Below are 144,179 nucleotides of genomic sequence, written 5' to 3'. Positions count from 1 at the left end.
TGAGAATGTGCGTGCCCGACTCTATTTATCACTTTAGATGTCTTACAGACTACCTCCCCCTTCCCACCCTCCAAAGGTTATTAACGGACACGGAGCAGTCAAACGTCCAATAGATTTTAACTTCCTTCGTAAGCGCTTTTGAAAGTGGATAGGTTAGAAAACTTCGACCTTGCGTTTTATGATTTATTGTAAGTAAGAGTTCGTCGATTCTGTGATTTTTCTTTTTTCAGGCTTCATAACAAAGGAGTTTACTTTAGAGCAGGGATAAAGAAAATGGTCAAAGGCTACTCGCGGACATTTACTCACGAAGTCGAAATAGAGGTGATTAATCTGTAGAACGTAGATATTGGAATAGCTTACATGGTTGCCTTCATGGGATGAATTCGGTATTCTTAGAAAGCGTCTCTTTACCCACAGCGAACGGCCGAATAAACCCGACAAAATCCCGCGAAAGGGGAAGGGGGAGGATGTTAATCTACGATGAATTAGCATCACAATCAGGTGGAATAGCAATAGTTACAGTAGCCTCACTTTGCGAAAGCGTTAAAAGCTTCTATACTGGGAAGGTGTTTGTCTTGTTTACAAACTTAACTCATTTAATATTGAGTGTTGTCCTAAAATCATCATCGTTTGTCAGTTGTATTCAACACTGAGTGATTGAACGCCAAGTAGTTGAAGGCGTTTGTCTTAAAAATTTAACGCCCGAATGAGATGGTTTTTGGAGTATCCCTTGGTACTTTTTTTCCTGTTGTACTCCTTACGGTTCCAGTGATCTATCTTTCTCTCGTTTCTCAGCATTTTCATTTCTAATTTTCTGTTTCGCTACAGATTGATGGCAAAAAAATTGACTTACCAACACTAGAAGGAATTGTTATTCTTAACATAGGCAGGTTAGTGAAAGCTGGAAGTTGAAGTCAGTGAAAAGAATTCGAATCAGTGTTGCAGTGGTGAAATTTCCAATTGAGTGGATTGAGAAAACAGATAAGAATCGGTTTCAAAGCGTAATTTTAAGATGCTCAGTTTTCATCCTGAAGTCAAAATAGTACTATTTTAGGTCAACACGATGTATTTCATTTCATTAAAATCTGATTCCTTTACGGGAACGGAGAAGGTACAAAAAGTGACCATTTTCGATATATCAAAATTCAAACTTGGCTGCCAGGATTGGGGGAACAAAACAAAGGAACAACATCGAGGTTGAGGGATGAATAATCAATTTCTTTAGTTGTATACCCCAAGCCTCAGAGCCATGCTAGCATTTTAATAAATCGAAAATGGCCTAATTGTCTCGCGCTCGTCATGTGACTTTGCAGCCCGGTCGGATGTAGCACCCAGACTGTATCTGGCTGGAAGGCATGGGTTCGAATCTAGTTAAAGTTGAACTTTAAAGTTTTCTTTTCTGATTTTTCATTGGTAGCAGTTCAGGTGCGAGTATCGCTTCTATACACGTGAGGGATTTTGTTTTCATTTGTATTTAGTTTTCCCTTTGATTTTTTATAATTTCTTTTGTCCGACTAGTTGGGGAGCAGGTACGGATGCATGGGGACCAGACAAAGAAGATGTATGTAATACGACTTGAATTTAGCATTGATCTCTGTCCTTTTTGTCCCAGGCAAGTGAGGTCTTTAAAAACACGCAGTCGAGACAATCGCTATATCTGCCGACATACATCTCGGCCGATATATCAATCGAGTCGCGACCGAGTATCGACCGAGTCTCAAATGAGTATCGGTCGAGTATCGACCAACTCTCGCCCGATATACCGACCGATATATCGTTTAAGAACACCTACACAGAAGTAATCACAAGGGCCAACCAGAAAAGACAAAATTGCAAGTACATGTAGCCAACGAGAACGCCATCATTTGTGTGTACGAATGTTGCAAATGACCAAAACACGGTGGTTTTGGTTTTGTTCCTGATTAGTTCAGATGGTGACTTGAGATATCTGGACCAATCACAAAGCAAAGTTAATCAAAACAGATGCGATCCCGGATTCCTCTTCGACTCTTAATTGAGAATTGCTGACTCTGTTTGCAGGGTTATGCCTCAGCTTGTCACTGTGACGGTCTTGTAGAGGTAGTTGGACTTCAGGGAGTCATGCACATGGTAAGTCAGAATCACTACCGGCTTTGCCTTTTATGCCCTAACATCAGCAGGTGGATTCTCTATACAGTTCTCTCCAATCTGCACCACGTGATGTTTCACTACTAACTGCCTTATTTTTTGTACCCAGCCTTGTCATTTCTTACGTATGTGGATCGGAAACGTTTTCATTTAGCAGTGAATATGAAGATGAGTGTTTTTTTTTTTTTTCTTTTTTACTTTTAGGGTCAAATTCAAAGTGGAATCAGGACTGGTATCCGACTGGCACAGGGAGCCCAGGTAAAGATTTCTCGTTGTAATCCAGTAAACTAATGCAGCCATAAGTCAGTTATTCTCTCTTATTTTTATCTTGTCATTCTTGTTTGTCACATTACCATGTTGGCGAAGAATGATTTCCACCCTTCCCCAAGCCCACGTGTAACCGTACCCTCCCTTTTGTTTCTCCACGGGGCGGGAAGAGTACGGCTACGGCTACACGTGGGTATTCTTTTTCGTTCTCCCCTGAGAAGAAAGAGCGCGAGCTCTGGTTTTCGAACATCGGCTAGGGAAAAATAGGGTATTTTGCCCAAGTAACCAATAAGTATAGGCAATGACACGATTTCGAGTGCAGTTGGGTGTTAATGAGCCTGAGTAAATTTCTCAAAGACAGCAAAATTGCCCCAATAGCGTAGTTCCATTTCTCTGTATAGAAAATACACAACTCACAATTCCACCATTCGCTCTAACGAGGGACTAACGCTCGAAACGTCAGCTTCAAACACCCTCCATGGTGGTCAATCTGTAATATCAACTCAGCTGATAAAACCAAATTATGTTCTAATATCTCCACCGACGCAGCAGCACAGTTTCTTTAGAAACTGACCCTCTTTATTCACGCACTTCGATCCTTTTTTATCCATTATTATGATTTTTATTACAGATAAATATCAAATTAAAATCAGAGATGCCTGTACAAATAGATGGTGAACCTTGGATGCAGCCTCCGGGTAATGTGATCGTGCGGCCCATACTAACACAGGTATTGTACAGAAAACCGTGTAATAACTTTGTTAATGACTACTGGCCGGAGAAAATAAAAGGCTCGGATCTCTGTGATAAAATTGCACGTGGGACATCCCGGAAACCAATTTAATCTTATCCTTTTTTTAGCTAAGAAGCATATGTGTTTTTTTTAACATTGACATCCAAGAATTCAGTTAAAGTTTATAACCGGACTACTTTAGTCAGAGTTCTTACTTAAATATATATATATATTGGTAGAGCAAAAACGGCTAACGAACACTTCTCGAAATTTCCTCTCTAGTTCATTTTACTTCTTGTTTTCTTTAGGCACTGATGCTTTCAAAGAGGAAAGTTAAAGTGAAAAACCTAAGAAGACCTTCAAGCTCGTCTCGTCGTCCTTCAACTCCCAGCGCAACGAGAACTATTTTTTATGACGATTAAACAGAGTTTTCCCGGGCCTTTTCTCACGGAAGAAAATAATCTTACATATAAAAGTTACTCACAATTATAGCCGCTTCATTAGAAACTATACTGAAGATTTGTACCAGCTCTGATTTTTATTTAACTTGTTTATCTTGCAAAGTTCATCTAGTAAGGTATTGTTTCAGCCGAGAAAATGTAATTTAAATTTTGAAGAAAACTATTGTCATTTGTATAGCTCTGGTTGTACGCTGTCTTGCTGACGTCTGTAAATATAAATAGTTCAGACTAAAATACGTCTTCATCAGGCGTCACCACTCGAACCTCTTCGCTGTAACTGACCTTTTATGACAGAGCTTAAGAACGAAATGTTACGTCAAAGGTACGCAGTCAACAACGCGGGCTCAAGCATACGTGGTTTAAAATTTAGCGAAATTTGCGGAAAGAAAAAGGAGCTAACATTTGAAACCAAGGCATTTTGTTGTCGTCGAAGACATTTTCCTATTTCCAAATTTTTAAACGAGAAAATTTGTTTTGGAAAATATTTAAGGGGTGTACAAAGTTTTTGAAGTTTTCTGTAAAACAAAAGCGGCAAGGAAAACGACGCCTAGAAGCAACAGAATTGAAAATCAACAAGGCAAACGACTCAAAATCAGTTTTCCTGCGGGAAAATCTGGTGCGTGCGCATACGTTCTTCAGCTCTATTACCATTTCTGCTGTTGGACTCCATTTGTAGCAACGGCCACAATACTTTCATTGAAGTGGTATAAAGTAATTCAGAAACTGCGTTACAGCCACACTCGGTCTTTCTCTACTCGCTCGTAAAAGCGCATAGGCGTCGTAGTCGACAATACGCGCTAAAGAACCAAACTCATACCATGCTATTCTACAGTCATGTCAAAAGTACAAATTAAAGTGATAAAACCTCTGTCTTGAGGTGGAGTTCAAAGCTTAGCTTGCCCCACCAATTTATACCATTTTCAAACAATTAAACATTTGCGCCTTTAAATTTATTGGAATGTGTCATTATAAAAAAATAGATTAATGTAGTTGTGTTCCCAAGGAATTAAATTTGTGAAATAACCTTTTCATGGCATTTTTTTTTTGTTCTCTTTAGAGGCAAAGCGGCTGTTGGGCTCGGAGAAGAGAGGTGACGCCTTTCTTCGAATTAAGAAACATTCAAACAGAATAATTTATTAAAACGAATGTTCGATATTATGAGTAATTCAAGGCCATTTACCTACCCCCTCACCCAGGCCATTTACCTACCCCCTCACCCAGTGCGATCAAGGCTCGCTTAGGACAAGAGATACAGAAATCATTTTTGTATCAGTTCACTTTAAGACAGGCCATTGTTACACATAATCCATACTGTGGATGAAATTGAAGCGAGACTTCGAAACTTCCGAAAGGGTAAACCATGAACGGACTCATGTGTAAGGTCTCTCAGATGTTTTATTGAAGGCTTCGCTTTACAATAAATCTTAACTTGGTGTCACTTTCCTCTAAATGCCACTTTTGCTTCAAAGATATTCTTACAGTAAACTAGTCATGTTTGATGAACACGTTTGAACAAAGCTTTCAAACAGTTTGAATACCACATAAACAATGAACTAGAATTCTCGATATGAGTTAAAAAAAATTTAAAAATGAACTACAAAATGAGACTTTAAAACGCTACCAAATACCTATTTTTCTTTTTTTTTTTTTTTTTTTTTTGTGTTATGGTTAAAATCAATAATAATGACGAATAATGTTAAAAAAGTGAGAGACGTCACTGCAACTCCCAATGATTATAATGTTTGTAAACGAGTTAAAAATTCTAAAAATGAGCTATTTAGATCATTCGTATTCTATAAAAAAATCTGTAACAACCGACGTCTTACCCGTTATATTTTCCTGTTTTTCTCTTCCTTTTTTGTCTACTTTCATCGGTTTTATTCATTTAGTTTAATTTAATTTAAATGGCGTAAAACTCTCTCATGCCAGTTGTGGGAATGAACCATTCAAATTGCCGTTGTTACTCGTTACCCAAACATCTTTCTTTTTTTTTTTTTTTTTTTTTCTTTTTTATAATCTGCGCTCATGACAAACGTCGAAACATTGCAGAACTGACGTTACTCTACCTTTAACTACCATAATGTTCTCATGAGAGTTACAAAAATTCAAGAAATGAGCTACTTAGATCATTTTATATCTACCAAGTCTTTCATAAGTAACGTCTTTACCAGTAAGTTTTTCAATTTTTCTGCATTTTTACCTTAGTTTGTAATTTTTAACTAAAGATACTTGTGAAATGTAACAATTTGACACGTAATCTGTAAGTAATTAACTATTTAGATTAGCAGCCTGCTACCAAATATGTTGTGAATGATGTTTTGACCGGTACACTTGTCTAATTCTTTCTTGTCAAATGTTAGATGCTTCATCGTTCTCAACGATTAAAACGCAATCTGAAAGCGAATTACTCTTAAACGATTTAAACAAAATTCTAGATATGAGCTATCTAAATCTTTGTTTTACTGATAAATCTCTGATAATTCTTATAAAGCGCGTTGATGTTTTACTATTGTGATCGCATCATCAGCCTGTTTGTATTCTTTCAATATTAGATGTACTGATCTGAATTTGGTATCAAGCGGAAAAATTTAGAAAAACTTCTGATAATTCTTATTAAAGCGCGTTGATGTTCTACTATTGTGATCGCATTATTAACCCTTTTTGTTCTTCTCAATATTACATGTATTGATCTAAATTTGGTATCAAGCAGAAAAATTCGGAAAAGAGAGACGTAACATGACGAGCTTTGCCCACCAAAAAATTTATGCAAATTAGGCTAAGCCGGATCTGAGTTCCGCCTGGCAATTATTAACTGTAAGAGAAGATCTCAGTTCGCGCCCACAGCACGTTCAAGGTGTTGCGGATGAAGTTTCTGTAATTACTTTTTGGCACTTTTCGGCGTCAAAATTGCATAGTTTGGGTAACCCAAAACCCTTAAGCTGACCTTTCTTGTCATAATACGAATGTTTTCCAGAAAGGGACACGCGGTAATGTCGGTGTCACTCGTGTGCAGGCATTTTTCCAGGTAAAAAACCCACGCGTGGAATCAACTCATGTTTACTTTAACGCTCCTTTTAGGCGCACAATGTAAGCCAAAGCAATTTTAAAGTTAAACGTAAAGATCAGAATATTTTCTTCCAAGGATGATAAATGATCGACGCTGAACTAAATTATACGTTGAAGAAAATGCAAAACAGCATAACATGCAAAAGAGGAAATTTGGAAAAATACGAAGTTACGGAAACCATGAAAATCTTCGATTTTTAAGCAAGGAAATTTTTATAATTCCAAGCTAAGTAAGCTTTTCTAGTGTTTCATTCTTTAAGGCTTTGTGTAGAGCGGGGCCTTTGTTTTTTAAACCGTAAAACTTAGTGACAAGTCGAAACGGCTCGCTCTTGGTTATGATACCAAAGAGTAGAGGGACACCACGGTGATCTTCCAGGTGTTTGATCATCGTCGCCGCTCGTGGTGTACTTCGCTACTTAGGTGAGCGAGATCGACGTTCTTCCTCTCTTTAATTCTGACAGCTGTGTGAAAGACCTGATCCTTACAATGAAAAACGGTCGATTGTGCTTTTTCAGTGGCGGCTTTAAAGCTCGTCCATATTCAGCGCTTATCCTAAACATGGCATCTCTGGCTATCTACAAGACACACTGCGATGTATTATTCGTCCATGTTCAACACAACAACTGCGCTAGTGAGAGAGAATCGAAAGATCACATTGTTGCGCTCGAGGCAGAGTGCGCTAAGTTAACCAAGTTCTACAATGGACAACAGATCGTACGACCTCCCGCAAGAGTAAGGACAAGGTCTATCAGTTACAAGCAATGGATAAGCGGAATTGTAAAAAGTTTTAATTCGTCCGTGCATCGAAAGGCCGATGGTATGTAATTTTGCTCTTTTCCGTTCTTCACACACTCGAATAGCTGTTAAAATTAAATTTAATTGTGGGTTGTGCAGTCAAAATGCAACGTCGCCCAACATGGTTTTAGTTAAACCAGTGTCTTATGAGGCGCTTCCACCAAAATAATTTAGAAGGGAACAACAGCGCTAACCGATTTAATATCTTCTCAAGAACATGTCAAAGTCTGTTAAAACGCAGAAATTAAAAATAGTAAGAATTGGTGGTACATGTTAAAAATCATTAAAGCTCGATAGCTGCTGTCACTTTGCACTAGTTGTTCATAGTGACTTACTCATTACTTTCAGTATTTGTTCGAGAATTCTTCGACGAAATAGGGGACATACAAGAAATCGCAATTCACCTCTAAAACAAAAACAATAACAAGCTCTTCTCCCAATTGGACACCAGATATGACTGCGTAGTAATAATTGCGTAGTGCGCGAAGTTGCAGTGTGAAAAAAACAATGAGTGAGGAAAATAATTCTAAGTGCTGTTCAGCGCGATTTTTAACATAGATTACCTAGCTAAAAGACCTGCTTGTCTTAGATATTTATGATAATATAGGAAGGTCCCCAAGGAATACTAATAACCCGGCGTGTAATTTTGTGATTGACAAAACCTGATAACTCAGGTTTAGGTTTGAAAGGGCAAATCATTTAGTACATTTCACTCCAGAAGTAAATAATCTCTTAACTTTCGTAATTATTATTTTGGTTTCAGGCAAATGGTGTCGAGTTGAAAGATACTAGGTTCCTGAAACATACATCCAAGCTTTGTTGGTAGGCATGCCGAATGCTTTTATAAACGTGCTAAGCAAAAAATGCATTTGCGGCCCCCTGTATGGAGAGAAAAATCCAAAGATTTTTATTACAGGGATGGTAGAGTGAATGATGTTATTTCTGGTCTGAGTCATCAAAGTTCTGTACCATTAGAGTTAAAGAAAAGCTATCGGGGGAATATGGAGGTTGTTGCAAGTAGTAGCTGTTAAACTCTCAACAAGCTTTACAGGCGGCCAAGGAAAGAGCATGGGGCAAGAGATCAAGCACGATTCTCACCCAGTAAACTAAAATGGTTGTTGGAAATTGAGAGGAACGAGCAACCAGAGAGTTTGAAGTAATCTGGTGGCCTGATCTTTTCTCAGGCACTAAAAATGGGAAACTGCATGACCTTGCGATTTTATGTTCCTAAAGTGATACTTTGATTTCAATGATGTGTAGTACACAGTCTAGTTGACTTGTTCGTCATGTTTCATAAATTTAGTGGCTGTTTCTTGGAAGTTTTTGTAAGTTTGTTTTAAAAAACGATAAAATGTGTTTTGCATTTAGAGGAACAAACTTGTCTGTAGAAGGCTAAGATTAAACCCTGAATACAGCAAAATGACCCTATAATATTAATGCAATTCATGTCTAGCTGGGCGCACTATACACTGATGCCCTTCATTCTGTTGTAACCAAATTCAGAGGAAAAAAAACACCTGGAGAAACTCTTAGAGGGATAATATCTGTGGACTTTCACCATTTCTATGGTCATCAGGAATGACAGAATAAAGTAGTAACTGTTCACAAGTCTTAATTCACTTAACTGAAAGAATAATGAGTTGGAGGGAACTATAGATCATTTTTTCCCAAGCATCTCTAATAATTCATGATGGAAATAATAATAACATTGATAACAATAATAATGATAATAATGATAATAATAACAACAATGATGACAATAATAATGATAATAATAATAATAACAATGATAAAAATATTTACAATAGTTAGAGAAATAATGTTCATTATCCTGATTGTTATAATTCCTATGATTATTTCCATTAATCTAAACATTATTATTATCATTTATATTACTATTATGATTATTTCAATGTTTATCTATGAACAAAATGGTGTTATTGTTAGTCTAGCTGAATGAGTATCCAAGTGATTGAAACTGGGGCAAAAACAAATTAAGAAAAGACAGAAAAACCCCAAAAACTGTTCAGGACTGCAATTCTTGAGTTGGCTCATTGTGAAAGGTTTTGGGACTTCACTAAGCTAGTGCTGTCTGTGGTGGGCCCTGTGTCAAAGAGAGATAAGTAGCAGCTGAATTAATAATAATAATACTAAGGACAATGATAGCATTGATTGACCAAAGTCACCCTATGACTAATAACAGATGATACGTGACAAACAGCATAAGCAACACACTTTTCAAAACAAAAAGAGCAAGCTAAAACTGCCATCAGATAAAAATAACTGTCTATAAAAGACTGACAGCATAGAGCTGAAAAAAAATAGGGACTAGTTCTGCCATCAGATAACAACAGTCCATAGACTGACTACCCAAGAGAAACAGAACAGATTGGTGGTTCTGCCATCAGATAACAACAGCCCATAATGGACTGACTACCCAAGAGAAACAGATCCACCTGTTAGTTCTGCCATCAGATAACAACAGTCCATGGACTAACTACCCAAGAGAAACAGAACCAGGCAGGTGGTTTTGAATCAGAAAACAATTATTTAAGACCTCTGTACAATGTGTCTTAGAAAATCTTCTGCATTCTAACAATCTATTGAAGAGACAAACTATCAAAAACACTTGAATTTTTATTTGGGGGGAGGGGGAAGGAATTAAATGAAAATCTACTTGCCTCAGCATGCCATCCTCACTGAGCAGCCTATTTCAATTTGAAAATGATGATCACAATCATAAAGATAATGATAATGATAACAGTAACAATAACAAATCATTATTATTATCATTTATATTACTATTATGATTATTTCAATGCTTATCTATGAAAAAAATGGTGTTATTGTTAGTCTAGCTGAATGAGTATCCAAGTAATTAAAACTGAGACAAAATAATCTCAAGAAAAGCCAGGAAAACCCCAAAAACTGTTCAGGACTGCAATTCTTGAGTTGGCTCATTGTGAAAGGTTTTGGGACTTCATTAAGCTAGTGCTATCTGTAGTGGGCCCTGTGGCAAAGAGAGATAAGTAGCAGCTGAATTAACAATAATAATAAAGAAGACAATGATAGCATTGATTGACCAAAGTGCCTCTGACTAATAACAGATGATACGTGACAAACAGCATAAGCAACACATTTTTCAAAACAAAAAGAGCAAGCTAAAACTGCCATCAGATAAAAATAACTGTCCATAAAAGACTGACAGCATAGAGCTGAAAAAAATAGGGACTGGTTCTGCCATCAGATAACAACAGTCCATAGACTGACTACCCAAGAGAAACAGAACAGATTGGTGGTTCTGCCATCAGATAACAACAGCCCATAATGGACTGACTACCCAAGAGAAACAGATCCACCTGTTAGTTCTGCCATCAGATAACAACAGTCCATGGACTAACTGCCCAATAGAAACAGAATTAGGCAGGTGGTTTTGAATCAGAAAACAACTACTTAAGACAAGCCCTCTGTACAATGTGTCTTAGAAAATCTTCTGCATTCTAACAATCTATTGAAGAGAAAAACTATCAGAAACACTTGAATTTCTACTTGGGGGAGGGGGGGGTAAATAAATGAAAATCTACTTGCCTCAGCATGCCATCCTCATTGAGCAGCCTATTTCATTTTGAAAATGATTCAATCACAATCATAAAGATAATGATAACAATAACAAAATCATTAATAATAATGATAATTATAATAATCATAACAATAACTACAATGACAAAGTCCCTGTTAGTCTGGCCTCTACCTTGCAGAAAATACAGCCCACCAACTGAAGCTGATTTCTTTAAAGGCATTGTATTGCAATTGGTCATTAAGGCACTGATGCCACCTCACCACGACAAGGTACGAACATTGAGGTGGAAAAAAGGGGTCTGTAAAATTGACTCCATGCTGATTCGAGATGAGAAATCTAGGTTCGAAGCTTCTTCAGTTCCACTCCAAGGGAATTTACTCTAGCTGATCTTTCGGTGAATTAGGAAGCGAGCTCTTGGGAGTCGTGACTGAGTTTGGCGCCGAAAGATAAATTTTTCGCGCCTTCGGGCTCAAAGTCTAGTGTGGCGGAGTTCACCAGATTTACGATAGTCATAACTCCCGCAGATTTAATAAGTTCGTCGGGTATTATTTTATTACGAAGAAGATAGACCAGCTATTAGACCGAACGTGAACACAACGTGAACGAGGTCGGGAATCCTGGCTAACCCCACTACTCCGAACGATGATTTGGCCAGCTGAAGTTCCCGCGTCGCCTCACTTTGGATTTCGTCGGGAAATATCTTAAATACATCGCATATGAAATATTTACGCAAAGGAACGTCACATACCTCTTTCAAAAGTAGATACCAATGCTTGCAAGGGTCAAGTGTGGCACTTGTAATCCTGCAAAGACTCTGCGTGGTTAAGTTAGCCGGTGGAAAGCCGCACGTCGAAAATCCGACTGCCTCTATGACTTCATTTCGAATGGTTTCAAAATCGAAAACATGATGCTTTTCGACATTTCGACATGAAAAATCTCGCCGAGGTTTAATATTATAATATTGGTAAGAATTTAACCAGGATACGAGGCCAAGTCGTGCGACCGCCACAGATTTTGTACCAAAACAATAACATCGTGTACCACGATCGCAAAGCGTGAACACTGATCGATCCACCAAGTGGCAATACTGGAATTCGATACGGTTGTTATTCAGGTCGTACGGCACATAAAAATTGCGATATCTTTTGTCACTGTTTTATGGCAAACCAAGCGAAAGAATCATACCTAAATAATCGAAAGAGAGGCTTTTTCGAATACGGCGCCTCGCCGGTATTGCCTCTTTTGTGAAAAGGAAGGATCTTTGAAAGACTACGTGATTAAAAATGTCGTTATAAGGAAACAGGCAGAAACAGATAAAACGCAGTATTTTATGACCATTACGCGCACAACAAACTTCATTTCATTTCATGATTTTGATTTTCATCGCCAACAGATGACCCCGCGTTAACTCGCACGCAATCGCGTATCTCTCGTGGATTCATGGGCGCTAATCTGTATAATTACATTGCGGTGTAACTAATGTGATGACATCCACCCAACGCCTTCTTCCCCAAACCTCGGCATCAGTTTACGATGCCTGCTGAGAATTTTTTTCTTGAGCAAAGCTCGTCATGATTCTGAGATAGTCTTGACCCGTACATGTGTCTGAGTTGTTCTTGTCATAGATGTTTTTCCCTTTTCCTTTCCAACGAAAAGTAATTATAGGGCCAGTGATTCTCTCAAACGAGTAAAAAAACTTTCTTGATATGAGCTTTTAGATCATTGTTATACTGCCGCTCAAATTTCTGATAATTGATTTAACGGATTTCCCCCAATTAAATTCTAGGTGTTTGTTCAATATTTGCTTGCCTGTTTTCTAAACTAGAGATACCATTGAAACTGAGTTTTCGAAAGTTAATATAAGCGTTAATTAAACATTTGCTTCGGTCAGCTATCATGATTCATGTCCTATTATGAAATCGCAGTTTTGGGAAAAACTGAGATAGAAGTGTGGAAGGAAAGTAATCAGGTCATCGAATCCCTTTTAAACCGAGAACAAGCTCTGAACAAGCTAAAAAATTACCATGGTAATGAGCCAAACATTAAGCCTAAAACCGGTGGAGCATTTCTAACCAATATATTTACTCAGCTGTATTATTACTGATAATAGGGAATAACCTCAATGGATAGATCAGCATGCAGACTAAAATGTCTTATTATATTGGGAGCGTAGCCAGCTTTTCGACTTGTTGCAGGCCTGTACCATGAGAAATTTCAAATTTTGTTTCAAAATTTGCAAGAGTTATGTTTTAAGAGTCAAACAGGCGAAAGACAAATTGTACAACCAGCTGTACAGGATTTTAGGCTGGCTTCACCCGTGATATCGTTGTGTTTCCCTTTATCCTTTAGGTTTGAATGTGGTCTAAGAACTATGGTCTATAGAAACATGCTAAGAGTAATAGACTTGAATATTAGGTGGACATACATGTTACAAGTGACAAAAAACGTAACAGAAAATCAAACAAAACATATACATAGCAAAATGTTACAATTGACAAAAACAAACAAACACAAAATACAAACAAACAAAAAACAAACACAACAAAACGAAACGAAGTTAGACTGCCACTATACGCCTACTTAGATATCCTACCTATGTAACCATATAAGGAAGATATCAGACAACAAGCTTACTAGTTAACTAATGTAAACATTAAACTGATTAAAGAAAAAGAGATTAAAAACAGATTTTCTGACTGAGATATTGCCATAGACAGTAAATATAGATTCCTACTCAAGAACTATTTTCCCTTTTCCTTGAATCTTTTAATTATTCTGTAGCCCTCGAGGTGTCCATACTAATGGTAATGCTTTTGGCTCTTGTTAAATGTCTGAGACAAAGGGAAAAAGCACACTAATTATTGAAAACAAAACCAGTTGGTTGCTTGATCTGCCGAGCCGGCAGTCCGTTAATCGGTATAATAAGCACCTTGGTCCAGGAAGCCATAATATAAATTAGTTAGTCTATAACCATGCCCACTGGTCAGGCGGACAATCTGCCAGATAGTCAGCCTTTGTCACTCAGCTACAGCTCAGCTAGTTAATTTAATCTCACAGCTTATTTGTCAGCTAGCCAGGTAGTCAGTTGACCAGATTGTCAATCAGTAAGCTGGTTAGTAAATTAAGGACCACACGCAAGTATGAACTTATAACCATATGGAACGAGAGAACTCCTCAGTGCAGCCCAATAGCCACCTAGCAGTTTTTTTTTATTGTACGTCAACTTATGAAGCATTGTGTAGACCACAATTAGTACATGGTGGTTAATTTATAAGGAGAGTTACCTTTCTCTGCGACGTCCATGTTAGGCTCAGGCGCATTCTCTTCTTCTTCATCTTCAGAAATGATGTAATAGAAAAAAGTTACTTTAGTACTCAATCGTTCAATATTGTCTCTATTTAAGTTTCTTAAATAATTATTAGACCTTTGACCAATTTTTCCACCAGAATTTATCCAGTGATTACCAAGTTAAAAAAGATGCTTCAAGAATTCAAAAAATGTTTTAATATCTTAAATACCTAATCAAAACCGCAATCACCTTTACCTTTGTCACTGGGCACTGGGATCTTTTCACTTGTTACTTGCTCCTTGGACTCACCAGCTATGTGAAAGGAAAGTTATCAATTACAAGTTTGCATAATTACAGTCACGGTTCTTCTGTGCGCTGGCAAATGAATGTAAATAACTGGTCTGCAGAACAAACCCGGCCCATGGCCTGCTATTAAGCCAGCAAATTGACCCAATTACTTGTGAAGCTCATAACACATGTTATACAGCGTATTAAAATGTGTCTCTAAAAAGCAAATCATTGTCTTTACCTTCCTCAGTTGGTCTTTTGTGTTTAGGTGTACTTTCACCTTCTTGATCTGCACGAGTACGATTGAAAAAAGAAATTGTACTTATTGAATTATGTTCATTTGAATACTGTAATATTGCAAAGTGAGCGAGAATTGTGGGTGGATCACAAGGAACAGCACATAACCTGAATATTCGATAATATTAAGATAGCGCCTTAACCTCCCAAGGACTAATCAATAACCACTCTCTCTGTCTCCTTTACCTTGGTCACTAGACACTGGAATCTCTTCACTCTCCATCTGCTCCTCAGATTCACCAGCTGCGTGAAAGCAAAGTTGTTCATTAGAATGAATTATGTGTTCCTTTAAGGATTTCATCGAGAATTACAGTCATTGTCACTGCGTTGGCTAACACAAATGCCTTCATATAGATACGGGAGCCTTGATATACATCTGACTCACTGCCCGCTTTCAAGCCAGAAAATTGGCTCAGCTGGATGTTAAGTTACGAAAAAGCTTGTTCTGTAGGCGGGAATAAATGCAAGATATGTTGGACAGTGTAAAGTTCCTGAAGAGCGACTAATTTTTTTTTACCTTTTCCAGTTGGCTCTTTAGGCTCAGGCTTACTTTCTCCATCACCTGCGCAAATACATTTAGAATAGATTGTGTTAATTCAATTATATAGATTTGATTAGAACTTTCGAAACTTTTACATAAGTGGCGAACTATTACCTACTTTTCTTCTTAAACTTCTTTCAAGAAAATTCTTTATTTGATGAAAAAGACATAAACTCTCAGTCGTTCAGTCTTGTGTTACCCAATCTTCAACCAATTCTTTTGTTTTACGAATGTGTTTGGAAAATTCTCCACTATAGCTTTTCCTGTGACTTATAAGATAAAAGAGATTCTTCAATAACAGGGTGCCTTGGCATCTCGAGTAACTTATCAAAACTATTCTCTCCTTTACCTTTGTCGCTAGGCCCTGGAATCTCTTCTTTCTTCACCTGCTCATCAGATTCACTAGCTGTGTGAAAGTAAAGTTGTTATAAAGTTGCATAGGATTTCATCGAGAACTGCTGTCACTGTCACTGCGTAGGCTAACACGTCTTCAACTAGTTACTAGGGTGTTTATAGATGACCCGGCCCACTGCCCGCTATCAAATTAAAAACTAACAAACTGGTTTATGCAGTGATGACTCTGATTTTCACCACAAAACAGAGTCAATATGTCAGTTTTTCGATAAACGTGGTTACCCTGTTTCTGTCGTTTAAGCGGATTACCACCGCGCCCAACTTATTGATCGACATTCAGCACTACAAACGTCGCATAAGGAGGATTCCGACCGCATTCCATTCACTCTCACGTTTCACCCTCACAACCACTCAGTTAAATCCATCATTCTTAAAAACTTTAAATTACTTCAAAACGATCCAGAGACAAGCACTATCTTTTCGCAGCCTCCCCTCATTTCATTCAAACGTGACAAAAACATAGGCAATTTTATGGTCAGAAGTTCTTTTCAGACTAATGACCAACCAGGCACTTTTAAATGCACTCGTGCACGATGCAAAACGTGTCCTTTCACTCACAACACTGATAAAATATCGGGACCTAAACGATTCATTAAGATCACCGATCACTTCACGTGTACCTCCGCCAATGTAATCTATTGCATAACTTGCACTTATTGCAAAAAGATATACATCGGCGAAACAGGCAGAAGACTGGGTGATCGATTCCGTGAACACCTTCCAGACGTGGAAAGGAATGACAAGGACACATCGAAACCAGTCGCTAGACATTTTAATTTACCTAATCATTCTAAGCAACATATGGCAATCTGCGGTCTTTCCTTACACTTAGGTAGCACGGAAAGCCGTAAAAATCGTGAACAAAAGGTCATCTTTCAAACCGGCAGTCTAAATCCCACAGGGATCGACGAACGCTTTTCATTCCACTAATTTATTCTTGTTTTTCTCGTTGCCATGCTCCCACCAATAACGTAGTTCCATTCTCTGCCTTTAAAAGCACACACAACCCACAATTCCTCTATTCGCTCCGACGAAGGGCTAACGCTCGAAACTTCAGCTTTTGTAATCGTTACGGTGGCCAGTTTACCACTTCAACTTAGTTGATATATTCAAATTAATTCGTTACTCCCACCGACACAGCCCCAAACAGTTTCTTTCGAAACTATCAGCCTTTATTCATTGGCATGCATGTAGTTAGTCGTTAACATCATGAAAAAATGACTTTCAATGAAGGTGCAAATAAATGAAACACTCGCTTTTCTAGAACTACTTTCTATTGAAAGTATTCAGATGGTATGAATAGTAAGGTATTGTGCTCGTTTAGACCAGCCATAATTGCCATATATTTCAGCTGTTGTATCAACAGGTGTAAGTTACACTACGATGACCGTCCATCATTTAAGAAGAGCTCTTGCAAGTACCCTTGCCTTCAGTCACTTCTGTTTTCTGTCAGTAGGTCCACCATAATAATTAATTCCAAATAAAATAGTACTTTAAAGGAACTAGTCAATTTTGAACACCAGAACGGTCCATCGGTGTTAAACACTTCTACTTACAGAGGTAGTTAGTTATTACCTTCTTTTTTAAGCTTCTTCAGAGAATGATTAATTTGATAGAATAGTGCAATATTACTCAGTAATATTTTGTTTTAGTGAAGCGTTTTTAAAAAGTCATTAATCTTTAGCCAATATCTCCAGTAGAATTTTTCCAGTGACTATCAAAGTAAAAGTGAGGCTTCGATACCCTAGAAAGTGGCTCAACCCCTTGAATGACCAGTCAAAAATCATTTTCTCTCCTTTACCTTTGTCACTGGGCCCTGCAATCTCTTCGCTTCCCACCTGCTCCTTAGATTCGCCAGCTGTATGAAAGCAAAGTTAGAATAAAGTATGAATGCCTTCAAGGTTATGTTTTGGACTTATGTCATAATGTCATATGGACTCTCACAGTCACTGTGTAGGCTAACACAATTCCTGCCAAATAAAGATATGAAGCGGTCTACATAGAAAACCCATTGCCCGCTTTTAGGCAAGCAATTTGGTCCAGTTAGCAAGATGTCAAGTTCATGAGCAGCATGCACTGTTACCGAGAGTAAAGGCGACATATGTTAAACAATTAGGAGTTCAAAAAATCAATTCATTGTTTTTTAACTTCGGGAGTGGGTTTTCCAGGCTCAGTCTTAATTTTTCCTTCTTGAACTGCACCAATGGGTTTAAAATAGATTGCAGTAATAGAATTATTTACATTTGATCTCTTACACTCGCTGAAATTATCGAGAACTCTGGATGGGGCACCAAAACATAACATCACTTTTGGAGGGAGTTTAAACATTCAGCTGTTGACTACCATCACTTCTTAAAATTTTGTTCAAGGACCACCAATTTTCTTCATAACTTTTGTCTTTGTTACCTCTCGTCCTGCGGGATAAGTGCGATGAGTGCATACCCTTGACCTACTTGTAACTGCCCCGTTAACATTTTCAAAGCGTTAACAAAAAAAAAGTAAAAATAATAAAAAAATAACTAAAGACCAAGCTGGTGTTCGCTTTTCCTTACATAAATAGTGAACAATTAATTACCTTTTCGTCTTTTTCGTCGGTGCTGGCTTTCTCCATGGTGAACAGTAACTGCAGCAATATAAACAACACCTTTCATTTAACTAAATTGCGGTTGTTTCGTAGACGCTCAAAAGTTAATTACTCACCTTATTCGAGTCTTGCTAACAAGTATGTATAAACATAACTACGTACCAATTTAAGGTAATTTGTTACGAGAGCAAGAACAGCTCTATGCAACATGCATTCACTGACGAGCCTCAGTTTTTACAACACACTCATACAATTATCTTACTTAAATTCAGCCACACTGAAAATGATCCTTTGAAGGTTTTAACCAAGTGTTGCTCATTTCCTAAGAAGACATTTTTTTTACGAGTACCTTTGACTTGCATGCTACTAGTTTTGTGAAATTTCCTTTAGTTCGTCAGTTTAACTGGCAATTTTCTCTGACAACCGCAAACTTGCCAATAAGAGGTTTTTCGATTGCGCTGATCCGTTAGGTTCAGTAAGAAAGGAAGGAAATACCAACCTACTCTCATGAACTTATTCATAAGACAGACGTAGAATCTGTGATTTATTTGGTGATTATGACGTTAATAATACGCAATACCGATCTTGTTTGTATGACGGAAAAAGAAACAGTAGAGTCAAAGATTCCATGCACCAGCTTGATAGTACCAGTCAATTCTTTGAGTGGTAAAAAGCATTCCTTAATCTAATGTTCTGTAAAATAGTATACTCTCCTTCAAAATAAATGAAAATTAAAATGGCCTTATACCTTTCACAGTCTTTTTAGTGGCTGGTTGGATGTCACAATCATCGTCATAATCTGTTTCAAGGAACACGTAGAGTAAACCATTACATGATGCGTTTGGTTTGTGTTTTCTACTTGAATATATTACTATACTAATGCATATTCTTGTTTATTATCCAACTACACTCCGTAGAGTAGAATTTATGCTACGTTATTGGTGGGAACATGGCAACGAGAAAAACAAGAATAAATTAGTGGAATGAAAAGCGATTTAGATTTGATTTAGACTGCCGGTTTGAAAGATGAGCTTTTGTTCACGATTTTCACGGCTTTCCATGCTACCTAAGTGTAAAAAAAGACCGCAGATTGCCATATGTTGCTTAGAATGATTAGGTAAATTAAAGTGTCTAGCAACTGGTTTCGATGTGTCCTTGTCATTCTTTTCCACGTCTCGAAGGTGTTCTCGGAATCGGTCACCTAGTCTTCTGCCTGTTTCGCCGATGTATATCTTTTTGCAATAAGTGCAAGTTATGCAATAGATTACATTGACGGAAGTTTTCATTCCACTAATTTTCATTCCACTAATTTATTCCACTAATTTTCATTCCACTGCTTTATTCTTGTTTTTCTCGTTGTCATGTTCCCACCAATAACGAAGCTCCATTTTCTGCCTTTAAAAGCACACACAACCCACAATTCCTCTATTCGCTCCGACGAAGGGCTAACGCTCGAAACTTTAGCTTTTGTAATCGTTACCGTGGCCAATTTACCATTTCAACTTTGTTGATATATCTAAATTATTTCGTTACTCCCACCGACGCAGCCCCAAACAGTTTCTTTCGAGACTATCAGCCTTTACACAACAAAACGTCTAATAAGATATATGTATTCTACTATTTATTGATTGATGAATATATTACTAAGTAACCCAGTTATTAAAAAGAAGACCTTACATACTTTTGTTCAAGTTTACTGTTAGCTTTACATTCAAAACTGGACGCGTGCAAGCGTAAAAAATTTGTAGCAAAGCTCTAGAAATCGCAATGAATTAGCTGAGTTCTCGATGGATGCAAACTTGTTATGTCACACAGCTCAAATTTACATCTGCAAGATTGTGAGTTTTATATCCAGTAACAAGTAATAATACCTGAGGAAGATGCACTTTCATCCCCTCTACAGACTTGTTCCATCGCTGTCGACAAAGTTAAGGAATATTTTCAAGTTAGAGTTATTTATCATATAATAAAAACAAAAACTCAAAACAGAATAATTATAAACACTTATTGGATGAGATTTTTGTGATATCCGGAATAACCAAGGTAGAGGTAAGTGTTATCAGCTGAAGCCGAAGGCTGAGGCTGATAACACTAACCGAGAACTTGATTGTTCCGGATATCACAAAAACCTCATCCAATAATTGTTTTATTACACATTCGCCACTTTTGTCGATCTTTCAGTATTTTCCGAATCTTTATCTTCAAGTAATTTCTCAATTTCTCGCTGGGTCGATGATGCGAATCGAGAAGCCATTCTTACTTCGCTGTCCGTAAACTAGACATTGCTCCACCGGAAATCATACATTGCGCGCGCAACCTACAGATTATTCACTAATCTATAGGTACAGATTAGTGAATAATCTGTAGGTTGCGCTGTTTCCCAGAATTAACTGTGGGTATTTAGCCAACGTGAAGACAGATGGTGACTACAATGTATAATAATTATCAATACAGACGTATCATTCGTTTACTACAGCTGTGTCGTATGTAGGTACGAAGGTACCTTTCCTTCTATAATACAATGTGCAGGTTACTAATGGAAAGGGAGGGGCATCTCAAGAGTGGAGGGGTAGAAAGTCTCTAAGAAAAATATAAAGCTAGGTGAATTTGGTGTTCTTCATGCAGTTATCAACCAAAGTGAATGACACCAAAGCTCATCACATTTATGTCAGGTGGGAAAACCCTTCGTCAATCTTTTCTCTCTTAAAACGCACATAAAGAATGTATTAGAGCAGGAAAGGAATGCCGTGGTTTCGCTCTAGGTATTTCAAATTGAATCTGCAAATATTCTGGCAAATTTAGTTAATCAGGCTAAATATACCTGCCAAGGAAGTTGAGCTACAAAGTCAATCCCGGCATAACCATCAACATCACTATCACGGTTGCAAATTTTTCGAGTGGAATAATTTCCGTATGTTTCGCATTTGATTGTTTTACTTTAATTTTTGCAAAGTGCTTTTTGAATATAAGTACATAGACGGAGTACTGACCTAGTTGCGGATCAGGCAATTCAGGGGCTTCCTCTACTGGGATTTCATGGTATTCTATTTCTTGCATTTCAATATGTTCTCCTATGAGGAAAAAAATTGGCGAACAAAAAAAGATTATAAAAGGGAAGAAAACAAAGTATAAATAAGTGACAATGAAAAAGGTTGCTGAAGACCGGACAGGGGATATTTCATATGTAATTACATTGAGAAAAACTATATCTTTACCCTCCTCGTTGTTAGCATGTGCACCTTCATTTCCAAAATGTCCCTGCTGATCATTTTCTGCTTCTTCTATTTCATAAAAGAACAACAATAAATCTCTCCTGATCTTCTCCAAACAGAGAATAAGCCACTGTCAGGCTTTTCCAACCAGTTATTACAATGAAAAACATTCTACAAGTGAGATTTGTATCTTTACCTTGAAACTGAAGACAGAGATTTATCGCTTTATATTTTGATAGTAACTTACAAATGTCCGCTCATATTTTTATTACAATGGGTATGGTAAATGGCATCAATTTGTTTCAACATTCCTAGAACATGGTTTTGGAGATACCAATCTCCATAAATTGAATTTAAATAAGGATTTCTACCAGCGAAGCCCCCTCCCCCTCCCCCCCATGAAACTTGCTTTGCTCCTATTTCTATCCTTGAATTCAGAGTCACTCCCTTGATTGCTTTTCTTGCCTGTTCGTGCTTTAGCTCCTCGTGTTCTTCATTACAATCCCATTTTGTTCATTTCAATAATTTCCTCAGTTAGTCAAAATAAAAAATGAAAAAATACATCAGTTTTTACCATTTCAAAACATTTTCACTCTTATCCTCCTTCAAAGCCTTAGACTCAAAAAGATTTGAAACAAGGTACTAACACAAAACCTGTACAAAAATCGTTAAACCTTAAAGTTTGTTTATTTCAAGATGTCGAACACGATTATTGTTATCATGGTATTTTAAAGTGGAACATAAAACTGTACCTTCTAGATTTTGTCCTCTGTTCAAAAAAGATCGAACATTGAACCACAGCTTCCTCAGTTTTGGTTTCAGTATAGCTTGCACCTACACATCAGAAATTTCTGGGATAGTTAGTGTGAGACTCTTGAATAATCTCTATTAGTATATAGTAAAACGGCGGATAGCGTTGAAGGCGCGCTCTGATTGGCTAGTCAAACTCCGAATATCCTTTGCTATTTACCTCCGAGCAACTCGGGAAAAAATGGCGTCCCGGTTTGCATCGGTGACAAGCGGAGAAATCACTCAAATTAACGACGGTGGTGTATATTATCTCACTGTTTTAGTATATACTAAAACAACTATTCACCTCATTGTCGGGGGTTAGCGGTGGATATTTACTTCGCCGCTTCGTGGCTCGGTAAATATCCACCACTAACCACCTCCACTTTGGAGAATAGTTGGTAATTATATTTAAGTTGGTCTCCGTGGTCAAAATCAACTCTTTTTCATTTTTGTTTGTTATGTCAAACGTCACAGTTACAACATTAATTTGTCAGCCTGCTCTGACACGAAAGCAGACCTGAACATGGCAGTATGCCCTATTCAAAAGTAATAAAAAATAAACCTGTTACCTGTGGAGTAGAAAGCGTATACAGCAATGGGTTGACAGCTGAATTGATCGGCAGAGCGAACACTGCAATCCATACTGCCAGATCACCAGGCGGATCAAATGTTTTCTCGACGTGCGACTTGATGCCGATAGCAATGATTGGTATCCAACACAGGAAATCGGTCAGAATAATGAAGAACACTCTTTTGGCAAGTGCTCTTTCTCTTTTGGCCTGGGCACTTTGTGCTCTTGCTCGTATTTCACGAATAGTTCCATGTGCTCCGAGCTGTTTGCTTGACGACCATGATTTCAACAAGATGGCAATGTAAGCCACCATTATGAAGATAAAAAGAGAAAAATTCAAAACGATAAATATGGAAGTGGAGTATTCCCAGCCTTTTTGTAATTGCGGCGAAAGCTGCAGGGGCAGGCACACTACGTTCTTGCCATAATACCAGTCACCAAAGTAGTGCATTCCAGACAAGGGAAGGAATGCCATGACGCCCCCCACCAACCAGATGATTGCACACATTATACGAGTCTGCCTTGGTGTAATTTTGGCAAAAGTGTAGGGAAACGCAATGTTCTTGAGCCTGTCCCATGCAATCAAAGAAATCATCATAACTGACACCTCACTTGAAAGGATAGACATGGCGCCATTGAAATGACAAAACCAGCCGGTGCGCCACTCGTAGTCGTGCAGGTAGTATTCCCCCGACCATTGTAGGTCTTTTATAGCTATAATGATAAGGTAAATACCCATTATGCCGTCTGAGATACCCAGATTCACCAACATGATAGACTGGACCACATTGTTATCAGGGAAAAAATACTGCCACCCAACAACAAACAAAGACCCAAACAACGAAAGAAGACCGACAACCCAAAGACTTCTCCTTGGAGCAAGGTTACGGAACATAGAGTGGCAGCTTGCGAAGTTGTCATTGAAAGAATAGTCGCAATCGGCATCCTGCCTGAAAAGATCGAGGTGGCAGCACATTAGGTTGGTGTCCAAAGTCCTAGATTTGGAAAAAAAAAAGAGAAGAAATATTCAACATTAATAACAACCTTACATGGATAGAAAACAATGGGCATTCAGTGATCCAGATACATTCAAGGTTAATGATCTGCAAACTATTAATAATTGTTGATTGATTGATACCGTACACTCTTATTACAACAGTTTTTTAGAGGGATAATTGAAGTAATTGTTTATTATGGACGGAGTCTTACACTCTGATAATGTGCTTCAACTGCTGGTTGAAAAATCCTCTAGGGAGCTCAGCCATCAGATTGTAGTGCATAAACCTGCAGTTTTGAAAAATAATCAGAAAAACATTAAGTTGGATTATATAGAAACTAAACCAAAAAAATTAATTTGGCTTACTCCAAAAAATGTATTTGAATTGGAAGAATGAGATTCATTTATTATTGTTAAAAAAAAAAAACAGAAAGCACAAAAAAAGAGGGAAACAAAAAAAACCAAGAACCCTAAATATTTCATAAGAAAACTCAGCTTTGTAATTAATTTTATGCAACAAAGTTTACTTGCTTAGATGAAAATCTCTCATTTGCCGTACACTTACAAAAATCGCAATCCGTGGGCATAGGTGAAAGTCGTGCTGGAAACGTTTTGTATCTTATTGCCAAAGATATCTCTGAAACGAATAACATAATAACTCACAATTAGTTAGTAGACAGGGTCTCACGATTGTCTGTTTCCTCATAAATTTACATGGAACTGCTGTGAAACTATCTGGCTCTCAACCATGGTGTCCGCGTTTTTCTTAAATCTAACCTTGCTTGCTAAAAGTATGTTCATAAAAGACCATATTTTTAGTCAAACATAAGTCACTACAGCAGTACTTTGTTAATCAGCTTATTTTTATTTACTTGATATTAAAATTTGTGAACTAAAATCTCAGATTTTAAATGCTTCTGTTATACTCTTTCCATTGCTTCAAGTATTCTAATTTTTTTTTTCTATTTGTGATTCACTGTACTCACAGAGCTTTGAGGTTTTCGACGCCTTTAAAAATTTTGTCAGGCAAAGTCTCGAGTTTGTTCTCCGAGAGATACCTTAAACAGGCGAAAGGAATAAAAGATATATAATATAATACTGCAGCATAATATCATTGCAATTGGGTGTGGCACAGTATATTTAATCGATGACAGAGTTACAATTACAATAATCTTGTAGTTTTGCTGTTATCAACTGAGTTGATAAATGTAAAATGGCCTCCGTAAAGAATTTAAAAAAGCTGACGTTTTGAGCGTTAGCCCCTCGCCAGAGCTTTGTATGGTTTGCGAATCCACTCATCTTGGGAAAAGGTTTCAACTCTGAGTGTACTTACAATTCGAACAACTTTACCAAGCCCTGGAACTGATCTTCATGAAGCCTCTCAATTTTATTGTAGTCCAATTTCCTGAAGAAAGCACCATGGAAAGTTTAGACTTCATAATTATGTAGCTGTGGAGTGATATCTTTAACACTTTTTTTTTCTTTTTTTAGGCTATTACCGTAGTTCAGGTAAGGCAGTGACAATGCTTTCTCCAATAAAATAGCTCTCAGTTTTCATTTCTTACTCTTCAAAGAGAAACATTAGACATGAGAATAATACTTTCAAGGTTAAGCTAAAAAATCCTAAGCTTATTCCCAAGCGCCTTCATGAGGTCTATTGTTTAAAGCTGAATTTGAAAAATGATTTATTATCCATTTCCTGTTACAAATTACGAACTCATTGGGTAGTCTGATCCTCCAATACAAAAATATTATATCTAATATTTTAAAGGAAAGTAATGTTTGCCTTCTGAAAGTATATTATAATTAGAGTTGTCATAATCTAGGAAGCTGTTTTATTTACCACATTCTAAAATTTTCAATACAATCTTTAATGTCAATAAGAATCAAACTCACAGAAATTCTACCGCTGTAATGTTTCTGAAGATGTGCGGTGGCAGATTTCCAAGTTCGTTGTTTGACAAATCCCTACAAGAGATCCCCACAGTTACAAGGAATTTGCTAATGATAGAATTACCATCAACTGATTCATAGAATAATAATTATTGGCAGTTTCTGCTGAAAAACTTTCAAAAAGTGTCTTATTACTTGTGTAGTGGCCTCGTGTAGTGGCCTCCCCTTTTCAATTTATTTCCACCAAATCTTTAGCACATATTCCCAGGAAGAAGTCTTATGTCTTCAAATCCAGCTCAAGAAGATCCTAGCATATTAAACTTGCTAAGAACACAATAATAAAGAACAACTAGAACATGAGAACATCTGTCAAGATCTTTTGAGAAAAAATGACATGAAATATGTTTCCCTTATAAAAAATTAAAAAAGAAGCCAATCAAGGAAATATCCACTTTCGACCTCTTTTTTTTGGGGGGGAAGGGGAAACTCCTCACAGCAGTGAAATAACTATAAAATAAAACAAAACAAAGAAAAAAAAACAAAAACAAAAATAAATAGGTAGAAAAAAAATAGCAACGTCACCGGAAGAAGAAAGATAATATCCAAATGCAAGGTATTTCTTTTGTCACAACTATTATTATTTTCATCATCATTATCATTACTATTATAATTTTTATTACTTTTATTACTATTACTATTTCATCATCATTACTATAATTATTACTATTGATATTATTACTAGCAAATATATAAAATAATAACTTAGTAATTATTTTATTCTATTAATTGTAGGTGTCCCCTATTAGTAGAGGGCTTGCCTCTAGGCTAGCTTATTTTCCTGACACTTAAGTAGAGTTTCTATCTATAGATCTATCTATCTAATAGCAACATTATCCGGCTGGCGCAAGTGTAGGTTAATGGTTTATCATATGTTAAAAGCTTGTACTTCATTCAGCAGAAAGAAACTTAGGAGTTGTTGAGGCTGCTATTATACAGAAGCTTTTAAACTTTTAAACCTTCAAGTACCTTAGCATTACTTTACAACGCACATCAACTGCTTAAAATAGCATTCTGTTATTCATCTACATGATCAAATTTACAAATTCAAGCTGGAAAACTCCATGATGTTTGAAATGTTACAGCTGTGCCTTTGTAAACAATATGATAAACATTATCATTTGGTTCTTCTTTGTTAAATAACCATCTCACTCACAGATGTGTCAGCTTGGAAAGGCTGCTAAAAAGTCGGTGTGGTAGACTCTTCACCTTGTTATTTGACAGATAGCTGTTAGGAATGATGAGACAAAAAATGTCTTTTCATTAAGACTGTAGCTCATAATTCATAAGCAAAAAATACAAACAGAGGCTGGTCATCAAAAATTATAAAAAAGTGTAGTCAAATCTGGGCAATACGCTCATTTTAGAAAAATGACTGTTTAATCGTTTGTCTCACAATTTGTCAAACGATTAAACGTCCGTTTATCTCCTAAACCAGGATGAACAGCACCATTTTTGTTTATTGCTTATCATGTTTACTGTCGAGTATATACATATTGCCCATTCATTTTGCTAAGGTCAATATTTCTAGCAAAAGGAGAAACTCGTAGCTGACAATTTTACAATTGCTACCACGCCCAACTCTCTTGTGTTGGGAGAGGTAGGCTGGTTCCCCTTTCATTTAAAATCATTCCTAGGGTAGAAATAATTAGAGAAATTATCGAGCTCTTAATCTCAGAAGATACCAAAATAGGTAAAAAAAGGTAAAATATCCCATAACGACAAGAAACTTTATGGCACGCATGATTTCATTGTTGAATGACTGCAGATCTTACACTGATCATTAGAAAAACAAAGATCAAAATTTGAGATGGTTAAATTGGTAGGTTATGTTTTTGGTGCTTATAGGAATATAATTAGTTATGAAGTATTAGAAGTGACTGATATTTCTTTCAGTCTTTAATAAATGTTTGGAACAGTGGCAAAGAGTTGAGCAGTCAGTAAGCTAATACCTGAGGAAAGGATCTCCAAAAACACTTACAGTTCCTGCAGGTTTTCTAGATCTTGAAATAGTTCGGGAGGTAATTCAGTGATGTTGTTGTCTTGCAACCATCTATTTTGAAGTAGAGAAACATGATTAGTTGTATCAAATCCAGCTATTTCTATCAATTGAAAGTAGCTTCTAACTGACCTGTCTTTTGTCATTAAAGGGAAAGAGAGATTAAAAGAAAATGAAAAAAAAAAGCATGGGAAAAATCAACGACAAACGGATGGTTGGGAAATGGAATGCTTCTACTTTACAAAACATTTTTATTATACTGAGCTGCAACATTTAATTCACAACTTAACAAATAACCGCATTATGCAAAGCAATACTGTAATTGTGTCTTTTTCCACATTTTTCGTAAAGTTCAAATTATAAGCTATTTTCTTTGTATTAAGAATGTTTGTATTAAAAATGTGATTATCTGCTTTTGTTGATCCGTTTTCATTGCACTTCACAGCACAAGTCATAATGCAGATCTTGAAACACTTTGATCTAGCAAAGGGAAATGATAAACTGTTGCGATGCAAAGTTCTGTTTTGAGGTCGAGGAATTTCCTCTCCAATAGTATCTGATATTTACTCACAGTTCTTCTAACTCTTTTATGCGTTTGAAGGTGCTTCCATTAATTCCTTTCAGGTTATTGTCATTCAGGTGTCTGCGTTATTTACCATAAAAAAAACCGATTATTAGTTCGTCTGTCTGGTTAGAGGGATTACTGTTGGCGTTATCAATAACTGATGTTTTGACAATTAAGCAAAAGTGACATCAGTGACATCGAGTGAGGAGTTGCTCACACCAACTTTACCCAAAAAAGATATGCTTGGTTTAGTAATGACACTATGTTAATAATAAATAGTATAATGAAAATATTTTAATAAAGACGCCTGGTCATGACTGTTCTATAGTGAATGAATCACATAAAAGGTAAGTCGTGGCAAGATGTCTGATATCTGAGGCTTTTAGAGCTCAGTGTTGTGCATCAAGGGAGGCACATCTTTGCTGCGCTATCAAAAATATAGGACGATATATTATCTATCACTGAATCTGTAAACTCCTGTTCTTCTGTACTCTAGGAATTGATCAACAGGTGATAAATAGCCTGAAATCTGAGTTTTTAATCCATGGGTGTGAGAGTTGGCCGCTGGTATCAGTTGTATATGATTTGGTTCTTTACTCTGGGGGGCTACTGTCCACCATAATTATTCACTTTTTCCACGGCTGAAGAGAGAAAATATGCCTCTGACATCCTTATAAGGTAAATGGCTATACCAAAACATTTCTCCATATCTGCCAGAAACCAAAATTGCAGCTAGTAACAATGCTGATGGGAACGAACCAGTAACTGACGGACATACTAACTATACCCCTTTTTTCTACCTGCGAAACACGTACTATTAAATCTCACTTGACCTGTGACACTAAAAACTTTATCTACTTAATTCAATGTAACCGCTGTAACTTACAGTACATAGGAGAAACTAATCGACGCTTAAAAGACCGTTTAAATGAACACCGCCGTCCCATTGATAAACCTAACTCTAAATCTAAATCTACTACAGTGGCAGAACACTTCCTTTCCTCTCCCAACCACTCTGCTCACGACATGGAGCTTATCGCCATCAAAAAAGTGTTTTCCAAGAGAGACTCGATCCGCAAGGCCAGGGAAGCTTTTTTTAATTTCAAGAGGCAATACTATTAATCCCGATGGCCTTAATGCTCGCGAAGAAATGTATTAGACGGTTTTTCCTTCTACAATTCTTACTTCTCGCTATTTAAACAATTTACCCTACTTTATTTCTATTTTTACTTACTATTTCTATTTTTAATTGTTATCTCATTGTCAATCAAATTAGTTTTACGTGTTTCCGCTGTTACATCATACAGCTATCTATAAAGTATCACCCTAACTCTATGTAGATTCCCAATACACCTGAAGAAGGCTGCATGGTTTGGCCAGCCGAAATATAGTGCTCCGTCTTAAAACTTAACTACGTCGTATCGGTCTTGCCTCTATATTTATATTTCTACCAAAATGGCCGCAAACATGCGCCTAAGCGCGGAAATGCGGGCTAAATATGGCTGCAAAGTATAAAGGAAATAATGGGTAAATAAGAATAGTTTGCATTTTGTGCTATTACTGCTAGAAACTTAACGTTCACCATCATCAATAGATAGAATCAGAGTTCGAACACAGGTAACCCAGGCTCACTGTTTCTGTCACGTACACGTGGTTAAAAGGAGAGAACATATGGGGCGAAGTTTAGCTGTGTTCCAGATAAGAGACGGGTCTTGGGTCAAAAACCCAACGGCAACCGCTACGTGACCCGACACTGATTAAAAGGAAAATCGGCTAAACTACTTGTTTAGATTAAAATACTATAATTATGAAAGAAAAAAAAGGAAATAAAAGAGTGAGGTTTCCAATGAATAACGATTGAAAGCGATAACTAATACAAGATATTAAGGAAAAGAAGTTTGAAAAGACGACTCAACAAAATTCCAAAGGCGACTTGACTTGCGAATCATTTGGTCCTCTGTTCATTTAGCAAATAAAAGAGAACGTGCCCCTGAAATAAAAGTTGCCTTGCTGTAGCATTGTTAATTTCCATACTTGTTAGTTCAGAATAAAATAAAAACAGTTCGATGATCTCTTTAAAGCTCAAGAAACTGAGAAACCATGCATCTGATTCATACGTGGCGGCGGCTGACTCGTGTGATTTTCTCCTCGTTTACCTAGCGCGTAATCAAATTCTTCCCCGATCGAATTTCATTTCTTTGTAAACAAGATTCCATAAGGTTACATCGTAGTCACACCAGGTCCCGTTTGTTCGAAGGATGGATAACGCTATCGAATGGATAATTCTCTATCTTCTGGATAACGCGGTACGTTTACTTGTCACATCCAATAAACAGCGAATTATCCGTTGGATAGCGTTATCTACACTTCTAACAACTGGACCCATAATGTGATTGGTTGTTGAGAAAGAATGGATTCTGGCCAATATTCCCGAGGGTGTAGTCTGATGGTGAGCTTTACCTTTGAGCAATCTGGGACTCCCCTCACTCCACGGGGACTTATTATACTCATTACCAGGTGCCCCGAGCTCAGTGTCAGTTTGAATTGGACAAATTGTGACGGCAACGGTTTCGGGCCGCCATTCTACTGGGTTAACGTTCAGGATTTGCGGAGCCAGCAGGCTTCACGTTTCAAGCTGGAGCTGCTTTAGTGGATTCAAGGTCTAGAGTTATTCTTGTTCTACGAGCTCGGCGTGTTTTTTTGGCGACTGGATTGGATTTTCGCGAACAATATGAGCTGGATTGAAGGTCGATCGGTCCTCGACACTGCCGTCAGCCTCCTACCTTGTCTCTCTACTATGAAGGAAAAGTGAAGAGTATTAAGGACAACGACAAATCGCCACATGGTAAGTTTCATTGATTTTCATTTCCATTTTCAAGCACATTTCCGGACCTTAACTTCTCCACATATGTTCTCCCCGTGTGTACGTGACACAAACAGTAAACCTGGGTTACCAGTGGTTCGAACCGAATTACAATCAAAGGAAAGTAAGAAAAAACTGGTTTTAAACGGTACGTTTTCATTCCAATAACCTCGTATAAAAGCCAAACTCCCTCTTTCTTTTATGTCTTAGAATAGGGCTTACCTTCAAGGTTTGTTTGGTCTAGTACGAGTAAACGTTGCATTGATTCGGTTCCCCATCAACAAGTTTAACTCACAAAGCAAACGTTATTTCGCTCCAAAAACATCCCAAAACAATGGTGCCTTTTCAACTTGTAAAGTGGTATTCTAGCTCCAGAAATGCGAGATGCGAGGAAATTAAGCCATTATTTGGGCAAATAATGCTCCTTCTAGCGGTTCGTTTCCTTTTTACTTCGACCACCATTTTGTTTTTTAATACATTTTAATGACCACACATGAGGTATCTAATGATAAAAAAGCCGCCCTTCGTTCAAAATAATCGGTTAAAAATGAAATAAAAAGCGGGAATCTGAGGGAAACGATATCTCACTGACAGGGCTGAATCATGAAATACTCAGGCAGAGGGTATGCGGTCATCGACGCGGGCTCGAGTGTTGTAGGTGTAAAATTCAGCGAAATTATCGGAAATGCTAAGGGGTGACATTTAAAACCGAAGAACTTTGTTTTTGCTTAAGGGTATTTTCCTATTCCCAGAGGTTTTAAGGAGAAAATTCATTTTCGAAAAGTTATAGGGGGGTGTATTAAATTTTTGGAGGTTGTCCTGTAAAAGAAAAGCGGCAAGGAAAACGACGCCTCGAAGCAACAGAATAGGAAATCAACTGTGCAAGCTACTCCAAACGCCGCTAATAAGAAATGTCTCTTAGTGACCGGGAAACGCCTTACAAATAAGATGGTCGATAGTTCAGTCTTTAAATCTTTATCTTGGGAACTCAAGTATAGAGCAGGTGGATAGTCAAAAACTCCTAGGACTTAACACTGACCGACACTTACGCTTAAATAATCGCGTTGAAGAACTGTGTAAAAAACTATCCCAAAGAATAGCACTGCTTAGGAAGATAAGAGGATTCCTCCCCATTGAACAGCGCATGTCATACTATAACGTAATGGTAAAACAACTTGCGTTATATGGATCAACTGTTTGGTCGAACTGTTCAAGTGATGACATAATGAGAGTCTTCAAGCTTCAAAAAACGCGCTCCTCGAGTTATCTTGGAAGCTGATACAAGGTCGAACAGCGCGAAACTATTTAAGAAATTAGAGTGGCTTCTTCTTTATGACGATTTCAAGTCTAAATAAGAGCGTTTTAGTTTTCAAGTCTTTTACTAGGAAACTATCATGCATATATGTACGATATATCTAAACATAATGCAGACTTACACTCACGAACTAGTCGTTATAGTAAATCATATCTCGCCTGCCCTCGCTTCAATCGCGAAACCGAGGGAGGAAGGACCTTCAGCGTGCATGCGACAAGGCTGTGGAATCAGCCACCTTCAAACCTAAAAAAATATGTGACAACAGTTGCTTCTTTCAAGTAGGCCCCGGTTTCATAGACATTTTCCTAACGAACTACGATGAAGAAGAACATTTTAGTCCGAATGAGATTGTAAATTAAATCTCGCCTGCCTTTGTTTCAATCGAGGTGACCCGATTGGTATATTGTATTCAACCCGACCCATGTGGCATATTTTATTTTACATTGTTTTTAGCTTGCATACTTATAGACCTGTTTATAATCCCCGAATTCATTTTACACACATCTTAACTCTAATTATGGTAATTTTAGGATCGAGAGCCACTAGTTCATCAGTTGAATTACTGTCATGTGTCACCCTACTTAAATAAAGTTATTATTATTATGCAGTATACACGTTTGGATGCTAGTGAGCTAAGCAAGATAGGGCGAGAATTCGTAGCCTATCTGCATGACAGGACTGTTAACAATAATAATATCTAATAGTACTTAGATATAAATGATCAATATAAAACGATAAAAGTGTCAATTGGCCCAATACTAAGATGTTTTTTTTATTTTTTAAAGTTCATGAGATACTGTTCGGTTCTTAAAATATCCTTAATTTAAAATGTTCATAAAATCCTGTTCATAAAAACCAAATCATAATGTCCTTTAAATTCTCACGCTGTAACCAGTTTAAATGTTCTTGCAATGTTCAGAGTGCTACTTAATACAGCTTTCTGCATTCTCAACAATATTTCTTTGTATCTTGTACCAAAGAAGCCCTTCATTTCAGTTTCCATAGCTTTAGACCATCCTCCAAGTACGTCTTTAATGACGTTTACTTGTGAGATCTTGTATCCTGGGTGTTGTTTTGTCAGCTCAAGTCTAAGTGCTCCATACTTCTTGGTCTTTTCTTTGTCTTTCATGTCTCTGCTGTTGATCCAAGGGCAGCTCATTTCCACCATAAGTACCTTCTTGTTTTTGTGGTCGATGAAACGTGCATCCACACGATTAGATTGTACATATGTATGTAAGGCTCAGTTGATCATCTTATCACCTTGCTTTTAAAAGACTTCCTTGCCACTGTTGATCTTCGACTTTTTTGACTAGTTCCTCATTTACAACTTTTTTTAGATGCTTCTTGATGTGCAGATCTTTGGTAGCTATCATTGGTTCTTCTGTTGGGCTACATGATGATTCAGTGGTATTCAAGTTCAGAGTTGTATCCAGTTCTTGTGCAAACTTCTTCGAGTCAGTGATAAGAGAGGAGAACCCCTTGACTATAGCACATTCTTCAAACTGTTTCACAGATTTCATCTTGGGGTCTAGACTTTCGTAGAGTTTAACTGTTGCTTCGATCTTGATCAGCTTATACTCTTGCTCAATGGCTCGTAGTCCTCGTCCTCCTCTCTCCCTAGGTAGATCTAGCACCGCTATGGAGCGAGGTGGATGACGCCCTCCATTTTCGCAGATGGTCTTTCTTGTTTGTCTGTCGATGTCACGCAACTCAGCAAGTGGCCAATGCTGGGTCCACATGGGGTATGTGAGTGCTGGAAGTGCAAACTGGTTTGTAGCAAGGACGCGGTTAAAATCAGATAATGGGCTCGTCCAGATCACGGATAGTCTTCTGAAATACACCTTTGCAGCCTCTGTGAGTGCTTGCTTCTCGTCTTGCATAACTAATTCTTTAGTCCCCAGAAACTTGTAGTTGGATCCTGACTCGAGATTCTTGACCACTGACATCTCGTTGAGTTTGACGTCTTTGGCATCTTGGACTTGTTTACCTCTACGCACATGAATAACGCTACACTCTTTTTGGGTTCCAGTGAGGTCCGATATCTTGCATTGCAGTGCAGGTTGTTATTATTGTTATTATTATTATCATTATTATTACTCAAAAATCCGTTTTCCGCGGCAAAACCTGGCGCATGCGCATACGTTATTCAGCTCTGTCACGATAGCTAATATTAATAACCATTACTGATGTTCCCCTCAGAACTTCCTTTCAACCTTGGAAAATTTATTTAGTTGAGATATTATTAAAAGTAAGGGCATTTCCTTATTTCGATCTATTCTCCATGAAATCTGCAAAACTTAGAGCATTTAAGCAGTGTTAATAGCCCTTGGAATAATTTTTCCTTCGTCCGTCCGCCACATTGAATAGCGAAGTTTCAGTACGCGGCCGCCGTTCAAGCTGTTGACTGTCTACAATTTCCGTGGCTATGTTTAAATGGTCATGATGGCGGCTTACTACCCGACGCCCATTTACACCTCGTCAGAAAAAAAAAGGTAGCTAATTAGTGAGCGTATTAAAGGACCTCTTATTGCAACGATCAAGTCATCCCTGATGAAGCCTGACTAGACAGGAGTGTCCAAACGTTGGGTCTATGAATGGTAATTTCCTGGTTATATTCCTTAAATCCACAGTAACATCAAACCATGTCTGATTTGGTTCTTTTGGAGCAAATTATGAGATCAAATGAGCAGGAGTTTTTTCCATCGTTGAAACTTGATCTCGAGATATCAAAATGTACAAAAGTAAAAGACTTGCTCGTTGGTAATCTTGAGTGAGAAGATCGTGGAGACGAAAAAAGTTACTTACAAAACTCGCAACTGTGTGTTGTTGTCAAAAATTCCCTGGGGCAGGTTGTGCAGTTGCATTTCAGATAAGTACCTATGGATATTGTACACTTATATAAGTGTTCTATAGCGTATAACACAGCAGCAATTCATTAGCAAATCACTTATTAGTTAGTTAAGTAAACCCAAACATGTCTTTGATTTGTTGTTGACATTTTGGTTACCGCAGAAACTTAACTTAAAAAATTTAATTCTAGTGATTAATTTATACCCAGACAGAGTAGTACCCAATTTTATTACTGGTTTACAGTCAGCAAATCGATGTTTATGTTTTTTTCCTAATCTGTACATGTGATTAAGCAGCCTTTGAATTATCAAACACTTTGGTTGGCTATGAATGTTACAGGATATTCAAAGATGTCTTTTGACATGCTAATTGCACAGGGGGCACCCACAGGTTTAGATGCGTATGGTTTGTTTTTGGCACTTGTGGGGAATAACAGAAAAATTGCGACCGCAAAATTGCTCTCGCGTTACTTTGGTTCTCTTACTTAGTTCTTTTTAATTTTTAAAATATGACTGGTAGTAAGTGGCGGATCCAGACCTTGAGCTGACGGGGGGAGGGGGGATGGGAGGGGGTATTGTGTGTTTAAACCTACCAGTTTTTCTTTCTTCTACGATTTTTTTTACCCGAAATAAAGGGGAAGGGGGGAAGCTGGCTCCCAGCCCCTCTCCTAGAACCGCCACTGGTAATAAATTCATTATCATATTCGTTCTTTTCGGAGTATGTTCAAATGGTTCTTGAAATTGATTATCTACGGTTCTTAACACAAATTTGCCAAAACAGTTATTCTCAAATTTGTGTTCACTAATTGACAAACGGCATTAAATTTCATTGCCTATTTCAAATAATTAGTTAGTTACTTGCTCATATTTTATCTTATCTCAAAAGTTAAAAGCGTCAGCAAGAAATAAACAACAAAAACTAAATTTTAAATTAGAGAAAAAGAAACCCCACTTACAGTTTCTCCAAGCGAGTATTTCTACTGAAAATATTTGACGGCAATTTATTCAACGGGTTACCGGTCAAGAGACTAAAAGAAAAAGAAGAACGTTAAAAACCTTGACAGTAACAAATCAATCGCGCTTCTTCTGCTTTAATCATGATTTCCTAGTACATTATTTTACAGTACAATGAATACTTTGAATACTCTCTACATACTTTGAGATATTTTAAATTTAAACAAATGCCACAGAAAGAAAATTGTTATCCACGCCCTCTTGTATAACCTTACATCAGCGCTACATGTGATATGAATCTCTTTATCGGTCCTGTAGCTTACAGTTCAGGTGGATGCTACGTGTAGAAAATTTCGAACTCGCGCTCGGTTGAAGAGACTCGAGGAGCTGATTGAGTTGTTGTGATCGAGCGAGGTTCCAAAATGTTTTCCTGGCTGTAACGATGGCAGTTAAGCTTAGGTTAAGAGTCTAAGATCGGCAACGAAAACTCGGGCTAGAGAATACATTGAAAAATTCGCTCGCAAAAAAGCCGTAGTGTTTAAATAGCTCTAAAAGGAATTTATAAATGATAAGCTAACACAAAAATTCGCACGTGGAATCCTACATCCCGGCCCCTAAATGCGCTACACAAGCATTTGCATTGACCTATAGAGGATTACAACGCAATGTTAAGGTTCATTGTTTCTAGTGCAACGTCACTGGGTGACGAAACGCATAGGCAAGTCCACAATTAAGCCTCATCAGAAACTTCAACTCCTCCTTCGAGTAAGACTATCTTGTCTATAGGACATTCAAGTGTGTTTTATTTGGTTTTCAGCGTGACACTTATCACAAGACGGTCTCGTTGGTTCGTCCTAACGCCTGTTATGCGTGCAACTAGCCATGAACCTCTGGGCGACTTCTCATCTGTGACCAGTACCATGTCTCCAATTTGAAAATTCCGACGCGGCCTGATCCATTTTTGTCTCTCTTGCAAAGTTGGGGGGTATTCCTTCACCCATCGGAGCCAAAATATATCCGATAAGTACTGAACCTGCCTTCATCTGCGCTTGGAGTGTATGTGCTTCTTGACAAAGGCTCCGGGAGAAAACGATTAGCTACACCGAAGGAGGAGAAAGTATTTAGGCGTGAGGGGTTCTAGGTCGCGGACGTCGTCTGAGACCTTTATCAAGGACCTGCTGTTTACGATTGACTCCGCCTCGCGCATGAATGTTGAAAGCCCTTAGTCATCTCGTACTTGCTCCCTGACCAGTGCGTTTAAGACCTTTCTTATTGTCCTTATGCAATGCTCCCATGGGCCGCCATGGTGGGACCCGCATGGAGGGTTGAATACCCATTGGAAATTTCTCTGAAGTATGATATCGGCAATTCTCTCCTGGTTCCATTCTTTGACAGAGCCGGTTAAGTTCGCATTCTCCTGATACAAAATTGCCACCGTTGTCGGATCCAATCATTTCCGAGGGTCTTCTCCTCGCATTAAATTTCCTGAAGCTATTTAGAAACGAATCGGTATCCAGATTGTGGGCCACTTCTATGTGGACAGCACGTACCACCAGGCAGGTATACAACACGCCCTGACGCGTAACTTTTGTTCTTCCACGCGAATCGGGAACGGGCAAAAGCAGTCGACTCCCATATAAGTAAATGGTTGTTTGTCCGGTGAAATTCTGCCATTTTCTGTCCACCAACGTGGGCTTGTCTTCTCTTGCAGGAAACGCAGGTGTTTAGATATCTTCGCACTGCTGTTCTGGTACCGACGATCCAAAATTTCTCTCTCATCAGACTAAAGACATATTCCACTCCTGAATGACCGGAAATATAGTGATTGTGGCGTATGATGAGGGGAACAATGTGGTGAGACTTTGGAAAAATGGCTGGATGTTTCAGACGCTGCTGGAAGAGTCCATTGGCTATGCTACCCCCGACACATAACAAGCCGTCAATCATCCGGGGATCGAGTTTCACGATCTCGCTCGATTTCTTGACCTGACCCTTTGAGTTTTGTTCACCTGAGATGGATGTAGAGGGTGGCGCAGATGATACCCTTTTCAGTTGGCCAATTCCTCCTCGAAACACTCTTCTTGAACATGTTTCACAATGTCCCTTTCTGTATTTCGTAACTCGTCAAGGGTAATTGGGACTGTCTTCGCTTTCTTAGTGACGGCTGTGTAACCTCACCTACGTCGCAAAACTGCCGATCGTAGATTGTCACGATAGCGAAGGATCCACGCAATGAATTTTTTTAACCCATTTCATGAAGAAGTGATCGCTAAAAGATCTTGTTCGTTAGACGAGCACCGATTTCTGTGGATTGGGAGTATACCTCAGCTGTTGATTTTATCTCTTGGTCGACTGGGGAAACCTCCAAGACTGGGCTGGGTGCAATGGGCCAGGAGGACTCTGGACACCACAGAAAGTCAGGGCCCCTAAACCATCGACTGTTATTTAAAATAGCCTCGGCGAAGAGCCCACGCGATGAGTCGTCCGTTGGGTCCTGCAAGGAGTCAACATGTCTCAACTGCGAGGCGGCCGCGACCTCCTGTATTGTAGCTACTCGATTTGCCACAAATCTATAAAATTGCTTGCTCTCGTTCCGGAGGTATCCCAGGCGGCAAGTGCTGTCGGTGCAAAACACAGACTCATCGATATGTCGGTTTCAGTTCTAATGATCTTGTCCAGTCTGGCTGCGACAACCGCTACGCTCAATTCTAATCGTGGAATAGTAAGAAGCCTGAATGGTGACAGCCGGGATTTCCCCATGACGAATGAACAAGCAGGTTGACAGGGCAATTGGTTGAGTAGATGATCCTTCCCTGAGACTACTCTCTCTAATGTAGGCACAGTCTCAATGACTTTTCTGGATTTAGATATCCACCTAATTAACCGAAATCCCCCTTTGGCTAGCAGTACACGCAGTTCTAATACCAATGATATCGCCTTGGTCTCGCCTTTGATGGACTTGAAACAATCGTCTACATAGAAATTGCGTCTTAGAGTCCTTACGGTCTGTTCGCTGAAGATTTCTTGATTATCGTCTGCCGTTTTCTTTAAGCCAAAATTAGCGCAACTCGGGGACGAAGTAGCGCTAAATAAATGGACCAGCATTTGGTAATCTTCTGGGTCCTTTTTTAGATCGTTTCCTAGCCATCATAGGAAGCGAAGCGCATCGCAATCCATAGGGCAGAAACGCACCTGATGAAACATTCCTTCAATGTCAGCCATTATGGCAATAAGCTCCTCAAGAAAGTGAATCAGAATTCCCACCAAGTTGTTGGTTGGGTCTGCAACCTGCAGAAGCTGAGAGTTTAGAGACACCCCGTTGTATCGCGCGGCACAGTCGAATACCACCCGGCTTGTCTGAGCCTTAGGTAAAATATAATTATGCGACCTAGTTCTCAACTCAACTGCCATCTACTCTTGGGCCGGGTAAGAAATCGCTCAACGCAGTGTTAATGGAAGAGATCCTTTGCCATAATTTCTTATCTCTATTACGACGGATATCCGAGATACTGTGCTGCTTTAAGCAGTAACTCAACTTATAACACCTGACAAAGAACTTATTACAACGGCGGTGTGTTCCAAAGGAATCTTAGGTAGCATTTGAGCGTGTCTGTTTTTGAAGAGGCTGCCCATAAATGCTGAATACTACGAACACAGGTCTGGATTCTTTAGTAATCTTTTGCGCAGTAACCCCAGACGGTGTTCTGCCATGGCGCGGTTACTCGGTAAACAGGGCATATCGTGTTTTCAGGGTAAGTCTATCTCGTAGTGACCCTCCTTCAAGCACATCGACTGCTTCATGATGAATAGTGCACACTTGTCCTCTTTGGACATTGCTGGTTCACTGACGTATATGGAATCCTCGAATTCCCAGTTGCAGAACGTGCGAAGCTGTTGGCTCAGTCCCTCGTCGGCCCTTACAAAGTTGCACACTGGCTGTGGCTGACCCACTCTCACCAAAGGTCCATTCACCGTCAGACCAAACATAGTTCAAGTCGCGAATGGGCCTTCGCCTTGACTAACACGAATTTCATGAGGTCCCATGGCCTTTGGAAGGTGGGATCCTAGAAGAAAGCCAATATCCGCATTTATCGTTCCGATTTGAAGATCTCTGAGGTAAGGGAAACTGATCACATCCTCTTGAGTCGGAATACTGTTATTACTGATAGGTAGTGAAGCTTAATTTAGTCTTACTGCTTAAGATCGGCAGCCCTCATTTATCTTGTTTTATAAGGTAAGAAAATACAATGGCATCTTCTCTTATAGAAAGCGTAGTTATTTGTTGTTTCCAAATATGCTTGAGGTCAAATTCCTCAGCTTAACTTGTTTTCGTCCAGAGTCCTTTCAAAAATTAAATTGAAGAAATTGTTTAAAGCTTTATTAAATACATATTTCTTATTACACGTTTTGTTGTGTAGCATCGCTCAGTATTTTTGCGAGTTGTGCCGTATTTTGACGAGCCCGTAGGGAAAGTCAAAATATAAACAACGAGTAAAAGTACTCAGCGTTTCTTAACAACAAAAAGTTTAATAAGATATTTATCATCCAACACGCCAGATTGTTATTTCAGTGCGGGCGAATTTTGCGGATAGTTCGGGAGTACAAATATGATATTTGTACTCGTCTCGCGTGAGGAGTGTACGTACATATGTTTTCTATTTTGGCGCAAAGCCCTCAAAAAAAGTTTTAGAAACACTTCAAACCCAGAGATTGGTGATGAGATCTTTCTTAGTCAATGAAAAAAATATCTTATGATTAATTATGGGGCAATTGGAAAATCTATAACAAACAAAAATAGCACAAGTTTTCCCTTTTCCAAGAGGAATATCAATGGAAAAACATGAAGATAATTTTAGTTCTGTTGAACACAATTGGTTAATCAAATTGCACGAAAAAATGGATTGGCCGTTTTAATGCCAGAGACAATAAAGTCGTCTGAGACGTTAAAGTCGTCTGAGGACGCGTCTCAAAAACGGTAAAAAAGGCAGACGACTTTAACGTCCCAGATGTTAAAGTCGTCTGGTATAAAGACGGGACGTCGTAATTTAGGACGCATTTTTGCTCGACTCGTCGTTTGGCTCGGACGCCACACAAACCTATTGCTTTGGCTACGTCTATCTCATCATCTCATCATTTGAAGTTTTCGCTTTCTCGACTGACTTTTCTGTGTTACAAATATTTACATTTCTAAGTCATGCCCTTCTTAGCGACGGCGAGAAATAGATGGCTTGCAACCAATCTCTAGAGACACATTAACAATGGTGAAATGAACAAATGCTGGTGGACGAACAAAAGAAGCAAATGAGATATCCATTGTTTACGTCCACCAACATGGCGGCCATGACGTAACGTGCAAACCACCTATAGACTTTAAAAGTTGTAACGCCTCCGCCATGTTAGAGTTTGAACAATTTGTTCGCATTTCGCGGGCTTGAATTTCCTTTTTGGCGCCGTTTTAACTCATGTCCAGTGTCTTCCGAGAGTAGAGCCTAGTCCTTTTTTCAGAAAAATTTACTTATTTAAATAGGGACGTCTACGCTTGTGCGTCCCGTTTTTACATTAGACGACTCTAACGTCTCAGACGTTAAATGCCTCTAGACGACTTTAACGTCTTTAGCATAAAAACGGCCATTTTCACCATATTTGCTCAGTGCAAATCTAAAAAATATTAGTGCAAACATATAGAAAATATAAAGCAAGGGTAAAAAATGCCACATTTGCTCATACATTTGCACCAGGTAGCGAATGTATGAGCAAATGTGGCATTTACCACCCTTGCTCTGTATTTGCTATAAGTTTGCACCAAATTTTCTCAGATTTCCACTTCGCATATATGATGTAAATCCGTTTTTCGTGCAGTTATTAATTTAGTTTCAACGTTTCATTAGTTGAGGCATATTCATTATTTCAGTTTAACTTGCAATTAGGGGACGGAAACGTCTACCGCCTCAGCCAACAAAAGGTGGACCGGGAGCGCAAGGATGTCCTAATCTTAAGGGATTACACTTGTGTTCCGTTATCATAGGAATAAGTACCTGAGATATTGCATTCTCCAATGGCTCCAGTAGATCCTGGATGTCGGGTAGTGTTCTTTGGAAGTAATTAAGTTACCGATGTGAAAGCGGCATAGCTTCATTAAGCGAGGAAAAGGACTTAGAATTGGGCTTGGGATATGACGGTTTTGTGTTGCTTTTCCATTTTATGTGCAGGTGTTGGAATGCAATTTTCCACAGTTAATTACAGTTTTTTTCTCCATGGTGGAATTGATGATTTCTTCAGTTTTCTCTCGTTTCCCCTGCTTGCCTTCACAGGACTCTTTCCGCGACGGCTTTAAGTCTCATGGTAAAGCAGGTTCGCGAAGAGATAAAACCTCTTTAGTTTGTTTGTGTTTTAAATGGGTGTTGACCTCGTCTTCAGGAAATTTCACACCTTCGTCGATTTCTTGAATGAATTTGTTATTGGCTTTTTCTTTCTTTTGTAGAGTAACGACGTAAAGTGCAAGCTTATTTACAGCACTCTTAAGGCTCTTAAGCGATTCTCGAGCTTCGTCGATTGAGTGAAGCTTTTCTAGGCATGTTAATATTTTACTAAGTAATGAGCTAACGGTTTCGTCCTCGCTCTTGTTCACCATGTCGAAGCTTGAAGTGTCGCTACCTACGTTCACTTCCAACAGGTTTTTTTTTTTTTTTGCATTGTTTCAACTGGGGATGAGCTATCTTTACTGGAAAGCTTTTTTCTCTTCGATTTTTTGCTGATTGACTTGCCCATATATTAAAATTCCATGATTTTCAATAATTTTTGGAGAAGCGTCAGCATGTACGTCTACATCTCTTAGTTGCTAGCTTCAATCTTCCAGTCTTGCATGAATGCACTGAGGTTTTTTGATTGGTCTCATAGTGGCTAGAGACTTTGTGACGTTTCTTCAAACATAGCCTATTTCATTTTTATCTTCCGGCGAAACTAACGAGCTCGTCTTTAAAATGGAGGACGATTAAACGAGACAAGGAGACGCCCTTCCCATCTGGCAGCAAAAAATAGTTCAATAGTTCTCTAGTGACCATTCCCTTCCCTACCCTCCCCCCCTACCGTCCCCCCCCTTCTCTCCCCCTTTCACACCTTTATGCTTCGAAGGACGTTAGCCTATATATCGATTATTAATGATTAAACATATTTTATGAAGATAAATAATCATCAAGAGTATCAACTATATTCCTTCTGCATGCAAGACGAAATAGAAGCTTAGCTGATGGGTCTATTAAGACTGATGTGTCTATTAAGACTGATGTGTCAAACAATAATACAAATTTTCGACTTTGGCGACAATTTCTAACTATACGAAAGCTTTTATTGTTACAACTATCCATGAAATTGTCTATTTTTCTTCTCTTTTCTGTTTCCTTCCCAAAGTCAGTGGGATTAAAACAAGGAAGAATACTCTGTACTTTTTTTACTTACAGGTCCTCTAATTTCATATTGTTATTGAATATGTCTTTTGGCAAGTCTTCCAACTGGTTGTTGTCCAATAACCTGTCAAAACAGGACGACAATTAGTAAGTGTAACAAGTATTCAGCTGCTCTATCATTCTTAACGCATGATCACTATCATCAATACTATTATGTACCTAGAAATGTTTTGAGTAAGAACCGATCAAAATGTTTTTAAATCTCGCCCTTCGTTCGTGGAGGTTTGCTAAAAGTTTAATCCATAATAATTCAATATCATCCTTCTTATGAGGGACCCCAAAATATTTATTTCATTCCCTTTCTACCACTTACGACTAATTAGTTATAGGACTGTTCAGGAAAAGGGTAATTTTCCATGGAAACAGCAGAATAAAAGAGCCACAAATAGTGTTCCATTTCTCTACTTTACATTTAGAAATATTTAAAGGGAGTTCTCTGAGCTCTAAAGCTGTAAACGTTTTATTTCGATATCATTTTGTCACTAAAACTGGTGAACAACAACCGTAGCTGCAGTTTAAATTGACTCCAGCATGAAAACCATGCGCAAAACACAGAACTTTGATTTGCAGAGGATCTTACTGAAGGGTTTGGGGATGTATGAAAGAGCTTAATAAGAACTTAAGGAACATTCGTGGACTCAAAACCGATTGCTTTCTTTTTGTTCTAGAGCGGTTTCTGTCTTTTGCCTATCGAGAGTCTCACGCAGTCTCATCAAAACTTAGTTCATCATCCACTGACATCTCGCAAGCATAGAGCAGTGAACTTGTAAACAGTTGTTTTTGTTTTTGTCCTTTTTCATGTCGGTGCACCCAGAATGTTCTCTAACTCTTCCTTCGCTGGGCTTGCCTTTTATCTTTTCTGGCCTCATTAAAATCTTACAAAATCGAACGTTGATCGCATTTCAATAACAAGTAAGCCGGTGAAGATTAAGTCATTAAGTTTTAAAGTGCACCTAAACCCCATTTTTTTTTTTTGCTTAACGAAATAAGTGTATTTTTGGAGTATTTCTGTGCAATCGTTTTTTACTTGCTCAAATCTTTAATTTTCTGTGCCCAGTCAAAATACGGAAAATCGGCTGCCATCTTGGCTCACGACCTAGTTTAAATAGGAATGGTTCTAGCGGATAATGTGACGTCAAATCGAGAACACGAAAGTCTACATTTCACACATTTTCACTTTTTTGGGAAGGTTGTCGTCGATATTGTCCGAAATATGCCGACTAGGTGTGTTTTATTAGGAATGTATGAAGTGCGATACCCTCTTGCAAATTTCGCACTTTGCTACATCCTCCTTCAATACACTTAGTCTTTGTATGAAAAATCCTTCTCGTTTACAAATCATGGCGTGGTCTAGCGTAAAAACCCGTATACACACTTGGGGGAATATTTTGATAGTTTGTCAGCATCAAGGAGATCCTATTTATTTAGGTTGAAGCGCAATTATCTGGGAGGAAGTACTGTCAGCGACCCTACTGACCCTTTTTTCATCTGCCAGGTCCATAGCTCGCATTATGCAAAATGCTGCGACACATCCGGGAACTTTCTAAGTTCATCGGCGGTCAATTTGAACAGCCCTCCGAGCTGTTCATTTTCAGACTAATGACCAACCAGGCACTTTTAAATGCGCTCGTACATGATGCAAAACGTGTCCTTTCATTCACAACACTGAGAAAATATCGGGACCCAAACGATCCATTAAGATCACCGATCACTTCACGTGCACTTCCGCTAATGTAATGTATTGCATAACTTGCACTTATTGCAAAAAGATTTACATCGGCGAAACAGGCAGAGGACTAGGTGACCGACTCCGAGAACACCTTCGCGACGTGAAGAGGAATGACAAAGACACATCGAAACCAGTCGCTAAACATTGTAATTTACCTAACCATTCTAAGCAACATATGGCAATCTGCGGTCTTTCCTTGCACTTAGGTAGCACGGAAAGCAGTAAAACTCTTGAACAAAAGCTCATCTTTCAAACCGGAAGTCTAAATCCCACAAGTATTAACGAACGCTTTTCATTTCACTACTTTATTCGTGTTTTTCTCGTTGCCATGTTCCCAACAATAACGTAGCTCCATTTTCTGCCTTTAAAAACACACACAACCCACAATTCCTCTATTCGCTAAGACGAAGTGCTAACGCTCGAAACGTCAGCTTTTATAATCGTAACGGTGGCCAATTTACCATTTCAACGTTGTTGTTATGTTCAAATTATTTCGTTACCCCCACCGAAGCAGCCCCAAACATTTTTTTAGAAACTATCAGCCCTTATCGTGACAATAGTTTTAAGCTTCTTAAGCGCTTCTCGAGCTTCGTCGATTGAGTCAAGTTTTCTTGAACGTCTCAATATTTTACTCAGTGGTGAGCTTACGCTTTCGTCCTCACTCTTGCGTACCATGTCAAAGCTTGTAGCTTTGATCATGGAAAGTTTTGATCTACCTTTCTCACATTTACTCGAAAGAATATCTGTTCTACGTCTGTCATAAAGGCGTACTTCTCTTGTCGTAATCTGGTTAGAGTGTCAACTAAGTTGCTGGTAACATCTGGTCTTTGAAGGAATTCTTATTCAAGGAGTGTCCTTCGTATGTCGCCGAGCAATCGAAAACCCCTGGAGCTTTCGTTGGTTTATGCGGGCGATAGATTCCAATGAGCTATTTACAGAGCACAGCCGAGGAGTTGAACTAGGGGCAACCGAGAACAAATCCAGTGAGTGGCAGGGTGGAGGACTTGAACCCGGGACACCGGATTACAAGTCCAGCACCCTAACCACTCGGCCGCGCTATTCAATTTCATCCGCATCCCACCGACGTCTTCTTTTTCTCCACGCACATACTTAACAACCGATGTAAAACCACATAATTTCAAAAAGCTCTTTCCAACGAAATGGACAGTAAAGAGACGAAATAAACGGACACGATCGTCTTTAAAGCCAGCCATGATGCCTTCAGGTCGCACGTCTCCAAAGCTGTCGTGATCCTATGACGAGCAGCTTGGCCAAATACTACGTCACATCTATTTCAAAACGAGGTATTTTCTTGTAGTTGAGAGTATTTGGTAACTCTAGTCTTTTTGAAAAGAAAAAGGAATCGTTGAAAATATGTAAGGAGGCAACGTAAACAAAGCGTCCAAGAATCAGAACGAAAATAAAATATACAATAGCGCCAAAGCCTAGCACACGCAAGACGTTATTCAGCTCTAGCAGTTAAATGATAAGAATCGTTAAAAATGAAAGCGGCTTCAGTGCTCCGTAAACATACCACTCACAAAACAAGTGGATGGTACATAAAAAAAACATATAGCGTGCGCCTGCGTTCATAGATTACCTATCTTCTTAGGTCAAACGAGAAAAGTTCATGTGCATTTATCTGGGATTTGAATGAGACGGGTCAACTTTTCTGATAATGACTCGATTCGAGCTGCGCAAATCATGTAGATACAACAAAATTGATTATCCTCCATCTACTTATCTCTGATGCTTAGGTGTTCGTATCAATTATGAGAATCGACATGGACACAAATACAGAACGGGTGAAGTTCATCCTTTTAAGTCATCAAAGCTTAAGCGGGCATTGTGTTCTTTTGCGAATAGATTTCCGACGAGAAATGCAATGAACTGAAGGATTCTTTTTTGCGAATCGACATCGACTTGACTAAAAACGCGTCGATTCGACGCGTGCGAATCGTGAACGCTTAGGTGTGTATTGCGTTTCTCTGCAAATCAACTTCCAGTGAGAAGGATCGCCTTTACAAATGATGAGTCGAGTCGATCCGTGCGAATGGTGTCGATTCGTCAACCTTGGATACCCAAATTGATATGCTTAAGTATGTATTGTCTCATTTTGTGAAACGACTTCTGATGAGACGAGTTGACTTTACTAATGAAGAGTCGTCAACATTGAATACCCCAATTTGATACTTAAGTGTTTATTCTCTTCTCCTGCATTTTGACTTCCAGTGGGACGAATCAATTGAACTCAAGACGAATCGAATAGACCCATGCGAGTCGTGTCGGTTCGTGAACCTTTTCTACCCTTGTATTATTTATAATATTCTGACAATAGACCGGCTGTTGCACGCTTTAAGAACGTGGAAGGTTCATGTTGTGATGTTCTCATACCTTGCCACTCATTTTCACTCATCACTCACGTGCACGCCCCTCGACTTCCGGTATTTTAACAAACGATTGAACTTCCGGTGTGACAATTCATCAACAGCCGTAAGCGAATTGCAACGGTTTGGGTGTATTGGACATGTATAAATACAATCACTTAGGGGTCTATGGAAAATACTGAATCGCTTAAAAGCGCTGCTAAGATCTGTTGATATTCCTGCTTACTTTTGAGATGGATTTCATGCGTTCTTTACTTAAAAGGGGTAGATTTTAAAACTTACAAGCTATACAGCCGGGTGTTGCTACTGAAAAGGCCTGATAATAATAATAATAATAATAATAATAATAATAAAAATAATAGCTTAATATTTGTAGTGCGCAAATGCCATTTACATATGATGAAAAGTGCATAACGGTTATAGAATATAAAAATTACATCAGTTAATAAATTACAGTAAGACCCTTATCAAATTTACAAAACTAATATTAACATTATCTAAAATGTAAAAACTATTAAACCATGCACAATTCAATCCTAATTAAAGGCTAAATTAAAAAGGTGAGTCTTAAGTAAAATTTGAAAATTACTAAAATCTGTCTCATTACGCACTTTATAAGGAAGACTGTTCCAAAGTTTAGGTGCTACACACATATAAGCACGATCACCTAATGTTTTCGTTGTTATGGCATTTGGTGTTTGCAGCATGAGACCCTTATTACCAGATCTTAAGTTGTATGGTCCATTCTGCTGCAACTTAACAAGCTCTTGTAAATAGATTGGACCATGTCCATTCATTGCTTTGAAAGTGATCATGATAAATTTCAACTGTATTCTACACTGAACAGGTAACCAGTGCAGTTCCCGTAGAACTGGTGTGATGTGACACATCTTTGGGATATTAAAGATAATCCTTGCTGCCGAATTTTGAAGGCGTTGGAGATTAGATTATTCCCTAGCTGGTAAACAATATAAGATACTATTACGGTTATCTATCCGTCCGATTACTAAAGCATGTATCAATGTTTGTGATGCTTTCTCATCTAAATATTTCCAAATGCGTCGTATATTCGTCAGATGATAGTAGGTAGCTTTGCAGGTATTGTTAACATTGATCTTCAGATTAAGATTACTGTCTATCCATGTGCCGAGGCTCTTTGCTGATTTCACTGGGAAAACCTTAGAGTCACCAACACACAGGGAGATCCCATCGACCTTTGCCAACTGTTGTCTGGTTCCAGTTATTATAAATTCGGTTTTATCTTCATTTAATTTGAGTTTATCATGGAGCATCCAGGTTCTTAAGTCGCGAATAGAAAGTTCCATTGCATTAACAGCATCAAGAGCGTTCACTGCAGATTCAGGATTAAACGCTAGATATAACTGCGTGTCATCGGCATACGTGTGGACATGTGGCAAGTGATCGTTTATAATATTAAACAGTTTACTTACATATAGTGTCAACAGTAATGGCCCCAAGCAAGACCTTTGAGGAACGCCATGTATTAATTGAAATTTGCCAGAAACTTTACCATCAAGTGAAACGCGCTGGGATCGGTCAGATAGGTATGACCTAAACCAACGCAGTGCAATACCCCTTATCCCAAAACTGTTACTTAAGCGAGATAAAAGGACCGAGAGCTCAACCGTATGATGGTAATTTCTTTAACTGCCGAAGATAATTAAGAGTGATGTTAATTACACTGGATTGGTAAATAAAGTATAGCAAATTGCTATTCTTAAAAATGTTGTATAGTTTTCATTAAAAATTATATATTGAGCAGGCGGAAATTAAAACGCTATGTTCAGGTTTACATTGCCTAATAAATTCATATTTTATATTGTTATTTTTTATTTCTATCTTGTTGAAAAGAGTTTATTTTGGAAAATATTTTAAAAAATTCGGCACTTTAGTCTTGTGGTCGGGCAAAATCTGCATGCTCTATACTCAGTGATGCATATTCTGTGATTTTGAACTCTCAGGTAGTAGATGAGTGAGGACAAAAGAAAATAATGGGATACTATATTCACCTAATGGGAAATAACATCAAATGAACTCGTCCACAACGGAATGAAAAGCTGTTTTGAATGAAGCTGATTTTATATTCTATTCCAAAGTATTTAAAAAATGTTATACTTATACCTATACCTGAAGGTATACAACCACAAAACATCTTCAAAAAATCTTTGTACACTTTTCTAATTTTGTAAAATCCTTGAAAGTCTTCAAGTGTGCATACTGACGTGATGTTTATACGTACAGATGTTTACTATTTTAGCGCTAAGCCCTAAAAAAATTTTTAGAAACACTTGAAACCCAGAGATTGGTGATGAGATCTTTCTTATTTAGTCAATGAGAAAATATCTTATGATTAATTATCAGCCAATTTGAAAATCTATAAGTGACAAAAATAGGTTAGGTTTTCTCTCTTTCCAAGAGGAATTTCAATGGGAGAACACGAACATAGTTTCAGTTTAGTTGATAGTAATTAGTGTCAACGTGTCATTAGTGGAAGCATATTCGTTATTTCAGTTGAACTTTCGATTAAGGAAACTAGCGGACGAAAACGTCTCCCGCCTCAGCAAACAAAAGAGGCACAGAGAATCGCTGTTTGCTGTTAGTATGGCAAGGTCTCTTCCACTGCCCCATGTTGCATTGTCATCGAATCTTGAGAGGATATACGGAGACCTCGCGGGCGTTCAATCGGTTGCGGAAGAAGGACACATTTGCTATCTACACGTAAGTTTACTTTTGCTGGTTCTTGCCAACGTTTGATTAAAATTTACACAACCACTTGACCGCTTGCTCTTTGTCTCTCGTCTTTTTATTCAAAAGCTAAGTCGGATACGAGATGTTGAATTCTCTAATTTTACTTTGTGAGTTTACCAAATTTGTTTTCACACTCAACATTTTCCTAATTCAAGTCAATTCAATTCAATCAAGTTTGCTGTCTTTACGTGAGGCACGGCTACCCAGATTGCCCGAGCCAGAGGCTCATGTATTAAACGTAAGACAGCAACCACCCATCACACCCCAGGGGAGGATATCCACCACACAGTAATCTCGTGTGTGGGAAATTAACGTCTCCGACCCTCAACCCCACAGGAGGCGGTGCCTACGGTTTCTTCGCTGTTTTCCGAGAAGACTAGAATATCTATACAATTCTTGATATCATAGAAAGGAAGCAAATTCTCCTCTGTTATTTTCAGACCATTAGTATTAGTCCGGCCGGGGCTCGAACCCCCGACCTCTTGCACCACACATCCGGCGCTTTAACCAATTGAGCCAACCGGAGGGCGGAACGACTGGAAGTCTATATTCCTTCTGAACACCAAAAGGCATAAATGAAAATCCAGCGCTAAGTAATTTACACAGAGGAATCCAAATACTTTCGCAACTGACTGCATGCGTTTTGTGCTGAATTCACTAAAGACTCGTTTTGTAGCTTGTGTTGTTGAGATATGATATGCTTAGCGAAGGGTGTTGACACTTTCACTGACAAAGTGCACTTCAGACTTGGTTCCCGGCTTAGGTTTCCATGGCAGAGGCCTCCAAGGCGAACTGGGATGACAAGGATGTCCTAATCTAAGGGATTACACCTGTATCATAGGAATAAGTACCTGAGATATTGCATTTTCCAACGGCTCTAGTAAATCCTGGATGTCGGGTAGTGTTCCTAGGAAGTAAGTCACCCGTGTAAAAGCGGCATACCTTCGGTAAAGTGAGGAGGAGAGATATTTACAGAGATTTTTGTAAGAGCAAAGATATATTTGATATATTTGTAAGAGCAAAGAGATATTTACAGAGATTTTCGGAGATCTCGGTTTTTCTGGAGAGGAATGCAAGACAGTTCTATTGATAGCGAGAAAACGACATCGTTTCCTAGTACTATCTAAAAAACGAGCGCGCGGGTTTCATCAGGTTCCCAAACGCGAGAAAACATTTGAAACCACGAGGCCTGTTGCCTCTTATTTTTATTGTTTTCAAGCGTTTGGAAACCTGATGAAACCCGAGGTACGAGTTTTTGAAATGACTTCTTCAAAGAAACAATACAAATTTATGCAATTTTGTACTTTTTCCCATTATTTTAAAAATGCCTCGTAAGTGTGATTTGTTGTATTTAGCCGGCATTCATAGTATTTGTAAGCTTTTTTTTACTTATCCAATAGTCTCGCGTTGCATCAAATTTGTATTCCTAAGGTGGGATATGACCTCCACTCATATACACTTTGTCCAGTCGGGGCGACTGAAGATAAGGGCGGTTCTTCAAAAAGCAAAAGATGTTTTTACCCCCAATCCAAGAGAATATTTATGCATTTTGTTCTCCCTTCTTTAAAGCTATCAGCTCCGCGAGGCTAATTCGCCGGTGGTGTTAAATATTAGATGTGTGAATGTTTACTGCTCTATGCCGAGAACTATCCTTGAGTACTGGCTGTTCTTTTCATTCTTATGCATTCTGTAGATCTGTTGTCGCTCTATGTTCTTATAGGATTCGGCATTTGGGTGGCAGAACCTGACATCAGGGAATGCCGATCGTTGTTGTTCGCAGAATCCACGTGCGTGAGGGTTCAATCTTGCGTCGTTTGCTTTGTTAGGTCCTCATTTCAGCTGTTCACCACTGATATCTTGAGGTACGGGATCAACTTCAACATCGCCATATACCGTACTCAACAGTTCAGCTGCCAGGTCTCTCGGATCATTCTGTCTTTTTATGAAAATCCTTCTCGTTTACAAATCATGGCGTGGTGTAGCGAAAAAACCTCCCCACATACACACGTGGAGGGAATATTTTGATAGTTTGTCAGCATCAAGGAGTTCCTGTTTATTTAGGTTGAAGCCCAATTCTTGGGTAGGCAGTACTGTTAGCCACACTACTGACCTTTTTCAGCTGTCAGGTCCAGCGCTCGCATCGCACAGAATGCCTCGACACATCCTGTCACTTTGACTGATGAAGCGTTCTCTACACTTGCTTCTCGGCCTGAATTTCCATGGCACAGGCTTCCAAGGCAGACTCGGATCGCATGGATATCCCGATCTAGCTGATTACACCTGTGTTACATACATACCTACATAAATCCATACGTACGTACATACATACATACATACATACATATATAAACTTTATTTTTTTATTCGAATTCAACAGTAGCTTATAAAAACTAATTTCTCCGAGAGAAAAATAACAAATAACAAAAGAAATTGACATAATATACAATGGCATTATAAAATACAATCCTATGCATTACTTATAATTAACGGCTAAAATGAAATAAATAGATGTACTGAATATCTAAAATTAGTATATACTAAAACAGTGGATAGCGTTGAGGGCGCGCTATGATTGGCGACTAAATTTGGTTTGGCCGTGTTTAAAGGTAATGGTAACCGGGAGTTTATCGATAAAAACCAATGAAAAAGGTTTTGTTTGCAAATGCAAATTAATCTTGCGTAACCTCACTTGTTCACTTTAAAATCAAAGTTAAATGGTATTTTTTACAGAAATGTTTCAAACACAAAAAGAGTTTGCACCACCATTTGAAGAAATGTCGCCACCAGAGCTAAACAAATGTCTTCGGAAATTTCATCTGTCAGCGAAAAAACGTGACGGCAGTTTTTAGAACAAAAAATCACTTACCGCGATTCGAGCCGCGTTGGATCGTTACGCGCGGGAAAATGTTGGAATCGTTGCTGGAATGTATGAATTAAAATAAATTTTTGGTGGTGTATATAATCTCACTGTTTTAGTATATACTAAAAGAACTATTCACCTCAGCGTCGGTGGTTAGCGGTGGATGTTTACCTCGCCACTTCGCGGCTCGATAAATATCCACCACTAACGACTTTCACTTCGGTGAATAGTTGTTAAATATAAAATGTTCCGTTATCACTGGAATAAGCAGCTAGTATATTGCATTCTCCGGTGGCTCTAGTAGCTCCTGGCTGTCGGGCAGTATTCCTAGGAAGATGTGGAAGCGGCATAGCTATAACGATCGAATCTGCGGTCCCTTCTGCTGACAGGATCTCTTTGCCGTTCGGTATAAGTTAAGAGTAGTTACAATGTTTTACTTTCTTTTTTGACTGACTTTGAATTTGGTCCTTTAAGCATCATTACGCACATGTAAAATCTGAGCTCGCCTCGGTTTTTCCATTGATTTCGAGTGGCCTTTTTAACCCCGTACTAGATATGAACGAATGACTAAATAGTACTGAACTAACTAAAGATTGCACAACATTTCGATGCCCATGTTTTGCAAGTTAAGAACCCAAAGTGTTTCGAGCAAGTTCTTTTGCCTTCCGCTCCAAAGAGATATAACAATAGTTAAATTAAGGAGTACCCACTGTTTATTTACCTGAACCTGTTTCGATTTGTTCTATGAGGTTTAGAGCTCGACCCTGTGAAATGTCGCTTCATTGTATGGATGAATTTATTTGGTTGATACTGGATTTTCTTTTCAACGAGGTATGACAGTTTTTGACCAAGGAAGTTTAACATGGGAAAACTTGTAAAACGCTAGGTTTAGGAGTATAGTATTTGACAAGGAGAGTACAAAAGAAAAAAAAAACACTACGAAAGGAAAGTCTGGGCCATTAAAATTTCATCGACAAATTTCCTTCGCAGGTATTCTTTGATAATGTCCATAGCGAGCAAATTTAAAGATATATTTGTATATATGAGAATAACATGTAATGTTCAGCAGAAGTGAGGAGAGGGATGAAGGTTAGGAGCAGGAGCCTGGGGTCCACAGGCGGCATGTGTGACTTTACCTTCCCTCCCGCCCCCCCCCCCCCCCCCCTACTGAACATTCCTACCTCGTAGCTGATTTTATTTGGAGTTAAGACATCGCTGCTCGTATTTACTGGTATTTTTACCAATGCGCGATGGATTTGACACGTTCCTTACACAAATGAGACAAACTCTAAACTTACAGCCATCTCAGTTGGGTATTGTTACTGAAAATGCCTGGTGGTAATTTCTTCAACTGGTTATAGCTCAACCACCTACCAAAAGTAATATAAAGGAGTGTTAATTAAATTTTGCTTGTCAACATAGTGCAGGAGTTGTGGTTGCTCGAAAATGTTGAGTGTCTGATGATTTCTTTTTTAAAGAGCTGAGTTGTGTGTCTGTGTGTGTATATTTGTAAAAGACTGAAAACAACTGACTGCTTCACACATGCGTATTCTCCCTTCTCCCATTACCCATTGTTGAAATACATAGGGCTTGACATTACTCACTAGTCCTCATTATAAGCCAGGCGAAATTGATTGCAGAGAGGGGGAGGGTAAGGTACTAGGACACAAAATGTCTCAATAGTTTTGTTAAAGCTTATTAATACAGTGTCTTCATTTGTACAAGCACATATGATCAGGCCATGTTTAAACTTCGCTGAGAAATGTCTGCTCGTTAATTATTTATTATTCCTAAAGAAATTCTTTGAAGGCTTAAAAATTAAAGAAACCCGACAAGTTAGTCTTGTGGTCAAGCTAAAAGAAGCAGAATGAGCACCATTATCACGAACAGAGAGCTTTTTATCGAAGAGGATCTTACTTGAAGGGTTGATAATCGTTGGGGACATATGGAACAGCTCTATAAAAGTTTCAAGAACATTTCTAGACTCAAAATCGATTGCTTCTATTTTCCTCTATAGCATTTTCTCGTCCATCATTACTGACATCTCTGAGAGGGATGATTTCTTAATTATAGTTGTTTATTTCATGTGCGCATAGAACGTTCTCTCTTCGTCCTTCTCTATATGAGGTTGCATTTTATTTTTTCTTGCCTTTTTAAAATCTTAGTACTATCAAACGATAACTCCAACCTTCAAGGGACTCTGAAAAAGGCTCAATTTATCAAGAGTTGAAAAAAAAAGGACTGGAATTAAAGGAAACGTTGCTTGCTGTTTTTAGTATTCATGCAGTATACTTAAAGCACCAAAACTTCGTTTCGCTCAGGATACAAAGCCCAAAACCTGCAACTTACTACATGTTGAACCACCGAAGAGGATGTTCTAGTCTTCCTCCCTTACATCCATTTATCATATTCTAAAGGCATCAGAACACACATAATTTTGAACAAAATTACACTGAGGGGTTTATGGAAAATACTAATGAAAATCGCTCGAAAATCGCTGCTCTGATCTGCTGATATTCCTGCCTACTCGGGATGTATTTGATGCGTTCTTTACTTAAAAAGGGCAGGACCAAACTTACAAGTCGGCTAGACGGTTGTTGTTACTGAAAATGCCTGATGGTCATTTTTTCAACTTATTGTTTCGTAACCACCCACCAAAGATGGTTAAGAGTGATGTTAATTACAACTGAATTCGTAAATAAAGTATGGAAATCGTTATTCTCAAACTGAAATTGTTGTACTTTTTCATATTCTACACAAAGTCCCAACAGATATACTCTAACAAGTTGATTTCGTACATGATCCAATGTTTTTTTTTTTTGGTGTTCTGGATTAACGCTTGGAAACAGTTAATAAGCTACTCAACAATAAATGTAAAGGGTAAATTACATTTTGTCATGTATATAGTGTTGTTCCCATCATTTATATAGGCCAGGCGACATTGATTGTATGGGAGGCAGAGGGTTCGGTACCGACAACGGCTAAGAGTGGAAAAGTTTAAAATAATAGGTAAACACAAAATATTTAAATAGTTTTATTTGAAACGACATATTGAGCACGCGCTTGCAAATTAAAACGCTTTGTTCAGGTTTATATCGCCAGGTAAAGTCATGATATAAAATCGATATTCTGATTAAATAACTTGTTTTAATACTTCAGAGGAGATGATCTAAAGGCCGGCAGCATATTAGTCTTCCGATCGGGCTTTATAAGGGAAATTTGCATGCTTTATTGTCAATGTTACATATTCTGTGGTTTTCAACTCTCAGGTGTTAGATGGATATGGAGAAGAGAAAATAATGGGGTATTATTTTTCTTGGCAAGGAATAACGTCAAAAGGAGTAGTCCACCATGGAATGAAGGGGGATAAGTTTCTAAAGAAACTGTTGTGCTGCCTCGGTAGGGGTAACAAGGTAATCCGGTTATATCAAATGAGTTGAAAATGTAAATCGGCTACCGTAAAGAGTTAAAAAGCTAACGTTTCGAGCGTTAGGCCTTCGTCAGAGCGAATGCAGGAATTGTGGGTTGCGTACGTGTGGGTTTAAATACAAAAAGCCGTAAAGGTAGGCTATTAGTGGGAACATGGTGTTGAGAGTAACACGGGTAAATTAGTAGAATGAAATGCTTTCGTTGACACCTACGGGGTTTAGAGTCCCGATTTAAAGGATACTCTTTTTTTCAAGAGTTTTGTGTTTAGTAAGACTGATTCTATGTTCCATTTCAAATTATTTGAAATTTAATTCCTTGCATATGACTTTCTTCATACCTATACCTGAGGGTAAACAACCGAAAAACATCTGCACAAAATTCCCTCTGGCTAAATCTTTTACACTTTTCTAATTTTGTAAAATTCTTGAAAATCGTCAAGTATGTACATTGACGTGATGGGTGTAACTGGACATGGATTGGTGATGAGATATTTCTCATTCAATAAAATAAATAAATAAAAATAAAAAAAACAACAACAACAGCAAATGATTACTTATTTTCCACTTGGGAGAATATAATTGACAAAAATGGCCCAGCTTTTCTCTATTTCCAAGAGGATTTCTAGTAGAAAAACGTGAATGTAGTTTAAGTTCTCTTGAACGTAAAATCATATTCAGCTGGCCAGTGTCAATGAGTCATTATTTGAGGCATATTCGTTATTTCAATTGAACTTTCAACTTAAGAAACTAGCGGACGAAAACGTCTCTCGCCTCAGCCAACGAAAGAGGTAGGGAGAATTTACTGTGTGTTGTTAGTGTGGCAAGGGCCCTGCACGAGAGAGCACCTCCGGTGCCTTGTGATATACTATTATAGGATCTTTGTTTCGCTGTCAAAATTTCGTCAAAGAAAATAATTATATACGTGTTATACATTATACCTTAGCGACCTAAAGTACCAGAGAAGACATGGTAAATGTAACTTTGACCAGGTTTAACGGCCTTCCAGTCCCAAAACACATGGTTCTACTTGGTCTCGTAACTTGTCATAACAGGTCCACTATCATGCCTTTCTTCTTTTAGAAAGCAGCGCCAAAACACAATATAAGCACTTGTGAAGAAGCTAGAGTTAAAGAACTTACTGGGAACGTCTCTGACGAGTAAATCAGGCACTATGAGTTCGAAGTCTCTTTCTTTAAAACTTTGGATGGTCTACAGTCAGCCATTCGATTACACTTATGCGTAGTTCTGCAAGTAACTTGGTGGCCTTGAGAACCGTTTAGATCTCGTGGTCCTGGACTCCATTACTTGGTGTTTGTCAGGTGTTACAGATAGAACCTTGACCTTACTTGGTATTGCCATTATGGGTTTCTCTAGCTGTTTGGGAACTGTTTGAGCCTTTGCTCACGGGGTGCCAGAATCTCGCCTGGATTTGCTCGGATGGATGGGTCTTTGGCGAACATCTTTTGCATCTGGTCAGTATTCCGAAATTGTTTAATCCAAGCTCTGTACGAGGTTGGTTCACAAGTCCTGTCTCTGTCTGATTTTCCCTAATTTCATAGTCTAGAACAGGAAGAAAGTGAGTGGCAAGCTCTTGACAGAGTGTCGTCTGGAAAACAATCTTTCCCTGGCTTTTGGCGTATCTGCTACTCACACTGCTCGAGTTGCGACAAGATGCACTGTAGCCTATTGTGGGCTGATGCTGATAGCTTCTGCAAAGTAGAGACCAGGAGTTTTTATCTGTCTACTGCCGGATGGCTTTCCAGTGGAACACATATCGGTGGATATACTTCATGCCAGGGGCTGGGGCTAAGATTCCTTTTCCATCTGCGAGTGCTTTCTCTCTACCAACAGGAGAGTCCTACTTGAAAACTTCACTGGCTAACAATGGTGCATCACTAAAAAGCCAAGCCCATCCTTGGACACATCTCCTTGGCCTTTTGTTGGGTCACTGTAGCTGAAATACTGGTGCGTTGGAGGTAGCGTCTGATCTCTTCGAAGCGAATTTTCTGCTCATGGATGCAGATCGAGCCGCCATTCTTGTGCGTCAGGCAGCATAACGGCTCCAACATTTATGAAAGGTTTCGTAGCCTTATAAATCTCTGCACTGCTGGCACTTCTTCCGGTCGCTCTACCAGAACTATTGCGTCAGCTTTCCTTGGAACTGCCTTTCCCTCGATTCTTCGTCATCCCACGTCCAATGAATGGCGCTTCCTTCAATAGAAATCTAGCCTCTCATTAATCAGCTTGATGCGTTTTTCCCAACAACGGTCTTACTCTAGTGTGGAATTTTTTAGCGCTCATAAATTGAGTTCGTCTCGTCTTGGCGGTAATTATTTCAAAACTTCAAAACTTTATCGGTCCTAGCTTTCTCTTCATTGGAGGCGAAAGGTAAACCAGATTGGATATCGAGGGCTTCTGGCCCGATACATATGATGAAAGTTGCTAGTCCAGCCTCAAGTGTAAATTATAAGCTTTTTTTTAATTCTTTGCTAGATCTCCGAGAAGATCTAGGCTCCGAATAACTCAAAGATTTGAGGATTTGCTTCGGTGTTTGAGGTTTGGAACTGATGAGCTGCTGCTGCAATCTGCTTGAGACGTCATAAAATGTCAAGGTTCTGTTGCCGTGTTACGGTCCAAAGTTAGCCTAAATTCGACTAAAATTAATTCACAAAACTTGTATATGTCCTTTTTAGAAGTCATTAGCCAAGGATGTTACTAGCGCGTGCAGCCTCGTTTTTCCCCTTGTTTATTGAATATTTCTTCTCATTCATGAAGTAGGTCTCTTTTGAGCACCACCTTGTTAGAGCCGCAATGCATCTTGAACGTATTTATGGCGAAACCATGCATAAACCAAGCGACAAAAGGACAAAGATGTTTAGAATGAGTTATTGTTTAACGATGAAAAAATGAATAAATTCAAACTAATCACCAACGAAACGGTTATGCTGAGGAATAATAGTTCATTCTATTTTTTTTTTCTTTTACAGATCAAGTCGCTCAGGACTGAATTCAATTAATAGATTTAGAAAGTGGTGTCGAAATAAAAAATTGATCATCATTTTCTTAGGTAGCATGAGAATGAATTTCTTGTCTTAGTTTTCATCGGCGCTGACTAGAAATTTTAAGGCATCAAAAGGTGCAGATCCGAGGTAATTCCTAAAAAAATCACGAGAAAAACGACAATGACAACAAAGAACAAAATAATACAGTTGGTAAGCTTGGTAATATTTCATTTAATCGACTGGCTTACACTTCAACATGCAGCACGTTTATTGATGAATTAAGGGAGGTGGCACTTAACTACAAGTGTGTCGCTAAGGAAATCTTAAAACCCCCATAACTTCGGTTTCTCGACCCCTGCGGCCATCAAAGTTTGTCGGCTTTGTCCCATCCATGTGCCCTTTAAATGATTCATGCTATGTACTACCTCCAAAAAACGTAGGTTACATAACCGTGCTGTTTTGTGACTCATCTTCTTTAACGAATTTAATATTATTATGTCACGCGTAACACGAACACAAGACTAAAATAAAAAAGCCATGATAAAATACTTCGTAACATCGCTTGCTCGAGCTCTATTTGGAAACATTGGCGATTGGTCTACCACGATTTTGGGCCAATAATCCCTAGTACAGCCCTCGCCCTTGGTTAGTGAAATTATTCTTTGCGGCAACTGCTTATTTGTCTTCTTTTGCACAGCCTCTGTAATTAAGAAGGTTGACACATTAATTCTCTGTAAGCAAACCACAAATTGAAAAAATACCTGGAACAACGTGCCGCGCCATTTTGGCAGTTTGACTAGACCAGCGCTCTGCGACATTTTGGAAATCTTCCTCGAAATGATAATTTTTAACAACGAAAACCTGAAAAAGGTTTAACTAGAAAGTTGTTCTCAAAATGCATTATAAATTCTGCGATAAGGCCTGCGCATTTTTCCTTTAGCATGGTTGGGTAACTATTCTAGAATGCACAGCATTTTTGTGACCCTCTCCTTCATTCAACCCCTAAAAAATAGTGATGCCCGGAACAGGTGACATAGTTTCATTGCTAGATGGTGTGTTAAGAATTGGCGCTCCACTTAAAATTAAATTTATTTCGCCCTCAACATCGGTAATGCTGACAGTCTTTAGGTGTTCAGAAATGACTTTGCGGTTGGACATTAGCTGAAATAGTATTAGCTGAGATATCAAAAGAATTACCTTTCTTTGCACTTAGTTGTTTTAATTTGCTAGAGTCTCCAGCCAAACCAGTTTCCATGAGTTTTGTAGCTAAAAATTCTCAATTTGGGAAGAACGCTCTTAACTCATCTGAGATTCTTTGTTTGTAGTAGTGATTTCAAATGGCACTTTGTTTATTATCTATTCCATTCTTATTCCTGCTCCATAGTTGATGTTCTTCTCCTATTTCAATCATCTTGTATTTTGCCTCTGTTTCGCCTTCATTCTGACTTTTGATCCTTTCCCTAATCTTTTTTCTATAGCTATTTGTTTTGTGTTCTACTTATTGGCTCTTCTAGGAAATGTCATTATTATATTCAACTCTGCATGAGATCCCCGCTGCGAAGTTAACAAGTTTCACAACAATGACTACCTGATAAGAAAAATTATCATGTAAACAAGTCTGTTAAAAATCGTTATTCATGGATATTTGTAGCCGTAAAATTACGAGATGGAAACAAGATTGAAATAATTTCAGCCTTGCGTGACAAACGCTTGAGTGTATCCGCATCTACACACAGATTGCTTCCCGTCTTCAACAAAGAACATTTGACCTGCCTTTATAAATGATTGAATTGAACTCTATCAAGTCCACAATGAAGCTCAATTTTACCCTCGAACTTTCCTAAAACTCTTGAGTGTTGGAATATGCAAAGAAAAACAGACGCCCTCCGCTAGCTTACGGAATGTGATATTGAAAAAAATTTCGCCATGGGAAATGGATGAGTATTTGAAACGAAAGCAGGAATGTAAACCAATCTGTCGTTGTTAGCTATCTAAGTAGCTTACTGTATTGATTTCCTGATCGAACACGGTGCTAACTTCTAAAATGTGCTTGGAATTCCGGATTTAACCACGACTATGCCTAATTAGATTATGTCGCGACGTAAATGACGATGTTGCGAGTTTCACAAAGTTTAGCCTGGTTTTTCCGCGCGGAAATGAAAAGCCCCAAGCCAATTTTTATATCCTCCAAACATCACTCTTTCCACTTATCATGAGCTTAACCTAAACCGATTCTGAGTTACACCGCATGAGGAAAATGATAATTGAAAACTTGCTACGAAATGCGATATTTGGATTTTGAAATATTGGCGATTTTTAAAAGCGTTCTCTAAGCTCAAAATTAAATGAAATGGTCCCGTTTTAGAATCAACCCATACCTCAATCCCTCCAATGCAAATTTGTCAAATTGATAGGAGCTTGCTTTTTTTTCCGCTTCTCATGAGCGAAGTTCATTTGCCTTTACTCGGGGCACTGATTTCCGCCGTTTTACTGCTAACGACGCTCGTTTCAGTTCTTGTGAGTTTTCTAGGATAAAGAAGCAAGTCTGGAGAAAAAAAACCTTACCACGTTTCTAAGTTCGCTAATATGGCATCTCTGACTGAAATATAAGGATGGCCATTTTTCGGTCGATGTGCCACCTCTCACGCGATCTTGAAAAAAGTCGCTCTTAAGATTTACTATTCCACATTCAAAAGGCAATATCTTTTTCACTATCATCCGCGATGAGTATACCGATATAAGCAATAAAGAAAAACTCAAAATTTGCATTTAATGGGTGGATGGCTCCCTTGTAAACGTTGCGCACGAAGAGGTCATTAGGTTCCTCAAAATTCCAAACATAAGTGCGGAGACATTACTAACAGCTCTTAAGGGCACTTTGGCTAAAGTAGGCTCCCATTAACCAACCGAAGGGGTCAATGTTACGACGGAGTAAGCAATATGCTTGGACAAAAAACGAGTGTGGCTAAACAAATTCAAGACGTTCAACCTTAAGCTCATCCTACACACTGTTACGCTCTCTCTTTGAGTTTAAGCGTGAAAGAAATGACCTGTAACTGTAAACTGTTATCACAAACAATGGATATTGCCAAGGAGATCGTCACCCTGATCAAATTTTCATTAAAGCGGGAATCGTTACCTTAACAGCTCAAGGAAAATCTGGAGATGGAAGACGAGGACACTAATTCCCTTACAATTACTGGACTTTGCCCTACAAAGTGGAAGGTTAGAGCCAGTTTTTTTAGACGAATCCTTGAGAACTATGCAGTTCTTATGGAAGACTGGGATGTTTGGCAGTTCAAACAATTACAGCCCGATGTGCATACAAGGATAATAGGATATAAGGCCGAAATGGAACGATTTCAAATTAGCTGCGGTTTGCATCTTGGAGAGCGACTTTATTCCCCCACCGATAATCTATCTAAGACTCTTCAGGGTACTAAAATGACTGCTGTCCGTGTACATCGCCCGGCAAATCTAACAAAAGAGACGCTCACAAAAATGCACACTGATCAGAGCTTCGACCATTTCAAGGCTAATTTTTCCCGTAAGAGTGAAGGCCTGGTTGGTGAACCAACACTTCTAACACAGCGACGCACTCCAGCCAGACTGGAGGTAAAAGCTGCCGCACCAAGCCATCCCCAAACTGCCAAACATCACTTCAGAAGGGTCTATTATGAGAATATTTATCTCATCGTCAGTGCTATCGATCAGCACCTTGACCAGGAAATCTTCAGCGCTTACGCCCAGATCAGTCAATCAATCAATCAATCAATCAATGGTTTATTCAACCCTATTGCAGTAACAGCTGAATTACAGGGGGCGGTCGTGACATACATTTTGAAATTTGACTGTTACAAAGTCATTAAATCTTTTGCATTTAACAGTAGAGGCCTGATACGATTGTGAGCCTGAGCGTAAATAATAACAGACCCCCTTGGTTAAAACTGCTAACGGTGATAGCTATGAGGCAGAGTTCAAGTTTCTTGAAGCATCATACAGCGAAGATGTTGGTATTGGGGCGCTATCTGGGCAACTAAATATTTTGGAAGTTATGTTAAGGAGAAAGTGTCATATTTTAACGAATCCTGTTGGTGGTGTCAAAGATCCCAGAGCCAGTGAAGAAGCTAACTAAGAAAGTCCAAATATCTGTAAGCTGCTTGCCGTAAATCCTGTCACCAGCACTGCTGGCGAGCATTAATTTTCACCTGCACGACGTCTAAAGCCCTGGCGTTCATCCAGGATGTGTGACCAAAGGTTTAGCAACCTAGCAGTGTTCAATGATCACAAGCAGAAAACAAACAGTTTCTCTATAGCTGACGTCGGACAAGAGTTTGTTTCCGGCAATGAGGGCCGCAAGAGAAACTTCGGCGCTGCGAGCAGCTTCAAAACGTTTTAAGGGTACTTAGGTTTCTTTAACACAATGGTTCTATTGGATAGTATAACAAGTGAGGACGACTTTGTTATATTTATCAAGGTTGTAAGTAAGATGGCACACAAACTCAAGAGAAAGGACGAACTCCTCCTTAGCGCATGTTTGCATTAGCCAGACTCTTTAGCCCTACAACTTTAAAATGGTCTCCGCGGTCCCTGTTGGCTACACAAAAATTATATTAAAACTGAAACAATTTATCGTCCCTACTTTTCTCTTTATCGGAAGCGAAGGTTAGACCAGAGTGGTTATCAACGAGTTCTGACCTGATACATGTGATGAAAGTTGATAGTCATTCAGCTTCCACTGTAAATCGAGTATAAATTTTTTTTGAGTTTTTTTGTTTTTGTTTTTTCCAACTCTTTGCAAGGTCTCTACAAAGATCTAGCCTTGGAAGAACTGAAACATTAGAGGTGAAGTGAAGATTTCTGCAGAGTTTAAGGCTTGTGACGTCATGTTTGTCAAGGTTATGTCGCCGTATCTCGGTCCAAAGTCAGCTCAAGTTCGACTAATACTCAGTTAAAAAGCTGCTATATGTCTTGTTAAGAAGTCATTAGGGTGATTTAGCAAGAGGAAGGAAACGTCCTTTGACAACAGCACGCGCAGCAAAATACCGGCAATTAACTGGATCGAGAACGTTGCCCTACTTAGTTGTGTTTCAGCGACTTAGCAGTTGTTGCAACGAGATGTCAACGGTATATTGAATCATGAATATCCTAAACTCGGCTCTTTAAAGATCGCCAACACAACTTTTCGGTTCCAAGGAAACGAAATTATCTTCTTTGAGACTGAGTTATGTAACAAGTGCTAACAGGGAATAATTATAGATACGGCAAGTAAGATGTTAATATGAATCCATATGGGTAAATAGACTTTATAATTGTTGCATTTCAGTAAAATCTCGTGTCTATTGATTCATCTATCAGATTTGTGTCGCTGTCATTTCGTTTTTTGTCACTAAATTCCAGCTCTACTCATTTTTCTTCATAACTTTTTCCAAAGTATAATTTGGAAATCATCGTCATTTTTTCCCCTTGTTTACTGAATGTTTCTTCTCCTTCATGGGAAGGATCACCTTGTTAGAGTTGCAATGCATTTTGAAAGTATTTGTGGCGAAACCATAAAGAAATCAAGCGACGCAACGACAGACTTGTTTTCAATGAGTTCTCATTTAACGATGAAATAATGAAATTAACTCAAACTAGTCACCAATGAAACGGTTAGGCTGAGGAATAAGACTTCGTTTCTGTTTGTTTGTTTGCCTTTTTTTGTGACGATTTAAGTCGTTCAAGACTGAAATAAATTAATAGATTTAGAAAATAGCGTCGAAACAATATTGATTATCATTTTCTTGTGTGGCAAGAGAATGACTTTCTTGTCTCAGTTTTCAAAGATTTTAGACATCAGCTTAACCGTTGCACTTTGTCTCTAGTCTTTGTAATTCAAAATCAATTAATATTTGCATCGCTTTACGACCAGATTAGCGTGAAAATCTAGCGCTAATCAATTTACAGGGTGAAATCTGAATAATTGAACGAAATACAGCATTTTCAAATCCAAGAAATGCTCAAAGGTATGGGGAATAATAAATTTAAGAGAGTCGTCGAACAGTGCGTTTGGGTTCCAGCTCACTGGCATGCGAAAAAGTTGTATCAAGAATTTTGTTTGTGGAACCGCACGATGAAAGTGATCTATTACAGCCTGTGTTTAACTATCTTAAACTCAATTTCTTACCCCGAGTCATGAGTTACAAACTTGCAGCAACAACTATTCCTTCCTTTGAAATTTAGAACTTCAAGCTTCATGATTCAGAAGCGTTGTGCGCATTTGCAAATGTTTTGTCGTTTGGTGGCTGCTCGAACATATTTCATAACTAAGCTTGTTAGGGCGAAGAAATTTCAAGGGAAAATTTTCAAGTCATCCTAAATTTTCGAGATAATCGGCTGTTCTTTCTATTATGACGTTACCCTTCCGAAACGATAAAATTGCGAGTCAGCGACACAATTGGACTTGGCTAGACACTTTCATTTTACAATACGCCCTTTAACTTCAGTTGTGTTCAGCTTTCGTAATCCTTCATTGCTGCGGGATCTTTTGCAACTTAGTCGTAACTTAAAAGCGAAAAGAGATAACGAAAATTTAGGCTTCTAGTGGCTTCTAGTTTTCTTACCTCATGCTCCAAAAGAGCTAAGACACTTTCTTAAAGGATTAAATAGATTACTATACCTTAATGATTAAAGATTAATTTGAGTTAAGTAAGGTAAATTGCAAACTGTATTCCTCCTGCATTTAAAATGAATACATGTTAGCCTACCCTAATTCAGAACAGAGGGGTCTATTATGAATGATGTATAAAACAATAATCGGCATAAATTTGGCGACAAAGTTCGATTATTGTATATCTTTAATTGTTACAACTATCCCTGAGATGATTTATTTATCACCTCTTATCTTTCTTTTACATAGTCAGTGAGATTAAAACTAGGAAGAATAGACCACTTTCATAAATGGCTGCCGGATTAATATTCTTTTGTTTAAATTTAAATTAGCCCTTCTGACCTCGTTACCCAGTACAAAATTGAAAATAATACATTATCTCAAGCGAGGCCAGAACGGCTAATTTAAATTAAAACAAAAGAATATTAATCCGGCAGCCATTTATGAAAGTGGTCTATAGTCTTTCCCAATTGACTTACAGGTGTATTAGTTCGATATTGTTATTGAACATGTCTTTTGGCAAGTCCTCCAACAGGTTTTCCTCCAAGTACCTGTTAACAATTGACGGCAGTTAGTGTGAGTAGCAACTCTTCAGCCGCTATGTCGATCCAAACTCATTGTCATTTAGAGGGTACAAGTGTTTTGAGTAAGAACCAATCAAATCCTTCTCGTAAGATCGCTCTTCGTTCGTCATCTAACTATAATTTCTCCAAATACATCCTTCCTATGAGGGATCCCCGTGAGTTTCCTATGGTCACGGCGGAATAAAACAGCCTCAAATAGTATTCAATTTTCGACTACTTCAGAACTCCAGCAATCTTTGAGCTGTAAGCTGATAACATTTCACATGAATATCATTAATACCTGTGAAAGTGTAGTGGGATCGTCCGGGTGAGTGTAGTCCTTAAAAGGACTCTTGTGGGTGTTATTGACTGACGTTTCGACAACCTGTGCGGAAGTCATCATCAGAGTCAAGTGAATAGTTGTTGTCAGTAGAATGTTATCATTTCAGTTCGTGTAAAATGATTGGTAAGTTTTGCCGTGATGTTATTGGCTGTAAGACTCAAGTGGCGTAAATCGGTCGTGATTGGTCTGTGTCGATCCCTCGGCAAAGTTCTGTTCTGTCGTTCTGTTCGGTTCGTTTGTAATGTTTAGGTCGTGAATGAGTGGTTGTATGGAGCCGGTAGTAGTTGACACCTGTTTAGGGGAGTCTGTTCTAAGTTAGTAAACCAGCTTTCCAGAGTCAGTCGTTGAAAGTAGTCAGTGCTGTAGGTTAGGCATTGCGCAGAGTCCCAGTCAATATTGTGGTTTGTGAGTCGACGATGTTCAGCAATCTGATTGTTGACATCACCTCTCCTCGTCGCCCGTCTGTGTTCAGTCCGTCTTGTTGCGAGGTTTCTGCCAGTCTCTCCGAGGTAGGAGGCTTGGCAGTGGGAGCAATTGATCCATTTTGCAATTTATAATCCTATAAGGGCATCAGAACACGCATGATATCTACAGATATTGCACTGAGGCGTTTATGAAAAATACTGGAAAATCGCTGCTCTGATCTGCTGATATTCCCGCCTACTCTGGATAGATTTGATGCGTTCTTTACTTAAAAAGGGCAAGCTCCAAACTTACAAGTAGAGCAGCCGGTTGTTGTTCCTGAAAATCCCTGATGGTAGTTTCTTTAACTGATTGTTGTCCAACCACCTATCAAAGATATTTAAGAAATATGTTAACTACCCTGTATTCTTCAATAAAGTAAAGGAAACCGTTATTCTCGAATAATCTGTAGTTGTTCATATTCAGTACACAAGTTCCTAAAACAACTCCTCTAACAAATTTCTTTCGTTTATGATCTGTTGTTTTCTTTTCGGTGTTCTATGTTAACGCTTGAAAACGATTAATGGTCTTGTAGTGTAGTCCTCATTATAGGCCAAACGACATTGATTGTAGAGGAGGTTGAGGGTCGGTTACTGACAAAAGATATAGGTGGGTCAGTTTGAGATAATAACACAAAATGTCTATATTTTTATCGAAAATTATATATTGAGCAGGCGCAAATTAAAACGCTATGTTCAAGTTCATATTTACACATATTCACAATATAAAAATCGATAACCTGTTTAATTAAAGAAATTTGTTTAGGACTTCAGGAGAGATGAAAAAAAGAGAACCGGCGGGTTAGTTTTCTGCTCAGGTGTCATAAAGCAAAACTTGCATCCTTTATAGTCAGTAATATATACTCTAGGGTTTTGAACCCTTGCGCTGTGGATGGGTAGGGATAAGAGAAGATAATGGAACATTATTTCATCTTGGTGAAGAACAACATCAAAATAAGTTGTCCATAATGGAATGAAGAGGTTGTGTCGAATGAAGCTGATGTTATGTTCTATTTCAAAGTATTTCAAATTCTATTCCTTGCATATAACTATCTTCAAATCTGTAACTGGTGGCATACAACCACAAAACATCTGCACCTAATTCCCTCAAACTCAATTTGGAACAACTTTCTAATTTTGGATATTTCTTGCTAACCCTTACAAATTAAAAAAACTTTCTGAAAAAAACCCTTAGAAAATGGACGCATTGCATGTTAATTTTCATTTAAGTGTGGTCACTTCATAGGTTTCTAGCTGCACGTATCCCAAAGTCTACTTTATCAGAAATATAACCATTCATGGGTCAACTTCGGAATATATGACTCTCACTCTCTCTACAAAATATTAAAAAATATCCTAGAAAGTTTTCAAATGAGTGCACTGACGTCATGAGTGTACGTATGCATGTTACGTGTTTCGGCGGTAAGCCCTAAAACGTTTTAAGATCATTGAAATCCAGGGATTGGTGATAAGATCTTTCTCAATTTAAGGAAAAAAAATATCTCATGACTGGTTATGGGCTACTTAAAAAATTTTCCATTGACAAAAAATAGTATAGGTTTCCTCCTATTCCAATAAGAATTTCAGTGGGAAATTGTGAATAAAGTTCTTGTGCTCAGTGTTGAACGTAGAATTATATTTTAATGGTCAGTATCATCTATCATTAATTGAGGCATATTCGTTATTTCATTTCAGATGCGTAACAAGTCATTTTTGGCTTGTAAACCTGTTCCATACCTCGTAAGTATAGTGCGGGATTATGTTCCAAGAAAAATTAATATTCCGAGAAAAGTTTGTGAGCCCGGGATTACTGGCTTAAAGGGAGCAACAAGCCTGCATTTTAACTTTCAACAAGGGAAACTAGGGACTAAAACGTCTCCCGCCTCAGTTAATAAAAGAGGTACGGAGAATTGCAGTGTGCTGCTAGTATGGCAATGGCCCGGCAAGAGAGAACACTTCCACCAACTCATGTTGTACTGCCATGGGATCCTCGTTTCTCTGTCCGGCCAATTAGTTCAGTGTCTCTTTTTTTAAACTTTGGATGGTCTACACTCAGCCATTCGATTATGCTTATGCAAAGTCCTGCTAGGAACTTGGCGGCTTTGACAACCGGCTAGATCTGGTGGTTCTGGCTTCCATCACTCGGGGCCTGCAAGGTGTTGCAGACAGATCCTTGGCCCTACTTAGTGTGCATTGTATGCTAAAAAAGCTTACGCTATAATAGCGGCCTCGCGTAAAGTAAAGCGATTGGTTCCTTCAAATGTAATGATCACTTTATACAAAGCCTACGTGCTACCGAACTTTGAATACTGTTCTCCATTACTGCTAGGGATTTCGCGAACATTGAACAACAAACTTGAACGTGCCAATAATCATACATTAAGATCTATTTTAAATTTAGGGAACTCAGTCATTTACGACGTTTGTCTATCTATCGCCTCAATGACCTCACTTGAGCAAAGACGTATCGAACATTCGCTCACTGTCTTTTTCCAAAGTTTTAGGATGCACGGCCCTAACTATATATCTAGATTTTTTGAACCTAGGGTTCCCAACTACAACCTACGAGGTAATGGATTAAACGTCTGTCAACCATCTTATAATAGTCGTTTTATGCTTAATTCTTTTTCTTACTTTATTGCCCATATGTGGAATAAATTGCCTTTGTCTACCAAATCAGCTCCTACGGTCCAGCATTTCAAATCATCAATAAAAAATGTAGAGTATAAAGCATGTCAATATCAGAGCTGTATTGTGTAGCTTTTTTTCCTTTTTCTTTTTAAATTTCTATATCAGTTTTTATTGTACACAGTTTAATGAACTTTTATGTCTCATATATGATATTTATCTATTATTTAATTTTTATTTCCTTTAGTCGAGCGTTTTATACATGAGCCCTTGGCTCGGGAGATTGGGTGACCACTCCCCACGTTATCGACGATAAATAAAGTTAATTCATTCATTCAGGTACTTGAGATATTGCATTTTCCAGTAGCTCTAGTGGAACCTGGATGTCGGCCAGTGTTCTTAGGAAGTAATTCATCGATATGAAAGCGGCTCAGCAAGCCTGTGGCCTGAGCGAGATCTGCGAATTGAAATACTTAACTGACCAAATCAGACGCTTTCTCACACGTCAGCTTACACTATGGTTTTCATGGAATTGCGTGAGCGGAGCCGTACGGGTCATAGATAAATTCCTTTCTTTGAGAGATGATTTCTTTAACATGCGCGGTGAAAATAAGTTTCACTTTTTTAAGCCCGAGAAAATCAGTCCGGGTCATAGATGGAAAATAATAACCTTTCATGCGCTTTGCTTCGCGCGTTAAGTACTACATGGATTTCTGGCACGTACTATTGACTTTTGAAACCTTAACAACGGTCAAATGAGATGGCATTGCTACAAAACAAGGTTTAACTCGAATGCTAGAATGAACTAGTAACTTGCGTACGTTCAATTCGACCTAACATTTTTTCATTTTGTGTAACTAAGGAACGCATTCTTTGCAGCAGATTTGAAGTCAAGCGCAGAAGGATGCAATTCTCTTTCCCTAGGAAGGCAGATATACATGTAAACCTCTAATGGCCACCGCCTCCTCTCTTACCTCGCCCCCTTTCTCCACTTCGAATTCGATGCACGAAAGGAAGCTAGGCTGAAAAGTGTTATATATATATATATATATGTGAGCTACGTAATAAATCTTAATATTGGTCCGATTTCATTAAAGTAGATATTTACCGAGCAATTAAGAATTATCCCCCCTTACTTTTAAGATAAATCAAAAGCTTAGCTTTTTTGCATCAGTGGATGCCAGATCTTCTAAGACAGATATATCAAAAAAAATTACATTTTGTTTCTTTGTCCACTGTCTAATCATTGTAATACTTTAACTGATACAGCTATCCCGTATATTCCATATTTTCCCTGGTTATCCCTTCTAGACTCCCCCTTACATGCCAATAGTATTAGATTTGGGAAACATTTTCTTTTAACGTTTGACTTACAGCACTATTAGGTTGATATTGTTAGTGAATATTTCATTTAGCAAGTCCTCCAAATGATTGTTGTCCAAGCGCCTGTCAACAAATGAGTCCATTAAGTACTTTTAAGCAGCTAAAATATTTTGGGAAAGAACCAAGGATACTTAAACAGCAATAAATTCTTATTTTCGGGCGCATTTGTCGGATCCATAAATCAATTTCGCTCATCGTTCGTGGATATCGTTTAAAACATTCACCATAAGCCATAGGCCAATCAACTGAGAGAAATTGATGTCGTCCTGCATTTACTAACATAATGTTTCTGTAAAAAAGGTTGTGCGTGTTTATCAAAGCGGAACATGCGGCCTTACAAGAAGACCAGAAACCAGAAGACCTTATCACCTGATGAAGAGAAGTAGCATGCTGTCGAAACGTCTTGGTTCACATCATAAGTGAAACAAACGACAATACTTTATTATTTTAATGTCTGTAATTTACAGAATAGCTTTTCTTAACCACGATTATTACGAAATATGACCTTGACTCTTTTGTGAAAGAACTGAAATTATATCGAAAAGTATGTGCCTTTACTCATCTATGGCTAGATTATGGTTTCCGGGCAAAATCGTCTCAGTGAGAGATGGTAATAGCACTCGAAGTTAATTTTCATCCAGAACACGACCGTGACAAATTCTCGTTATGTTCTCGACTATATGAGATTTTTTTGTGATAATCGTAAACATATTATCAGATGAGAGCTGGGGTTTGTCAAAGCAAACCTGTCAACTAAAAATGCCCTGTTCAACGCTAGAAAGATACGGATCACTCATACGACCTTTCTTAATACAACAAAGTATCTTATGACCAATCCAAAACTGCTGGCAAAACTCGTCATTTAAAAAAAAGATTAAGCGAACTACCAAAAATAAAATATTCCCACCTTGACCAGCTCCCGAAAGATGTTCGGAGAACCGCTTGGTGGTGATACATATGGCATTACAAGGGCGCTGCAAGGGCGCCTTCAGTACCTTGTTTTGCAATTTCAGAAAAACTTATTCGTTTTGTCGTTAGAACTTTGTGGGGAAAATAACTCGATATTGATAATGATTCTGATAATGTTTGATAATGTTCAAAGCGTGCTCTAGCGTTTTGTTTTTGTTTTTTCATTAACTTCGATATATGTATATATAAGCCCTCCTTTGTTTTACTGGGTTTTCTTTTCTAAAAGACCGGTCAGTGTTTTTGTGTTTTGCTTTGTTTCGTTTTTCAAGCAAACCTATCATGGAGAAAAGTTTAAATGCGAAATTTAGGAGTGCAGTGATTGAGACGGTGGCAAATAAAGGAAATTAGAAAAGGTCTATGGAAAATGTTAAAATCACTGTTAAATCGCTGCTTAGATCTGATGATATTATTGCTGAAGCAGGATGAATTTAACACCGCTTATGCTTAATATAGCGGCTTCCAAAATTTACAGGTAAGTCAGCTGAGTATTGTTACAAAAAATTTCCGATGGTAATTTCCTCAGTTGGTTGTTTGTACAAACCTACCAGAAATAATTCACAGTGATGTTAACAACATTGTTTTCGTGAACTAAGTTCAAGAAATTTGTATGCTAAACTAAGCTTTCTCTCATGTTCTGATGTGACGATGTAATGTATATCGGCTAAGAAACTAACATTCTTTAAGAATATACGTTTTCTTTTTGATCTAAAAAAAAAGGGCCCGTAGTAGACAAAGTAGGATTGCCATGCAGCTATAATCACATCGTCATTTTGTGCAGTCCTCATTATAGGAAAGGCCTCACTGATTAAAGGGAAGGAGAGAGGGTAAGTTATCAAGAAAGTTGCTAAAGGAAAATGTTTGGAATAATTGCACACAATCTATGTATAGTTTTGTCCAAGATCTTAAACAGTGGGTTCATTCGCAACGGCACAAATGTTAGAGGCAAAAAGATACGCCACAGTACCTTAGGACTCTCCTTACCCGGATGATCAAACTACATGATCCCGCATTAGTCATTGTCACTGACAGTGACTAAAGTAATCCATTCAGGTATATTTAAGGTGTTCCTATAAAGGTTGAGGGGAGCTTATCATTATTTTTGGGAGATATAAAGGCCCGGCATTGCTATCGTAGATTTCTTGGAGAGGAGTCCTTCAGTTCACTGCTACCCACATTGCTATCAAAAATCATAACAAAAGTGTCGAATACAGATTTTGTCGGTAACAAGCAGATTGATAAAAAAAAAAAAAGAGTCTTGGCTTACAGAAATCCCAGCTGGGTATAATTATTGAAGATGCCTTGGGGCAAGTTCCTCAGCTTGTTGTTGTTTAAGAACCTATTAAGAAATCGTTAGAAACGTGTAAATTACGTGTTGAATTCAACAGTTACGGCCTGAACGCTTAATCTCGTCATTGTCAAAACGATACATAAGGAAATATGTAAAGAAAGCTACTAAACGATAACTATTAAGTCACTGTCAAAACGTCCAGGAAACCTTAATGTAAAGTGATTTAGTTCCTGTACTGCACTTAGCCACTAAAGGAAGATTAGCAGCTGGAAAAAGCATAATTTTAATGACGAACACATAATGTTTGACCGTGCCTTGGATCATAGGTTACTCTCTTTAGCCATTACCTCAAGATCTTTTTCCACTTTCTGATACATATGGTAAGAGCAGCACTAGCTATTGACTTATGTAGTGCTTCTCGTGAATGGAGTTCTTTTACTTCCTTTGGTATTGAATAATTGTATTATAGTTCAAATTTAGCTGATCGACGAACATATTCCTTGTCAGTAGTCTTCACACAAAGAATGTTGCGTATCCCAGGCCTCAAGATAGTTACATCAATTACTGGTCAATTATCAAACTAATTAAATTTAAAAGGACTAGACTAGCTAGAAAAGCTGATGTTTTTCACCTTTGTCTTAGTGACGTAATGTAGAACGTTTTCAGGTTTGTATGTTTTACAAACTCTGCTCAGTTTAAATTGAGAGTTAGAACTTAAGTACATTTTAGATTCCTTGTTAGCGAGGTTTAACAACTTTTTGCACTCTTTCTTTGACCTAAGCAAGAAAATCCCTCATTATCCGTTTTGTTATTATACTACACGCTAACAGTTAGATTTGCACTATTTCACAGGACAAGCGTGTTAATAGTTCTAGGAGAGGATCAAGTCAAGTCACTAAATACCACATGTAAGCCTTATTCTTAAGCCAGTCCCTCTAAAGTTTTTTCAAGATCACACCCGCTCTTGCAGATCGTAGGAGAATCCTGTGTGAAACATCGTGCATATCAATAATTCTCACGAATCGACTATTCGTCATCGTCAATCATATATTATCCAGGGGTTATCCTGATTGACTCGAAGCCTACAACCTTCTGGAATAAGGCTTTATGTGGGGAGGTAGTCCCGAGATCAATCTTTTCTTGGTGTTGATAACTTTTAAATCGTACTCACAATTTTGCCATGGCAAGTGGAAATTGCCACGGAACTGAATTCAGTTGTTTTCCACTACAATCCACACCCATGAAAGTTTGCTGAAAGACGTCACATTCACACGGGTTTGGGCACTCTAAAAAAGATAAAAAAATGTAAAGATGATTTGACTGGCACACCAAAGGCTTCAAATGAATTTGAAAGGATTTAGTCACTTGTCTTGGAAACGAAGAATAGTTCATTTTGAAATAAACAAATAGGTAAAATCGCAGTTGCCAAGGTTACGCTTGAACTCTTCAGTGTCACTGTGTAATTTGCCCATACGAAACGAGCATGGTTAAAAAAATGAATTATAGATCAGAACCGACTTTGATCAGAAACACGAACTTTTTTTGCGTGGTTAGAATTGAGCGGATAACTCTTCACGGAGGTTTACACGATCCGGTTATGAAAAGTAATGACATAGTTCTACGAAGCAATGAGACCTCACCTACAACTCTGAGGCTGATGTTCCTTCTAAATATCTCTCCATCATTTTGTACCTCGCAGCTGTAACTTACGTTGTTTTCCGACGTTATTTTAAGTTGAAATGTTATGCTGGTACTATTTTGAACAGCGAAACCATCTTTTCTCCATACAATGTATGGAGCCGGCGCACCTTTCACTGGGCACCATAGGTTAGAAGTTCTGTTCAAAAATACAAACTGCGTTTTTGGTGCCTGTTCCATGGTTGGATTGACTATATTGGGTTTCAGAGGAAAAATAAAAAAATCGTTAGAATAATTGTGGTATACAGAACAACTAAACCTTAGACACAGTATGGGAGGAGAAACAATGTTACTTGCACATTAAAATAACTATCATTTTACATTTAATCCTGACACGATTCATAACGTGTTATGCAAACCGTATTAACATAAGACCTCTATATGTCCCTTTGTCTGTCAGTCTGTATCTCAGATTTTAAGCCATTTAACCGTCGGTAATAATCGCTATTACTCAGATATTATACGGAAATATGATCTTAGTCCTGACAAAATATTATCCAATCACAATCCAGTATTCCATATCCCCTTCTCCGTCTTCTTATGTCTCTGCCTGTCCGTCTGCATCTCGGATTTAAAGCTATTTAACTTGGTGGCGTAATTACTTCTATGATAAAAAAAAAACAAAAAGCTTGAACGTATTGAAGGCGAAATTACAATAAAATAATGCATATATGTATATATATATATATATATATATATATATATATATATATATATATTTAACAATTATTCCACGAGCGCGCGTTGTATATGAGATGATAGATAGCCAACGAGGCGCGTAGCGCCGAGTTGGCTATAATCATCTCATATCCAACAACCGCGAGTGGAATAATTGTTTTATTAAAAACGCTACATTAAATTATTAAATTTTATTAAATTTTTAGCTCCCTTTCAATTTTAAGCTTAGGCATACGCTTACCATATCGTAGTTTATGGTATATTGGCTCATATACCATAATGGCTAAGCCAATGAAAAGTCTTGAATTGCATTATCCAATGATCCAGTTTTTAATAAATATATAAATAATCTACAAATATGGTAAGCGTACGCGTCAGCCTAAAATCAAAAGGGAGCTAAAAAATCCGGTTTCTTCTTACAAAATGATAATTGCTTGGGGGCGTTTTTAATAAAACAATTATTCCACTCGCGGTTGTTGGATATGAGATGATTATAGCCAACTCGGCGCTACGCGCCTCGTTGGCTATCTATCATCTCATATCCAACGTGCGCTCGGGGAATAATTGTTAAATATAATTTGTAGTAGTCGGAAAAAAACAACTACAGATACATCCCTACAGACCTGTTTCGTGGTTGCCCACTCATCAGGGGATTTTAATGGCAGAATAATGCGATACCATCGCTTATATATTACACTAAATGCTAATTAACATGGTTTATGCAGTATGAAAAGTGTCAAGTCAGCTGTTGCGTAGGAGTGCTTTGTTTCTGTGTCGGCAGGAAGAGACGAGTTCGTTACGCTTGTTGAGTGTTGATAGGTCTGGGCGGCAGATGATTAGGAATTTCTCGTTAAGGCATAGGTTGCATCGTTTGCTTGAGCTGTTTTAGGGCAGGTGGGAAGATAGGATGTGCCAGGTGATGGAATAATCGATATTGTTGTCTTTAAGTGTCCAGATGTGTTTGCTGAGTTCGGTGGAGTTGCGGTGTTTTGCGTGTCGGAATGATGAGGTGTGGTTGTTGTAGCGCGACTTTAAGTCGTTTGCAGTGAGCCTGCAATGGCTGGTGTGTGTAATTGTGGTCTTCTTTCCACCAAAAAACTAAAAGTCAAATGAGACAGTTTAATTACACCAAGGGAATTGAAAGCGTTATTTTTTCATTGAATTCCATCGGTTTGTGTTGTGCAATTTACTAAGCAAATGTCCAAATTGAGCGGACTTGCAAGAACTCGCCCAAAGCGTATTTAGAATAGAACTCCTAAATTCGGTCACCATTTTACAACGAGCAAATTGTTTTACCGAATTCAGATATTAAAAGAAGGAAAGTTATATCGATGAAATCAGTTGTTAAAATATACCTGGCATTTTAATTACTTGAGCTACTTTCTTGAAGGATAAAACTAATCATTGATAATTTTTAGGTCGCGCGGGAACCCATTTAATAGCACATTTGCTATCACAAATTCATTTCTGCTGGCAACGAAAGTGATTTGAGAGAGAAAAGGAAGGATTTATCAAATATTTATCGGCCTGAGGTCATGACCGACGTCTTTACTTGAAAATATTGCCAAGCTGGTAAAACAAAAATACATATATGAAAAATGACAACGATGGTAGGGTGTACTCGGCGACTCACGAAAGCGGTACCGTGCCCGTGAGCAGAAATAGGAGAATCAATACCGCGCTAGGAATCAATCAGATTGCAGGATTCGTTACCTTGCCCAAAACTACAGGGTTCTACAAAATAAACGCCCGCGAATATAAATCATTGCTCAAGAAAAATAAAGAGAAGGAATACAAGAAGGCCTTCTGTGAACACAGAGAAGCATGTTAACGCCGAAGCGAAAGCCTTCGCTTAAACCCTGAAGCTAGATGATAGAGTCGAATCGCTGCTGGTACCTAAAGAATCATTCATCCCCCTGAAAGACCACAAAGACAATTTCCAAAACGACTCCACATGCCGCTTGATTAATCCAACCAGATCAGAGCAAGGCAAAGTAAGTAAGCGAATCCTTGACAAGATTAACAAAACTATTATCGAGAAAACCAATGTTAACCAGTGGAAGAACACAAAGGCGACCCTCGATTGGTTCCCCACCATTCCTGGCAATAACCACCACTCGTTTATCGCCTTTGATGTTATAAACTTCTACCCATCCATTTTATACAAGCTCCTCAACGACGCTTTAACTTTCGCAGCTTCTCGCACTGACATCTCTTCGGAAGAAAGAAAAACTATTTTCCACACCAAACAGTCGCTATTGTTCAGCGAAGACACCCCATGGAGCAAGAAGCATTCATCAACCTCAATTTGATGTAACTTGAATGGGCTCCTACGATGGCGCGGAAACCTGCGCACTAGTGGGATCATACTTGTTAAACCAACTACCCGAACGTAACAGAAAAGAAATAGGCTTGGATAGAGGTGACGGCCTAAGCGCATTCCAAAAAGCACCAAAAATGATTGAAAGAATCAAGAAAGATATTTGCAAAGTGTTTTCTAAAATGGCTTCAAAATAACAGTCGAAGTGAATAAGAAGATCGTCAACTTTCTAGATGTCACATTGAATCTGAACAAAAGAACTTACAAGCCCTATACAAAGCCAAACAACACACCGCTCTATGTCCATCATGAAAGTAATCACTCACATTCCATCATAAAGAACATTCTCCTGGGGATCAACAAAGGCTCAGCGAAATCTAATCAAACAAAGAATCCTTCGACAAAGCGACATCATGTATCGACAAGCGTTACAAAAAAGCGGCTACGAACACCAATTGAAATTCTAGGCACCAACCAACGAACAGACCCGCAGCGAGAATAGAAGTAAACGCAGAAACGTAACGTGGTGTAACGCACCCTTTAGTAAGAATGTCGCTATTAACGTGGGAAGGAACTTTTTACGCATTGTAAACGAATCGTTGCAAGCAGGACACCCATTGAGAAAAATTTTCAACAAGAACACTTTGAAAGTGAGCTTTTCGTGCATTCCAAATTTAAAAAGAAAAATCAGCGCCCACAACAATTTTGTCGTCGAGAATTCTAAATTGCAAGAAGATCATGCAATTGCAGAGACAAACACACTGCTCGTTGTACGAGGTAAATGTCTGGTCCAAAATGTGGCATACTAAGCCATAGTTGAAAGCCCCAAGGGAAAAGAACCATATATCGGACTTACTGCTGATCAATTTAACAAGATTCCGCAACCACACGGCGTTATTTAAAAACGAGAAAAAAAAAGAATGCAACCGAGTTAATTAAATACATCTGGTCCATAAAGGATACATGCCTCTTTCATTGTGGGCTCTGCTAGTGTAGAATGCAATGAAATTATAGAAATCTTTCCGTATAAATTTCAACCACATGTATTGTCCACTAGATCGCACTACTCCGGTTCCATGATCTCCACAGAATTCACCAAGAAGGTAAAAACCCCCTAGACATAGTCCTGGGAGCGGAGTGCGCATGGTAAAGTTAAGTTCCACATAATGTCCTTGTGGAACAGAAAGAACTTTATTTTCATAAAACTCTTGAACTTCTTCCCATCCTTGTGCTTGCATAGCATACTCCAACAAACCTGCAAAACGACAACAAGTCAATAAGTTTGGTTACTATTGATGGTTATCGTGAAAAAAAATCTAAGTAGTTTATAAAGGCCCAGAAAATGAAAGAATGAGTTAGTGCACACAAAAAAAAAAGCCCTTCATACAAGTTGAGCCCTTTCTTTCAAGCACAATTACTCCATTTATTAGATGTTAGAGACTATTTGAAAAATCTCATTTATAAACACACTTTACTTTATTCTATACTCCGCAGAGGAGAGGGAGAAGCGGCACCCAAAGATCAACCTTTGCTCGAGCCAGGACAAAACTAATGGCGATTTCAAAAAATTCAAGGTGAATTGAATTTCAACAAACCCAAATATTCTTCCGCCGAGTAATATTTACAGCAAGAAAAAGGAAATGCAAAAAGGAAAATGAACGTAGACCCTTTATGAACTATCTGGCTCAATAACACAACAGACATCAAGGCTGGGGCTCACCAAGCTTGGGATATAGCCATTGCATCAATGAATCTCCGATTCCAAATAAAAAAACTTGCCATGAATCTACAATTAGCGCCGCAGATGCAGTTTCCTTGCAATAAAGGTGCGAAGATAGCCAAAAGTTGGTTAATTACTGGCTTTTAGGTGTACTGATTATATTTCGTTGAAATGATTTTGTTGCATTTTAATGATTTTATTGAACGTGCATTTAATCTTACAAAAATTGAAGGCGTCCGAAAAACATACAGCAGATCCTTATTTGGACTTCGATGGGACTCTGCTGAAGTGCATCCCATTTCACAAGCCTGGTTTAAGTTGCATTGCACGCTTATCTTTAAGCAGATGCCATGTTCGTTCACCCTCAAACTCTTCATTGCCATCCTTCGACGGATATCCCATTAATTATCTCCATTCCCTTCTTTACCACCCACCCTACCCATGGGGCCTCCTCTCTCTCCCTCCATTAGAAAAAATCGGAGTAGAGAACATAAAGGCATAATTTTACATCATGTATATAGTGTATGCTTTCTTACGCTTTTTAATCGATGTTTTGTACACAATTATGAACATATTATACAATATTCATTTTTTTTTCATATTCTTTGTAATTGAATGCTGAAAATCCAGTTCTTGGGAGAATTTAATAAAGCATTATCTATTATTATTTAAGTGCTTACAGAAAACAAGGATGAAACTCCACTTGGCCATTGAAGATGCCATCACAATGTTTGCTACAGAAGTAATAAAAGTTGATATGCTTAATTTTACCTTGATATTTAACATAGATGTCTATCGTTTCAGTAGAGATCCGTTGTTAACGTTTTCAACGCAAATTTGAAACTTAATATGTTTACAATTTAAAAGCAGGAGGGTGGGGGCGTAAGAGGAGGGTGTGGCCCCCAGACAAAAATTTGAACGTTTGGTTCGGAAAATAACCCTCACGCAGTCTGATTGGCAAAATATTCAATCTCGTGATCATTTCACAAATCCTTCTATCAACATGGCGCTTGGCGAAAAAATATGCTTTAAAATTTCTTTTAAACAGCTTCCAGCCTGTTTTGGAGAAGCTTATAAACTGTAGCAAATCTCCTTTGAACTAGATAGCCAATTTAGGAAATTAGACACGATTTAATTTTTTCTGTAGGAACCCAGTCAAATGCAAAGCTGAAATATTTTAGATTGTTCCATATTGAACTGGTTGAAGAGTTCTATCCAGGTATTCCTTTAAAATGTTTTGGTTAATTTGCCTCCATCATTCCCAAAGCAATCGGTACCCGTCTCATCGAAGCCTATGATTAGGACTTTGGTTATCCTTTAAAAAACATCCGAACTATTTGCTCTGTATTAGAGACAATTCTGACCGATTCATTTTAATTAGAGGGAGGTTGTCGTCAATTGACTCCCCACGCCTGACGATTTTCTTTATTTTCATCGAGCGCTAGCTTAAATGTTCTAATACTAAAAGCGGAAGTGATATGGTTGTCATCCATCGTTACGTGTACGTGGGTTACTTATCTTGGGACCACTGCAACATTCATGCACCGTAAACCAACATCAAGCCAACAAAGATTTGTAAATATAATTCTGGTAGACTCTGGGACAGCGACTTGCAATTAGAATATTCAAATAGTTAATGATGTTTATGAGTGTTTTTATCTTCGACGAATTGATTGACGTTTGTTTTTCTAAATCATTATTTTACCGGAGTTTGAAAATACTTGCTTGTTTTAAGAACATAATCTACAACATTTTTTAACTCAGTTGTGGTAATAAATGTATCTAAAAAATGCGTATTATTTTCTTCGGTCCACTTCGTAGTCTGAGATCGACATCGAAAGAAGAAGATCATTTCGTTATAATAAGGTTTATTCTGGATAGTTCATTAATGATTAATCTCGTTTTTCTCGATATTTGTTTCCTTGATGAAGTGTCGATATTGTTGAGAGAGTTAGCCCTTTCTTACCTTGAAAAAGGAATACCTGTAACCTTAAAATACAAGACTTATACAAGTACAATTCAGAAAAAAAACTCGATGTTGGGATAATGTATTTTGGTTGCCCAAAAGTAGCCCGATGTCAGTAAATAACATCTGAAAAAACAGCTTGGACATTTGAATTTAAAAGTTATTCACCCCATAGCGGATAGAAATGCAAACATTGAGAGAAACTTACAATGATAAATTATTAATTCTTAGATCTAGAGCTCATATGACTGACAGATGACTTTTCTGCATTGAGAATTTAAATATAAATTGAATTTGGATCCCGTCTTTTTTTTTAAGCTTTCATTATTTTGCGATAGCTGAAAGAATGTCAGTATATATGTGTCAGTGGATAGCAAAACGAAAGAGTATCAGAAGAGGGTTTTATGTCTCATTAAAAATCAAAAGGAGGAGCACGAAATGAAAAGAAAATATCCAAAGAACAGCTTTTTTGCATTGTTTTAACGTCTGAAGTAAGGAAGCCATCTGTGAAATAATTTGAACGCTTGTTTTCAACTAATAAGGAAGCAATTTTATGCAAACTTCATCTAAGTGGAGTCAGCAATTTTTTTTTTTTAATTTTCAAATGAAAATCATGTACTTTTCATTTTGATTAAGAAAAGAAACAAATCAGGGCTCAAAAGCCAGTTCCTCTGGTTCTTTTTCACAATTCTTGTCTTTTTTCATTATATCATCAAATACATGAACAAATACAGTCTTTATAGAGCAGATAGTGTTTTTTTTTTTTCTTCCCTTCTCAGCAAAAGTGTCTCAGAAAATGATTAGAGGCCATTCAACGTATCTCCACAGGCTAATTTTGTCGGGTGTAAATCATGCAGGCCATTAAAATGCACATTTCTCTCAATTCTCACTAAAAGAGCACTTAACAACGTGTTGAAGTAAGAAACAAGAATTCTAATCTGATCATTGAACTATTAAGTTAGAATTCAGTTACAAATTGAACCCTTGAAAACTTGATTGATAATTCATGGCGACCGATAACAGATATTTTTTTGATTAAATATGCATTGCGATAAATCTCCATAAGCATATTATATTCTTCGTATAAGGCAAAAGCAAGCCCTGAAACAAAGAGAACTCTCTACATTCCATACCTTGTTAGGTGCTTTACATCCTCTTAACAAATAATGGTGCTTTTTTATTCCTTTTGAAACGCTTAACAAAACCCAACCGTTGCGCAAATTAAAATATTGTATTCATATTGAGTATTTTTCATATGAAGTAGAAAGAATGGATGATATGGTATGAATTTTCTTTCCTATCAACAAACTGCCTCTCATTTCCCTTGTAGTGTTTTCTAACCTTCAAGCAAAAAAAGAAATTGATGATATCTTTAGAATTTTGAAAGACATAAGTTGAAATCCTTGCGTTGTGGATTACTTATCTTTTTATCCACCACTCAGCTAATATTTTTTTCCTTATCTCTGACAAACTGCCTGCTTCTTTTTTTGTTCTGTGACGTAAGTGTTAATTGACTTTTTAATTCGATGAGGTTGATCGTTTTCCAAACTTCTCAACACCATTGCTCTTAACAATAGAGCGATGTTGGTGGGGAGAAATGAGATTTTGATGAATTAAATAAAGTTTTATCATTACTTTATTTAAGTTTCACTCATTTTGTGTTGTCCTTGTTTTGACAGCTTGGTGTAAAATTCACATCTAGAGCATAAGTCACAGATGCATTGTACTCTGGTTAAAAACTAAAAGGAATAAACTTGATTAAACATATAATTTGAATATATCAACAAAGTTGAAATGGTAAATTGGCCACCGTTACGACTATAAAAGCTGACGTTTCGGGCGTTATCCCTTCGTCGGAGCGAATAGAGGAATTGTGGGTTGTGTGTGCTTTTAAAGGCAGAAAATGGAGCTACGTTATTGGTGGGAACATGGCAACGAGAAAAACACGAATAAATTAGTGGAATGAAAAGCGTTCGTTAATACCTGTGGGATTTAGACTGCCGGTTTGAAAGATGAGCTTTTGTTTAAGAGTTATACGGCTTTCCGTGCTACCTGAGTGCAAGGAAAGACCGCAGATTGCCATATGTTGCTTATAATGATTAGGTAAATTAAAACGTCTAGCGACTGGTTTCGATATGTCCTTGTCATTCCTCTGCACTTCGCGAAGGTGTTCTCGTAATCGGTCACGTAGTCTTCTGCCTGTTTCACCGATGTTAATCTTTTTGCAATAAGTGCAAGTTGTGCAATAGATTACATTGGTGGAGGTGCACGTAAAGTGATCGGTTATCTTAATGGATCGTTTGGGTCCCGATATTTTCTTAGTGTTGTGAATGAAAGGGCACGTTTTGCATCGTGCACGAGCGCATTCAAAAGTGCCTGGTTGGTCATTAGTCTGAAAAGAACTTCTGACCAAAACATTTCCTATGTTTTTGTCGCGTTTGTATGAAATGAGTAGAGGCTGCGAAAAGATAGTGCTTGTCTCTGGATCGTTTTGAAGTAATTTATAGTTTTTAAGAATGATGGATTTAAGTGAGTGGTTGTGAAGGTGAAACGTGAGAGTGAATGGAATGCGGTCGGAATCTTCCTCTTGTGACGTTTGTAGTGCTGAATATCGATCAATAAGTTGGGCGCGGTGGTAACCCGCTTGAACGACAGAATCAGGGTAACCACGTTTATCGAAAAACTGGCACATAGACTCTGATTTGTGGTGTAAATCAGAGTCATCACTACATAAACGACGAAGTCTTAGAAACTGAGAAAAAGGAATGGAATTCTTAACGTGAGATGGATGCGAAGACGAATACAACAAGTAATTATGCGAGTCTGTTGGTTTGTAAGATACACTAGTGCAGAAACCGTTGCCTTCAATTGAAACTTTGATGTCTAAAAAAGATAAAGAATTGTCAGAAATTTCCCAGGTATATCTCAGAGGCGGGTGAAAAGAATTGACTGCGGTTATGAATTGAGTGAGCTCCTCTCTGGTAGAGGAGGTGGCGCCAATACAGTCGTCGATGTAGCGAACGTAGAGTTCAGGTTTGGAGCCGTTGTATTGGCTGAAAAATTGGTGTTCGACAAAACCTACAAAAAGATTGGCATAGCTAGGTCCCATTTTGGTGCCCATGGCTACACCATTGGTTTGTTTGAAAAAGTTGTCCCCGAATGAAAAAAACAATTAAGTGTGAGCACTAGTTCGGCTAAGCGTCGTAGTGTTTCAGATTTAGATTCCTTAACAGTACGTTGATCAAAAAAATGTTTAAGGGCCAGAAGACCTTCACCAATAGGAATGAGTGTCAGAAGAGACGTAAACATACTTTGCTGTGGGGAAATATTTTAGAAGCTACGTTGAAGCAGAACACGGAGCATACATTCGTAGACAGGATCGACATCTGTACCGACAGTGTAGATATCTAGCGATAAAAGAAGGAAAGCTCGCCAACTTTAGATAAAAAGAGCTCGTAATAAAATAACCATGTTATTCATCAATTTCAAATTTCGACGGTAATTCGAAAACCGTCACTACTCGATCTTTTTGGCAAGAGAACGGCCATTGTTCTTTAAAAGACAGACGTTTCAACCTCTTGCCTATAATTTTGAAATGCATAAGTCACCTTGTTATATCATTTATGGTGCGAACGTCACAAGAAACTATTAAAAGTGTTTTATAAATTTTAAGATGTAGAAAAGCGGGAGAAATGTTAGTGTTGCAATTTTGAGGTCTAGCTAGTCTCGTTATTCTCACACCCAATCAGCTTTACTTTCTATAACATATATTGAAGATAGAAGGAGAAATTGTACTTTGCAATAATTGTTTCGCGGCTCATCCTCAAAGAAATTACAAAAAAATAAAATTTGTATGCATTATGCGCTATCTATATATTCAGATAAAAAGAGTAATAGACTTGGGAATTTTTTTTTTCCCACAGATAGACTGCTATAATTTCTTTTTCGTGTGTTGTTTTACAATTTCTTAATGAGAGGTAAAAATTTTATTTTTTAATAACTGTATGTCCATTACTCTGTGAATATCATTGTTTTATAGTTTACAAAGTGACTGCTTCATGTCTAATTTTCGTTCATTTGACTTTCAAATTTACGTCAAACTTGGAAAAACGCGCAAGAAACATATTTCCTTTTCGGTAAAATTTGCATTTCCATTGAAAAGTATCATCACAAACACACATTCTTATATGTCGAAGAATTCGGACCCTTTTCTATGTAGATCATTACCCTTAACTTTTACTATTTCTATTGCTGAAAATATACCGGCTTTGGTGAGGAAAAATTTAATTCTGAGAAATAATAAAAAGCGATGAAAGAAAATATTCATGTTTCAGTTATTCCGTGTCTTTGTTTCGCAGAAAACGACGGCGTAATATGCATCAAAGGAATAACATGAGAATCACAAACACTAAGAAAAAAATGAAAACCATGCGGGAGATAGAATAGTTCGGAATAAATATTGTGATAAACTTGTCAAAAGCATCCACATCTGTGCATACAAAGAAGATTATTTGCCATCAGCCAAAAGAATGCCTATTACTTTCAAATCTAATTTTTCTCAAGTATAGGGAGCCAGAGGGAATTGAATTAAACTAATATATAGGAAAATAACTGAAAGTAACAAAGCTCTTGTCTTAAGTACCTGAATGTTGATTGTCCCTTTTCTCTGTTAGAAACTGATCGCATTTATCCGCATAAGCAGAGTAGAATTAATCCCCGCAGAGGTAAAGATTTTTACAGCTGTTGTTAATTGTTGTTTTAAATAAATACAAAGCTAAAAGACAAAAATTTTCATCACGTATTTCGTTCCATTCGTTCAAGCCACGCGTCCATCTTAAAGAATGAAATTAAGTCGTTGTTTAGTTTTCTTCATTTTTTTAGTTTATTTTCTTTTTACATAACTGCTTATCATTTTTACTATCGTATTTGACTTGCAAATTCAAATTATGCCAAATTTTCTTAACCGTAAATATTTTTTTTTCCGTTTTTATGAAATATAACTTATTTTATCTATTTATTTATTTCATTTTTGAGTCTGGTATTTAAAACTTCTGATGTCACCCCATACTTTAAGAGGATTTTCCTATGTTATATTAAATGTCATTCAAAAACGAAAACTTGACTTCCGTGGTTGAATGAGTCTGTAGTGAAAACGACTTGTCAGTGGAAAATAAATATGTCATTTGCTGGCAGTGGGGCTCTTATAGAAACGAATTGCGATGTACAGACAGCATTTACAAGTCTGAAATCGGAGTTTTCCATTCTAAGCTCCATCCTTCCTTTTTGCAATTTTTCACCACCTACGAATGGTCATAAATTGGTTTATTACAGGCGGGGGAGCGTTTTACCCCCTGGATGGTTCTTAATTAGTAGCCCCGTCATGGGTCATTGAAACGTATTCCCGTCCGTTGTCATCTAACGAGAACTTGAAACTTTGCTTCGTCAACTGTCGTAGACCTTCGCGTCCTCCACGACACCAGCAGAAGGTTATATGAAGCCAAATATTCCATAGAAGATCCCAAGGATTGTCTCTCCGGATTTTATTTCACGACTTCATCTTTTGGAGGTCTGCTACTAGAATTCAAGGTTTGTGTTTTGCGTTTTCTTTGTTCTCGCGCTTGTTTAGTTTTTAACTGACTCTGAAGGAGCCTGTTTGTCGCTTGGAAATCGAGAGATGACAAAACGTGGAGCCCTACTCCATGGAGTACCCTTTGGATGGAGTATTCCTAAAAGTTATGTAGTGGCCAGATAAAATACTTTATAAACATGGTAAATCGTTTAGCTGTACATATCTTAATATATTTTGAGCTTGCCAGCTCTATGATTGTCACAATTCGACATAGTCCACGAACTGACTGTCATCTTGAATTTAACTTTAAACTGCAGGCCACTTCAAGCGGAAGACTTAAAGGCTGGTTTTCATTAGCGAAGGAGTCGGAGTCAGAGTCGTAAGAGCGCTTATGATCTAGTGAAAATCGAAAAACGGAGTCGTCTGCGGAGTCATAAACTCGACAGAATCGAAGCTAGAAGAATCAGAACGTTTCCATTTTCTTCCGATTCCGCTTATGACTCCGTCGCTTACGATCTAGTGAAAACTGCATTGTCGGAGTCGGAAGCGGAAGCGGAAGAATAAATCAATCACAATGCTCAATTCCAGGCCCGCGAAAGTACAAATTTGGCGCCAAAGACATGGCCGACGAAGAGCAACTTTGGCCCTTATTAATCATTATTTTGCGCAGGCAGAGACAGTACAGGAATAATATCGTTCGAAAGAGAAAGAAATTTTGAGTTCGTGATATCTATCGACGTCGAGCAGCTTAGGAAGAGTACGCTAACCTCGTCAGTGAACTACGACTTGGTGATTGTGAATTGTACTTTCGGTAGATTCACTTTTTCGAGTATTTTTACTTTTAATTTCGTAATTTTACAGTCAAGTTCACACGTTTAAATTTGTTACGGCTATTTGTGCATTTTGGAAAGATAGAATCGAGCATTGTGATTGGTTTATTCTTCCGCTTCCGCTTCCGCTTCCGACTCCGACAATGCAGTTTTCACTAGATCGTAATCGACGGAGTTATAGGCAGAATCCATGTTCTGCTTCCGACTCCGTCGGTTTGATTTTCACCAGATCATATCGCTCCACGCTTCTGATTACAACTCCGACTACGACTCCGTCGCAAGTGAAAACCAGTCTTAAATGTAATCCATGAACATTTTCTTTGATAGGCCGAGTACCATCTATATTTATGATCTTCAAGAGGCCAAAAGTACGGTCATCCTTCATTCGGCAGCGGGTATTTCGTCTTTCAAAATACCTGCTCAGGTAGGGCGTCTGTAAGAGGTGTGGCGTTCAATTTATTGACAAAAGGCCTCATGGGTTTCTTAATTGTGTGAAGCGATGAGGATAAAAGCTAGGATTCGAAAAAAGTAATTCGTGTGTTTAAACTTCCACTCCTCTTCGCCCTTCTATTTGTAGCGTAATAAAATTGAGATATGCAAAGACACAAAAAATAAAAACACCGATGGGTCAGCAAATAATCCAACAGTGGGCCGTTGATTTGGAAAATGTAGCAAGTTTAAATATTTTACCTCGTGCAGAACTCGAAACAGTGGGTTTTGTACATGATATGGAGTTTTTTTTTTTCTTCCGGTCAAAGGACTCATTACACAGCGCTAAAACCAAAATGGAGGAACCTGTTAGACTGAGAGCCCCCCCCCCCACCCCCCGAAAAATTGGGATGTATTGAACTGTGACAATCGGACAGCGGGAAAGCTCAAAATGTATTTAGTAAAAACATGTACATTTATACGATTTACCATGTTTATGAAGTATTTTATTCTACCAATACATGATTTTTAGGGGTACTTCATTTAGGTACTCCATAGGGTACTCCATGGAGTAGGGCTCCGCGTTTTGTCGTCTTCCCTTGGAAATCTGTGCCTTAATTTGAAATGGAGACATCCCCTGTTAAATGGCGGATTGCTGAGGTATCTTTCAATTGTACTTCGCAATCCGAGAAGGGATGACCTTGAATACAATGTACCATCTTTTGTTTGTGCTTCTGTGTAAAATTAGCGGAGATTTAGGTCAAGCTCTTTTTTGTTCATTTCGTGGAAGTTCTTGGCCCTCTTTTTTTTCTTTTTTTTTTTCCACTGCACCAAGCTATTAAAAAACGACAAAAACGGGTGTCACATGAAAAAAAAAAAAAGATTTTTATCTGTGTTTTGGTATTTATTTGCGAGGAGAAGTTGTAGTTGCTGGTTAGAAGCGTGTGTGGGCCCACTCTATTCGAGGTTGTCATATTGTATTTATTACATTTTTGCAACAAAAGAACTCACCTTCGAAAACTCGGATAGCCCATTTGGCGGATTTTTTGGATTTCTTTTTCTGTGCTCTTGTAATATGTCGTCTATTGCGGATCTTGACATGTTTTCAAATCTTTACTTATTGAGTTGCCGCCTCGCTCATTGCTTTCATAACTAACTAACGGGTAGGTCGCACTATTATTGACAGTAGCCTCGAAATCGATCGATGCTAATAGCTCGTTTTCTCTTCGTCCTCTAGGTCGTAAAGGACATCTGGGTCGAATAACAACCCAAGAGAAAAATTTGGGATTTGGTCCGCCATGTTATAAACTGGCAGATAGCTCCACAGCTTTAACTCCATGTTCTCTTTCAACAATAGAATGTTTCTGTCTAGGAACTATCGGCAAATAGTTGCCCCGCGGAAATTTGATGTTCGTAAAACATATATTTTCCCGAGAAGCGAAGCATCAAGGGCAAATATGCTAGTTTTAAGAACATCAAATATCCAAGGGGCAACTATCAGACCGATATTTCCGAGACGTAAGCACTCTATTGTCTTTATTGTTCACCACTAAATTTTCTTCCGTGCGCCAGTTGAAAAACAGTCAAAACCCGCTAAATGTAGATCGATCAAATATTTATTCATGCGTACAGTTTGTCACAAATGTCAATAATTCGCAACCGTACTGTTTACTGTTTACTGTTTACTGTTCACTGTTCACTGTTCACTGTTCACTGTTCACTGTTTACTGTTTACTGTTTACTGTTTTATTATTATCTCACGGGACATTAAAAGCGAATTTACACAACCTGCATATAGCATTAGTTAGTCTTGGCGGGTATTAGTAGTAAATCATAAGTAAATACTACACATTGTCAGCAAAGAGATTTCATTACTGCTACAATATTACGGCAGTTAGAAGCTTTGCATTAGTTTACTATATTATGAGTGAAAAGATACGTACAGTTGTCATACAAATTAAATACAATAAAATTACCAGTGAGTTAAAACAAGACATTGTACTCGTACATTGGCTAAATGATACGTTATACCTGTCAGAATTGAAAAGTCACTGTTTTTCCGATCTGCCTAACTTCGCGGCCGTCAAACCATTCAAAATTTTTTCACGGATGAGTACTATCTACCGGGTATTTTACACGGACAAGCACTATGGGCTGATAGCGTCACGTGATCAATTTAAACCAAAAACAATCGGAGAAAATTTAGTGGTGAACTATATATACATAACATATATAAGCTTTATTTATACACGGTAACTTAAATATGCAAATAATCATTCATAAGCAATTTAAAACGAACACTATTTCTACTAATGAATATAATTATACAACGTATGCTAATACTAATATTTCAATGCTATATACCAACAGCAATGCTAAAACTAAAAACTAATACTACAACTTGTCACAAAATAAGAGCTGTTAAATCCTAAAATAAAAAGATCGTTAAGATTATGACAAAAAGCAATTGCTATGTCAACAGGGATTCTTTGAAAGCAGTAACAGTCGGGTCTGGGTTTTTTCTAGTTGTTTAGAGGCTGTTCCATAGTGTAGCACCTCGATAGTGCAAGCTACGTTTTCCGGCTTCAGAGAGTGGTCTGGGAGTAAAGAGATTATGAGCCGAGTCCCTCAAATAATAAATGAATAAAGGCTGATAGTCTCTAAAGAAACTGTTTGGGGCTGCGTCGGTGGGGGTAACGAAATAATTTGGATATATCAACAAAGTTGAATTGGTAAATTGGCCAAAGTAACGATTACAAACGCTGACGTTTCGAGCGTTAGCCCTTCGTCGGAGCAAATGGGCCCAAAAGGGCTAACGCTCGAAACGTCAGCTTTTGTAATCGTTATGGTGGCCAATTTACCTTTTCAACTTTGTTGATATATCCAAATTATCCCTCAAATTTATAGGTATGGACTTGCGATATTGTTTGAAAAAGATTATGAAGGCGAAGTGGAAAGTGATTATTGACCTCCTTATACATAGCAATCGCTAGCTGTTTAGTTCGCCTTTCTTCAAGTCTATCCCTGCCAAGGTCATGTAATAAACAAGAAGATGGCGTCATATAATCAGAATTGGTTATTATACGAGCAGCCCTATTTTGTAGCTTCTGGAGTCTCTCAGATTGGCATTTTCCGATACAACCCCATGCTGGGCTACAATAGTGGAAAAAAGGAACAACCAGCGCATTATACATGTTAATTAAGGTGTCAAGCGGTACTGCGGCCCGCTTTAGAATTGCCAGGCCAGCTGATACTTTTTTAACAATCTGATCAATTTGAGAGTGCCACGTTAAAGTATCATCCATTTCGACCCCTAGGTATCTGTGCGTTCTGACTCTATCCATAGAATGTCCATTTATTCTTACATCAGGTTGATGATCTAGATGTGTGATCTTCTATTGAGTAGCAATAATGGAATATTTAGTTTTCTTCACATTAAGACTAAGTTTATATGCTTGGAGCCAAGACTGGATTGTTGTTTAGATCACTGTTCAGCTTTATTTGTAGATCAGTAGGATCATGAGCAGTAAGGGTAAGACAAGTAACATCAGCATACAGTCTTGGTGTTGAGGATAGACAACTCGCGGGAAGATCATTTAAATAAATCAAGAAATTATAGGCCCCAGGAGGGACACCACACACAGTGGAGCCGTAATCAGAAAGAGTACCATTAACATAAGTTCTTTGCTTGCGATCAGTCACATAGGATTGAAACCATTTTAAGCTTATGGAGTCAACCGTATAGAAATTGAGCTATTTAAGTTACAGTGGTATTTCATGATCAGCAGTATCGAAAGCTTTTTTGAGATCGAGAAAAAGAACTCCATTTAGTAAGCCATTGTCCATATTAGAAAACCAATCATTGGTTTTATCTGGAAGGGTAGTCAAAGTGGATTTACAAGGTCGAAATCCCGACTGAGCATCGGTAAGTAAATCATGCCTCATTAAAAAATCATATAACTGTTGAAGACTACTCTCTCAATACGTTTACTGACAATCGGCAAGACAGATATAGGTCTATAATTATTTGGATTAGTTTTGTTATCATCCTTGTAAATAGGAGTGACTCTGGCTACCTTCCAATCATCAGGAAAAATACCGGTAGTTAAATATCTATTTATGATGTTGGACAAGGATGCAGAACTATAAACTCTAATAGAGCACGCCATTCCGAACTTTAATATAAACCCATAGTCTACTTGCTATAAAATTGCTCAGTTTATGGAGGATCTGGCCTTAATTACAGCCCTAACTTCTGGGATTCCTTGTGACCTTTTCTCTTTTCAATCACCAATCGAGTTAATGGAGCTACGTTCTAGTGTCTGCGCCGAGGAGCGGATCACTCCAGCAGTGATCCACGAGCTAAATCAAGCGTTGCGCATGAAAAGTTGCGGAAAGGAGGGCAAGTAGAACCGTGCTATAGCCATCTGCAGCTGAATAAGGGCTTCCTTGTACCACCATATACTATTGAACAGTTTACAGTTTTATTATTTCTTTTTATTTTTCTTGCTCGACTTTGTTTCAGGCTTGCCAGATTCCTTAGATGCCTTTCTATACAGATAGTACAAAATCATTCCAGCCAGGACCGGCCAAAATCCTATTTGCAGAAGTAACTTTGGATCAAACAGCGACTTCCTCTTAATAGACATGAGCTCAGTGGTAAAAATCAGTACAGAGTTGGCTATGTGTGAATAAAACAAAAATAGGAAAATGCTAGGATTTGCTGTTAATTCAATAACGTACTGTAATATGATAATAGTATCATGATCAGCGGGTAGATTTCGGTATAATTTAACCAATACTATTCTAAAACTAGGCCTATGTCTCAAACGCGATCAACTGCTTCCGCCATTGCTTTCTTTATATCCAAGAACTGCATGCGTAATAAACAATGGGGTTGTGCGGAAATCTTGCCGAGAGAGCAAAAATATGAGGCTTCTTGACCATTCTCTGTCTATGTTATAATGAGAAGATAGGAATATTTTTTCCTTTTTTTGCTATTTCCACATACTCAACACATATCTCGTTCGTGGTTGGTCAGTGACAAACTAAAATAAGTTATAAATTGCATTATGCAATTTCCGTATTGCACTCGCTCAGAATCAGATAAACAAACAATGCTAGGTTTTATGCCTTTCTCTCTCTGCCCAAAACAAACCTACAGATGCTGCTCTTGCCTGAGCTCTGTTTACTGGGCACCAAAAAATAAAAAAAACTTAAGTTGGAGCAATATGGCTATGGACAATAGTTCCATAGCCGCTTTTATTGAAACAAACAGAACAAGAATGAATTCCGTTAAGGTGTTTGCCCAGTAGAGGTGTGGGCCAAGAAAAACGCACCAACACTAAATATACAACGAGAAAGTGGGCGGATCAGGGGGAGGAGGAGGGAGTCAAAAAACAGCTTCTCACTCCGAGTAATCGAGGCAAATGACGGGCACATGGCTAGGGAGTTAATATGACTTGTAAAAACTCTCAGAGGGGGTCAAGCGTAATGGCCATTGACCCCTGACCCAAACCCAGTCCCCCTTGACTGTGAAATAAACCTGGGTCAAAGAGAGAAGGCATAAAAATTCTGTTTGCGAGCAAATATTTTGTATACATAATTCCAAAAAACATTAACTTAGTTGATCTTTTGCAATTGTTTCATGAAACAACCAAATCAAAGAAAACACAAGCATTTTCCAAACCATGAAAAATTTTTCTAAGTGATGTGTACCAAAGAAGTACCAAAGAGAGTTGAAATGTAAATTTAATGATAAATATAATAAATAAAATATCCTACAAACTACTTTTGCATTTGGTGATTAATGGCCATTCATGTTTTGAAAGGTTTTAAAATTTCAGTCACCCAAGTTCAATTATTAAGAAAACTTCCAAAACAACACTTGTGCCATAAATCAGGCCTTGCACATGTGCTCAGGCGATTTTCTGTCCTTATAGACCACCTTACGCCTTCCATGGTCATAAATATAATGAACATTTACTCACGAGGAATAACATTCTGAATTCCGCGAGCTCCATACCCTAGGTGAGGAGGGATGATCAATTTTCTTTTTTCTCTGCAAAATAAAAAGAACAGAAGTGTAAACTATTTAACAAATGGTATACACCACAGCGTACACTATTGAGTTATGGATGCACGCGGGAGGTTGCTAAATACAAAAGAAGCGTAAGAGTCACTCGAGGCGATAGCCAAGAGCGACTCTAGCTTCGTAAGTGCTTAGCAAACCTCCCAAGTGCATCCATACTAAATAGTGTATGCTGTGGTGTTTACCATTTGTTTTATAACATAACATTGATACATTGTAGCTAAAGAGTTCCCTTTTATTTAACAAATCTTACGTGACCAGAAAAAAACAAGCGTGCGTGGAAAAATAGTCTTTGCATTTGCTCACGTCAGCAGCGTACACCCATGGGAAAATGGGGGACGCTAAATTGACCAATCAGAGCGCGCACTTTACTTTGGTTATGTTATAATGCAAAATAGTCTTAGCACTGCTTCTGTAAACGCACTACAGGGAGCCACAAAAATGATGACCCAAAAAGGGTTTTTGAACTTATTTGTAGACTACACAAAACAAAAAAGGAGGGAGAGAAAGTCATCTAAGATAGTAAGGGGCTCTTAGGTCCAACGTGAGTTTTATTTAGCAGCTGCCATGTCAATCTCATTATCAGATATGTTTGCAAATAATTTATTTTAAATGAATAGCACTTAAAAATAGTACCCACCAGGAGCCACTAATGAGCTCCTGTGCCTATCTTCAGGCACAATTTTTTGCACCCCAATTTGTTGGTTATAGAAGGAAAATTTTAAGCCAGTATTTTTCTTTCAATTGAGGAAATCCTACAAAGCCTCACTCTGGAACATGCAAGTCTGCTGCTTAATGGTACCATCTGCTGAAAAAAGAAAATCTTCAACTTTGCTGTAAGTTGTTGTTGTTTTAATTACATAGCATTTCTAAAACTTACCCAATGCACATTCCTTTTATACCCATCTCCCAACCTGTTAAAAAAAATAAAATAAAATCAATCAATAGATAAAGAAATACCAGTGAGTGAAAAAGTTAAGGTGGCAGTTATACTCGTCAACTGGTGAGCTTTCTGGCATTGTTTACATGAGATCAAGAATGGGGAAATATCAAAAGAGCTTTAACTAGAGGATTTTAACCAGACAGTAGAAGAGGTCCAAATATTGGAAGTTATCTCTGCCTGCAGTTTTAACACTGTAAATACAATTTACTCTCTATTTTAAATAATGCTCACCAGGTTAGATATCACAAAGGGTCCTAATGTAATCAAATTAACTAGCACACTTGAAAGAGGATACACTGAAACCTTATTGGAAAATAGGAACCCAATGTGTAAATTGTTGAACATACAGCAACTGGACCAGATTGGTAAATTGAGGTGGTTTTAAATTCAAACCAGGGCACCAAAAATGGACAAGCTGGAGAGGCAAATGACTGGTAGACTAACCTCAATCGATATCATTTAATATTTAACTTTATTAGATGGCTGACTGTCTCACAAGGACTGGGAATATCCGAATTCACGAATTTGATTGCCTGAAATCAAAATTGAAAGCAGTCTAGATTTTCCCATCTGGACCGGCATCTAGACCGGTCTAGAAAAAAAAGGTACAAAGAATATTAAAAAAATTGGCATATAAGACACAGCCATATAATAAACATCTTATTAACTGAGCTAGGTCAGTCTACATGGGAGAATCTTGACCTCGGTTGCTGGTACAGACTTCACTGCATTCAGTCAGTGTACTGGCGACCTCAGTCAAGATTCTCCCATACAGACCTCCTGCTCGGTATTAATAATAAGAACTAAGTAACAACAGCATTCAAGTAATTTCAATGGTGCAGAATAAATTACATTCATTTGTTAACAAAACTAGCAATTCAAGGGTCAAACAAATGTAATCAAGGTTACTTTACATTAGTCCCAGTATATTTGGCTAATTGGCTTGCTAGACTGGAATCTTCAGTTAGAAAATAGACATCTTGCAAGCATCAAACATGCAGAGCAACCCACTACATAATAATGTCACAATAAGAAAAAAATATGGATACTAAAAAGGAAATACCTGTATAATTACAGTGTTTCTTCAAAAATGTACAATCAGTAACCTGCATACTAAAATATCCAACTTCACCCTGTACATTAGGAGATCCATTGAGGGGTACAGAGAATAAAGACTTTATTTGTACCCAGGGTATATAGAATGGGATACTTATCATTGTCAGCAATCCCTTGTTACCAGCACAGTTATTTAATAGTAATTATAGGCTGCTAAAATTGGCATCTTCACAGTCATTAATCATTTCATTGATCTCTTCCAGCCCATTGGTTTTAGGAGGTGTACTTTTTGACCTATGAGTTGGCTATACTTTATTTTCCCTGGTTTTTACCAAAAGTAAAGCTAGATTGTGATATGCCCTATCTCACTACAGCTAAAGAGTAATTTTGTCACAATTTGATGTCCACCCTTGATCTTAGCATCCTCCCTCACCTTTGCTTACACAGGGAGGAGATCAGCATGTCCTCCCAAAGATGACTTTTTTCTATTCAGGCTTTAAATGTTTTTTCTTTATAATTTTTACACCTCACTATATCACATGGATGTACATCATTCTTTAGCAGCTAAGAAGTTCACATATTAGAAGTCAAAGGAATAATTCAATTAGAGTAATTTTCATTAGACTATATGTAAGTATTGACAGTAACCAAGGTTACAGAAGTTTTCCTTCACTTTGCTATGTGATTGGTCATTCAAAAAAACTAACTCTGTCTACTGAGTCAACCAATCAGATTAAAAAAAAAGCCATTTGCTACCAATGCTCACTTGAGTGGTTCTCACACTTCACGCAATTCGTTTGTTGTTACAAAGAGTTCTCATTAGCTCCTTCAGGAATTTTGTTTTGCTCTGGTTAGGAGTTGAGCAACAACTTTGGCTTTATCAAGATAATTCTACAACACCAAAATGAAATTTCTCAGACTAATATAGCTAAATAATCAAAAAGACCAACAGCAAGTTACCTTTGATAACCTTCCCTTTGCCCAACTGGAACTCAAGTGGTTCTCTTCCTTTTGCTAGGGATGAGTCAAACATTTGTCCATTCTCCAGTGTACCCTACAATAGTTCATTGAGAAAATAAGGAAATCCATACATTATTGACAGCCACATCTTTCATATGAACTGAAATCAGGTTTGTTCATTTCTTAGTGTTGTTTTGGTAGTTTGTTTGCTTTGTTTTTTTGTTTTGTTTTTTTTCATAACGCAGTCTTTTGAAGTGACAATGAAAAGGTGCAGAGTAGAGATGGCAAAATCTACCCATTAATGACAGCTTGGCACCCTTAGTGATTATTTAATTCATTTTGTCTTCCATGATCTTTTAAAGTGATGGCTGAGAGACTTGGATGTGATTGGGAAGGGATGTGGAATATATCTATTCTTAACAGCCAGGACAAGGACCAGATTTGTCTTTTCCTTTGTATTGCTTTGTTTTGTTTGTTTGTTTTTAGTCTATTTTGTATTATTTGGTTAATGCTTGTTTTTGAGGGAAAAAAGTAATGGGGCAAGAAAAGGGTGAGTACAGAACCCCTATCACCAAGTTTACCCTAAATTACCCACTCCAACGAAGGGCTAAAGCTCGAAACGTCAGCTTTTGTAATCATTACAATGGCCAATTTACCATTTCAACTTTGTTGATATATCCAAATTATTTCGTTACTCCCACCAACGCAGCCCCAAACAGTTTCATTTGGAAACTATCAGCCTTTACTCTAAATAACCATTCATGATACTTAAATTCATTTTTCCTGCACTTTAGTGAGAGAGATGGAAATAGGAAGAAAGGCATGTAGTGTATGGCTCTAACCATACTCTTTAATGGGCTCTCTTTGTACTTAAGTCAAGCAAAATGTCTTGTTCAGCAAAATAACTGAAGGCATTTTGGTTTTTAAATTCACCAAGCCTCCCCCCCCCCCCCAGTCCCCAATATCCTCCAGTTTTTTCAGTTCAAACTTTTCCTTCAAAAATGTAAGCATGTGAGAACATCCTTCTCATAGGAATTTCTACTGACCCCTCTTTTAATTGAAAAGCAGACAATATACATGTACATACAGTATAGTGAACAGACACAATGTCACCATTATCTGCTTTGTCCTCACAGGTAGCAGGCTTGTACTGAAATAGAAAGATCATGCATATAGAATACTTCATGGAAAGATAGTCTATATGGTATTGACACACACAAGTTGGTTGTATGGGATATTGAACGAGTGAGTGCAACAAACAAGAGATTTCTGATACTAGCCAGCAAGTGCAGTCAGATCATGACCACATATATTATTTACCAGCTCTAGTGGCAGCATCTAAAGTAAAATTATAACAAATGAAAATGCCAGACTTCTTCATAATTTTCTTAAGACTTCTTGATCATCTTCTTTTTTTTTTCGCATTTTTTACAGGTAAGTACGGAAGCTTCCCTAATTTGACAAATTAAATAACTTTCTGTGAAAACCTATGACGGAATGTTAATAATCTCTTCACCTAAACACTTGAATTTGATTTTGACACCTCAGTTATATTTACAATACTCACCTAATTTGACACAACCTAAATCAATATCCCTCAATCATCAGTTTCCAAATTTGGTAATAAAATAGTGAATTGAGAGCCATCACATATCAGAGAAAATTCAGGTTACAGCGCATACTGTACATAATTTATTTTCTTGCTAAAATTTTGGTGGCCTGAGTAATACTATATTTCTTTTAAATTTTGAGAACACATTTAGTCTGCTGATATTATATTTCTAATGAAAACTCTGAATGAGACTTTGGAATCAGACTGTAAGGTTTCCCCCTTTGTTCCACTTTGGTGTATATATAGGTCTCAATTAAACAATATAAACACTGTCATGTAATTGAACTGCTTTTCTATTAGGCACAATTTAACCATATTTGTTCTTGCTAGATATTAAAATTAAAATCTTGTGCTTATTTCATTGGTACATGTTGAGAATATGTTTCATTGTTAAATTGTATGAGTTACATTGTATGTATCACTTGTGAACCAGTTGCACCCTTCTTTCAAAGAACACTCCATAAATTTCTGATAAGATCTTAATGTTTTTCTGTCCTCACAAATAATATTTCAGGCAAATTAGATTATCAAACCCAAGATATTAAAATCACTGCTGCCTGGAGACAAGATTTGTAATAAATTATTAATTTCCCAGCATTACTTTAGACCACCTGTCGTGACACTCCTACACAAATAACCCAGACTACAATTGTATTGTATTTGTATAAAACAGCAAAAAATATTCTTCATAATTTAATTTTCTACTGTTTCTCCAACAGAAACGCTCGGAAAAACGTTATTTTGAGTAACGATAAAGCTAATACCGCGTAAAGGATTAAAAAAAAAAAGAGATCGCGTGATATTTTAGAACCATTGACCCGCGAAGGATTAATCTCGCTCGTTCATATCACCGCAGAAATAACTGGAAAACACAGTTAATAGATTACAACTTACAGTCTTATCGATATTTGAACAACAAAGTTCAGCCTCAACCACTTTTGGCTAACCAAACGTATATCAATTCATTTTCGCCATAACATATTTTGCTCTAAAATTCACCAGAGTCCTCCCGTATACATGCCATGTTTAAGAACTTGAGCTTTTAGACTATAGTTTTCTGGACTGCATAACAAAACCCGCGCAAGCAGGTAATCGCGACAAATTCCTTGAAATTTCCCACAAATAATGCCAACTTTACAGACCCTAGAGATAATTATTTTTTTCGAAGACAAGTTGAAATCCAAATTCTGGTCAAAACTCATAAAATTTCAGAAATTGGCATTGTCTCAAAGAAATATTACCTGCAGCCGTTAATTAAGCGCATGTAGTTTTTCCGAGGTTCACATTGGTTCACATACCTCAACAATTGTCTCTAAATCCTTCTTCTTTTTGGCTCCAGAGGCATACTCACATAAAAGGAAAAGGAAAAGACTACAGAATAGTAATCTTAAGTTGTTCTCTATTTAAGATCATCATCCAATTTACGTTATCTGTGGGAGTCAATGAATGTTGGCCGTAATCTATTCGTGGCAAAAAGAGGCAGGCGTAACTCTCTGATTGGAACCTCGAGAAAACCTGGGAATGAATCTCAAGTCAATATGGCGGACGATTTAGGGCGCCTGGAAGAATTGGAGAAAACGATTGACTCTCTATCGCATCCAGAAGTGATGGTTCTCTTCACTGAAAAACTAGGAAAGATAATGGGAGATCCACTGCTTATTGGATTGCCAAATGAACCAACTCTCGATGAAGTGAACTCGCAGATTGCACTGGAACATGGCCGCGCTATAATTTGTTGTGAACGTTCGTCAGCAAGATGAACAAGGCACTTTGCTACGTAAGAAGAACCTCAAATGTTTTCTAACGTAGAATTTTTAATTATGAAACAACTGTAGCTGCCTACTCAATTAATTGTTGATAGAGAAATATGTTAAGAATATCAAAATAAATTACTTTAATTAGGAAAATATTATTATATATTAGACTTACCATGAAAAATTTAATTGGTCGAGAGCATTCAATCAATATACAATAACATACGAAGTTGACACGATAACCCAATATCTACAGCAGATATTATAGGCAGCATGCTGAGCAAGTTCTGCTTAGTTTACAAGACCCTCGCCAGTGTAATGTTCTCAAACTTTTGCAAACTTATAGAAGTCCCTTTTTTTGTAGATAATGTTTTAAAATGTACATTGTATGATAAAACGATTATTGAATTGGGTTTTCGCATGATTTAATCAATTGCCAAACCCTGTGTCTTTGTTATCTGCCTCACCGTTTGGCTTTGGCTGGCAACTCACACCTGGGTTTTGATAAAATTTAATTTACTGTCGAGAGCATGCTTCGTCAACCAACATAGTCTATTTATTTTGAATTAGCTGCGGTTCATCAGCATTGGAGATCCATAAGAGATGATAAAACAAAGAAAGCAAACAACAGCTTTGAGAAGCACCGACGGCGAATCAAGCGAAGCAATCGTTTAAAGAGGGTATATAAGGCCAGATTGTTAACGTTTACTACTTTGTCTCTAATGTTTTAGGACAAGTCACTTAAATCCATTACAACAAGAGAAAATATGATTAATACCGTTATTATTTTTTTCTTGGTAACAACTCTGCGCGTGTATTGAATCAGTTGCTTAATAGCAGCCTCCGCTGATGTTTAACTGCTACAATGTCAACATAGTTTTCTTCTAAAGCTTGAGCTACGTGGCTGATTTTTGTGTGTTCTGTCTATTTCAATCTTAGCAAGCTCATAATCGAGCTTTTAGTGTCACTGAAATGGTAGTTATGGCAATTTTAGCAATTATTTGACTTCTCAAAAGTGCTCCGACAAGGTTCTCACTTGTCTCGATCTTTTATTCCCTTTAGAAACTTTCTCGACGACTGTCTACTCTGGACAACTCGACAGTGCTGTCTGATGGAGAGAAGAACAGGGCACGAGAAATTCTGTCTTCCCCAGACGCATTACATTATATGTCGTCAGAGGAAAGCTGAGAAGAAGAGGCAGTAGAACCAAGGGGTGGCCCAACACCACGAAAAGTCAGAAAGCTTTCATGGGAGAGGGGCAAGCTGAGGAACATCAAAGTCAAGCTGGATGAGGCGTATTTTGCCGCACTAAATGAGAAGCAACGTCGTACAAGTGCACGTGTCAACCGGACTGAGGATGAATAATCACGCCCTCACCCAACTAACGGCCCGTGTAGGGCTGTCCGCAGCGACTAAGTCGAGACATTTTTTTCAGCACATTTGACATTTTCTATATACTAGCTACAACATTTTTTTGATGTTAATTTGTTAAGAAAAGAGTTGTAGGCATATTTTGCTCAAATAACGAGGACGACAAGCGGATATGATGTACTTTTTAAATAACAAAAATCAATTGTGCGTCACCGGTCGATCGACTGAAGAAAAGGAAAATGAAAATTGATTGTGGCTGTAAAAAAAAAATATAGCCCTTGTATATGTCTGATTTTGCACAGTGAAGCACACAATTCGCAAACGAACGTTAAAAGTCTGGTATGGGTTAGAGAAAAACGCACGATTACAACATATTAACCTGTCCTGTAATAATGAAAAAGGGAGAGAAAAAACCACTACTGCACATGCTCAAACAAGAAAAAAAAAGTGTTTCTGAAACAAAACCTCGTACTTCCGTCCCCTCTAAGTTTGAGTACGTCAGCAGAAACAACTAACCTCGTATTTCCGTCGACAGTCTTCCTTATTTCGTCAACGGAAACAAGAGGAAAACGTGTTTCCGAAACGTAACCTTGTATTTCCATGAACGTTTCGGTCTGACGGAAATATAAAAAATTCCTGATTCCGGAACGTTACCTCGTGTTTCCGCACATGCAAACATGAAGTTACATATGCGGAAACATTTGTTTCCTTCAACTGAAACCTGACGGAAACATGTAAAAAACTGGTACGGTTCCGTTGTTACCGCAGCAACGGAAACACGAGTAGACGTCCCCAAACCGGAAGCGGAAACACGTGTTACCTGTCGTGTTTCCGGAACGGTTTCATAAATTTCTTTCACGTTTCCGTTTACGGATTCTTTATATTTCGTCCTGTGTGCAGGGGGAGTAAGGGCTAAAAAAATTATATTATGGGTTTATAAAATTCGTCACATAATAGCCATGCGGTGTAAGCCGCTGGAAACATCTCACCTGTGGCATGCATTATCTCGTGAATTATGGTTCCCACGAACTCACATCCCCTTGCGAGGGAGATGACTTGTTTATCCGGCCGAGAAGCGTATCTCTTTCCCACCTTGCATGAGCATCTAAATAAAAGAGAAAGACGATAACAATGAAACTTTTTTCTTTGCATCCCCGAACATCTGATCAACCATCCAGTCATCACTTACTAAAAGTTTGAGACTCGTGGCCACCGGCCTCATTGAAAACAATAGAGACAAACAGAAAGACCTGATGATTTTACGCTTGATGAAAAGAACTCTCGGGTTAAACGTTTCATTAGTTTTTTATTCTCAGTGAGCAGTGGCTTTGTTAGGATTTTCCATAGTGGGAAAGTCGTGTACAGATTTTTAGGACCTGCGCGTTTTTTCACGACCTAAATTATACGGTTCGCATGATTAAAAGAAAAAAAAAACAAAAACAGAAAGAGGGAAGGGGGAGGGGTCAGGAATACTTCAGGATCCCCCAAGCTACGTTCCTTTTATCGTTCAATCAATCAATCCCGTCTCTTGCAACTTTCAATTAGTTAATTCGGTTAGGCAGGGGACGTTAAAGAACCCACATCACAAGATTACTGTGAGGTGGTCTGCTCTGTTTACTAGGAATTGGGGGGAGGGGGCACCTGTAAAATTTCTCCTCTGTTGATTGTAAACTGCCACTGGCAGTCTGAAAAAAGTCCCCCGCACACTGTTGTAAAGCGCATTAGATCATTACATGGTAAAAGTGCTATAGAAATTGATAAAATTATTATTATTATTATTATTATTATTATTATTATCTTAAGATAACCTGGGAAAAGATTTTCATCGAGTTAGTCTATTTTTGGAAATTAATGATGCGATGATTGTGGTCAACTAATTGGTATAAGCCGTTCAAAATGAGCGTTATGCGTTACCTACCCATCTGGATTGCTAAATTCAATGTAGTTTTTATGATAACCACTGATGTAATTTACAAATCGTAAACATGTCGTTCTGTGAAACTCGTTACTGACCTGACGGATGTTAGAACTTATATCACCTAAAAAAAAACCAAAACAATAAAAGATAAGCGGTGAAATTCTTAAAGGCTAATATTTGGTTACTGATTAGATTTCAAAAACATTTCCTATAAAACAAAGGTACCACGGATGCCGCCATAAATAAACCCGTTCACCTTCTTGGAGAACGTTTCGCTTCAGTTTTTGTTTTGCTTCTTGTTCGTTTATTTGTTTGTTACATCCATTAAAAAACAAAACAAAGCATAAAAAAAAAAGATTAAAAGTACATTGTCATTTGCATTAATTTATATTTAAGGTTTTTCCAGCTGGAATGGGTAAATATTCGATCTCGTGGGAACGGTATCACGACATCAGAAATTGGAAATGCGTGCATCAGTACACTGTTTCAATTAGCTCGTTGATACACATCCAATTAGCAGCAGATTGGAAACGTCATCAATCTTGTCAGCAAACTCAGTCAGTCTGCATTTGCGTCAGAAATGTCACGTAAACTTCCGTGATCGACACGAAGGGTTCCACGCCAATCAAATAGGTTTTCCTAGGCCCCCTAATAAGTTCTACTTGTCAGTATCACCGTTCGCACAAAAAATTAAGGTTGTTCCGTTCAGTCCGTCGTTTATATGTTTAGATGATGACTAATTCGTTTGAAAGGGGAAAGGAAGCTGGTTTTTTTTTCCTTCTTTTTTTTTTTTTTTTTTTTTTTTTCTCACGCAATGAAAAAGTGTCAAACACTTGTGAAAGATCAGTTATAGACCACTTTCATAAATGGCTGCGGGATTAACATTCTTTTGTTTAACTTTAAATTAGCCCTACTGGCCTCGTTCTCCAGTACAAAATTCAAAAGAATACATTATCTCATACGGTAGCCATTTATGAAAGTGGTCTATGAGAGCTGGTTTTTATATCTACTCTCGCCTTATTCAAAAAGAAAGGAGAGAGAAACCATAATATCCTTCCCCAAAACCTCCGACCTAACCCTCCTCCCTCCCTAATAAATAATAACTGGTCCCCTAGCTACATTTCCTGAATGCAAACATACTCATGTGCGAAGCGATCCGATAAGGTATGATGCGACTGGTCCACAGCCTTTTACGACCTCTTACTGCATTTCTCGACCTGTCTCCATTTAGAATGTATTCTTTCAACTTGGGATCCAGCTGAATATCACCTTGGTAGAATTGAGAAATTTTTCCTGGTGGGGTTTAAAAAGGTGTTTTTGTTACTCATTAAAATTTACACTGAGTTGTTTCGAATAAGTATATGTATGATATTGGTTTGGAATTCAATTTGCGGGCTTACTAGGTGATATGTGGAAAAACAAACACACGAACGGAAATTAAAAGAAACATGGATTGAAACAAGCGATATAAAAGAGTAAGTAAGCCATGGTGCATGGGGTAATTGCATTATAAAAAAAATTGGAAAAGGTAATGGAATCTTCTCCATAACAAAAAGGTCAAGGAATCCCCAACTTCCTCGTGTTCCAAAGCTAATGTGTGAGTTACTTAAAAAAGTTCTTGGCTAGTTTCTCGTTAATGCAAAAAACAATATTGCGAGCTTTCTGCGGATGTGTGACATTTAAACTTTGAAGAGATAGGAAAGATTAACTTCTTGGCCTGGCAAATACCATTGTTGGTTTCCTCGATTATGTGAAACACGGTTCCTCCTGACTCAGTTCCTATGCTCCCTGTTTCTCTCTTCTTCCTGAGATGTGCCATGTTGACAGCTAAGATGCGACCATGTACAGTTTCATATTCTGAAATCAAAACAAAGCAAGATGTAGCAGTTTTCCCAGGCAGATCGCGATCGATAGTTTCTGCTGAGCCTTTTAGATTATAATTGTGATGTTCGTGTTTCCTGCAGTGTGCATGTAACTCAGAATCACCGTCTTGGACAACAGTCTTTTGCCAAGAGCGTAAAAGCACGCGTATTTTTCGGGTGAGTTTTTTCACTCACCCGACAATTTCAACGTTACATAAGGTGCTGTTATTTTTATGTAAGTTTCATCATAAATTAATGTGAAATATGGGCGTCGAGCGTGTGTTCAGTTTTCAAAAGTTTCCCAAGAAATGTTGGCTATGATTGGCGTTTGTTTAGTGCGACCTTAAGGGTTAGTCAGAGTTGCCAAATATTATTGATACTTGTAAAACGGGGACGAAGAAAAAGGAAGAACCTATGAAAAATTACGAAAAACTATGTAAATGACGATCGCTTTCTTTGATTACTAGTAGATCTGAACCATGTGTGTGAGCTACCCGAAAAACCGATTCAGCACAGAGTTTTTTTTCTTAATGGTAAACTTTGATAAGTTGTTTTGTATTTGTTTTGTTATCTCATTTGCTTCCAATTATAATCTTTCGATTGCTCAAATCTAGTTTAAGCCCCGAACAAAACTGTTTTGTATTTTCTTTTAGCCGCAGCATGGTCCATTTTTGAAGGTGCTGGATTTGGCAAAGAATTTGGCAAAGAATCAGTTCCTGCGCGTGCGTACAACCCACCTCTGTTAGCAATTTCATCAATATCAGTGCTTATAGCGTGTTCTCTCTCCCGTTCGTCTGAAAAGGAATTTGTATGGTGGCCGAGAACTGCCAACAAAAATTCTCATATTTTTTTCTTCGTTTTTCTTCGGGAGAAGGCTGTGTGGCTGAGTGGTTAGAGTGTCGGACTCGTAATCCGCCGCTCCCGGGTTCGAGTCCCACCCTAATCACTGGATTTGTTTCACGGTAGCCTCGAGTTCAGATCCTTGGCCACGCTTGTAAATAGCCAACTGGTTTGCCTCCGACCGGTTGGGGTTCTTAATGAAGTTATGTTCAATTTAGACCATTTGTTTCATTTGTTTGCAAGAACCACTATGGAAACTACTAGTTCACCAGTAATTGTGTAATCCTATCCTTGGGTTTCACCCACGTGACCAATACCTTAGCAACGGTTACTATCCGCCATATTGGTGTCCCTCGAGCGTAAACAACCCGTATCTAACGAAGAGTTCATGTGAGAAAGAAGGGATGGTTTTATGTATTGTTGTTGGCTGTTCGAGCAAAAGTGGAAAGCATAAAGACTAAGGATTTTTTCGTATAATAATTTAACAATTTTATTATTTCTATAGCGCAAAATTCATTGGATATATGATCTAATGCGCTATACCTAAGATCATTACAAATCAAAGGGAAGAACGGGAGGAACTAGAAGTTTTTGTATGGTTCGAGGCTTGCGGCTGTTGTAGATCCTCGATTTTTTGGTCGAGCTTTTCTTTGAGCTTCTTAGCCGATGAGAAATCGATGTCTTTAGCCATCGCATACGGCACTTCATTGACATATGTCGGCAAAATCCATAAGCATTTTACCTGAGTGCAAGCAAGCTTGGGGTGTCACGAAAACTCACACCGCGAAAACTCAGACCTCAGACCCCGAAAACTCAGACCCCTCGAAAATTCAAGAGATAAACTCGACTCATGATCACTCCTGGTAATGCCACGTGTATTTTGACGTTTTGGGTCTTGATCCAACTGAAGCAGCAAAAACAAGGCCGCAAGTTGCACGTTTCGCAAAATCGTCCGATGGTTGAGCATTAAAACATTTTAGAGTGACACAAGACTTCATTTTGCTTAGATTTCCTCCATTTTTCCCGTTAATTTTGAGCTTTTCATTCACAGTTAACTGGATCAAATGCGCTCGCTCCAACACCAAAGTATTAAAATGTGGCGTGATTTTGACGAGCCGAAAGGGACATTTGTTTACTTTTTTGTACTTCGCCGCACAGATCATTGTTGTCGCTCTGTTAAAATTCTTAAATATTTCGCGATAATAATGGATACAAACAGAGACTCGGCCCACCAGTCCCAAAACGAAGACAATTTTGCGACCCTTGGGCTAGAGTTCTTAAATGAGGCAGAAAGAGAAAAACAACGAGAAAAAAGACTCGGCATCAGCGCCGTCACGATTCGCTTCACTGAAGAATCACTCTTGATATTGTTGTCCGTCTTTCGCGTGGGATTTGTTGCATTATTCCACCGGTTATGTTGTAAAACAATTGGTTCACGCTTTATGCTATGCACTATCGAATTATGGAGCACTTGGGAAGCTTGGAGAACACTTCGAGGGATCTGAGTTTTCGGTGTCTGAGTTTTCGTGACACCCAGCGAGCTTGCTATTAATTCGAGTAGTTGCTCTTATATAAAATAAAACACTCGCGATATGTGAGCATGACTCAGCCAGTCCAGCTTTGCATCCCAAGCAATGGGCTGACAAAATAGTCCCATTGTTTTCGGAAATGACCCAAATGTTCACAAAAGGATCATTCATATGCTGTGAATGCCAAACTCGTGCTCTCACGACATACTTGCCGGCGATTACTTTGCCTACAACTGAGATTACAAATACCGACACCATTTGATTAAACGCCTCTAGACTCTTGAACGCCTTGAACTGCTTCTTGGTGTAGAAGCTGGTCTCAAGAACGAGGTAACTCAGCAAATCCGACACTTCCACAAGAGGCAAGCATTTTGGACTGAACTTCTCGGCTGTTACGCTTGCAGGGTCAACCGCGATGACCGAGATCTTTTGTAAACATCTTTCCTTCCAACTCTCTAAGCTTTCGGCATTCTCAGAGAGCACTGGGATATTTTAAGATGAATGCCAGATACTTTTGTCGCTTTTTTCTTTCTGGATATTCATGTAGTTGGCGAAATAATACGGCGATAAGAGAGAGGGCTTCACTATAGAAATCGACTAATTATGCATAAATTTGACACACGAGGGACACCAACATGGCGGATACTAACTTCAGCAAAGCTTGTGACGTCACCTGAAACCCAAGAATAAAAAGACTCTTTTTTTTTTATTTTTTATTTTTTATTTTGTGTAATAAATGTTAGTTTCACTGAGAAATAAATCAAAACTAATATAAAACACGAAGTAAAATGAAATGAAATCTAAAACTAAAATGACATGAAATTTAAAAATATTCTTTAACTAAAACTAAAACCACTTTACTTTTAAGTTAAAGTAAAATGGAAATACAATTGAATTGAAATATAAAATCAATTTTAAATCAAATTCAAAGTGCAAGTGAAAGTGAATTAAAAGTGTAAAATGTAGGTAAACTGAAATGAAATACGTTTTAAAAGAAGAATGAAAACCAATATTAGTGGAAGCGCTCGGCCATAACAAAATTTACATTCACTTTCAATCACAAAGTGAAATCAATTTTCGCATGGCCGAGGGCTGCCACTTGAAAAAACCCGTTTTGAAACTAAAAATGAACATGGCCGAGAGCTGCCACAGTAATAATGCAGCTGCCACAGTAATAATGAAGATTTTCATCTTCAGAGAGAGGAAGCACCTGATAAATTCCATAGCAGGTGAGGATGCAAAAAAAGTAAATCTACTTGTTACAGTAGTTTTACATCCGCTCGATTTAAGGAACAGTGTTGATTGCTAAGGCTATTGGATGGCACTTCCAATTGATAACAAATGTTTCATATTCTTGTGAGTTGTTCTCTTTGTCGTCTGTATTTCGAATTCGTCTGTGGGAATGTGCTTGCCCGACTCTATTTATCATTTTAGATGTCTTACAGACTACCTCCCCGTTCCCACCCTCCATAGGTTATTAACGGACACGGAGCAGTCAAACGTCCCATAGATTTTAACTTCCATCGTAAGCGCTTTTGAAAGTGGATAGGTTAGAAAACTTTGACCTTGCGTTTTATGATTTATTGTAAGTAAGAGTTCGTCGATTCTGTGATTTTTCTTTTTTCAGGCTTCATAACAAAGGAGTTTACTTTAAAGCAGGGATACAGCAAATGGTCAGAGGCTACTCGCGGACATTTACTCACGAAGTCGAAATAGAGGTGATTAATCTGTAGAACGAAGATATTGAAATAGCTTACATGGTTGCCTTCATGGGATGAATTCGGTGTTCTTAGAAAGCGTCTCTTTACCCACAGCGAACGGTCGAATAAACCCGAAAAAATCCCGCGAAAGGGGAAGGGGGAGGATGTTAATCTACGATGAATTAGCATCACAATCAAGTGGAATAGCAATAGTTACAGTAGCCTCACTTTGCGAAAGCGTTAAAAGCTCCTACACTGGGAAGGTGTCTGTCTTGTTTACAAACCTAACTCATTTAATATTGAGTGTTGTCCTAAAATCATCATCGTTTGTCAGTTGTATTCAACACTGAGTGATTGAACGCCAAATAGTTAAGACGTTTGTCTTTAAAATTTAACGCCCGAATGAGATGCTTTTTGGAGTATTCCTTGGTACTTTTTCGCCTGTTGTACTCCTTACGGTTCCAGTGATCTATCTTTCTCTCGTTTCTCAGCATCTTCATTTGTTATTTTCTGTTTCGCTACAGATTGATGGCAAAAAAATGGGCTTACCAAAACTAGAAGGAACTGTTATTCTTAACATAGGCAGGTTAGTGAAAGCTGGAAGTTAAAGTCAGTCAAAAGAATTCGAATCAGTGTTGCAGTGGTGAAATTCCAATTGAGTGGATTAAGAAAACAGATTAAAATCGGTTTCAAAGCGTAATTTTAAGATGCTCAGTTTTCATCCTGAAGTCAAAATAGTACTAATTTAGGTCAACATGATGTATTTCATTTCATTAAAATCTGATTCCTTTACGGGAACGAAGAACGTACAAAAAGAGGCCATTTTCGATATATCAAAATTCAAACTTGGCTGCCAGGATTGGGGGAACAAAACAAAGGAACAACATCGAGGTTGAGGGATGAATAATCAATTTCTTTAGTTTTATACCTCGAAGAATTTTAATAAATCGAAAATGGCCTAATTGTCTCGCGCCTGTCATGTGACTTTGCAGCCCAGTCGGGTGTAGCACCCAGACTGTATCTGGCTGGGAGGCATGGGTTCGAATCTAGTTAAAGTTGAACTTTAAAGTTTTCTTGTCTGATTTTTCATTGGTAGGAGTTCAGGTGCGAGTATCGCTTCTATACGCGTGAGGGATTTTATTTTCATTTGTATTTAGTTTTCCCTTTAATTTTTTATAATTTTTTTTGTCCGACTAGTTGGGGAGCAGGTACGGATGCATGGGGACCAGACAAAGAAGATCTATGTAATACGACTTGAATTTAGCATTCTGTCCTTTTTCATAGCACCAGAAAGCTTATGAACAAATCTTGACATCTTGTCCCAGGCAAGTGAGGTCTTTGAAAACACGCAGTCCAGTCAATCGCTATATCGGCCGACATACATCTCGGCCGATATATCAATCGAGTCTCGACCGAGTCTCGCCCGATATACCGACCGATATATCGTTTGAGAACACCTACAGTAAACATGATCAACACAGAAGTAATCACAAGGGCCAACCAGAAAAGACAAAATTGCAAGTACATGTAGCCAACGAGAACGCCATCATTTGTGAGTACGAATGTTGCAAATGACCAAAACACGGTGGTTTTGGTTTTGTTCCTGACTAGTTCAGATGGTGACTTGACATATTTGGACCAATCACAAAGCAAAGTTAATCAAAACAGATGCGATCCCGGATTCCTCTTCGACTCTTAATTGAGAATTGCTGACTCTGTTTGCAGGGTTATGCCTCAGCTTGTCACTGTGACGGTCTTGTAGAGGTAGTTGGACTTCAGGGAGTCATGCACATGGTAAGTCAGAATCACTACCGGCTTTGCCTTTTATGCCCTAACATCAGCAGGTGGATTCTCCATACAGTTCTCTGCAATCTGCACCACGTGATGTTTCACTACTAACTGCCTTATTTTTTGTACCCAGCCTTGTCATTTCTTACCTATATGGATCGGAAACGTTTTCATTTAGCAGTAAATATGAAGATTTCTTTTTTTTTCTTTTTTACTTATAGGGTCAAATTCAAAGTGGAATCAGGACTGGTATCCGACTGGCACAGGGAGCCCAGGTAAACATTTCTGGTTGTAATCCAGTAAACAAATGAAGCCATAAGTGAGTTATTCTCTCTTATTTTTATCTTGTCATTCTTTTTTTCCTCATTACCATGTTGGCGAATAATGATTTCCACCCTTCCCCAAACCTACGTGTAACCGTACCCTCCCTTTCGTTTCTCCACGGGGCGGGAAGAGTACGGCTACGGCTACACGTGGGTATTCTTTTTGGTTCCCCCCTGAAAAGAAAGAGCGCAAACTCTGGTTTTCGAACATCGGCTAGGGAATAATAGGGTATTTCTCCCAAGTAACCAACAAGTATAGGTAATGACACGATTTCGAGTGCAGTTGGGTGTTAATGAGCCTGAGTAAATTTCTCAAAGACAGCACAGTTGCCCCAATAGCGTAGTTCCATTTTTCTGTATAGAAAATACACAACTCACAATTCCACCATTCGCTCTAACGAGGGACTAACGCTCGAAACGTCAGCTTCAAACACCCTCCATGGTGGTCAATTTATAAAATGAACTCAGCTGATAAAACCAAATTATGTTGTAATATCCCCACCGACGCAGCAGCACAGTTTCTTTAGAAACTGACCCTCTTTATTCACGCACTTCGATCCTTTTTTTATCTATCATTATGATTTTTATTACAGATAAATATCAAATTAAAATCAGAGATGCTCGTAAAAGCGCAAAGGCGTCCTAGTCGACAATACGCGCTAAAGAACCAAACTCATACCATGCTATTCTACAGTCATGCCAAAAGTACAAACTAAAGTGATAAAACCTCTGTCTTGAGGTGGAGTTCAAAGCTTAGCTCACCCCACCAATTTATACAGAAAATAACTGAGAATTTGAAGAGAATTTATATCCGAATATGTTCTTAAATGAATGTTGCACTTGTAACTATGTGTACCAAAAAGGTTAGCTGCTGTAGTATCCATTTTCAAACAAATAAACTTTTGCGCCTTTAAATTTTTTTGGAATTTTTCATTATAACAAAATAGATTGATGTAGCTGTGTTGCGAAGGAATTAAATTTGTGAAATAACCTTTTCATGGCTTTTCTTTTGTCCTCTTTAGAGGCATAGCGGTTGTTGGGCTCGGAGAAGAGAGGTGACGTCTTTCTTCGAATTAAGAAACATTCAAACTGAATAATTTATTAAAACGAATGTTCGACATTATGAGTAATTCAAGGCCATTTACTTATCCCCTCACCCATTGCGATTAAGGCTTGCTTAGGAAAAGAGATAGAGAAATTATTTTTGTATCAGTTCACTTCAGACAGGCCATTGTTACACATAATCCATACTGTGGATGAAATTGAAGCGAGACTGCGAAACTTCCGAAAGGGTAAACCATGAACGGACTCATGTGTAAGGTCTTTGAGATGTTTTATTGAAGGTTTCGTTTTACAGTAAAACTTAACTCAGTGTCATTTCCCTCTAAATGCCACTTTTGCTTCAAAGATGTTCTTACAGTAAACTAGTCATGTTTGATGAACACGTTTGAACAAAGCTTTCAAACAGTTTGAATACCACATAGTACAATGAACTAGTATCCTCAATATGAGTTAAAAAATGTAAAAATGAACTACAAAATTAGACTTCAAAACGCTACCAAATACCTATTTTTGTGGTATCCAAAGACCTTTTTTCTTTTTTTTGTGTGTTATGGTTAATATAAATAATAATGACGAATTATGTTAAAAAAGTGACAGACGCCACTGCAACTCCCAATGATTTTAATGTTCCCAAACGAGTTATAAAAATTCTAGAAATAAGCTATTTAGATCATTTATATTCTATAAAAAAATCTGTTACAACCGACGTCTTACCTGTTATATTTTCCTGTACTTCTCCTGTTTTTTTTGTATACTTTCATCGGTTTTATTCATTTAGTTTAATTTAATTTAAATGGCGTAAAACTCTCTCATGCCAGTTGTGGGAATGAACTATTCAAATTGCTGTTGTTACTCGTTACCCAAACATCTTTCTAATTTTTTTTTTTTTACATATGATCTGCGCTTATGAGAAACGTCGAAACATTGCGGAAATGACGTCACCCTACCTTTAACTACTAATGTTCTCATGAGAGTTACAAAAATTCAAGAAATTAGCTACTTAGATCATTTTATATCTACCAAATCTTTCATAATAACGTCTTTACCAGTAAGTTTTTCAATTTTTCTGCATTTTTACCTTAGTTTGTAATTTTCAGCTAAAGATACTTGTGAAATGAAACAGTTTGACACGTGATCTGTAAGTAATTAACTATTTAGATTACCAGGCTGCTACCAAAAATCTAGTGAATGATGTTTTGACCGGTACACTTGTCTAAGTCTTTCTTGTCAAATGTTAGATGATTCATCTTTCTCAACGATTAAAACGCAATCTGAGAGCGAATTACTCTTAAACGAGTTAAACAAAATTCTAGATATGAGCTATCTAAATCTTTGTTTTACTGATAAATCTCTGATAATTCTTACTAAAGCGTGTAGATGTTCTACTATTGTGATCGCATCATTAGCCCTTTTTGTTCTTTTCAATATCAGATGTGTTGATCTAAATTTGGTATCAAGCAGAAAAACTCGGAAAAGAGAGAAGTAAAATTCTGAGATAGTCTTGATCCGTACATGTGTCTGAGTTGTTCCTGTCATAGATGCTTTTTCCTTTTCCGTTCGAATGAAAAGCAATTATAGGGCGAGTGATTCTCTCAAACGAGTCGCATTTGCACATTTGATCAAAGGTAAATGGATTTTGGGCACTACAAATATTAAACTATTACTGTTATTATTTTTATTATTATTATTATTATTATTATTACGAGTCAAAAACAATTCTTAAAATGAGCTTTTAGATCATTGTTATACTGGCGCTAAAATTTCTGATAATTGATTTAACGGATTTCCCCCAATTAAATTCTAGGTGTTTGTTCAATATTTGCTTGTCTGTTTTCTAAACTAGAGATACCATTGAAACTGAACTTTCGAAACCTAATTTAAGCGTTAATTAAACATTTGCTTCGGTCAGCTATGATGTATGTCCTATTATCAAATCGCAATCTTGGGAAAAACTGAGATAACAGCGGGGAAGGAATTTATTCAGGACATCGAATTCCTTTGAAACTAAGAACAAGCTCCGAACAAGCTAAAAAACTACCATTGTAATGAGCTAAACATTAGTTTTAAAACGGTGGAGCATTTTTAACCAAAACATTTACCAAGCTATATTATTATTGATAATAAGGAATAACGTAAATAGGTAGTTCAGCATACAGACTAAAATGTCCTATTATATCAGGAGCGTAACCAGCTTTTCGTCTTGTCGTGGGCCACCACCACGAGAACGTTCAATTTTTGTTTTAAAATTTGCGAGAGTTCTATTTTAAGAGTCAAAGAGGCGATAGTAAAATTGTAGGCCCAACCGTACAGGACTTTAGCCTGGCTGCACCCGTGATATCGTTGTGTTTCCCCTTTATCCATCAGGTTGGAATGTCTTCTAAGAACTATGGTCTACAGAAACATGCTAAAAGTAACAGACTTAGAATATCAGGTAGACATACATGTTACATGTTACATCCATAACAAAACGAAACGAATATGGCCTGCCGCTACATGTCTACTCAGGTATCCTACCTATGTAACCGAGTGATGAAGAGTTCAGAGAAGAAGCTTATTAACTAATGTAAACATCAAACCGATTAAAGAAAACGAAATTAAAATCATATTTTTCTGACTAAGATATTACCACAGACAATACATATAGACTCCTACTCAAGAGTTATTTTTTCCTTTTCCTTGAATCTTCTAATTTTTCTGTAGCCCTCGCAGTGTCCATAGTACTGGTAATGTTAAATGTCTGAGGCAAAGGGAAAAAGCTCGCTCAATACAAATTCATTCATCGATCCGTTGGGTACTCGATTTACCGACCCGATAGTCAGTCGTTAGTCAGGTGTAATCGGCACCTTGATTAAGGCAGCAATAATACAAATCAGTTAGTCTGTAACCATACCCATTGGTCAGATGGACAGTCTGCCAGACAGCCAGGCAGATAGTCAGCCCATCTGTCATTCAGCTACAGTTTAGCTAGTCAATTTAATCTCGCAGCGTACTGGCCAGCTACCCAGCTGGTCAGTTGACCAGACTGTCAATCAGTAAGCTGTTTAGTAAATTAAGGACCGCAGGCAGGTATAAAATTATAACCACACGGAACGAGAACACTCCTCGGTGTAGCCCATTAGCCACCCAGCAGTTTTTTGTCACACCTTTTCAAATCACACATCAACAATGAGTAGGATGCCTGCAATAGCTTTGCCGGTGACTTTGAATGAAGACTTCCTATCTCCGAACATAGCTCCAATCACTGCAGTTGCAGTGAGATCTCGAGTTTGAAATTGGTTTGAGTTAGCACGGGGTTAAAAATTTAGAGTTACGTTGTGTTCTGTCATGCGTAACTCGTTGCGTTATTGTTTGGTTAAGCATTGTGGGATAGAAGGAGGCATGCTGTCAAAAAATAGAAAACAGTAATTTTGTAGGTGGTCCGGTGAAGACGCTTTCTCGTTTCACCTTAAACGTTTATTTTCAATAAACCCGGTTAAACTGCCGAAGAAGAGTTCTGACCTCGTCTATTTTTCGGGTAATGGATCAGAGCTTGATGGATCGGAACACGTTGTGTGACTGGCATAAAAAAATTCAGTTTTGATTTAGATTATATCCCATAGATCGGGCTCAAAGTACTGAAGGTTTAAGTGATCATGAACTACACATGCATATACACTGTATCGTATCGTAGATTTCACCCTACATCTCAAATATAAAATACCATATGTTTCATAAGATATATGTAACAAACAAAACCCAACTTCTTTAATTTTAAGGGATTTGTTTTTAGGCACCTTTTCGGTCACCGATTAAAGCAAACGTTTCATTTACCTTGGTTCGAGAGCAGAGAACTAGAGCCTGGTATCAAACACTTCTTTTTCTCCTGGATGGAATACCAAAAGAGACAGAAATAGAAATTCATTACAATTCTATGAATCTGTTGTTACAAGAGATTATGAATTGGCTACTGCAAACACAATTCTTGTTGGTCTGTGTAGACGAATGTTTTGAAACTTGAGGTACACAACATTAATTATAGCTGCTATTTCTATTCAAGGGATGTACAGCAAGGTAGCTACGTTTTCTGTATTTGAGCAAATACCTGTCTCGCTAAAAAAATGTTACAAAAAGTGAGACAGCTCCACATTATACATGTCAGTATTTTAAGATAGGTTTTGAACCTTCATCACAACGAAGTATAAAAATACTCTTTTATCTCTCAACTGATCTGGTCACTTCTGATGTGGATAATGACGTTTAGACCGAATACTTCAAACCTTCTAGAAGCAAAGTGGTGGAGTGATTATACGTCATATCTGTTGGCTAATTTAGAACGAAAGTTACCTTCCTCTGCGAGGTCCATGTCAGGCTCAAACGCATTTTCCTCTTCAAATTCAGAAATGATGTATTAAAAACAGTACTTTAGTACTTAATCGCTCAATATTGTCTCTATTAAGCGTCTTAAAATATTACTATTATTATTATTATTATTATTATTATTATTAAATTTAAATTTATACCGCGCAGTTTCTATAAAAATATTCAACTGCGCCATACAATAAATATTAAATCAAAAATAAATAGAAGTTCAAAATTACATTTCTAAAATTCCATAAATAAATAAATAAATAAAATAATTCATCAATAATGCAATTTAATCATAACAACTATAGTAACTAATTAAACGCCCTATTAAATAAAAAAGTTTTAAGTCTAATTTTAAAAATATCTAAACTGGAAATAGATCTTGTTGCGGTAGGAAGCAGATTCCAAAGTCTAGGGGCGGCACAACTAAACGATCTATCTGCCAGGGTCTTCTTGGATATTATTTTCGGGAAAGTTAATAAAGCTTCGGAGTCATCGTTGCATTAGACTTTAACCAATTTTTCCACTAGAATTTAATATCCAGTTATTACCAGGTTATAAAAGATGCTTCAAGAACTAACAAAATGCCTTATTATCTTGAATAACTAATCAAAACCACAATCACCTTTACCTTTATCACTGGGCACTGGGATCTCTTCACTTGCTATTTGCTCCTCAGATTCAGCAGCTGTGTGAAAGCAAAGTTATTAATTACAATGCAGTATTTGCATAATTACAGACATTGTTCTTCCGTAGGCTGACAAATAAATGTAAATGAATAAAGCGGTCTGCACGGTAAACCCGGCCCATGGCCTGCTAATAAGCCAGCAAAATGACCCAGTTACCTGTCAAGTTCATAGCACATGTTAAACAACGTAACCAGATGTGTCGTTTCTAAAATGCAAATAATTGTCTTTACCTTCCTCAGTTGGCTTTTTGCGTTCAGGCTTACTTTCTCCTTCTTGACCTGCAGAAGTACGATTGAAAAAGAAGTTGTACTTATTGAAGTATGTGCATTTGAATACTTGTAATATTGCATAGTGAGCGAGAATTGTGGGTCGATCACAAGGGACAGCACAAAACCTGAATATTTGAGAATGCTAAAATGGCGCCTTAACCTCCTAAGGACTAATCAAGAACCACTCTCTCTCTCTCTTACCTTGGTCACTAGACACTGGAATCTCTTCACTCTCCATCTGCTTCTCCGATTCTCCAGCTACGTGAAAACGAAGTTGTTCATTAGAATAAAATATTGATGCCTTTAAGGTTACGAATGAGATCTCATTGAGAATTACAGTCACCGTCACTGCGTAGGCTAACACAAATGCCTTCATATAGATACAGGAGCCTTGAGATAAATCCGGCCCACTGTCTGCTATCGAGCCAGAAATTTCACCCAGCTAGTTGTTAAGTTAACAAACAGCTTGCCCTGTACGCGGGATTAAAAACAACATCTGTTGGACAGTGTAAAGTTCCTGAAAACCAATTCATTCTTTATACCTTTAGTTGGCTCCTTGGGCTTAGACTTACGTTCCTCTTCTTGACCTGCACAAATAGATTTACAATAGAATAAAGGCTGATAGTTTCGAAAGAAACTGTTTGGGTTGCGTCGGTGGGAGTAACGAAATAATTTGGATATATCAACAAAGTTGAAATGGTAAATTGGCCACCGTAATGATTACAGAAGCTAACGTTTCGAGCGTTAGCCCTTCGTCGGAGCTAATAGAGGAATTGTGGGTTGTGTGTGCTTTTAAAGGCAGAAAATGGAGCTACGTTATTGGTGGGAGCATGGCAACGAGAGAAACATGAATAAATTAGTGGAATGAAAAGCGTTCGTTGATCCCTGTGGGGTTTAGACTGCCTGTTTGAAAGATGAGCTTTTGTTCAAGATTTTTACGGCTTTCCGTGCCACCTAAGTGCAAGGAAATACCGCAGATTGCCATATGTTGCTTAGAATGATCAGGTAAATTAAAATGTCTAGCAACTGGTTTCGATGTGTCCTTGTCATTCCTTTCCACGTCTCGAAGTTGTTCTCGGAATCGGTCACCTAGTCTTCTGCCTCTTTCGCCGATGTATATCTTTTTGCAATAAGTGCAAGTTATGCAATAGATTACATTGGCGGAGGTGCACGTGAAGTGATCGGTGATCTTAATGGATCGTTTAGGTCCCGATATTTTATCAGTGTTGTGAATGAAAGGACGCGTTTTGTATCGTGCACTAGCGCATTTAAAAGTGCCTGGTTGCTCATTAGTCTGAAAAGAACTTCTGACCAAAAATTGCCTATGTTTTTGTCGCGTTTGAATGAAATGAGCGGAGGCTGCGAAAAGATAGGCAATTTTTTGGTCAGAAGTTCTTTTCAGACTAATGAGCAACCAGGCACTTTTAAATGCGCTCGTGCACGATGCAAAACGCGTCCTTTCATTTACAACACTGATAAAATATCGGGACCTAAACGATCTATTAAGATCACCGATCACTTCACGTGCACCTCCGCCAATGTAATCTATTGCATAACTTGCACTTATTGCAAAAAGATATACATCGGCGAAACAGGCAGAAGACTAGGTGACCGATTCCGAGAACACCTTCGAGACGTGGAAAGGAATTACAAGGACACATCGAAACCAGTTGCTAGACATTTTAATTTACCTGATCATTCTAAGCAACATATGGCAATCTGCGGTCTTTCCTTGCACTTAGGTGGCACGGAAAGCCGTAAAAATCTTGAACAAAAGCTCATCTTTCAAACCGGCAGTCTAAATCCCACAGGGATCAACGAACGCCTTTCATTCCACTAATTTATTCATGTTTCTCTCGTTGCCATGCTCCCACCAATAACGTAGCTCCATTTTCTGCCTTTAAAAGCACACACAACCCACAATTCCTCTATTCGCTCCGACGAAGGGCTAACGCTCGAAACGTCAGCTTTTGTAATCATTACGGTGGCCAATTTACCATTTCAACTTTGTTGATATATCCAAATTATTAGATTTACAATAGATTGCATTAATCCAGTTATCTAAATTTGATTAAAAGCTTCAGAACCTTCCATCAGTGTGTAAACTTTTACTGTCACATGTGTTCAAATACTACCTTCTTTTCTTCTTTAACTTCTTAAGAAAATTATTACTCGGGCTTCCGCAGGAAAGCCCGAGTCTGAAAATGCAAGCCGTTTTGGTCGCCAAAGGGGGCTCATGATCCCAGGCAGTCCTTGCGTAAACCGCGGAAATTGGGGATGAGAGTACGAACCATTTGTGTTATCGTGAGCCCGCTCTATGTAAACAACGCAATTTACAGAATGCTGTGTTTTTTGAAGACCGATTTGCAAATATTTCTGTCTTATAAGCTCATCCCACATGCAAACGCACACGCCGGTCGTGGAAGGCCCACGCTAAATGATGTCCAGTGTTTTCGGAATGGGCCGGTCCACGAACTTCATTGCTTGAAGGCTAGCCAAATGTGGAAAGTTCACACTAGTTCTCACGAGATAAGAAATGAACCATATGTGCGTTCAAACTACGAAAATACTGGCAATACTGTGACGGCCGATTTAACAACAAACTATGATGCTGAGACGAACGCCTCACTTGCTGAAAAAATCAAGACTGTTCGTGAACACAACTTCGAAGGTGGCGCCAACAAACGATACTGTCAGAAGCAACTTAAATAGTAAGGTTAAATATATAACCTTAGCTCTTCCGTTAAATATCCTGTTTCTATCACTGGTTTTTATTGGGTTCAATACTTGTAAGGTACGATTTGGTATCTCGTACATAATCACTATAAACAATTGGTTCATGCGTTAGCGTGCGTTCATCAAGAATTAAAGCACGGGGGAAGTTTGGAGAGCACGAAAGATGCCTGAGAGTTGTACGAGTCGCAGCCGAGAGCAACTCTAGCTTCTTGAATGCTCTCCAAACTTCCCAAGTGCCTCACGTCTCGATGAACGCACAGCCGACACATAAACCAATTGTTTTATAACATATTCAACGCTGTAGTTTAGGCATAAAGGGCAGAAATTCCCTCTACTACTTTCGGAAAGGTATTACGCTATGCTTCAATGACACGTCTTAGATTGGTCAAAAACTGACAGGTGTATTCATGCGTGGAAATGAAGTTAGAGTTGCGAAACGAGATGAAACCGTTGATTGTTTTGTTTACTCTTTCTCTGGGTTCTTTCTCGGGAGTTAAAAATTCCATTCCCAAAAAAAAGTAGGCAGATTTTCATCGGCTTGTTCGCTTGTTGCCATGTCTAGTTTAACTTTTATGCGGAATTTTTCACCGTTTTTTAATGAAAAATGCTGAAGTCACTCGCGAGGCATTTGTTTGCAGGCGTCACCAGCGTGTACAATGGGAAACTGAAGCACGCTCACGCAACTGAATTTGATTGCTTAACAATTGGTTCATGCTTTAACGTGCACTATCGAGTTATGGAGCAAGAGGGAAATTTAGCTTCTTGAGTGCTCTCTAAACTTCCCACGTGCTCCATAACTCGATAGTGCACAGCTAAAAGCATGAACCAATTGTTTTATAACATAGCCGGTGGAATTGTGCACTAAATCCGACGCGAAAAACGGAAAACAATATCAGAAGTGATTGTTCGCGGTAAACGAAATATTAGGCAAAATAGGAATTGGTTTTATTTCAAAATTTCTGTTGAAAGCTCGAGTTTAATTTTACTGCAGTTTAAATACAAAATTCAAAGGGTGGGAAAATTGTCTTCCCTTTGGGACTTGTGGGCCGAGTCTCTGTTTGTATCCATTATTGTCGCGAAATATATTATTTTTCCCCGCGTTAACAATGGCTGCTCGAGCAAAAAAAAATTTCTGGCAAAGGGATTTGCTCACGCTATCAGCGTGCACTATCGGGATTTTGAGCACGCGCTCGTATAATGAGTTTGATTGCGCGACTCTGCTAGCTCTGTTATAAACGAATTTACAAGCTATGTTATACTTGTACTCGTGTGTGGTGTGAACGCCATGGCTATAAAAAAAAAGCCCGAGTGAACGCTCCTCGAGCGTCTAGTTTATTTGATAGAAATGACATTAGTACATACTTAGTCGTTGATTTTGTTTTACTCAAGCTTTTAAAAAGTCGTTAATCTTGAACCAATTCTCAGGTATTATGCCCAGTGATTACCAAGGTAAAAAAAAACAAACTCTTCGAGAACTGATACAATGCCTTGAGTGATTTACAAAAAAAAACACTCTCTCCTTTACCTTTGTCACTAGGCCCTGGAATCTCTCCTCTCTCCACCTGCTCCTCACCTTTACCAGCTGTGTGAAAGCAAAACTGTTAATAAAGTTATATAGGATCTCATTGAGAGCTGCTGTCACTGTCACTGCGTAGGCTACCACATATGTCGTCAACTAGTTACCAGGGTTTTAATAAATAACCCGGCTCGCTGACCGCTATCAAACCAGAAAACTTACAAACTGGCCGAGTTAGTAATTGAGATCATGAAAATCTTTCACTGTAGGCGAAAATAAATGCAACACAAATCGGACAAATGTACAATTCCTAAAAATCAGTACATTTTTTTTACCTTCCTCAGTCCACTTTTCAGGTTCAGCCTTACTTCTTCCTTCTTGACCTGTGCAATTAGGTTTAAAATTCATTGCTTTAATCCAATCATTTAAATCTGACTACTTGCATTTGTTGGAGGGATTGAGTAACAGGAACATAACGTGAGTTTTCGCGAGCATTGAAACAGTCAGCTGCAAATTTTATCAACTTTTTGAATCTTTGACGAAGGGACATTGATTAACGCAACTGATATTGTCTCTGTTACTGCTGATACTGGATGAGTGCGTAGCCATGACCGGGGTGGGAAGGAGGGGAAAGAACAATTACAACGATCGAAGGAACAAAAAAGGTGATCAAATGTCAACAAAATGTCTGTCAACTTCTAGCCAGGCGCAGCATGCAGGCGTGGGGCTAATCAAATTATTCCCCTCGGAATATGAGCCCCTGTAACGTTAATTTCATCAAAACAGCAAACAAAAATGACTACATGTCAAGCTGCTGCTCGTTTTTCTAGAACTACCTTATATTGAAAGTTTCTGATATTATGAAGGTATTATGCTCATTGAAACCCGCCATAATCCCTATATATTTCAACTGTTGTATCAACAGCTATAAGCTACACCGATGATGACTGTCCATCATTAAGGAAGGGCTCTTTCAAGCACCTTAACCTTCGGTCACTTCTGTTTTCTGTCTGTAGATCCATCATGATAATTAATTCCATATAGAAGAGTACGTTAAAAAGAACTAGACACTTTTGAAAGCAATAAGGGTCCATCGGTGTTGGACACTTCTACTTACAGAGAAATTCACTTATTACCTTCTTTTTTTAGCTTCTTCAGAAAATGATTTATTTGATAGAATAGTACATTACCACTCAGTAATTCAACTTTTTGCTTTACTTAAGCGTTTTCAAAAAGTCATTGATTTTCAACCAATTTCTCCAATAGAATTTTTTCCAGTGACTACCTAAGTAAAAGCGAGGCTGCGATAACTCATTAAGTGGCTCAACCTCTTGAGTGACCAATCAAAAACCATTCTCTCTCCAATACCTTTGTCACTGGGCCCTGGAATGTCTTCACTCGCCACCTCCTCCTCAGGTTTGCTAGCTGTATCAAAGCAAAGTTATAAATTAGAATAAAGTATGAATGCCTTCAAGGTAATGTTTTGGATTTATGTCATATATTATATGGACTCTTATTGTCACGAGTAGATTAAAACAACTTCTGTCAAATAAATTTGTAAAACCGTCTACATAGTAAACTCATTGCCCGCTTTTAGACAAGCAAATTGGCCCAGTTAACCATCTGTCCAGCTTATGAACAACACGCATTGTAAGCAGGAGTAAATACAGCATATGTTAAACAGTTCGGAGTTCAAAAGATAAATTTATTGCTTTTTACCTTCGCTAGTGGGCTTTCCGTGGGCAAGCTTACTTTTTCCCTCTCGCACTGCACAAACAGGTTTTAAAAAGATTGCATTAATAAAACCATATAAATTTGATTATTTGCATTCCATGAAACTATCGAGAATTCTGGGTGGGGCACCAGGGACAGCACTCAACCCCAATTTCGAAGTAGTGTTTAAACAGTCAGCTGTGAACTACTATCACTTCTTAATATCTTTGTTGAAGGGCCTTTAATCTCAGTTATCACCATTTTCTCCGTTACCTCCGGTCCTGGATTAGTGCGATGAATGCATACCCTTGACCTACATGCAACTGCCCGGTAACTTTTTAAAAGCAGTAATAATAATAATGATAATAATAATAATAATAATAATAATAATAATAATAATAATAACAACAACACCCAGGATACAAGATCTCACAAGTAAACGTCATTATAGATGTACTTGGAGGATGGTCTACAGCCATGGAAACTGAAATGAAGGGCTTCTTTGGTACAAGATACAAAGAAATATTGCTGAGAATGCAGATAGCTGTATTAAGTAGCACTCTGAACATTACAAGAAAATTTAAACTGCTTACAGCGTAAGAATTTTAATGACATTATGATTTGGTTTTTATGCACAGGATTTTATGGACATTTTAAGTTAAGGATATTTTAAGAACCCAACAGTAAATCATGAACATTTAAAAAAAAAAAAAAAAAACATCTTAGTATTGGGCCAAGTAACACTTTTATCGTTTTATATTGATCATTTATATTTAAGTAGTATTAGATATTATTATAGTTAACAGTCCTGTCATGCAGATTTTCGCCCTATCTTGCTTAACTCACCAGCATCCAAACGTGTATACTGCATAATAATAATAATAATAATAATAATAAAGATAATGACTAAAGACCAAGCTAGTACTCTCGCTTTCCCTTATAATTTTTTAACAACCATGAAATTCATGTCTCTTTATCTTATTTAAATCAAAGTTCTATAGTTAAAACGTCCAATAATCGCAATATATTTTTAACCTTCTATCAGTTGCTACAGTTACAACTACTGTCCGTCATAAGAAAGGTTTCTACAAGCACGAACACTATCCTTCAGTCACCTACATTTTTTCCTGGAGATCCATTATGATATTTAACTCAATGTTAATTAGCACTTTCATAGAACTATGTAATTTTCAACATTTGAACCTTGTATCGGTGTAGATACATAATTAGCTCCTTTTCGTCTTTTTCGTCGATATTGGCTTTCTCCATGATGAACGGTTACTGCAGCAATATCAAGTGTGCCCTTTATTTGACTAAACTGATCGTTGTTTCGTAAAGGCTCAAAAGCTGATTGCTCAACTTATTCGAGTCTTGCTACGTGTAGATATAAACATAACTACTTACCCAAATAAGGTAATTTGTAACGAGAGCAAGGACAGTTCTAAACAATATGCACTGAGGAGCCTTAAATTTCACAATATACTTATACATCTATCTTAGTTAAATTCATGTACACTGAAACTGATCCTTTGAAGGCTTTAACAAGGCGTGGACCATTTTCAGGGAAGAAATTTATTTGCGTGCACCTTTGAGGTGAATGCTTCTAATTTTGACCAATATCCTTTAGTTTGTCACCTCAAGACCATCAATTGCATTTCTCTAACAACAGCCGACTTGTCAATTGGAGGTTTTTCAATTGCGATGATCCGTTAGGTTCAGTGAGAAAGGAGGGAAATACCTAGCTAATCACATGAACTCATTCATAAGACTAACTTAGAATCTGTGATTTGATTGGTGAGGATAACGTTAATAATACAAAATACCGATCATGTTGGTTTGACATAAAAAAAAAAAAAAAAAATGCAGTCAGGGTACTCCATGCGCCAGCTTGGTAGTAGCAGCTAAAAAATTTGGGTGGTACAAGGCATCCCTAGATTCATTGTTTTATAATATAGTTTATTTTCTTTCAAAAAAATAAAAAATTGAAAAGGCCTTATACCTTTCACAGTCTTTTTAGTGGCTGGACGGATGTCAAAAGCATCCTCATAATCTGTTTAAACGAAAAAGTCGAGTAAACCATGTCATGATGCTTCTGTTTCGTGTTTTCTTCTTAAATATATCACTAAACAAATGCAACGGTAATAATATGTATATTCTATTAATTAATTATTGACGAGATATATTACCAAGTTATCTAGATATTAAAAAAGACCTATTATATTTTCGGTCAAGTCTATATGCAGAATTGGATGCGTGCAAGCGTAAAAATATTTGCACCAAAGTTCTAGAAATCATGATCAATTAGTTGAGTTCTCGAAGGATATACACTTGTTATGTTACACAGCTCATATTTACATCTGCAAGAATCCGAGTGTTACGTCAACTAACAAGTAATTATACCTGAGGAAGATGCACTTTCAGCCACTCTACAGGCTTGTTCCATCGCTGTCGACATAGCAAAGGGATTTTTTTTTTAAGTTAGAGTTATTTATCATATAATAATTTGAAAGAATAAATATTCTGGTAGATTTAAATAATTAGACTACATGTACCTGCCAAGGGAGTTGGGTTGCAAAGCCATCAACAGCAGTATCAAGGTTGCAAGTTTTTCGGGTCGAATAATATCCTCGATATGTTTCCCATATAATTCTTTTACTTCACTATTTACAAATTGCTGTCTAAAAATAAGTAAACAGGGAGAGCACGGACCTGATTGCGGAGCAGGCAATTCAGGGGCTTCCACTTCTGGAATGTCGTGTTGGTCTATTACTTGCATTTCAATATGTTCTCCTATGGGGAAGAAAATGAAAGAAAAAAAACTGGATTACTAACAACTTTTCCATCTTTTCTTTGCTTTGCATTACACAAAAAAACTCCCAGGTAGAGAGGGGATATTTTATGTATAATTACATTGAGAAGAACTATATTTTTACCTTCTTCGTTGATAGCATGTGCATCTTCATTTCCAATCTGTCCCTGCTGGTCATTTTCTGCTTCTTCTATGTTATAAAACAAAAAGACAAAAACAAAAACAAAAAAAATGAGAATAAGTCATTGTCAGACTTTTCCAAACATTTATTACATAAAAATCATTCCGCTACAAGTAAGGTTTGTATTAATCTTCTTACCTTGAAATTGAAGACAGAGGTTGATTCTTCTATATTTTGATAAATATTTACAAATTTCCGCTCACATTCTTATTCAAAAGGGTTCGGCGACTAGCCTCAATTTGCTTCAACATTCCCAATACATGGCTTTGAAGATACTAACCTCCACAAATGGAACTGAAATAATGATTTGTTATTGGGTCGTCCCCCATTCAACTTTCTTTGTCCCCATTTCTGATTGCTTTTCGTACGCCTCAGGTGTAAAAAATTTAGAACAAACTATCAAAAGGAAACTTGTTTGTCATTACAAAATTTGTTAAACCTTGAAGTTTCTTTATTTCGATGTGGGAAGCACCATCATTGTTGCAAATTTGCTATGTTAATATTGGAAAACAGTACCTTCTTGATTTTGTCCTCTGCAGAAAATAGATTGAACATTGGACCACAACTTCCTCAGTTTAGGTTTCAATATAGCTTGCACCTGTACATTTGAAATTTACGGAGAAGTTTGTGTAAGACTTTCGAATAATCTCTTTTAAATTTAGGTGGGTCTTTATGGTCATTGTTTATTATGTCAGTCGTCACTATTACAAAATTAAGTTGCCAGCCTGCTCTGACACGGAAGTAAATTCCAACATGGCAGTCATGCCCTATTTAAAAGTGATAAAAAATAAACCTGTTACCTGTGGAGTAGAAAGTGTATACAGCAATGGGTTGATAGCTGAATTGATCGGTAGAGCGAACACTGCAATCCACACTGCCAGATCGCCAGGTGGATCAAATGTTTTTTCGACGTGAGACTTGATGCCGATAGCAATGATTGGTATCCAACAGAGGAAATCGGTCAGAATAATGAAGAAGACTCTTTTGGCAAGTGCTCTTTCTCTTTTGGCCTGCGCACTTTGTGCTCTTGCTTGTAGTTCACGAACAGTTCCATGTGCTCCGAGCCGTCTACTTGACGACCATGATTTCAACAAGATGGCGATATAAGCCACCATAATGAAGATGAAAAGAGAGAAATTTAAAACGATAAAGATGGAAGTGGAGTATTCCCAGCCTTCTTGTAATTGTGGGGAAAGTTGCAGGGGCAGGCACACTACGTTTTTGCCATAATACCAGTCACCAAAATAGCGCATCCCAGACAAGGGAAGGAATGCCATAACACCTCCCGCCAGCCAGATAACTGCGCACACTAGACGAGCCTGCCCTGGTGTAATTTTTGCAAAAGTGTAGGGAAACACAATGTTCTTGAGCCTGTCCCATGCAATCAAAGAAATCATCATAACTGACACCTCACTTGAAAGGATAGACATGGCGCCATTGAAATGACAAAACCAACCAGTGCGCCACTCATAGTCGTGCAGGTAGTACTCCCCCGACCATTGCAGGTCTTTTATGGCTATAATGATAAGGTAAATACCCATGATGCCGTCTGAGATACCCAGATTCACCAACATGATAGACTGGACCACATTGTTATCAGGGAAAAAATACTGCCACCCAACAACAAATACAGACCCAAACAGGGACAGAAGACCGACAACCCAAAGACTTCTCCTTGGAGCAAGGTTGCGGAACATGGATTGACAGCTTGCGAAGTTGTCATTGAAAGAATAGTCGCAATCGGCATCCTGCCTGAAAAGATCGAGGTGGCAGCACATTAGGTTGGTGTCCAAAGTCCTAGATTTGGAAAAAAAAGAAAAGAAGAAATATTTAGCATTACTAGCAAATTTATACGGATAGATAACAATGGGCTTTCAGTGATCTAGATACATTAAAGGTTAATGATCTGCAAGCAATTAATAATTATTGATTGATTGATAACATACTCTGTTATTAAAAAAACCTTTTAGGGGGGTGACTGAAGTAATTGTTTACTACAGACGGAGTCTTACACTCTGATAATGTGCGTCAACTGCTGGGTGAAAAGTCCTCTAGGGAGCTCAGCCATTAGGTTGTAGTGCATAAACCTGCCATTTTGGAAAATCATCAGGAGAACAATAAGTTGGATTATAAAGAAATTAAACAAAAAATATGAATTCGGCTCATTCCAAAAAAATGTATTTAGAACAATGAGATTCATTTATTAGTGTTAAAAAGAAAGAAAGCGCAAAAAAAAAAAACCCGAGAAAAATTAAAAAAAAAACCCAAGAACCCTAAATATTTCGTAAAAAAGCCCAGCTTTGTAATTTATACAACTAAGTTTAGTTGCTTAGATTAAAATCTCTCATTCTCCGTACACTTACAAAAATCGCAATTCCTGGGCATAGGTGAAAGTCGTCCTGGAAACGTTTTGTATCTTATTGCCGAAGATATCTCTAAAACGAATAACATAATCACTCACAGTTAGTAAGTAGACAGGGTCTCACGATTTTGTCAAACATAAATCAGTTAAGCATTACTTTGTTAATCAGCTTATTTTTTATCTACTTGATATTAAAATCTGTGAACTAAAATCTCAGATTTGAAATGATTCTGTTAAACTTTTTCCATCAATTCAAGTATTCTAAATGTTTTTGGATTTGTGATTAACTGTACTCACAGAGCTTTGAGGCTTTTGACGCCTTCAAATATTTTGTCAGGAAGAGCCTCGATTTTGTTCTCCGAGAGATATCTTAAACAGGTGAAAGAAGTGAAAGAGAAATAATGAAATATGGTAACATGGTATGATTGCAATTGGGTGTGGCACATTACATTTAATCGATGACAGAGTTAACATTACAATAATCTCGTAATTTTGCTGTTATCAACTCAGTTGATAATGTAAAATGGCCTCCGTAAAGAATTTAAAAAAGCTCACGTTTTGAGCGTTAGCGCCTCGCCAGAGCGGCATATGGTTTGCAAATCCGCTCATATTGGGAAAAAGGTTTCAACTCTGAGTGTACTTACAATTCGATCAACTTTACCAAGCCCTGGAACTGATCTTCATGAAGCCCCTCAATTTTATTGTAGTCTAATTTCCTGAAGAAAGCACCATAGAAAGTTTAGACTGACATACGCAGATGTATCTGTGGAGTGATTTCTTTAACACTGCTGTTTCTTTTTTCTTCTGAATCATAACTGAAGTTCCGTGACGGGACAGAAAACGCATGAACTGTAAGTACCTCTAATTGTCCCATACAAATACTTAGAAAACTTTTCTAAGGCTTTGTATGGGAAAACGGGAGGTACTTACAGTGCCCGCATTTTCCGTCCTGTCATGAGTTAAGGTAATGGCAATGCTTTTTTTCCAATAAAATAGCTCCTAATTTTTATTTCTTAATCTTCAAAGAAAGACATCAGACATAAGTATAATGTTCTCAAGGTTAACCTCGTAAACTGCCAAGTTTATTCCCAAGAGTCTTAATGAGGTTTAATGTTTAAGCTGAATTTGAATAAAAATTGTGATCCATTTCCTGTTGCAAATTTCAAACTTATTGGCTTAGTTTGATCCACCACTGCAACAGTATTACATATAACATTTTAAAGAAAAAAACCTTTGCCTTCTAAAAGTATATTATAATTAGAGTTGTCATAAACTAGGAAACTGTTGTAATTAACGCATTCTCAAATTTTCAATTAAATTTTTGATGTCAATAAGAATCTTACAGAAATTCTACCGCTGTAATATTTCTGAAGATGTGCGGTGGCAGATTTCTAAGCTCATTGTTTGACAAATCCCTAAAAGAAATCACCATAAGATTGTTACAAGTAATTCGTTAATGATAGATTTACCATGTAAACTGATTCATAGAATAATAATTAATACCGCTTTTCGGTGAAAAACTTTCAAAGTGTTTTTTCTTTGTGTAGCGGCGTCCCCTTTTCAGTTTATTTCTCCCACATCCCTAGGGCATATTCCCAGAAAGAAGGCTGATGTCTTAAAATCCAGCTCAAGAAGACTCTAGCATATTATACTTTCTGAGGACGCCATAATGTAGAGCAACAAGAACATGAGAACATCTGTCAACATCTTTGGAGAAAAAAAAAATTAAATGGACTATGTTTCCCTTATACAAAATGAAAAACAAACCGATCAAGGGAATATCCACCTTCGACTTTTTTGGGGGGAAACTCCTCACGGCAGTGAAATAATAAAAAAAAAAATGGCACAAGACAAAAATTGCAACCTCACCTGTAGAAGAAAGATGATATCGAAATGCAAAGCTATTTCTATTTTTAGAACTATTATTATTTTTTATCATTACCATTATTATCATCACTATTATCATTATTTTCATTACTTTTATTACTATTACTATTTTATCACCATTATTATGGTTTTTACTATTATTTCTATTCTTATTATCAACATTATCACTGGCCCAGCTGTAAGTTAATGGTTTATTATATGTTAAAAGTTGATACTTTATCCAGCAAAAAGAAATCAAGGAGTTATTGAGGCTGTTATTGAAACATACGCTTCAACTCTTAAACCCCCAAGTACCTTAACATTACTTAACAAAGCACATCAACTGCATAAAGTAGCATTCCGTTACTCATCTAATCAGATGGAAAACTTCAGGATGTTTGAGCTTTTACGGGTGTGCTTTTGTAAATAATGTTTTAAAATTGACCATTTGGTTCTACCAAATTATCTCTTGTGTTGAATAATCATTTCACTTACAGATATATCAGCTTGCAAAGATTGTTAAAAAGTCCGTTTGGCAAACTCTTCAACTTGTTATTTGACAGATAGCTGATAATGACAATGGAAAATGTAATTTTCGTTAAGTTTGCAATCTAAAATTCATAAGTAAATCAAAATAAATACAGATGCTGTAGTATACCGCGATTAAATCGAAAACCGTTTATTCAAGTCCGTTAACGGAAAAGATCTAACACAACGCGTCTTGACTCAGTTTCGATTAACACAGCTGGTGAGCAAACCAACACGGGGCGAGCGGATCTTGAATTTGGTCTTAACGAACCTTCCGCCTCTGTACCACGAGAACTCTGGACAGACTTTGCCGCCTTTCGGACTCTCCGATCACAATGTTGTCATATTGCGCCCTAAATCGAGACCTGTGAGAGAGGGCTCTATGAAAAAGCAGGTGTCGGGCCGCGACACACGCGCCAGCTGGAAACTCGACTCAGTCGCTAATTGTGCGGAATTGACCGCTCGCTTGTAGAGAGCACGCGGGGTTGCGCAGCCAAACTCCAACTGTTTACGGACGTCGTCAAGACTGAATTGGACATTATCATGCCCGTCAAAAAATCCAAGATCCACGCAACAGACGCGCCCTTGGTTTCTCCAGAGTTTAAGGAGCTAGTCAAGCTGTGGCAAAAAGCGTTCAGCAACGGAGACGTCAGTCTTTTCCATTACTAGGGACCTTACGCAATCAGGATGGCAACAACAAAGAAGACTTCGATTAAAAAATTAATTTCTACTCTTAGTTAGAATTTCAAAAATGGTTGCAGGAGCTTACTGTCTTATACGGCGCCACAGCTCAACTTCAGCATGACGTATAAAAGTAGCGTTGAGTTCCAAATGGAAATTAAAATAATTTACCTTCGTGGTTTCGGTTCGCAGACGACGCAAATTTTGGCGATTTCACGTTGTTGTTTTGCATAGGACGGCTAAGAAATGTACAAAGTTTCAAAATGCACGTGCTGAGCTATTGTTCTGCCAATTAGATCTCTTGTTTATCCACGTCTTCGTTTCCGTCGCCGTTGTGGTTGCGTAAGGTCCCTACTATCGAAACGCAGCAGACCGAGAACGTAAGGCACTCCGTGGAAGATTTTACGCTTCAAAAGTTAACCAGCTAAAGCATACCAAACCTAGCCAATGGTGGAACTTCGTGAAGCAAATTGCGGGAATGACTCCTCCAACTGATACCGACACCGTTACTTCATGTTTACAACTTGAAGGCACTGAAAGCCTCTCTGAGTACAACATCGCAAATATGATCAACGCTGCGTTTGTTGAGCATCTGGAGTCCTTTCAGAGGTTGGAGTTTGTTCTTACCCCCGAGGCGAAATCCACGCTGTTTACTATTCCTGAGTCATAAAAACGATGTAACCTATCTATATAAACCAGAAATGGAAACGCTCAACAAACGCAATGAACTCGTATCAACTTGCAGGCATAAGCGAACTTTTCTCCTTAGATTCAAACGCATCCTTAAGAACCAATCATAGTTTAAATTTTGTAACGATCATGTTGCCGATGTATATAAACTCAAGCGATGCTGCAGTGTATATGGAATTTAAGTGATGAGTGGACAAACTTCTTGTCGGTCTACGAAACAGACCTGTATTAAAGTCCATATGTAACTTTAAATTTATTGAGTAGAAAAACATTGTAATTACCGCTCCATTACTGATAAGAACTATTCTGGATTTATCAGTGTGGAACTTAGCAGAAGTTATATGCATGCTCACTAGTTTACACTAGTTTGAGCACTCTGGCATGGCTTAGACGATACCACAAAGGTTGGGTCGTTTGGGGTGACCGTCTCGGTTCTCCCCCATCCTAGCATCAGCACTGCACTGATGAGGCCCAGAGGGCCGAAACAGTACTGTCTGCAGTTAGTTATATATATATATATATATATATATATATATATATATATATATATATATATATAGAAGCAAATGGACTACTCAAGTTACGCACATATGGATTTTAATACAGCCTGTTTCGTAGACCAACAAAAGTTGATCCACTCATCAGTCAAACTCCATACACACTGAGGCATCGTAACGGTTAACGCTAACTCAGCAACGTGATCACATCACATTGTTTTAAAAAATTCAAATCTTGAAAACCGTGCGCGCGCCGATAATAGCGTTAAGAATACTTGAGAATATATTTTCGCCGATGTCTACAATTGGATATTATTTCACTTCGCTTGTTTAAAAAGGCTTCATGTGGCTAAGACAAGATAAAAAGATTCTCAGTGAGGCATAACTTGCAACGTTTTGTGGCATTGGAATATGCTCTAGCCCTAGCAATAATTTTCCATGAGATCGAATAGTCTTCCCTATTCTCCTTGAGTTTCCACAGGTACTTGCTCAGCTCTGTGTCATTTCGCCGTCTCTCGTGGTTGAGCGACATTCTGTGGTTGCGCCACCTAGTCTTAAAATCTGTCACTGTGAGGCCAACGTACGTTTCAGTTTCTTCCCTGGTAGTGACTGTGGCTCGGTAGACAACCTCGCTTTGCAAACATTCCCCTCCTAAAGGGCATTCGTTGTCGTTCCTGCAGTTGCACAATCTTTGGAGGCGGCTTTCTGCGGACATTTTTGCGTTCCTGATTGTGGCTTTGTTATGATCGTCTATGATCTGTTTCATATTGGGTGTGCATGAGTAGCTCAGTTTAATGGTGTTTCTATTGAAAATTTTCCTCAGTTTGTGGGTGACTAGAAAGCACTTGTCAATAAGGTTAATAAACGCTGTGCCAATTTTGGTCTGGACGTTTTTGTTAAATGGTGGGTTAAACCAAATTATGTTTCTTCGCCTTTTGGTTTGGTATTGCGGTCGGTGCGGTTCCGGTTCAGTGAAGTGCAGCTTGTATGTGTAGCCACTCTTGTGTAACGCGTCTTGGTAGGGAGGTGCGGCTTTGTTAAACATGTCTTCGTCAGAAGAGATTTCCGAAAGTCTTCTATTGACTGCTTCGGGGATGTTTCGTAGTATGCAAGGTGGGTGGTTAGACTTGTTGTGTACGTATAGAGGGGTAGTTGCTGGTTTTGAATAGGTTCCGAATCTGCCGGTAGTCAGGTCGAGCGTTACATCGAGAAAGTTGATGATTTTCTTGTTTGCCTCGATGGTAATTCTAAGGTTGTTTTGGGTATTTATCGTGCAAATCTGTTTCTTAATTCTCTCCACTTTTTGGGGCGTCTGGTTTATAACTGCAAGGCCGTCGTCACGGTAAAGTCCGATGTTAATTTCTGGTGTAGTCGCAAGCTGTGATAGGAGGTAGCAGCCGACTAGTTCAAGACTAGCGAAGTCGAGGGCACGTCCAAGTAGATCTTTCGTTATGTTTTGGTGATGTTGTCGTTCAGGAGTTGAGATTACAAATATCAACAAGAATCGCATAGCTTAAAGTAAACACGCGCTCTGATTGGTCAATACGACAACCGAAAGAAAGGGTATTCAGCGTGGAATCGCACTAATGCATAAAGCGATATCGCTGACGTGAGTCGCGAGCAAACATTATTGTTACGAACGTAAAAGCGTAAATACAACTACTGCTACGAAAATATGAACAAATATGAACAAATTTATAGAAAGCGAATGTCTACCAAATTTTGAATTGAAATTGAAGCTTTTAGAAAATTGGAGGAAACCACTCACGCTCAAAAGTACGAGAAAACGCATAGTAAAAAAATCAAATTGCCAGAGACGAGGGAAGAAAGCCAAACGACAGTTCTCGCCGGGGAAAACCTAACAAGCACTACGAAAGAAAACCAAAACAGGTATCAAGCCGGAAAAGGTCAAGCATTTTTTCCCGAAATCCAAACCATTGTAGCCTATACAGACGACGAACTGGCCTCTTTTAGATACAACATGGTTTCAAAAAACACTAGACGGCAAATTCACAAATTTGAGTGGTCGGAAAACAGTCAACCAAGCGCTCCGTGGTGATTTCGATCGAGTGGAGATATCAGAGCTCACTGGCCACTCTAATCCGGAATCCATATCCAGCTACAGCCATAATCCTCTGGAAAAACAGCGGCGAATGTCGAATAAGTTGACCGGTTTCAACCCACACCAAGCACGACAACTACCAACGGCTATTCAAGTCATGCTTTACGGGAGATTGTTCTCAGTAGCTCAGCCACGCCAAGCAACACAGCAGCTACTAGTGACCTTGACAGCAATGCCAGTCGTTCCAGTTACCTGATGGCAGGAGCAGTTGGCGGAATGTTTACTGGAGTAACTTTTAATAATTCTCCAGTAAATATTTCCACAAACTTTCAGTCCAGCATTGACACCAACGAGCGACTCCCTGCGATGAAAGAAAAACAGTTAAAATTGTGACTTTTAACTGAACTGTTTTTCGCCAGAGTTTACCGAGAAATTCCATTCTTAATCATTATATTTTGAATACACTTTTTTTTACGACTGTAAAGCACTTACCGGTTTTTTTGTAGATCTTGCTTTGATACCGGAACGCTTGAAATTTTCATTTCGCTTGAGGATTTCACCATTCAGTTGTTGATTGTCGGCGCCACATTTTGCCAAGTTTAGTGATAGCAGGCAAATCTCTGTCTTAAATAACTCCGTATCGTCTACTTTTGGTTTTTTTGCTGAAGATTGTAAAATGTGAGGCACCGCTTTCTCCAAGAGTTTGAAATAAAAGTGGTTTTCATTCTAAAAATATCTTGTTCGCTCCATTCGCTAGATATTGACACCTGACTTTGTAAGGGTTTCCATTGTTTGCGCACTGGCGTGGCGCACAAAAATACAAAACATCTGGTTTCGCCCAGTGATTTAGTGGCTTTAGCTATGTGATTCAAGAAAAATTCACGAGGTACAAATAAAATTTTCGACGGTTCAAACGTGAGCGACTTACCTTGCTTTCCATTCCCTTAACAATGACAGTTCTGACAGTTCACTTTAAAATGGCTTTCTTAAGGGCGCGCGTGCGGAATAAAAACAAAAAATAACATTGCCGTTTTAATTTCTTGTTTTCTTATTTTTATTCAGTTATGCGATTCAAGAAAAATTCGCTACCTGACTCGTGAATTCCACGTTAAATTTCACGCGAAAAACCGATATTGCACGAATCGCTTCGCGATTCGTGCGATATCGATTTTTCAAGTGAAATTTAACGTGGAATTCACGAGTCAGGCAGTGAATTTTTCTATAATATTAACCAGAAACTTGAAAATGCAACAGGCGTTAATCAATGGAAGAACACATCCTCTGTTCTGCAGTGGTTCAAGAACTTACCAAATAAATGCGAATCTGCTTTCATCAGTTTCGATGTTGTAGAACTCTACCCCTCAATAACGAGAGATCTACTCGGACGTGCCCTCGACTTTGCGTCCAACTACACGAATATCTCCCCAGATAATCGCCAAATAGTCCTACTTGCTAAAGCATCACTACTATTTAGCAATGAGACCCAATGGCAGAAGAAAAATTCCTACCGCCTTTTCGCCGTCATCATGGGAAGTTATGATGGAGCGGAGACATGTGAACTAGTCGGCTGCTACCTTCTATCACAGCTTGAGACTACACCAATTGTATACCATATCCAATTGTAGACATCGGCGAAAATATATTCTCAAGTATTCATAATGCTGTTATCGGCGCCCGCACGGTTTTCAAGATTCGATTTTTTTAAACAGTGTCATGTGATCACGTTGCTGAGTTAGAGTTAACCGTCACGATGCCTCAGTGTGTATGGAGTTTGACTGATGAGTGGATCAACTTTTGTTGGTCTACGAAACAGGCTGTATTAAAATCCATATGTGCGTAACTTGAGTAGTCCATTTGCTTATATATATATTTACTACTGTAATCGCTCCTTCATTGTCGAGCACTGTCATGGATCCTACGTTGCCTATTTCGCTTAAATATATATATATATATATATAACTAACTGCAGACAGTACTGTTTCGGCCTTCTGGGCCTCATCAGTGCAGTGCTAATGCTAGGATGGAGGAGAACCAATATGGTCACCCCAAACGATCCAACCTTTGTGGTATCGTCTAAGCCATGCCAGAGTGCTCAAACTAGAGTACACTAGCGAGCATGCGCAATTGCAGAGCAATGACTCATCCTAGTTAGAGTGCTCAATTTGGACATGAAAGCAAAGCTTTGTATGCCAAAGAGCTATATCTAACTGCAGACAGTACTGTTTCGGCCTTCTGGGCCTCATCAGTGCAGTGCTAATGCTAGGATGGAGGAGAACCAATATGGTCACCCCAAACGATCCAACCTTTGTGGTATCGTCTAAGCCATGCCAGAGTGCTCAAACTAGAGTACACTAGCGAGCATGCGCAATTGCAGAGCAATGACTCATCCTAGTTAGAGTGCTCAATTTGGACATGAAAGCAAAGCTTTGTATGCCAAAGAGCTATATCTAACTGCAGACAGTACTGTTTCGGCCTTCTGGGCCTCATCAGTGCAGTGCTAATGCTAGGATGGAGGAGAACCAATATGGTCACCCCAAACGATCCAACCTTTGTGGTATCGTCTAAGCCATGCCAGAGTGCTCAAACTAGAGTACACTAGCGAGCATGCGCAATTGCAGAGCAATGACTCATCCTAGTTAGAGTGCTCAATTTGGACATGAAAGCAAAGCTTTGTATGCCAAAGAGCTATATCTAACTGCAGACAGTACTGTTTCGGCCTTCTGGGCCTCATCAGTGCAGTGCTAATGCTAGGATGGAGGAGAACCAATATGGTCACCCCAAACGATCCAACCTTTGTGGTATCGTCTAAGCCATGCCAGAGTGCTCAAACTAGAGTACACTAGCGAGCATGCGCAATTGCAGAGCAATGACTCATCCTAGTTAGAGTGCTCAATTTGGACATGAAAGCAAAGCTTTGTATGCCAAAGAGCTATATCTAACTGCAGACAGTACTGTTTCGGCCTTCTGGGCCTCATCAGTGCAGTGCTAATGCTAGGATGGAGGAGAACCAATATGGTCACCCCAAACGATCCAACCTTTGTGGTATCGTCTAAGCCATGCCAGAGTGCTCAAACTAGAGTACACTAGCGAATACTCTACAATCGTCGAATACTCTACAATCATGGAGCTTTGTAAAAAAATGTATAGGAAAATAAAAATTAAAACTTCGCACTAAAACTTCGCACTACAGATCTGTTTCGAAAGGGTTAAAAAGTCCTGTCCTCTCTCGTCAGTCTGCACCTGAACAATTGCTCTAACATAGTCGTACTCCTCTCCCTGGTCTACGTGATCCGAGTTCAAGCGGGACAACGCGTTCGCTATGTTAGTCTTTCCTGGGCGGTACACTACTTGAAAATCATACCCTTGTACCCATCTCTCCATCCTGGCGCAGGGTCTTGAGGTACTGAGGTATATACGCTCTATAGGCTTGTGATCGGTATCCAAATCGAAGTCCTGTCCAAAAACATACATACTGAGCCATTCGCATCCTCAAACCAAGGCCAGCGCTTTCTTCTCCGTTTGGCTGTGGCGCCGTTCCACGTAATTTAAGCTCCTTGATGCGTACTAGAGAACTCTCCACATGCCTCCTGCTGCTGGGTGAGAACTGCCCCTAAGCCAACTGGGGATGCATCAGCAATGATTCGCGTTCTGCAGCCAACCCTAAAATGAGCCAGTGTCTCCGCCTGGGCGATTAGACGCTTTAGTTTCTCAAAAGCTGTTTGTTGCTCTTGGCCCCAGTGAAACACGACACCTTTCCTGGTCAACTTTTGAGTTTTTCTCTAACATCTCCGTCCGGTCGTCCTCCGTTAACACTGGTTGCCTGAAAAGGAGCAACACACAGCAGGTTCAGCGCCTGAGCAGTTTCGCAACCCAACAGCATACGACCATCGCCTTCAACCACTACGAAGTCAGCCTTGCTTCCGTCTTTAAACCCAGCTTGCTTTACATCTGCCGTAAATGTTCTTAGGGTCGGTAAAGGTTGTACACTACCATAAGCACCATAAGCAGAAAGTTCTTTTGCAGACTTGCGAGATTCACACTTGATCCCGTTCTATCTTGGTAATTCCAAGGTCCGCTGTCCCCTAACATTACATGAAGCTCCCGAATCAATAAGAACATCAGGTACGTCCACAGCACCGATGATCAGCGTTACCAACACCCTTCTTTGTTCCTTGCGGTCATCCAGCTATTCCACTGAAAAGGCATAAGCGGGTCGTAGTTGGCGACCTGGTGTTGCAAAATCTTCCTTGTCTTCTTCTCTGGGACTAGGTCCTCTAGTCACTAGGTTTGCCTTTCGCCCTAGTCGTCCGCGTCCACGTCCACCCCGACCAAATCCACTATTACCTCTGCTAGCCCGACCATGTCCACCTTTTCTATTCCTTGTTTCTTTGGATCCCGACTGGGCACCACCTCGCTGATAGTGTTGAGGGCAGTTAACTTTGAAATGGCCTATCGTACTGCACTTCACGCAAGCCTGACCTCACGCCGGGCACCTCTTATCCGGACTAAGGTGTCCTTCCTGTCCGCAACTAAAGCAAGTCTTCTACTTTCTGGGATTTTTGTTCCCATCCACTTTTCCTCTCACCGCATTGACTTGATTTGCCTGGTCCTTGTTGTATTGCTTCAGTTGTCGATCAACTGCTTATTGGGATCTCGCAACCTGTAACAAGTCATCCAACGTAACGGTCCCTTCCTTTTCCATTAACCTCCGGTGCTAATGGCTGGAGTAACACTTGTCTATGAGTTCCTGGTCGGAAATGTAGTACACCGCGGTGAAATCGAAAACCTTTTATTCAAGTCCGTTAACCGAAAAGAACTAGCACAATAAATTAAACATATATATGTAAGCAAATGCGTAAATCCCGATCGCATTACATCACGTGCATTTTGCACACGTGGGTATTCTGTACGCTACAGATGCTGGTCATCAAAAGCACTGAAAGCGCTGAGTGAAGCCATATGCATGTAGTGTGTGTCTAATAGTACAGAGCATCTTCAACAGTTACTGAGTTCATTTGGCTAGGTCAGTTTTCCGAGCAAAAGGTGAGAGGCATCTTACAATTTGACTTTTGGTCGCACAGTGAACACTGTTGTCAAATGTTAGTAAACCCTGATTCTCACTCTATGATTATTCGAACAAATTGCAAAAGAAATTATCAAAGTCATGATTTAAGAAAATGCTAGAATGGCTCAAAACAGAGAAAGATATCCCATAAAAAAATACCAAGAGACTTCAGCGTGTGCAACAATTTCCGCTTTGTGAGACCAACACCTTTGTTAAATTCCCATTTCAGGAAATTTTAATTTTGCAGCATAAACATGATTTAAGACTAGGAAATCTGCTACGGGAAAATATTTTACTGAGTCTGCATTTTCTGGAAGAAAAAAAAGGTATGTTACTGGCACAATCCGTGTTAAACGTATACTACCAATGATAAGGTATGATGTTTACGCTGATATTATTGCTGAAGCATTTTGTGCAGTTATTGATTCAATTCCAGAGGAAAGCTCAGAATGAAAAAAACTCACATTTCTTTCAGACTTTTTAGATCTTGAAATAATTCAGGAGGCAATTCAGTCATGTTGTTGTCTTGCAACCATCTGTGTTGAAGTAAAGAAAAATCACCTTTTGTGTCACAGAGTATCTAGATATGTGTTGTATGCAATCTAGTTTTGTAAAAGCGGTGTATTACCGACTTGTCTTGTAGCCATTGAATGGAAAGGGAGATACGAGAAAAAAAGATTGAAATATTAAGCAATGAATGCACACAACAAAGGGGGATGCTGCTGCTTTTGGAGAACAATTTTGTCGTACAGCTGCATAATTTTATCCAGGAAAAAACAGAATTACCACTATATTGCTCTTGAGTTTACAACACAACGTAATGCGAGGCCGAATACAATATGAGAAAGCACGATACAGCGCATTCCAATATTAACAGCACAAAAGTCAAACGAAGAATGTTTTCTCAAACCGATGCAAAGGTAGCAACTCAAATTAATCTCTCAGTTCTAAAAGTTCTTTGCATGTAAAAATTCTTTGCGTTAGAAAACATACCGATCGAGTCTGTCTGTACAGAGCCATTTTGACACTACTTTTTTTATTATTAATTTCAAAACCTTTCCAGTTCTAATGACCTGTTCTGTTTCATCTTACATCCTCGTTTATGATACGGAGTGAAATGCTTACATATAGCTATACGAATCGTGGACAAAGAATTCCTTCCAAAACACTTCTGTTAGAATTACTTACAGTTCCTCCAAAATTGTCATGTTTTTGAACGCACTACCATTTATTCCTTTCAGGTCATTGTCATTCAGGCGTCTGTGTATTTTACCGTATGTTACTAATTAGCTGTGTTAACATACAGACTTTCATACTTTTAGGGGTTGTATTCGATGACAGTTAGTGGACCTCACTGATGTTTTAACAATACAGAAAAACAAAGAGTTCGCTTCACTTAGTGAGGAGATAACTACCTAAATAACGTCATTTTTAATACCCTTTGTATCACACTACAATATATTTAAATTAACATGGTTTAGAAGGGACATGTGTCAATAATGGAAAGTTAATGGAAAGTTAATGGCAATTTTTTTTTAAGTGCCCATAAAACCAAATATTATTTTTTCTCAAATAAATGTTTTTATGATTTTGAGCAAAATGGCTCAAAAATTTTTGTTTTTGGTTGAAAGCCGAATTTTCTATGAATTTTCAAAGTGGCGGAAAATCGAGATTCGAAAACCCATGACCGAGCAGCGGAACCTGCCGAAAGGGAATGAATC

At 38.2% G+C, this 144,179-nt stretch overlaps 6 protein-coding genes, 6 long non-coding RNA genes and 1 pseudogene across 16 annotated transcripts in view; 4 read left to right on the top strand and 9 right to left on the bottom strand.

Annotated features, from left to right (window-relative positions):
- LOC111347298 (diacylglycerol kinase theta) overlaps nucleotides 1-4,541 on the top strand; it is a 21,721-nt gene extending 17,180 nt beyond the window's left edge. The window contains exons 21-27 of the mRNA XM_088747613.1: nucleotides 231-321; nucleotides 829-890; nucleotides 1,519-1,561; nucleotides 2,041-2,109; nucleotides 2,332-2,385; nucleotides 3,026-3,124; nucleotides 3,436-4,541. Of these exons, the coding sequence (XP_088603739.1) occupies nucleotides 231-321; nucleotides 829-890; nucleotides 1,519-1,561; nucleotides 2,041-2,109; nucleotides 2,332-2,385; nucleotides 3,026-3,124; nucleotides 3,436-3,549 (532 nt within the window). The 3' untranslated portion in view covers nucleotides 3,550-4,541. The remainder of the gene's footprint in view (nucleotides 1-230; nucleotides 322-828; nucleotides 891-1,518; nucleotides 1,562-2,040; nucleotides 2,110-2,331; nucleotides 2,386-3,025; nucleotides 3,125-3,435) is intronic.
- Nucleotides 4,542-4,965: 424 nt separating this feature from the next.
- LOC148739844 (uncharacterized) lies at nucleotides 4,966-10,857 on the bottom strand. The gene is made up of 2 exons (XR_015996265.1): nucleotides 10,131-10,857; nucleotides 4,966-9,553 (listed from the first exon to the last, which is right to left on the bottom strand). It is a non-coding gene; the product is annotated as an uncharacterized LOC148739844 (long non-coding RNA).
- Nucleotides 10,858-12,671: 1,814 nt separating this feature from the next.
- Nucleotides 12,672-14,632, bottom strand: LOC148739843 (uncharacterized). The gene is made up of 3 exons (XR_015996264.1): nucleotides 14,574-14,632; nucleotides 14,314-14,364; nucleotides 12,672-13,860 (listed from the first exon to the last, which is right to left on the bottom strand). It is a non-coding gene; the product is annotated as an uncharacterized LOC148739843 (long non-coding RNA).
- Nucleotides 14,633-15,080: 448 nt separating this feature from the next.
- On the bottom strand, nucleotides 15,081-15,891 carry LOC148739842 (uncharacterized). Its single transcript, XR_015996489.1, has 3 exons — nucleotides 15,794-15,891; nucleotides 15,421-15,465; nucleotides 15,081-15,146 (listed from the first exon to the last, which is right to left on the bottom strand). It is a non-coding gene; the product is annotated as an uncharacterized LOC148739842 (long non-coding RNA).
- A 6,438-nt stretch (nucleotides 15,892-22,329) lies between these two features.
- LOC148739841 (G protein-coupled receptor GRL101-like) lies at nucleotides 22,330-24,036 on the bottom strand. The gene is made up of 2 exons (XM_088749581.1): nucleotides 23,016-24,036; nucleotides 22,330-22,488 (listed from the first exon to the last, which is right to left on the bottom strand). Exons 1-2 carry the CDS (start codon nucleotides 23,991-23,993, stop codon nucleotides 22,330-22,332), a joined length of 1,137 nt encoding a protein of 378 aa, XP_088605707.1. The 5' UTR covers nucleotides 23,994-24,036.
- An 11,368-nt stretch (nucleotides 24,037-35,404) lies between these two features.
- On the bottom strand, nucleotides 35,405-44,027 carry LOC148739840 (uncharacterized). The gene is made up of 3 exons (XR_015996267.1): nucleotides 43,965-44,027; nucleotides 36,512-36,583; nucleotides 35,405-35,583 (listed from the first exon to the last, which is right to left on the bottom strand). It is a non-coding gene; the product is annotated as an uncharacterized LOC148739840 (long non-coding RNA).
- An 8,932-nt stretch (nucleotides 44,028-52,959) lies between these two features.
- On the bottom strand, nucleotides 52,960-76,780 carry LOC148739839 (uncharacterized). The gene is made up of 8 exons (XM_088749580.1): nucleotides 76,072-76,780; nucleotides 75,603-75,717; nucleotides 74,408-74,479; nucleotides 72,166-72,237; nucleotides 68,420-68,491; nucleotides 67,276-67,347; nucleotides 55,016-55,087; nucleotides 52,960-53,137 (listed from the first exon to the last, which is right to left on the bottom strand). Exons 1-8 carry the CDS (start codon nucleotides 76,307-76,309, stop codon nucleotides 52,960-52,962), a joined length of 891 nt encoding a protein of 296 aa, XP_088605706.1. The 5' UTR covers nucleotides 76,310-76,780.
- A 411-nt stretch (nucleotides 76,781-77,191) lies between these two features.
- LOC148739837 (uncharacterized) lies at nucleotides 77,192-101,768 on the bottom strand. 5 transcript variants are annotated; one of them, XM_088747614.1, is made up of 6 exons: nucleotides 101,602-101,766; nucleotides 99,779-99,841; nucleotides 98,692-98,785; nucleotides 96,613-96,646; nucleotides 95,632-95,702; nucleotides 79,807-80,382 (listed from the first exon to the last, which is right to left on the bottom strand). In XM_088747614.1, the coding sequence occupies exons 3-6, from the start codon at nucleotides 98,762-98,764 to the stop codon at nucleotides 80,063-80,065; spliced, it is 498 nt and encodes a 165-aa protein (XP_088603740.1). In that variant the 5' UTR covers nucleotides 98,765-98,785; nucleotides 99,779-99,841; nucleotides 101,602-101,766; the 3' UTR covers nucleotides 79,807-80,062. The 5 variants fall into 5 exon arrangements, with proteins under 5 accessions (XP_088603744.1, XP_088603740.1, XP_088603741.1 ...); XM_088747615.1 differs by having other exon boundaries at nucleotides 99,795-99,841; XM_088747617.1 differs by lacking the exon at nucleotides 79,807-80,382 and adding an exon at nucleotides 93,786-94,322 and having other exon boundaries at nucleotides 101,602-101,748.
- On the top strand, nucleotides 87,685-91,428 carry LOC148739838 (uncharacterized). The gene is made up of 2 exons (XR_015996266.1): nucleotides 87,685-88,399; nucleotides 90,879-91,428. It is a non-coding gene; the product is annotated as an uncharacterized LOC148739838 (long non-coding RNA).
- A 73-nt stretch (nucleotides 101,769-101,841) lies between the features above and the next one.
- Nucleotides 101,842-103,484, top strand: LOC148739836 (uncharacterized; annotated as a pseudogene).
- Nucleotides 103,485-112,700: 9,216 nt separating this feature from the next.
- LOC148739835 (uncharacterized) lies at nucleotides 112,701-114,289 on the top strand. The gene is made up of 3 exons (XR_015997330.1): nucleotides 112,701-113,071; nucleotides 113,287-113,340; nucleotides 113,982-114,289. It is a non-coding gene; the product is annotated as an uncharacterized LOC148739835 (long non-coding RNA).
- Nucleotides 114,290-114,704: 415 nt separating this feature from the next.
- Nucleotides 114,705-124,412, bottom strand: LOC148739834 (uncharacterized). Its single transcript, XM_088749579.1, has 9 exons — nucleotides 124,329-124,412; nucleotides 124,014-124,086; nucleotides 120,295-120,339; nucleotides 119,954-120,010; nucleotides 119,714-119,761; nucleotides 119,426-119,482; nucleotides 118,774-118,815; nucleotides 118,261-118,312; nucleotides 114,705-117,187 (listed from the first exon to the last, which is right to left on the bottom strand). Exons 1-8 carry the CDS (start codon nucleotides 124,410-124,412, stop codon nucleotides 118,281-118,283), a joined length of 438 nt encoding a protein of 145 aa, XP_088605705.1. The 3' UTR covers nucleotides 114,705-117,187; nucleotides 118,261-118,280.
- A 2,476-nt stretch (nucleotides 124,413-126,888) lies between these two features.
- LOC148739833 (G protein-coupled receptor GRL101-like) lies at nucleotides 126,889-133,258 on the bottom strand. Its single transcript, XM_088749578.1, has 13 exons — nucleotides 133,251-133,258; nucleotides 132,413-132,484; nucleotides 131,714-131,785; nucleotides 131,367-131,438; nucleotides 131,071-131,142; nucleotides 130,720-130,794; nucleotides 129,508-130,504; nucleotides 129,224-129,305; nucleotides 128,651-128,716; nucleotides 128,427-128,507; nucleotides 128,118-128,162; nucleotides 127,717-127,767; nucleotides 126,889-126,998 (listed from the first exon to the last, which is right to left on the bottom strand). Exons 1-13 carry the CDS (start codon nucleotides 133,256-133,258, stop codon nucleotides 126,889-126,891), a joined length of 1,803 nt encoding a protein of 600 aa, XP_088605704.1.
- Nucleotides 133,259-144,179: the final 10,921 nt, after the last annotated feature.

Source organism: Stylophora pistillata, chromosome 2 (genome assembly GCF_964205215.1).
Source record: "Stylophora pistillata chromosome 2, jaStyPist1.2, whole genome shotgun sequence".
NCBI lineage: Eukaryota > Metazoa > Cnidaria > Anthozoa > Scleractinia > Pocilloporidae > Stylophora > Stylophora pistillata.
Note: the sequence above shows the minus strand (reverse complement) of the source record. Positions and strands in the feature narration are given on the sequence as shown.

What these genes read in the sequence shown, in the direction of transcription:
- LOC148739841 (XM_088749581.1), bottom strand. Translation starts at nt 23,993, where the DNA reads ATGTGCTGCCACCTCGATCTTTTCAGGCAGGATGCCGATTGCGACTAT. An exon ending in ATACGCTTTCTACTCCACAG is followed by an intron (nt 22,489 to 23,015) that starts GTAACAGGTTTA and finishes TCTGATGTGTAG; the next exon opens with GTGCAAGCTATACTGAAACC.
- LOC148739839 (XM_088749580.1), bottom strand. Translation starts at nt 76,309, where the DNA reads ATGGAACAGGCACCAAAAACGCAGTTTGTATTTTTGAACAGAACTTCT. An exon ending in TATACCCAGCTGGGATTTCT is followed by an intron (nt 72,238 to 74,407) that starts GTAAGCCAAGAC and finishes ATTTGTTGACAG; the next exon opens with GCGCTTGGACAACAATCATT. An exon ending in AACAACCGGCTGCTCTACTT is followed by an intron (nt 67,348 to 68,419) that starts GTAAGTTTGGAG and finishes AATTGTTAACAG; the next exon opens with GTACTTGGAGGAAAACCTGT.
- LOC148739837 (XM_088747616.1), bottom strand. Translation starts at nt 98,764, where the DNA reads ATGTTTGACTCATCCCTAGCAAAAGGAAGAGAACCACTTGAGTTCCAG. An exon ending in CAAAGGGAAGGTTATCAAAG is followed by an intron (nt 96,647 to 98,691) that starts GTAACTTGCTGT and finishes TTTTTTTAACAG; the next exon opens with GTTGGGAGATGGGTATAAAA. An exon ending in ATAAAAGGAATGTGCATTGG is followed by an intron (nt 95,703 to 96,612) that starts GTAAGTTTTAGA and finishes TTTATTTTGCAG; the next exon opens with AGAAAAAAGAAAATTGATCA.
- LOC148739834 (XM_088749579.1), bottom strand. Translation starts at nt 124,412, where the DNA reads ATGAATTTTAAACCTAATTGCACAGGTCAAGAAGGAAGAAGTAAGGCT. An exon ending in CTGAGGAAGGTAAAAAAAAT is followed by an intron (nt 124,087 to 124,328) that starts GTACTGATTTTT and finishes CTTTATTAACAG; the next exon opens with TTTTGCTTTCACACAGCTGG. An exon ending in TCCAGGGCCTAGTGACAAAG is followed by an intron (nt 120,340 to 124,013) that starts GTAAAGGAGAGA and finishes CTATTTGTGCAG; the next exon opens with GTCAAGAAGAGGAACGTAAG.
- LOC148739833 (XM_088749578.1), bottom strand. An exon ending in TTGGTAAAGTTGATCGAATT is followed by an intron (nt 131,439 to 131,713) that starts GTAAGTACACTC and finishes CACCTGTTTAAG; the next exon opens with ATATCTCTCGGAGAACAAAA. An exon ending in GTCAAAAGCCTCAAAGCTCT is followed by an intron (nt 131,143 to 131,366) that starts GTGAGTACAGTT and finishes TATTCGTTTTAG; the next exon opens with AGATATCTTCGGCAATAAGA.